Source organism: Sminthopsis crassicaudata, chromosome 3 (genome assembly GCF_048593235.1).
Source record: "Sminthopsis crassicaudata isolate SCR6 chromosome 3, ASM4859323v1, whole genome shotgun sequence".
Lineage (NCBI taxonomy): Eukaryota > Metazoa > Chordata > Mammalia > Dasyuromorphia > Dasyuridae > Sminthopsis > Sminthopsis crassicaudata.
The window spans coordinates 281,069,834-281,214,012 of record NC_133619.1 but is presented as its reverse complement, the minus strand read 5'-3'; the positions used below and the strand labels follow the sequence as shown (position 1 = coordinate 281,214,012).

The window sequence follows — 144,179 nt, the reverse complement described above, 5'->3', positions numbered from 1 at the left end:
TCTCTTTCTGTATCTGTATGTCTCTGAATCTTTCTGTCTTTCTATCTCTGTCTCTGTCTGTCTGTTTGTCTGTCTATTTTCCTTTCCTTTTTTTTGACGGTGTTATTTAGATTAAAAACCATGTCCCTAGTTATAGGATACTATTTGATTTTGTCAGAGGATACCTTAAAATATCAATAAACTTCTCTTGACTTTACATTTTTTTCATTCCATGCCTAACCATAATTTCCCATACTTTTAGTGGCATTAAGAGTTAGCGTTTCATATAATGTCAAGTATATGCTTCTAAAACCTTTGGGAGAGCTCTATGAAATCTATTGGGAAATGCACCTCAGGACATATTGCAAATAATTCCACTAAATACAATCCATACAGAAACATTGCTAAAATAGTTTCCTTCCATGCTTCATCCATGTTTTCTAGCAGGCTTTCAAGCATTCAGTCATTAACCAAAACCAGGCAAATTAAATTCAGTACAAATGCTGGGTATTTATTCTCACATTAACACAAAAAAAAATCTGTTGCAAACGAAACATCAGAGTTTCAGCAATAGAAAAGGTAGAAGGAACATTTCTATTAATGGCTCTATTGTCTGTTGTTTGTTTCTTTCTTTCTTTTCCCCTTCTTCATATGACTTTCTCAGAAGCTTATGAGTTTCAGGAATTCCAGAAAATAAAATCAACTTGAACTTATTAGTATAACATCCTATTAAAAGAAAAAGAAACTAACATCATTAGGTTAAAAAGTCCAAAATGGTTTAACATCAGATTTTCTAAGATCCACTGTAGCTTTTTTAGAAAAAGAAAATGGAAATCAATTAATAACAGAGCAAAGACTCATTTTCTTGAGATGTGAGGCATGCTTGCATTGTTACCAGCTGTTTTCATTTTCTTCCTCTGAACAATGACCCCAGATGCTACTGATGGAGAATGGTACTCTAGGGCATATTGAACTCTTTTTTTAAAATAAATTGTCGAAGGCAAAGATGATCATTTTGTGTATATTTCCTAGGGGAAAATGTTATGAAATGTCTAAATGATGTCGTTTTCTGTAGAGATTTTATGCCACCCTAAAAGTATTTGGATGATCTCTGTGAAAACATAATCAAATACTAACCTGTATTCTTCTTGAATTTTTTGTTCAATAATTAAGGATTTGTATATGATCAAAGATTATTGAGTGAAAATGTTGAGTTGGAATGAATACTCACAAAGAGTTACAGGCATATTTGTCAAATGGATTTAGTTGTCAATTGACAAAACAAAAACAAGCAAAATCAAAAACAAACCACATATCTTAATGTAATCAACTAACTTTGTAGCTTGTATGTCAGAAAAGTATGATACATTACTACACCTCATTTAGAAAAGTTTTGATAACTGTGAGACATCAATTTAGCCATCTGATGGTTTTTGTATTAAAGAAGAAAGAGAATACATTTACTATCTTCCAACCCCCCCCCCAAAAAAAGAGGAAAACATGTCTAGAAGAAAAGAATTACAAACAAATAGAAAATATACACACAAAACAACATGCTTGAAAGACTGAGAATTAAAATGCCATCTGGAAACAACAACCCTGCTCTTTACATTAGACAGACAGCATTCAACTCCTTTCATCAAAATGCAGCCTAATGTGTTTTACAGCAATGCAAACAAACAACAAACAAATGAAAAACCAAAGGAAATATATAGCTCAGATCTGCCTGCCTGATTCAATTATCATGCAATCAGATCAGTCAAAAGCAATTTTCACTCGGGGGAAAAAAAGGCATGTTGCTTTCATAGACCAAAAATCTTTCACTGAAAAGAAAAAGAGATTGTTAATAGAATTTTACAAAGCAGCAGCTAGGAAATCAAATATTCAGAAAACAAAACACAGCAAAAACAAAACCAAACTCAAAACCTAAAGAAGCTTAGGAGACTATACTATCTGAAAACAATCTCCTCACCCTAAGATATCTGTTAAATATATATATTTTATCTGGACATGAATATTGACAATTACCTCATCAACAACTTGGTTATTCATATGATTTATGTATATCTATACATATGTATGTATATATATATATATATATATATATATATAAAATGCTTTGATAGATTTAACCATGATTCTTTTCTATAAGTGGCTCCTTCTCTCTAGTATAACATGAGATGATATGGCATGGCATGATGTAACATATGTAAACTTGTCTATTAGTTAAAACTCTACAAAACCTGGACCTTTCTAGCTATTCTTATTGTATTATGTCATATTGTATCATTTTTGTTGTATTTTATTGTATTATATTTTATAGTATTATATTACTCTTATTTCCCACACAGCAATCCAGCCAAACTGCACTTCTCTTTGCTCCTCCAGGATAGTCCAACACCTACCTCCATATTTTTTTGTTTGTTTTTTTGCTTTATTTTTATTGGCTATTCCCCATACTTGGAATTCACTTCATCTTCATCTCTGGCTCAAAATTTCTTCAAGTCATACTCAAGTACCATCCTCTACTACATGCCCTCTAATTGTATTTAAATAGACAAAGCTCTTATTAAGTTCTTACTAAATGTCAAGAATTGTAGTAAATACTGAGCTTACAAATATAAATAAGGGTGACATTCCCAGGTTTCAAACATTCATTTTAATGTGAACACATAAAAGAGAGCCTGGAAAAACACACACACACACACACACACACACACACACACACACACACACACACACAAAAGCAAAACAAAGCAAACAAAAGATTATATCTCTGCATTAAGGGACATTCAGGAAGCATCCACATTTCCTATAGGAATAGGAGTAAGGATGTTGTAAGGAAAGAGATTGTATAGTTAGGAACTCCTAGAAGAGTTGAGACCTCAGCTCTAGCAAAATAAATCATGGTGCTATCAGATTGGAGTGGGGTTTTGTTTTCTGCTTATTTTTGCAAGCAATCATGGCTCTCAAGGAGCTTACATTCAGTTTGTTGAGACAACACACACAAAACATATACCTATGTGTAATATCACCCAAATGAATAAAAGCTCTTGAAAGCAATGTTTTTTTTTTCATTTTTGTCTTTATGACCTCAGTAATTAAGACATTGATTTGAACTTCATAGGTTCTTATAATTTCATTGATTGATTGATCTGAACATCCACTTTTCCAGATATATAACTCAGCTATGGTCCCTTACATTTCCTTTTCTGTTCAAGATTTTAAAGTTCTGTTATTTTGGCATTCCTTCAGTTATTCATGCTGCTATTGAGATACAGAAAATCATGCAATGCAGCCAAAAAACTATTTGAAACATGTTAAATTATTAACAACTCAGTTGGGTTATAAACTCCCTGAGGAGAGTACTTGATTTACTTTGTCTTTTTATCTCTGGAGCTTGATACAGTGCCTGGAACAAGTAGATGATTAGTAAATGTCTGTTGATTCACATAATGAGTTTTTCACCCAAGACTAGATTTCAATTATACTAGTCTAACTCCTTCCTTCCTCCTACTCAGACATAGTAAGGTACCAGAATTGCAAAATATTATTTTTGGAAAATCACTAGGAATAATCAAATCTGATGTCTTAATTTTCCAGATGAGAAAAATGATGTCTTGGGTAGTTGTATGCCCTAAGAGAGATAGAGAGTTAATTGTAGCCCCATAATTAGAAGTTAATTAAGATGTTTCAATAAAATGTTTCAAAAGAGACTGGGCAGTTTAATTCCACAGACATGTGTTAAGCATCTATTTTATATATAAGACAAAAATATAAAGGTAGACATATCATAGACATTGATTTTAAGGCACTTAAAGACTGGTAGAGTGAAAGATAACTACAAATACAATGAGAGAGAGAGAGAGAGAGAGAGAGAGAGAGAGAGAGAGAGAGAAACAGAGAGTGAGAGACTAATGAAAAGCAATCAAAGAATTAAAAAAAAACAGGGAGAAATTAGAGAAGAGAAAGGTTTAATATAAGAGGGAATATAACCTGATTTAGGCCATGAAGAAAGAAAGGACCTTTACTAGAAAGAAATGTAGTTTAAGTTGAGAGGGGAGGAGACTACTCCAAAAAGAACAAATAATGTGTCCAAAGGGAGAAGAAACGATAAAAATATGAAAAATACACAATAGTCGAGTTTTGATATAATACAGAATTAGCAAGGATAAAAGTATGAAATAAAGCTACAGAGGCAGGTTGGAGCCAGATTTGAAAGGGTCTTCAATTGCAGGTGGGAGCTTAAATTGTAAGTGTTAGGAAATTAGAACCTTTGAAAGCTCTCTAATAAGAAGAGTGACGTTAACATAGCAGTGTGTTTCTGATATTGTTCAGAGTAATTAGAAAAAGGACAGAACAGAGCCAAGATGATGTCACTAAGAAATAAGAGAACTGGGAAAATTAGAATTGTAGAGGATGGAAGCTGAAGAAATTGATGATGAATCAAGTCAATCTTCTCGAAAGTATGAACTATGTCCATTTGCTGAAATTAAGGAGGGATATTACAAAAGAGAAATTTTGAGTGAAAAGGAAAATATTTGGTAGAGTTTTTATGGGGAATATGAAAGAGTCAATAAAAGATGTGCAAAAAGATGAAACAGAATAGACTCAATAGTAAATAATCAAACATTTCTAGTGTATCCTGGCGGCATGATTTCCTGACTTCCTTTTGTAAGTTATTGTGTGGAAGCAGAGGATTGTCTTCTTTTTTCTTTTACTGTCATGAGTTGAAATGATCATAGTGCATTTTTAAAAATCCATTAAAGCTGTGATTATTTAGTACTTTCTGCCATGGAAATGTTTACTTAAATCAAGTAGCCTATGGTTATGGAATTGCTTGTTTAATTGAATATAGTGACCTAGAATTTTCCTGGTTTGAGTTTTCCATTTGCTTTACTTTGTCAGTCAAAAAAACTCTTGAAACGGATTTAGCCAATGATTAGCAAAATGATTTTAGAGGGCCTGTAGATATTTACATGAACTGATGCTAAGTTAAATGAGTAAAATCATGAGAACATTTTATACAACAGCAAAATTATATGATCAGTTCTAATGAACATGGATCTTTCCAATAATGAAGTGATTCAAGCCAGTTCCAATGGTCTTGTGATTAAGAGGCCCATCTGCCCCAGAGAGTGTACTGTGGGGACTGAGTGTGGATCTCAAATACTTTGATTTTCACTTTTTATTGTTGTTTGCTTGCATTTTGTTTTCTTTCTCATTTTTATCTGATTTTTATTGTGCAGCTTAATGATTGTGGAAATATATATAGAAGAATTACAGATGTTTAACATATTGGATAACTTACCATCCAGGGATAAGGATGGGGGAAAGGGAGGGAAATAATTAGAACACAGGGTTTTGCAAAGTTAAAAATTGAAAATTAATTGTGCATGTGTTTTAAAATAAGGAGCTTTTACAAACATTTTAAAATACAATATTATTAAATGCAAGATTGAAAATTCTGATTATATTAAACTAAAATCTTTTTGTACAAACAATGCCAATGCAACCAAGATTTGAAGGAAAACAGAAAACTGAGAAACAATTTTTACATCCAATGTTTCTGAAAAAAATGTCTCATTTCTCAAATATATAAAGAACTGAGTCAAATTTCTAAAAATATAAGTCATTGCACAATTGATAAATGGTCAAAAATGTGAACAAACTATTTTCAGATGAAGAAATTAAACCATCTATAATTATATAAAAATTCTCTAAAAAAACTATTGAATAGAGAAATACAAGTTAAAACAATCGTGTCTATCATAATGGCCAATAAGACACAAAAGTAAAATGATCAATTTTGGAGAGGATATGGGAAAATTCAAATACTGATGCATTGTTGGAGGTGTTAGGAACTGATCCAACCATTCTGGAAAGCAATTTAGAATTATTCCCAAAGGATGATAAACGTCTATATACCCTTTGATCCAGTGACACCATAACTTGTTCTATATCCTAAAGAGACTATGAAAAATGGAAATAGACCCACAAGAGCAAAAATATTTATAGCAGCTCTCTTTGTGGTGAAAAGGAATTAGACATGGCTGAACAAATTGTGAGATATGAAAATGATGGTACACTGTTGTACTCTAAGAAATGATGAGCAACTTTTCACCAATGAAGTGATTCAGGTCAATTCCGATAGACTTGGAAGGGAGAGAGCCATCTGCAACCAGAGAGAGGATTCTGGGGGCTGCATATGGATCACAGCATAGTATTTCCACCTTTCCTTGTTGTTCCTTGCATGCCTGTTTTTTTTTTTTTTTCTTTGTCATTTCTTCGCCTTTTGATCTAACTTTTCTTGTGCAGCATAAATGTCAAAATAATGCTTAGAAGAATTTTATGTGTTTAACTTATATGAATTCCTTACTATCTATAAAAAAAAAACAAAACACTGGGAAGTCTTACATGAACTGATACTAAGTGAAGAGAATAGAATCAGGAAAACATTATACACAGTAATAGCAATACTGTGAGGATAATGAACTTTGATAGACTTATCTCTCCTCAGCAATGTACTGATAAAATTAATTCCAAAACACATATGAGGAAAAATGCTGTCTATATCCAGAGAAAGAACTATGGAGTCAAAATGGATGATATTTTAAATAGTTTTTTTTTTCCTTTCTTGTGATTTATCTTTTTTGTTGTGATTCTTCTTTTGCAATATGACCAATGTGCAAATATATTTAGTATCATTGTACATGTATAAATTATGTCAGATTACTTGATATTTTTGAAAGGGAAAAAAAGGGAAGAAAAAATGGAAATCAAAATATTATAAAATTGTTGAAAATTAATAAATGTTAAATGACAGAGTAAAAACAGAATCTACTAAATTCACTTGTCAATTTCTTTTCTTTTTTGTACAAAAACATTTATTTATTTATTATTATTATTAATTTTATAATTATAACATTTTTGATAGTACATATGTATAGGTACTTTTTTACAACATTATCCCTTGTACTCCCTTCTGTTCCGAATTTTTCCCCTCCTTCCCCCCATCCCCTCCCCTAGATGGCAGGCATTCCCATACATATTAAATATCTTATAGTAAATCCTCGGTACAATATATATGTGCAGAACTGAATTTTATTGTTGTTGTTGCAAAGGAAGAATTGGATTTGGAAGGTAAAAATAATCTGGGGAAAAAAACAAAAAATGCTAGCAGTTTACACTTATTTCCCAGTGTTCCTTTTCTGGGTGTAGCTGATTCTGTCCATCATTGATCAATTGGAACTGGATTAGCTCTTCTCTATGTTGAAGATATCCACTTCCATCAGAATAATCCTCATACAGTATCATTGTTGAAGTGTATAATGATCTCCTAGTTCTGCTCGTTTCACTCAGCATCAGTTGATGTAAGTCTTTCCAAGCTTCTCTGTATTCATCCTGTTGGTCATTTCTTACAGAACAATAATATTCCATAACATTCATATAACATAATTTACCCAACCATTCTCCAATTGATAGGCACCTGTTCATTTTCCAGTTTCTAGACACTATAAAAAGGGCTGCCACAAACATTTTGGCACATACAGGCCCCTTTCTCATCTTTATTATCTCTTTGGGATATAAGCCCAGTAGTGGCACTGTTGGATCAAAGGGTATGCACAGTTTGATAAATTTTGGGGCATAATTCCAGATTGCTCTCCCGAATGGTTGGATTCTTTCACAACTCCACCAACAAAGCATCAGTGTCCCAGCTTTTCCACATCCCCTCCAACATTCATCATTAATTGTTCCTGTCATCTTAGCCAATCTGACAGATGTATAGAGGTAGGTTGTCTTAATTTGCATTTCTCTGATAAATAGTGATTTGGAACACTCTTTAATATAAGTAGAAAGAGTTTTAATTTTATCATCTGAAAATTGTCTGTTCATATCCTTTAACCATTTATCAATTGGAGAATGGCTTGATTTCTTATAAATTAGAGTATATTTTTGAGATGTGGCCTTTATCAGAACCTTTAACTGTAAAAATGTTTTCCCAATTTGTTACTTCCCTTCTAATCTTGTTTGCATTAGTTTTATTTGTACAAAATCTTTTTAATTTGATGAAATCAAAATCTTCTATTTTGTGATCAATAATGATCTCTAGTTCTCCTTTGGACACAAATTCCTTCTTCCTCCACAAGTCTGAGAGGTAAACTATCCTATGTTCCTCTAATTTATTTATGATCTCGTTCTTTATGCCTAAATCTTGGACCCATTTTGATCTTATCTTAGTATGTGGTGTTAAATGTGGGTCCATGCCTAGTTTCTGCCATACTAATTTCCAATTTTCCCAGCAGTTTTTGTCAAATAATGAATTCTTATCCCAAAAGTTGGGATCTTTGGGTTTGTCAAACACTAGATTGCTATTTTTATTCACTATCTTGTCCTGTGAACCTAACCTATGCCACTGATCAACTAGTATATTTCTTAGCCAATACCAAATGATTTTGGTGACTGCTGTTTTATAATATAGTTCTAGATAGGGTACAGCTAGGCCACCTTCATTTTTTTTTTTTCATTACTTTTCTTAAAATTCTTGACCTTTTGTTCTTCCATATGAATTTTGTTGTTATTTTTTCTAGGTCATTAAAATAGTTTATTGGGAGTCTGATTGGTATAACACTAAATAAATAGATTAGTTTAGGGAGTATTGTCATCTTGATTATATTCACTGGGCCTATCCAAGAGTGCTTAATGTCTTTCCAATTATTTAAATCTGACTTTATTTTTGTGGCAAGTGTTTTGTAATTTTCTTCATATAATTCCTGACTTTCCTTTGGTAAATATATTCCCTAATATTTTATACTATCATTATCAATTTCTCTGAAAGAAATTTCGTATCCTTTTACAGAAACCTCTCTTAGACTTACACATCAAAGAAATAAAAAAAAATAATATTTATAACAGCTCTTTTTATATGGTAAAGACCCAGAAATTAAGGAATGGTTATTAGTTGGAATAATTGTGGTTTATTAATACAACAGAATGCTATTGTCATAAGAAATTATTTTGAAAAATCAGAAAAAATAAGGAAATATATAGATATAATAAAATGTATGTGTGTGTGTTTGTTTTATATATATATATATATATTTGTTAGAAGGGATTGCTTTCCTATTTTTCTTTTAAAAAAGGGTGAAAGGAGGGACAGAAAACAATGATTGAAAGAAAATAAAATTTTATAATGTTGCCTGTAATAATATAGTGTCTCTTTATGTTATTGTTGAATTTGTGTGGAATAGATTAGTAGTAAAATGACTGAAAAACATTTTTGATAAGATTTTTGATTTTTTTGATAGATTAAATAGTAAATGATTTAAGATCTTGCTGCTATAACAGATGAACATTTTAATGCCCCAAATGACTAGGAAACAAATTTTGTTTTAATAAAACTTGTGAGATGTATGTACAAAAAGCCACAACTTTTACATGAATTTGAGATGTTTTGTATAAATGACAAACTATGGAATAAACACATACACACACACAACACACACACACAAATCATCTTGAGAATAATATAGAATGATGTCATACTCATATGCTGATACTTACATGTTGTAAATATATAGAGAGCTAATTTATTTACTAAAAGAAGAAAGATATTATTATAAAGAAACACAGCTTTAAGGATACAAAATGAGAATTTGGGACCATACTAAGAAAATACAGTTGCATAACATTATTATATCAGATCATTTGTATATGTCTTTTATGACTGAAGAAAAAGAGAGAAACTAGTATAAATATTTGCAGCTCATGCTATGTTCTTTTGAGAAATGACTATGATTTTCATCAGAAAAAATAATGAGTAGCAGCTTCATTTCATTTTAAATTAAAGTTGAGTAACTGAAATTAGGATAATGCTATTTAAACCACTAATTAATGAAAAAGCCTGAAAGAAGACACTAATTTAGGAATCCGGCATAAGAAACTAAAGAGAACAACTGGATATGCTGAACAGATGCTCTGTTCATACTGGGATACTAAAAACAATCAGGAAGTAGAGGGCTTTAGTTAAGTGAATCCTGATTGGTCAGAGAGTGAGTTGATTTGCTTGCCTAAAAAGGCAGATATTGCCCTTCAGCTTCATTTAGAGTTACTGAAAGGTTCATCTCCTATTAACTCTTTGTTTTCATCTCAGATAAAGGAAGGAAGGAAAGAAGCAAGCTTAAGACAGGTTTTGCAAGTCCTTTAATAGCAATGTACTAATGAAAGCTAAAGAGCTAAAGTGATCAAAAAGAGGGAGTTGGAATTTCCCTTCAGTAGGTTTACTTGAAGTACCTTGAGAGAGTTTGAGAGTAATCATGTAATTGGGGGGAGAAACAAGTTGCAGTGAGTAACACTACAGGTGAAATGTATTGAAGTTTTTACTGAAGGAGGGACTGGCTGTCACACTGGTGTTACGTGTTTATGCATTTAATTACTTTTAAGCTTAGTGGAAAGAGAAACAGCAATTAAGTAATCATCTGATTAACTTCTCAGAGTACATTCTGCTTCAGAGTACAAAGATTATTTTGGAAATTAGCAGGAAAAAAAAATCAAATTACACACCACCATAGTGCTTTAAAATTTATTGTCAGAAAAGATTAGGTTATTTACCAAATACTATAAAAGGTGGAATTAGAGAAAAGGAACAAGAAAAAAAAATTGTACTTGAAGAAATTGTCTGCCAGCACACCTCAATTGTTTGGCCCTTTAAGAAGAAATTTTCAGAGTCCAGAGAAGCAATTTTTCAATTGCTAATTTATTATATTCTATTATAGCTAAATATTCTATTTTTTTTTCCTTGAAAGAATTCCAATGAATCAGTTCTTATGTACTTTTCCACTAAGTTCACCATTGAATTCTACTCTGTTGTGCCTTTTTCACCAAATATTTTATGTCTAAGAAGAGTGGAAAATACAAATTGAATAAAGTTCCATAGTGTTTCTCACACCAAGAAAGTAATGAAAGTCTGATTTGGAAAAAAATTATGGAATTTTAGTCAGGTCTTCTGAGTCCAAAATGAAAACAAGCATTGGTGATGATCCAGCTTGCTTAGATCCACTTGGCAGTTTCAGACAAACTGCATAATTCAGAGTGACTAAGAGTGTGAGGGGGGTAGGAGTAGAGGGGAGATGGACACTACTATAATGAATTGTGAGCTAATGTTTAGAAAAGTTGACCTGGATTTAGAATTTCTGGGAACAAGATTCTTTAGAAACAAATCAGTATTCTCAAAAGTTCTGAGTAAAGAGGAATGGGGGAAGGTAGAGTGTTGGAGAATATGCTTTTGAGACCCCAGGACAATGTTTTAAGTACTTCAAGTCCTTGTTCTACAGACATAGGTCAAAGCAAGATGAATAACAAAACAATGTCTATACAATTGTAGTTACCTGGATTTCTTTTCATGATCTCTACATACTTTGTATTTTGAATTGGTTACATCATCTGGAAAGTCATGGATCTATTAAAAAATATTTAATTCCTTTTCACTAAAATTTGCATTTGCTAAATGTTATAACTCCACTTAACTATTTTGCTGGCACTGTTAAATCTGATTAATTAAATTTGTTTTCTAGCCTCTTCAAAATATTTATTCAAATAGCTAATTCAATAGTAATAAAACAAAAATAAAGTTGTGTGTGTGTGTGTGTGTGTGTGTGTGTGTGTGTGTGTGTGTGTGTGTGTGTGTTTAATCTGCCTGGGGATAGTAACTGAATTGCTTATATTCTCTTGAAACTTGAAATCAATATGTGCTGTTTTCTAAGTGCCATGATTTATTTTAAAATCCTGAAAAAGTTGGAATATGGATACCGAAAGTCTCTGTTATTAAACTTATGTTAATAATATTATATGTATTTGAGACTGGTTGAATGATAAGACTCAACAATTATCAATTGTTTAATATTAGCTTGGTAAGGAGTTTCTAACAGAAACTTTATCCTTTTATGCTTGTCTCTATGCTATTTAACAATTTTCATTGATTTGGATTATAGTATAGATGAAAAGCTCATCAAACTTGCAAGTGGCACCATGCTAGGAGAGATGAATAACACACTGAATGAAAGGCAGGATCAGAAAAGACCTTGAGAAGCTTTAGCTGTAGACTTAGTGTGATAAATTAAAATCTATTCATTAGGGCTAAATGCAACTTTTTGTATTTGAATTCAAAATATTGACTCCCTAAGTAGAGGATAGGGAAAAGCTTGATGAGACAGTATCTTCTCTAAAAGTTATTTGAAGTTTAATCGTACTGTTTGCTCAATATAAATCAATCAATTTAACAACCCATAAGCATTTAGTTATATATTTATCTTGACTACATGTGCTAAGTAAAGAGAATATGAAAACAAATCAAAAAAGTCTTTTGCCTGAATGTAGGAAACAATGTACAAATAAGTGGATCCCAAGAAGACAGATATGAAGAAGTAGGGATATGAAGGAAGAATTACTCAGAACTAGAAGACAATCAGTAAAAAGACACAGAAAAAGGACAAAGAGACCATGTTAGAGAAGATTGAATGAAACTGTTTTGCTGGACCACAGAGAAGAGGAAAGTAAAGTAGGAAAAGGCCCAAGATATAAGAAAGGGTCAGGTTGTAGAAAGCCTTAAATTTCAGGCCAAAAGATAAAAACAAAAAACAAAAAGCAAAAAACAAAGCAACTTTATATTTTATCTTAGAAGTAATAAGAAGTCACTAAAGTTTATTAAACAAAAAATAATATAGGAAATCACTTTGGCAGCTATTTGGTAGATGAATTGGAAGGGAGATCAATTAAAGGCTTATAGGTTATATTAAAGGTTATAATACTTAATGTGAAAAGTCTTGAGGACTTGAACCAGGTTAATGGCTATGTTACTAGAAAATAGAGAATATGTTTATCAAGACTTCATGAAGGTAGAAAAGATAAGATTGGCAATTGATTGGATATATGGGTGAAATGAAAATTAAAGAAGAGGTAAAGGTTGTTAATTTGAATACTGGCAATGCTATCAATAATACAGAAAAGTTTAGAAGAAGGGAATTTTTATTTGAAAATAAAATAATAACGATGATTTCTCTTTAAAATGGCAACAGCATATAAAGTTTGCAGTGTCAAAAGACCTTTGGAGATATGGATTGAATTTTAGAAAAGAGACAGGGTGATCTATAAAAAAGATAATTAACCTCATGGAAACTAATATCATTAACATAAAAAGAGGTACTAGGGCAAAGATGCCTGTGATACTCAAAGTGCAGGGCTTACCAAAGATGAAAATACATCAGAGAAGAATGTGAAAACATGATCAAATATGTAGGAGGAGAATCAAAAGAGCTTTGTCACAAAAACAAAATATAGAAAATAAGATTAAAAGTGCTAAATACAATAGAGAGGTCAAGAAAAATGAGGATTGAGAAAAGGCCATTGCATTTAGAAATTAAAAAATAATTGGTGATATTGGAGAATGCTGTTTCATAATGAGGTTAGAAAATAAATTTTAATGGGTTTGAAAGAAAATATGAACATATGAGGAAACTGAGGTAGAGATTGTTACCTGCCCATAGTGTCTAAGGCCCAATTATATATATATATATATATATATATATATATATATATATATATATATATATATATATATATATACATATTTTTTATTAATTTCAAACATATACAAAATGAGAAAAGAAAAACAATTCCAGGTACAAAAAAGAAATAGAAGAGTTTTCAACATAAAACAATAATTTCCATTTCTAGAAAATCTATAGAATAAATGCTACACATAAAAGCCAAAGCTTTTTCTTGCTTCCTTCTAGGTTTTCTTTTATTCTCTGTTAATAACTTTTAAATTTTTCCCCCTTTTTCCCCCTAGGACCTATTTTGAACTCAGTACTTCTTGACTCTAGGCCAAATGCTCAATCCACTGTGATATCTAACACAATTAAATCAATTTGGAAAATATCATTTAATAAAAGAACATGGAAAAAAAGTTGAAAGGATTATATACTTGTGTGACTTCAGATATCCTTTTCATTCTCTTTATTATTTATAAGCTTATTCCAATTTCTTTAAGAAGGTGTTTCCCTATTGAACTCAAAGAATGCATATTTATAAATTGGGGGGTAAGTGGATTTTGAAATCTGTGTAGTCTTCAGCTTCTTGGGTGTTGGGAAAGAGAAAGAGATGGCAGAGAAGGGAAATCTATAAGAACATGATATATCTAAACTTACAATATAACTATTCCTCATCTCTTAAGGGATAGAATTAGGCTAAATAATTTCTAAATCCTGATCTCTGAAATTTAACAATTTGTAAATTTTTGAATACTTGAGATTTTGCCAGTATTCATGTGAAGTATTAATTCTAAGTAAATGTATCCTTATAATGTTGAGCATAAAGTAGAAAACAGTGTATTCTGACATTTTCAAAATCTTCAATCCAGAAAGCTTCAGTAGTAGGTGGGCAGATGTTGAATCACACTATTCTTAAGTAAATATATGTTTGCTGCTTGGATTAACAACAACAATATCAAAAATGGACTGAATGCAATTTTAAAGGCCATACATGAAAACAGTTCAGTGGCCTTAAAGACAGAAAATAGCTTCTCAATTGAGCATGTAGTGCCTTGTGAATTTAATGTCATAACTATCTTGATGAAGGGGGATGTATGGAAAATTGAGTGCTATTGTAAACAAAATGTCAATTTACAGTGTAGGAGACAATTTACTAACTATATATGTACAGCAAGAGTTTGGTTTTTGTAAGTTTATCCCAAAGTCTTTAGAAATGTGTTTCCCTACCAAAGCTCAGGAACTATTTTCATAAATCAGGTGTAATTGTATTTTGAGATAGGGAAGATAAGAGGGAAGTACAGGCAGAAAATGTTTCTACACCTATTACTTAATCCATCTATACAATTCATGTATAAAGCATTTTCAATTCATGGAATAAATTGAATGAATCAGCCATCATGCAAGGAAAAAAAAAATGCTACACCCTGCTACTTTAGGCCAAGTGAGAATATACTACAATCGATCATTCAAACATAGACTTTAGACCGTGCGAAAAAATTCCTTGCAATTGAAGTTCACAGGGGAAAAAAAAAAAAAAAAAAAAAAAACTAGGTTATGTGAAGAAAATGGGTAATTCTCTTCTGGGGCCTGTATAAAACAGAGGTGCTAGTTGAGAGCCTAAGAGAGATTCAACCAACTTAAGAAGAAAAAAAAAATCCAGCTTAACTTCTAAAAGAAAAAACAAACAAATATACCAAAAAAACAAAAAAAACAAACAAAAAAAATTAATGGGTGTGTGTGAGAGAGGGGATTATTCTTGGTCTCCTTCTAAGAGATCACTAAATGAGAATTGTGGACTTCAGTCTTCCCAAAAGAACCCTAGCAGTGACCTGTAAAGGGCAGAAACTGAGCAGATGCACTTGGATAACCAAGCACTTAAGGGTAATCACCAATTGGACAATATTCTATTAACATATACTTGGAGAATGGCCCTTCCCACTATTCTGTGCTGGTAGCTCTGTGGGTATGGACAGAGAATCAGGAGAGGAATCAAACAAGCAGGAGACACTTTTTGGCTGTGGAGAGAGAGAAAGAAGGCATGGAGATTTCTATGTTGATTCCTCTGACTGTTATTCCAAAAGACCAAGAATTACAAATCAAGGATTTTTGCTTATCCTGACTCTGGCTGATTCTAAGGTATCCAGAAAGCTAACATGGTCATCACAGTGACCCTTGAATAGTTAATGACAGAGTTTGAAATTTGGAGCCCAGGATATAATAAAGTAGGCATATTTAAGGCTCTGCAAAAACCCAGAAGAAAAGCTATATCATATCTAAGGGAATCCTTTTGAGGATTTTAGCAATAAAACTTCCAGGTACTATGAATTAAACATCTGCCATATTTTTTTTTCTCTAAAGTTGAAATTGCTTTCTCCTGGATTCTATATATACTGATATTCTGAGGTAGAGTATGCCTCAGTTTTTTGGGGAAAATATTTATACAACTATTTTTAGTATGCCTACTACCTTGGTAAATTACCCCCTTTTAAAAAGTGAATTCAGTATGTCTTATAGATTGATACAATCCATTAATCATGAAATAAATTATAATAGTAAGGGCTTGTGATCTATAAAGTCATGTGGAAATGTAGAGGCCATGGAGAAAACTGAGCTTTGCCGGTGGAACTTAGTAGTTCCAGGTCACACATGTTTCACACGAACTAGAAGACACTCAACTTCTCTGTGAAGAACTTTGGAATTAGTTATGAGACATGTAAGACACTGACACAGCTTCTTCAAGCATGGTTTGCTTTCAGCAAAGAGGGTACTATGGTTCTATAAGAAGAGCAGAATTGTAGTAGCTCAAACAAGTAAAAGGTGAAATGCACAAACTGAGGGATATCTTTACTCCAAATGTTCATAAGGACTATTTATGCCCAATTTGTAGTAGAGCTTGCCAAGTTCATATTGACCTGATCAGTCAAATTCAGGCATACTTTACCTTGACCCCAACAGTCATTTTGGTTCTCTTCAAGAATGAAGGACCTAACCAATTAACTGAGGCTATGAAAGGAACAGCACATTAAACATTATTGTGACCATGGGTATTCATATTTGAGTGCTAAAAATTCAGTTGGTATCCTGACAAGCATAAATACATAGAAAAGGAGAATGGGATTGTTAATATAGGGGAAATGTCAATAACTAGAAAAAGTCCTTTTTGCTAATGGGGGAATGTTTTAAGATTCTGAGATGAAAGTATTGAATAGGGATTAACAAACAAAATAAATTAGCAATATCCACCACTTCTATACAAAAGTGCAAAGCATTATCTTGGCAAATCATAGAACAATGATTTTTATAAACAAAAGGAGAGCTGTGGAGATAGTACATGCAGAAAGTATTACATTCATTTCCTCTGTTATTTTTATAAAAGTTTAGGAAACTTTGAGTTGGAAGAGTTATTAGAATCAGCTAAATTGAAATTTATGCTGTTATGAAAAAGAAAACTGAGAACTAGATATTTTAATTTCCTTGTCCATAGTCACATAGATAGTATAAAAGCTGTCAATTGAAACTAGAGTCTGATTCCAAATCCATACATAGATCAGTAATTATTTTCTGGACAAGTAGCATCATCAATAACTTCTATCCAACTAACTATGCAATAGTTGTAATTTCACAGTTGAAATGTTCATGGTGAACATAAAGAAATAAAATTCTTTACTTAGTGAGTCTTGGATCCTTTACTTAAATGCCCTGTCAAGTATTTTTTTAACTGCTATAGATTGATCATTTGAAATAGAAACAAGGGTGATATATGCAATCTTTGATTATTACCAAAACATTAACCCTTATGAAAAGAACCTATTATTTTACATTTCTGTACATAACGGAAAACCACTGGAAAAGAAAAAATAAATTGGTCAGATTCCAAGTATGATGTATATATTTTTGCTTTTCTAAAATAAAAATATTATTTACTTATTCTTAATTCATTTTAATGTTGCATTCCAAATTTTCTACTTCCCTAAAATTCCTCCTCTATCCATTGAGATGGCAAACAATATGATCTCTACCATATATATGAAATCATGCAGAATGTGTTTCCATATTTGTCATATAGTTTTAAAAAAGCAAGGTGTGTGTGTATATATATATATATATATATATATGTATATATATATATATATACATATATATATATATACATATATATGTATATATATATATGTAAATATATATATATACATATACATATATACTTCAATTTTCATTCAGAGTTGAATTGATCACTTCTCTCATTGGAGGTGGATAGTGGTTTTCATCATGAATTTTTTGGTATTGTCTGGTCATTGAATTGATCAGAGTAGCTTTCACAGTTGGTGACTGTGACAATGTTGATATTAATTTATACAGAAATTTTGTTTTTTCTCATGTCATTTTGCTGCATTTCATATAATTTTTCCAAAGGGTTTCTGAAACTATCTGCTCCCCTCTTTTCATTTCTTATACTACAGTAGTATTCCATCGTAATTATATACCACAACTTGTTCAGCCATTCCTCAACTTTACATCTCCTTATTTTCAAATTCTTTGCCTACATAAAATGAGCTGTTATAAATATTTTTGTATATGTAAATCTTTTTTTTTCCTATTTCTGTGATCCTTTTGGAATACATAATTAGTAGTGACAATGGGGATCAAAGCCTATATACAGCTTTACATTTGATTGAGCACAATTCCAAATTATTCTTTAAAATGGTTGGAACGTACTTCCGGCCAAGATGACAGCATGGAGGCAGACAGCTGCTTGAGCTCCGTGTTTTCTCTCAGGACTTACTTCATGACAAGCCTCGGTGTTAATGCTTGACCGGAAAAGAAATACACAAATAATCACCAAGAGACAACATCCTTGAAATTCGCCAGAGAAGGTCTGTGTTTGCTTCGGGGGGGGGGGGGGGGTCGAACAGACTGGGCACAGACTGAGGGCAGGCAGCCAGAGTGAGACAGACAGCTGACACAGCTCTGACCAGAGGGGGGAGGGGTACGATCTCTGCCGTTTCTGAGAAAAGGCTTTTACCCCAGTGTGGATATTACATCTTGACAGCAAGCCAGGAGCAGCAGAGAGGGTGTAAACACCAGAGGTGAAGAATAAAACCCACAGAAAGCTAGCGTCTCTCAAAACCCGGCCACCCCCAACCCCACCTGGATTGACTCATGGCATTCTCAGAGCTTCAGAGTGTGGACGCAGCTCAGCCATCGCTGTTCTGTTAGTGGCTCCTTGCTGTCCTACCCCCAGTCTGAAGAGGAAATCCATTAACACCTTCCAGACCCATCCCCCCCAAAACAGACCAATTGTTTCTCATGTCAATTTGTTTTCTTCCATTCCACTCTTGACAAAATGAACAAAAAATTCAAAAGGGCTCTAATCATAGACAGCTTCTGTATGGAGAGAGAGCAGACTTCAAATACTGAGTAGACTAAAAACAGACTGTCCCCAGAGGAATCCCCTAAGAGGGATATGAGCTGCTCCTCAATACAAAAGAATCTCATAGAGGAAATCAAAAAGGCTCTCACAAGAGAGCTAGAAGAGAAAAGGGAAGCTTGGAAAGAGAGCCTGGAGAAGTCATCCAGAGTGGATAAAGAGATCAAATCACTGAGAAATAAAATTAGTGAATTAGAAAAGGCAAACAACTCCAAGGAAAACAGGATTAGTGAGCTGGATAAATAAATCAGCTCTCTAAAAAATAAAATGGGCTTGGGGGCGGAGCCAAGATGGCAGAGAAGATACACGCGATTTTGTGAGCTCCCTTCTTCCCTCAATACCAATTAGTTAAATCAGCCTCAAAAATAACACTGGACTGATAGAAACCACAAGGACTGGAAGCACGACTTACCAGCTGAAGAGAATCTTGAATTTCAACAGAAAAGGTCAGTTCCCAGGGGAGGAAGAAAAAAGGCCAGCACAGACGTTTGAGTGCTAGCACACTGTGCTGATCCAGCTGGGGAGAACTCTGGGATCAGAGAAGCCACTGAGATAGAAGAATCTGGCACAGACTGATAGCTCTTCTTTGCTTATAAAACAGCAATTCAGAAGAGAAATCAAGCCACTTTAAAATATAAAGCCAGATACTAGAACCACCCAAACCCAGAAGTGACCTAACAGATCTCGGCACTGTGAGTGCGGCAGACTACTTCTGTTGTGGCTTCACCTGGGAGTAGTTAAGAGCTTGAAAATCAGGGATAAGGCCCAAGGCAACATCTAATTCGCATAATGCCTGGCTTGGCTGGAGGCTGTGGAACTGAGCCACAAAAGTCCAAGAGAAGCACAACGTTTGAAACAGAGACAGTAGTTTCTGGGCAGACACTTCCAGTTTGAGCACAGGGGCTTTTCACATCAGCTGCTGACATACATACCCCACGGGACACATTGGCTGGGTTTGTGTGACCTTTACTGTTCAGTCTTAAACCTCAGGGAAGTCTCTAGGACATACTGGGCAACCCTCATAGCGCTGCTGCACTAATCACCCTTGAGGCACTTCCAGGGAGGGGAAGGGGAACTGTCTCCCAGAGCTCTCTCTTAGCTCAGGCACAGGAGCCGCAGCATCCATCTGGTCTGGGAGGAAGCTGGTAAAGAAATAAATAAATAATTTCTTACCCCAAGGACAGACACCAAAAGATTTTTTAAATATGAGTACAAAGCAAAAAAGAACTATTGATTCTTTCTACACAGAGAAAAAGATGGTATCCAACCCTGAGGAAGTTAATAGCAGAAAGTCTACAGATAACAGCCTAAAGGGCAACGTTACCTGCTCCCCATCACATAACTCTCTCCTAGAAGAGACTATTAAAAATTTAAGAGCGTTTGAAGAAAAATGTGGCAAGGAAAAAGAAGCTATGATAGAGAATAAAAACGTTCTGTAATTTGAGTTGGAAAAAATAAAGAATTCACAGGAGATGCAGGGAAACAAAATTTGTGAATTAGAAAAGGTTAAAAAATCACAGGAAAGTAGGATTTCTGAAATGGAAAAGATAAAAAATTCTCAAAAAAGTTGGATTTCTGAATTGGAAAAAATAAAAAAGTCTCAAGAAAATAGAATTTCTGAATTGGGAAAAGAAAATAACTCTCTAAAAAAATAGGGAAATGAAAAAAATTCAATAGAGCAAAATAATTCATTTAAAAACTCAATTGGGCATATACAAAAAGAACTAAAAAAATGTGAAGGAAGAAATAACTCCTTAAAAATCAGAACGGAACAAATAGAAATGAATGATTCATTGAGAACCCAAAAATCAGTCAAACAACAACAACAAAAAAAATGAAAAGCTGGAGAATAACGTCAAATACTTACTGGGAAAATCTATGGACCTGGAACATAGATCTAGGAGAGATAATCTGAGGATCATTGGACTTACCGAAAACTATGACCAAAAAAAGAGCCTAGATTCTATTTTACAGGAAATCATCAAAGAGAACTGTCCAGAGATAATAGAAATAGAAGGGAAAATAGGTGTGGAAAGAATTCATCAAACTCCTTCTGAAAAAGAACCTAAAAAAAAAAAAAAAAAAACCCACGGAATATTGTAGCTAAGCTGCAGAATTACCACACAAACGAAAGAATATTCCAAGCAGCTAGAAAAAATCAATTCAAATATCAAGGTGACCCAATAAGGATCACTCAAGATCTGGCTGCCTCCAATTAAAAGATCCAAGGGCCTGGAACCTGATATTCTAAAAGACAAAAGATCAAGGATTGCAACCAAGAATAAACTACCCAGCTAACTTTAGCATTTTTTTTCCATGGAAGAAGATGGTCATTCAATGAAATAGAGGAATTCCATATGTTTCTAAGAAAAAAACAGACTTAAACAAAAAATTTGATCTACATCCATAAGACTGAAGAGAAACAGAAAAAGGTACACAGCACCCTTGAGAACTGTATCTCTGTTGTGGATATATAGAAAGTCCGCATGGATAATTTGATTTTACTGATATAAAAAAGGGGGGAGTAATAAAGGGAAGGGGGTAGTATCAGAAAAAGGGGAAGGAGTGATAAAAAAAGGGAAACTACATCACAGGAAGAGGCATAGGAAATAGACCATATCAGAGGGAATTTAGAGAGGGGGAGAAACATTGTGTGAATCTTACTGTCATCAGAAGAGGCTCAAAGAGTAAATAATTGACATATCTTTTTCAGAGAATTCTTTCTCACCTCATTAAAAGGGGGGAGAGGAAAATGGAAAAGGAAAAGGGGAATAAGGGAAGGGATTTGGAAGGAGGGGTGAGGGATACTAAAAAAGGGGAGGGCTGCGGATCACAAGTGGGGTCTATAAATTAAATATTGGGGAAGGGGTTCAGGGGGGTCATAATATGGGGATAATATGATGGCAGGGAATACAGAATTAGTAATTTTAACTGTAAATGTGAATGGGATGAATGCTCCCATCAAATGGAGACAGATAGCAGACTGGATCAAAAGTCAGAACCCTACAATATGTTGTTTACAGGAAACACAGTTAAAGCAGGGAGATACATACAAAGTAAAGGTAAAAGGTTGGAGCAGAATCCATTATGCTTCAGGTAAAGCCAAAAAAGCAGGGGTAGCCATCCTTATCTCAGATCAAGCAAAAGCAGAACTTGATCTAATTAAAAGAGATAAGGAAGGAAACTATATACTGCTAAAACGTAGCATAAACAATGAAGCCATATCAATACTAAACATATATGCACCAAGTGGTATAGCATCTACCTTTCTAAAGGAAAAGTTAAAAGAATTCCAAGAAGAAATAGACAATAAAACTGTAATAGTGGGAGATCTCAACCTTGCACTCTCAGATTTAGACAAATCAAACCACAAATCAAATAAGATAGAAATTTAAAAAGTAAATAGAACATTAGAAAAACTAGGTATGATTGACCTTTGGAGAAAACTGAATGGCGATAGAAAAGAATATACTTTCTTCTCAGCAGTTCATGGTTCCTATACAAAAATTGACCATATATTAGGACATAAAGATCTTAAAATTAAATGTAGGAGGGCAGAAATAACAAATGCCTTCTTCTCAGATCACAATGCAATAAAAGCTACATTCAGTAAGAAGTTAGGGGTAAATAGACCAAAAAGTAATTGGAAACTGAATAATCTCATCTTAAAGAATGGGTGAAACAGCAAATTATAGAAACAATTAATAATTTCACCCAAGATAATGACAATGATGAGACATCATACAAAATCTGTGGGATGCAGCTAAAGTGGTAATAAGGGGAAATTTTATATCTTTAGAGGCTTATTTGAACAAAATAGAGAAAGAGAAGATTGACAAATTGGACGTGCAAGTTAAAAAGCTAGAAAAAGATCAAATTAAAGACCCCCAACCAAAAGTCAAACTTCAAATACAAAAATTAAAAGGAGAAATCAACAATATTGAAAGAAAAAAAAACCTATTGAATTAATAAATAAAACCAAGAGTTGGTTTTATGTAAAAGCCAATAAAATAGATAAACCTTTGGTAAATCTGATCAGAAAAAGGAAAGAGGAAAATCAAATTGTTAGTCTTACAAATGAAAAGGGGGATTTTTCCTCCAATGAAGAGGAAATTACAGAACTAATAAGGAGTTACTTTGCCCAACTTTATGCCAATAAATTTGATAATTTAAGTGAAATGCATGACTTTCTCCATAAATATAGGCTTCCTAGATTAACAGAGGAGAAGATAAATTGCTTAAATAGTTCCATTTCAGAAAAAGAAATAGAACAAGCTATTAATCAACTCCCCAGGAAAATAATCCCAAGGATTAGATGGACTTACATGTGAGTTATACCAAAGATTTAAAGAACAATTAGCCCCAATGCTATATAAACTACTTCGCTCCTTTTATGAAACAGACATGGTACTGATATCTAAACCAGGTCAATTGGAAACTGAGAAAGAAAAAATATAGACCAATTTCCTTAATGAATATTGATGCTAAAATCTTAAATAAGATATTAGCAAATAGACTTCAGGGCTGATTTATTATTAGGAAAACTATTAGTATCATTGACCATATTAATAATCAAATTAATAAAAACTATATCATGATTTCAATAGATGTAGAAAAAGCATTTGATAAAATCCAACATCCATTCCTACTAAAAACGCTTGAGAGTATAGGAATAAATAGACTATTCCTTAGAATAATTAGGAGCATATATTTAAGACCGTCAGTAAGCATAATGTGCAATAGAAATAAACTGCAAATTTTCCCTGTAAGATCAGGAGTGAAACAAGGTGGCCCACTATCACCATTACTATTCAATATAGTACTAGAAACTCTAGCCTTGGCAATAAGAGCCGAGAAAGAGATTCAAGGAATTAGAGTAGGAAATGAGGAAATCAAACTATCACTCTTTGCAGATGACATGATGGTATACTTAGAGAACCCCAAAGACTCTACTAAAAAGCTATTAGAAATAATTCAGAATTTTAGCAAAGTTGCAGGATACAAAATAAATCCACATAAATCCTCAGCATTTTTATATATCACCAACAAAATGCAACAGCAAGAGATACAAGGAGAAATTCCATTCCAAACAAATGTTGAGAGTATAAAATATTTGGGAATCCATCTACCAAAGAATAGTCAGGAATTATATGAGCAAAATTACAAAAAACTTGCCACAAAAATAAAGTCAGATTTAAATAATTGGAAAGACATTCAGTGCTCTTGGATAGGCCGAGTGAATATAATTAAGATGACAATACTCCCTAAACTAATCTATTTATTTAGTGCTATACCAATCAGACTTCCAAGAAACTATTTTAATGACCTAGAAAAAATAACAACACAATTCATATGGAACAACAAAAGGTTGATAATTTCAAGGGAAGTAATGAAAAAAAAAATAAATGAAGGTAGTCTATCTGTACCTGATCTAGAACTGTATTATAAAGCAACAGTCACCAAAACGATTTAGTATTGGCTAAGAAATAGACTAGTTGATCAGTGGCATAGGTTAGGTTCACAAGGCAAGATAGTGAATAAAAATAGAAATCTAGTGTTTGACAAACCAAAAGATCCCAAATTTTGGGATAAGAATTCATTATTTGACAAAAACTGCTGCGAAAACTGAAAATTAGTATGGCAGAAGCTAGGCATGGACCCACATTTAACACCACATACTAAGATCAAAATGGGTCTAAGATTTAGGCATAAAGAACGAAATCATAAATAAATTGGAGGAACATGGGATGGTTTACCTCTCAGACTTGTGGAGGAGGAAGGAGTTCTTGTCCAAGGGAGAACTAGAGATCATTATTGATCACAAAATAGAAAATTTTGATTACGCCAAATTAAAAAGTTTCTGCACAAACAAAACTAATGCAAACAAGATTAGAAGGGAAGTAACAAATTGGGAAAACATTTTTACAGTTAAAGGTTCTGATAAAGGCCTCATGTCCAAAATATACAGAGAATTGACTTTTATTTATAAGAAATCAAGCCATTCTCCAATTGATAAATGGTCAAAGGATATGAACAGTTTTCAGATGATAAAATTAAAACTATTTCCACTCATATCAAAGAGTGTTCCAAATCACTATTGATCAGAGAAATGCAAATTAAGACAACTCTGAGATACCACTATACACCTGTCAGATTGGCTAAGATGAAAGGACAAATAACGAGGAATGTTGGAGGGGTTGTGGGAAAACTGGGACACTGATGTATTGTTGGTGGAGTTGTGAAAGAATCCAACCATTCTGGAGAGCAATCTGGAATTATGCCCAAAAAGTTATCAAACTGTGCTAGTCTTTGATCCAGCAGTGCTACTACTGGGCTTATATCCCAAGGAAATACTAAAAAAGGGAAAGGGGCCTGTATTTGCCAAAATGTTTGTGGCAGCCCTTTTTTTAGTGGCTAGAAACTGGAAAATGAATGGATGTCCATCAATTGGAGAATGCTTGGGTAAATTATGGTATCTGAATGTTATGGAATATTATTGTTCTGTAAGAAATGACCAACTGGAGGAATACAGAGAGGCTTGGAAAGACTTACATGAACTGATGCTGAGTGAAACGAGCAGAACTAGGGTATTATTATGCACTTCAACAATGATACTGTATGAGGATGTATTCTGATAGAAGTGGATATCTTCAACATAGAGAAGAGCTAATCCAATTCCAATTTATCAGTGATGGACAGAATCAGCTATATCCAGAAAAGGAACACTGGGAAATGAGTGTAAACTGTGAGCATTGTTTTTTTTTTGTTTTTGTTTTTGTTTTTTGTTTTGTTTTGTTTACTTTTGTTTCTCTTCCCAGATTATTTTTACCTTGCGAATACAATCCTTCCTTTGCAACAACAACAACAAAATTCGGTTCTGCATATATATATTGTACCTAGGATATACTATAAGATATTTAATATGCATGGGAAGGGGGTGGAGGGAAGGAGGGGAAAAACTCGGAACAGAAGAGAGTACAAGGGATAATGTTGTAAAAAAAAATTTCCTATACATAGGTATTGTCAAAGAAAATGTTATAATTATAAAAATTAATAAAAAACAAAAACAAAGAGAGAGGGGGGGGGAGGGAGGGAGAGAGAGAGAGAGAGAGAGAGAGAGAGAGAGAGAGAGAGAGAGAGAGAGAGAGAGAGCAGGTATTAAACATTTACCAGCCAAAAAAAAAAGTGCTTGGAACAGTAAGGTGTAGTGTCTTTTGATGATTCTTTGCTTGATACAAAGCATGAATAATTCTGTTGGAGAATGTGACTTCTCTGCTTTCAAGAATGAAGAAAATATCTTCTCAAAGGGTTTAGAGAAATATGGAGAATATAGTAGCAACTTATTTTCTTTACATTGCTTCTTGCCAGCTTCCCTGCTATAGTTTCTTGGGGGCATAAACACTTCAGTTGTATGCAGAACAAATCTCTCAGAGAGTGGGTGAGACCATATGAGTTACCCAAAGCTTATAATATACTTACCAGATGTGTTTCAAAATGGAGAAGAGGACACCTGCATCTAGGGAAACTAAATGCCACTACATTCTTTCTGTATATCATTTCCTCCTTAATTAAATATTCAGTGACTTGCAGTATTTCATTTTTTTCCTTTTTTTATTGAACCTGAACTAAGATGCCACTACTTTTACAACTGCACCTACAACAACAGTGACCGAAAATTATCTGGGAAAGGTACATCTAAGAGATCATTCCCTATCTATCTTTGAAATCATAGTGAAAAAGTAGCTCTTCAAGGCTGATTGAATATTTCAGTAATATATCTTCTCTAAAAACACAGATTCCAAAAGAGTAGCAGTAAAAGCTAGAGTCTACTTTGACTCTTCTGCTTGCCATTTAAAGCCTTTCTTAATTTCATTCCAGTACTCTTTCTAGGCCTAATTTTGTATTACTCTCTCTATCTATTCTATGCTATCACAGCCAAATTATAAATACATGTTGTCTCCTGTATGTAATATTCTAGGTTTCACTCATGTCTCTCTTTTTTTGCAGTTTGTCCTGGATATGTCTCCTTCCTCATTTTTGCTTATGGAAATTTTTAGTTTTCTTGAAAATTTAGTTAAGTGATAACATTACGACCTTTTCTTTACACCTCTATTCAAGTTATTAAAGCTTTCATCCCATCCCTCCACCCTACTTTTATCCCCCCCTCATGAAAATGTTAATATATAATTTTATATATATTATATTTTTCATATATATATATATATATATATATATATATATATATATATATATATACACATTTTCTCCTAAAATGTAGATATTTTGTAGGCAGGAACTGTTTTTATATAGTTATTTTATTTTTATTTTTGTGTTGTTCTTGCTGATGTTCATTTCTCTAGCACCTGGCATAGTGTTTGGCATGAAGCAGATAATCAGTATGTACTTAATTTATTTAAATACATAATAAGACATAGAGCAGACAGTAATATTGAGATCTCACTTGATATCTTCATACTGAATTAGTAAAAGGCCAGTCCTATTTGCTAAGTAACAAATACGAAAACAGTGGGGGGAAAAGATAAAATCTTGTTGTTGACTGTTATTAAAAAGAGATTAAATATAGAATAAATATAATCTGACATATAACACAGAAAAGAAAAATGAAGGAATAAAATAAAGGCATTAATAAGATATTTACTATTTATGAAAACATCATGCCATTGAATTAAGGCACTTATTGGAGTGATAATAACAGCAAGATAGTTATTCTTCTCCACAGCATGTCATCTAAATACAAATGATACAAAATTAGGGATTGATTCTCTGTGTGTGTATGTATGTATCTTTATTCATACACAGACATATATAATCAAGATGAATTTTGAGAGGCTAATAGACATTTAATATATGAGCCATGATTGTATAATAAATAAATTATGTGGAAATGAAATTTCATAATTCCATTAAATCTTTTATTTTTAAAGTTTTTATGTCAGAAAACTTTGTTCTTGTTGTTGTTGTTGTCATCATTAGTTCCAAGTTCACAAATAATTATTAAGTATCCATTACATGCCAGGTACTACCCTAACTATGGGTTGTCATATCCCAAACATCTACCAAAGAAAGGAATTACTTATGGGTAGAATAATAGAGTGGAAAATTAAGTCCTCCATGTTCTAATTACTTTTAGAAATTTAAACTAATTTGAAAGTAACTTGCAGCTGGATTAAAACTCCTTTCTCTTTAAGAAATTTGTCCCATTTATCTATGCATTAATCTATTAATTATGCATTGCTAGTTTGGGTTTATATAAAATCAAATGAAAGGAAAGGATTAGGGAAGTCCAGGGGGAAGAAAGACTATACTTCTCTTATTAGCTGAATATTCCCCATTTATTATATTGTATTCACTATCCTTCACCATCGTAGTCATATTCAAATGTTTCATTGTCATCTGAAAATATGCCTTAAAAAACTCTATATTCCAGATGTTATCTGACTAGCAAAGATTACAGTGGAAATATTATATCTTGTGATGCAATCATTGTTCTTTAGCAGCCATATCAGGAAAATCAAGAGGAAGCATAGTTTGATGTTTAAAAAATTGGCATCTAAACATAAATACCTAGGCTCCAGTCTCAGCTCTGAAACATCCTGGTTAGACAGCTCTGAGAAAGTCATTAAACTCTTAGCACCTTTCAGGTAACTCTAAAATTGAGTTGCAAAGCAGTATAATATTGGAAGGGGAGTATTCAGCAATAGTTTCCCAGACCAGGGAAATTTCCAGTAGAATCAAAACCAAAATCTTCTAGATCAGAGACAAGCATGATGCCTAATGAAGTTTTATAAATGCTTACTAGTTGTGTAATACTAAACAAAATCACTTAAACTCTTATAGCTTTTACTTTCTCAACTGTAAAATGGGGATAATAATAGTACTTCCTTCCCAGAGTTATTTTGAGGTTAAAATAAGGTAATATTTGTATAATTCTTATAAAAGGATCTGGACCATATTGTACACTATATTAAAATTAATGTTTCCTTCCTTTCTACCTCATGTTGAGATTGCAATCATGAAAATTACCTGGTGAATTATCATTATAAAGAGAATCTGGCTTTATGTTCCCTTTAAGATAAACAAAAGATAAATATTCCCCTTACATGGTATAAGAGAAATATGATTTTATTTGTAGTCAGGGGGATCTAGGTTTAAATCTTGTTTCTATTGGTGGTATATCATTGAATCTCATTGACTCTTAGTTATTAATCCTGGCAAATATATGTATATATATATATATATATATATATATATATATATATATATGTGTGTGTGTGTGTGTGTGTGTGTGTGTGTGTGTGTGTGTGTGTATACACATGTTTGTATATGTCTATCTTGGGAAGTCATTTAATCTTTGAAAGTCACTTTTTTCTATGTAATGTAAATAATTATGCCTGTCCTCCTTTTCTGTAAATTTCAAGTAAAATAAATATTTTAAAATCATAATAATTCAAGCTTCTCATCAGAGTTAGCATGCCTCCACTGATATGGGTAGTAATCCTTCTATAATATCAGAAATGGTTTTTGAAAATCATCATGATTAAAAATGTGTATCACAAAAAATGTCAACTTGATAATGAGCTCACCCAAACTCAGTCAAACAGTCCATCACCAAACCTGAACTCTTAGCTTTTCCAGCATGGCGTAGGATCAGGAAATGTTTTTCCCTTATATAGTCATTGAGGAGTAACTATCACGTAGACATTATAGAAGGAGTACTTCAATGAAGATACTTATATCTTAACTTCACATCTAACATAGCATTTCAGTGGTTTTTTATTATATTCAGGTAAATAATTTATTATTATTAATATTATACCACCATTATTATTCTGATAATTATATTATAACTTGCCATTGCTATTATACATAAACTAATCTCCTTCAAAGTTTTCTAAGGCTACTAGTTAAGAAGCTATTAGTGTAGATTATCTTGTGAAAATCCCCTTCAGGGAGTCTTCTACACATCATCAGTTTCCTATACATCATCATATAGACCAAGTCTTCCATGCAAATGGTCTAAAATCAGAATTTATATGTATCCCAACTTTAATAAGTTATCTGGTACACAAACTTTATAAACAAATTAAATTATTTCCTCATTAATAAAGCATAACTATCATATAGTTCTTTGATTCTTTCAAATAAATTTTTATTCCATGACTAAAAATATGCATTAAACTGTTTAGTATATGCTATATGCTGACAAAAACAAAACAAAAACAAACAAACAAAACATGTTTAAGGGATAATCTTCATTCAATGAGTATATGATCAAACAGGAGAAAAATTTATCTAAAATTGAACATGTTAAGTAATGAAATCCCTTTTAAGTGCTTATTATAGGAAGAAACTCTGGAGTAAGTACCACAGTGGATGGAAAGATTTATGTGGCATGCACTCTCTCCTGAAATCACTGGGATTTACAACATATATAAAATTAATTATACTATATAATGGATCACCTGAATAAGAAAAGCCAAAAGTGCTATATGAGATCTGAGAAGAGAAAGAAGATTCCCAAGCAGGAAGAGGGAGTGAGAAATCAGAAAAAGCAAAACAAAACAAAACAAAACAAAAAACAAAAAAAAAAAAAAAAAAAAAAAAAAAAAACTTCATGGACATGAGGCATTAAATGCAGATTGGATCTGAACAGCAGGTAGGACTGAGGGGAAAAGGGTATTCAAAGGAATAAAAGTGAAAGATGACAAAATATGCAGACATTGGGAGGAAAGATAGATATTCCACTTTGAACAAAGGCATCATTCAGAAAAATAGTGTGATAAAAATACTGCAAAGACCAAACCATGATTAATTTAGGTTTAGGGATAGGAGATGATTTTGATTTATATGCCAAGGAATTTGAATTATATTAAGTAAACAATGAAGAGTTAGGAAAATATTTAAGCAAAGAAGTTCCATTATCCAAAAAGGTGTCAAAGAATACCAAAAGATAATCTGAAAATAGAATGAATGATTGATTTCAACAAGTAGAGATAATTTGCAAAATCATATAAACATTCACAGATTATTTCTTACTGAGATAGGGATGAGTAGATAGGAAAAGTTTCATATGGGTAAGATTCTTTTTCATAGATATGGGAAATAGAGTTAAAATATGGGCAGGGGGCAGAAAGACACAGAAAAAAAAATACTGGCTCAGGTCAGAGAAAATGGTTTCAAAAAATATTTCTGATAATTACTAATTATGCAACCTTGGAAAAGAGGTATAAATCTATGCTGTATGTTTTTTTTTTGTTTGTTTGTTTGTTTGTTTGTTTTGTTTTTGGTTTTTTAAAGAAATTATGGACACTGAGAAGGGTGTGAGAACCTAAAGTAAGGAAAATGAATCATCGTGAGATCCAAACTAGTCTTAAAAATTTACTAACTGGCAGAATTTACTAAGATGGCAGAAAAGGCACACACTCTTTAAGCTCCTCTCATGCCTTCACTACCAATCTTTAAATTTAGTCTCAAAAATAGAACTTGACTGGTGAAATTCATTAAAATTAAAGGTGCAACAATTTACCAGCTGAAGATAATCTGGAAGACCGCCAGAGCAGGTTTGTCCTGAGGGGCGGGAACAGACCAGCAGCAGGCAGGGAGAGAGGAAAGTCTGGCATCTTGATTGGACCATGGACAGGGGTAGTCTCTGTGGCTAGAAGAGCAGTGGAAATGACCCTACTACAGGCTGACTGCTTTGCCTTGTAAAGCAAGAGACCATCACAGATATATTAGAATCTGAGGTACAGGTACTCTACTGTAAAAACTCCAGAACCTAACAGGATCTGGCTGTATCCCCCTCCCCCCAAACCATGAGTGACTCAACATAGACCATTGTAACTGTGCAGCTGCACACCAAAGCAGGCCAGAACAGCTGCAAATCTAAATGGTAGGTGGGTGCAGCCCAGGGCAGCCTCTAATATGCACAGTGGGGGGCTCAGCCTGGGTCAACAGAACTTCCACAATGCAACTGTGCTTCCGAGTAGTGACACTATCAGTCAGAGCAAGGCTATTCAGCTGGTCAGCTGCTAATACTCACAGCCCCACAGCCTGCTTTGAACTGGGGTAGTGACACATTCACTGCTCAGACTCTTGCCTCAGGGCAGTCATTAATTCACATATTGCTTAGCAGAGCATATCCAGCAGGTGGGCCATGCAGACCTGAGTCACTTCAATTGGGGAACTATTTCCCAGAGCACTCCCATACCTGGTCAATCTTTGTAGCTAGTTGACAGACTGTCCATACACCTGTTCTGCAGAGGAAGCTAGTAACCTCTTGGCCCTGAAGACAAATTCTAAAGGCTTTTTAAAAAATGAGTAAAGAATTTAAAAGGATTGATAGCTTCTATACAGAAAGAGAGCAGGTTTTCAACCCTGAGGAGACTAATAGCAGACAGTCTCTAGACAACTGTTAGTTCCCAACTCAAAAGGCTCTCCTAGAAGAGACAATTAAAAATCTGAAAAGAGAGCTAGAAGAAAAATGGGGGAAGGAAAGAGAAGCTATGTAAGAGAGTAATAACTTTCTCAAAGATGAATTGGAATAGGTAAAAAACTCCCAGGAAAGTAGGATTTGTGAATTAGAAGAGAAAATAGCTCACTTTAAAAAAAAAAAAAAAGAAAGAAAGAAAAAAAGAAAATTAGTGAAATGGAAAAAAACAATTCCATAGAACAAAAGAACTCACTTAAAAACTCAATTGGGGGGCGGAGCCAAGATGGAGGAGAAGAAACACACGACTCTGTGAACGTCCTCACTCCCTCACAAACAATTAGATAAATTAAGCCTCAAAATAAGCCCAGGACTGATAGATACCACAAGGACTGGAAGCGCGACTTACCAGCTGAAGAGAATCTGGAGTTTCAACAGAAAAGGTCAGTTCCCAGGGGAGGAAGAAGAGAGGCCAGCACAGACGGCTGGGTGCTAACATACTGCACCAATTGCGCTGGGAAGGGCTCTGGGATCAGAGAAGCCGCTGAGATACAAAATCTGGCACAGGCTGTTAGCTCTTCTCTGCTTATTATATAGCAGTTCAGAAGAGAAAGCTGAAATACCTTAAAAATTCAGATAGATTAGATTTTCCCCGGATCCTGGAGGTGACTCAGCAGATCTCGGCACCAGGGGGCGTGGCCTCAGCTACCTCCTGAGACTAGTTAAGAGATTGACAAGTGGGCGGATACGGCCCAGAGCAACACACACTGCCTAGTTTAGCTAGAGGGAGTGGAACTCAGCTCCAGGAAATCCCAGAGAAGCGGAACCTTTGAACTAGGGACCGCGGTTTCTGGCAGACACTTCCAGTGTGAGTGCAGGGGCTTTTCACATCACCTGCTGCAGACATCCACTCCCCACCCGGACACATAGGCTGGGCTTTGTGCTGTCTTTACTATTCTACGCCCTCGGGGCACAGCAGTGCTAATCACCTGTGAGGCACTTCCAGGGAGGGGGTGGGGAACTCTCTCCCAGAGCTCTATCTTAGCTCAGGCGCTAGAACGGCTGCATCCATCCAGTCTGGGAGGAAGCTGATAAAGAAGTAAATAAATAATTTCCTACCCCAGGGACAAACCCCAAAAGATTTTTAAAATATGAACAAAAAAGCCAGAAAAAACATAGATTCCTTCTATACAGAGAAAGAGCGGGTATCCAACCCCAAGGAAGTTAACAGCAGAGAGACAGCAGATAACAGCCTAAAGGGGAATGATTCCTGCCCCCCATCACATAACTCTCTCCTAGAAGAGACTCTTAAAAAATTAAGGGAGTTTGAAGAAAAATGGGGAAAGGAAAGGGAAGCTATGATAGAGAATAACAACGTCCTGAAATTGGAGTTGGAAAAAATAAAGAATTCACAGGAGATGCAGGGAAACAAAATTTGTGAATTAGAAAAGGTTAAAAAACACAGGAAAGTAGGATTTCTGAATTGGAAAAGATAAAAAACTCTCAAGAAAATAGAATTTCTGAATTGGAAAAAGAAAATAATTCTCAAAAAAAAATTAGGGAAATGGAAAAAAATTCAATAGAGCAAAATAATTCATTTAAAAATGAAATTGGGCATTTACAAAAAGAACTAAAACTGTGAAAGAAGAAAATAACTCCTTAAAAGTCAGGATGGAACAAATAGAAATGAATGATTCACAGAGAACCCAAGAATCAGTCAAACGAAACAAAAAAAATGAGAAGCTGGAAAACAACGTCAAATACTTACTGGGAAAATCTATAGACTTGGAAAATAGATCTAGGAGAGATAATCTGCGGATTATTGGACTTCCAGAAAACTATGACCAAAAAAAGAGCCTAGATTCTATTTTACAGGAAATTATCAAAGAGAACTGTCCAGAGATAATAGAAACAGAAGGGAAAGTAGATGTGGAAAGAATTCATCGAACTCCTTCTGAAATAGACCCTAAAAAAAGAACACCACGGAATATAGTGGCTAAGATGCAGAATTACCACACAAAGGAGAAAATCCTGCAAGCAGCTAGAAAAAAACAATTTAAATACCAAGGTGCCACAATAAGGGTCATTCAAGATCTGGCTGCCTCCACATTAAAAGATAGAAGGGCCTGGAACCTGATATTCCCTAAAGAAAAAGATCAAGGACTGCAACCAAGAATGAACTACCCAGCTAAGTTTAGCATCTTTTTTTCCATGGAAGAAGATGGTCATTCAATGAAATAGAGGAATTCTATATGTTTCTAAGAAAAAAACCAAACTTAAACAAAAAACTTGATCTACATCCACAAGACTGAAGAGACACAGAAAAAGGTACACAGAACCCTTGAGAACTGTAACTCTGTTGTGGGTATATAAAAAGCACTCAAGGATAATTTGATTTTACTGATATAAAAGAAAAAAAGGGGGGTGTAGTAAAGGGAAGGAGGTCGTTTCAGAAAAAGGGGAAGGAATGATAAAAAGAGGGAAACTACATCCCATGAAGAGGCATACAAAATACACCATATCTGAGGGAACTTAGTGAGGGGGAGAACCATTGTGTGAATCTTACTCTCATCAGGAGAGGTCCAAAGAGTAAATAATTAACATATTTGTTTTTCAGAGAATTTTCTCTCACCTCATTAAAAGGGGGGAGAGGAAAAGGGAAAAGGAAAAGGAGAATAAGTGAAGGGACTTGGAGGGAGGGAGGAGGGATACAAAAAAAAGGGGGGGAGGGTTGCACGTCACAAGGGGGGGTCTGTAAATTAAATATCGGGGAGGGGGATCAGGGGGGTCACGGGAAAAAGCATAATCTGGGGATAATATGATGGCAGGAAATACAGAATTAGTAATTTTAACTGTAAATGTAAATGGGATGAACGCTCCCATCAAACGGAGACGGATAGCAGATTGGATCAAAAGTCAGAACCCTACAATATGTTGTCTACAGGAAACACACTTAAAGCAGGGAGATACATACAGAGTAAAGGTAAAAGGTTGGAACAGAGCCTATTATGCTTCAGGTAAAGCCAAAAAAGCAGATCAAGCAAAAGCAGAAGTAGATCTCGTTAAAAAAGATAAGGAAGGAAACTATATCCTGCTAAAAGGTAGAATAAATAATGAAGCCATATCAATACTAAACATATATGCACCAAGTGGTATAGCATCTAACTTTCTAAAGGAAAAGTTAAGAGAATTACAAGAAGAAATAGACAGTAAAACTATAATAGTGGGAGATCTCAACCTTGCACTCTCAGATTTATACAAATCATACCACAAAACAAACAAGAAAGAAATTTAAAAAGTAAATAGAACATTAGAAAAACTAGGTATGATAGACCTTTGGAGAAAACTGAATGGCAATAGAAAGGAATATACTTTCTTCTCAGCAGTTCATGGATCCTATACAAAAATATACCATATATTAGGACATAAAGATCTCAAAATTAAATGTAGGAAGGCAGAAATAATAAATGCCTTCTTCTCAGATCACAATGCAATAAAAGCTACATTCAGTAAAAAGTTAGGGGTAAATAGACCAAAAAGTAATTGGAAACTGAATAATCTCATCTTAAAGAATGACTGGGTGAAAGAGCAAATTATAGAAACAATTAATAATTTCACCCAAGATAATGACAATGATGAGACATCATACCAAAATCTGTGGGATGCAGCTAAAGCAGTAATAAGGGCAAATTTTATATCTTTAGAGGCTTATTTGAAGAAAATAGAGAAAGAGAAGATTAACGAATTGGGCTTACAACTTAAAAGGCTAGAAAAAGACCAAATTATAAACCCCCAACCAAAAATTAAACTTGAAATACAAAAATTAAAAGGAGAAATCAATAATATTGAAAGTAAAAAAAAACTATTGAATTAATAAATAAAACCAAGAGTTGGTTTTATGAAAAAGCCAATAAAATAGATAAACCTTTGGTAAATTTGATCAGAAAAAAGAAAGAGGAAAATCAAATTGATAGTCTTACAAATGAAAAGGGGGATCTTTCCACCAATGAAGAGGAAAATAGAGAAATAATAAGGAGTTACTTTGCCCAACTTTATGCCATTAAATTTGATAACTTAAGTGAAATGGATGACTTCCTCCAAAAATATAGGCTTCCTAGATTAACAGAGGAGGAGTTAAATTGCTTAAATAGTCCCATTTCAGAAAAAGAAATAGAACAAGCTATTATTCAAATCCCCAGGAAAAAATCCCCAGGGCCAGATGAATTCACATGTGAATTCTACCAAACATTTAAAGAACAATTAGCCCCAATGCTATATAAATTATTTGAAAAAATAGGGGATGAAGGAGTCCTACCAAACTCCTTTTATGACAAAGACATGGTACTGATACCTAAACCAGGTCGATCGAAAACTGAGAAAGAAAATTATAGACCAATTTCCTTAATGAATATTGATGCTAAAATCTTAAATAAGATGTTATCAAAAAGACTTCAGAAAATCATCGCCAGGATAATACACTATGATCAAGTAGGATTTATTCCAGGAATGCAGGGCTGGTTTAATATTAGGAAAACTATTAATATAATTGACCATATTAATAATCAAATTAATAAGAACCATATGATCATCTCAATAGATGCAGCAAAAGCATTTGACAAAATCCAACATCCATTCCTACTTAAAACTCTTGAGAGTATAGGAATAAATGGACTATTCCTTAGAATAATCAGGAGGATATATTTAAGACCGTCAGTAAGCATAATATGCAATAGAAATAAACTACAACCTTTCCCAGTAAGATTAGGAGTGAAACAAGGCTGCCCACTATCACCATTACTATTCAATATAGTACTAGAAATGCTAGCCTCGGCAATAAGAGCCGAGAAAGAGATTCAAGGAATTAGAGTAGGAAATGAGGAAATCAAACTATCACTTTTTGCAGATGACATGATGGTATACTTAGAGAACCCCAAAGACTCTGCTAAAAAGCTACTAGAAATAATTCAAAATTTCAAAAAAGTGGCAGGATACAAAATAAATCCACATAAATCCTCGGCATTTTTATATATCACTAACAAAATGCAACAGCAAGAGATACAAAGAGAAATTCCATTCCAAACAAATATTGAGAGTATAAAGTATTTGGGAATCCATCTACCAAAGAAAAGTCAGGAATTATATGAGAAAAATTACTGAACACTTACCACAAAAATAATATCAGAGTTAAATAATTGGAAAGACATTCAGTGCTCTTGGATAGGCCGAGCGAATATAATAAAGATGACAATACTCCCCAAACTAATCTATTTATTTAGTGCTATACCAATCAGACTCTCAAGAAACTATTTCAATTACCTAGAAAAAATAACAACAAAATTCATATGGAAGAATAAAAGGTCGAGAATTGTAAGGGAACTAATGAAAAAAAACTCAGAGGAAGGTGGTCTAAGTGTACCTGATCTAAAGCTATATTATATAGCAGCAGTCACCAAAACCATTTGGTATTGGCTAAGAAATAGACCGGTAGATCAGTGGAACAGATTAGATACAAAGGACAAAAAAGTGTACATCTATAGCAATCTAATCTTTGACAAACCCAAAGATACTAACATTACGGATAAAAATTCATTATTTGGAAAAAAACTGTTGGGAAAACTGGAAATTAATATGGCAGAAATTAGATATGGATCCACACTTAACACCATATACCAAGATAAGATCAAAATGGGTCCATGATTTAGGTATAAAGAATGAGATCATAAATAGATTAGAGGAACAGGGATTAGTCTACCTCTCAGACCTGTGGAGGAGGAAGGAATTTATGACCACAGGAGAATTAGAGATCATTATTGATCACAAAATAGAAGATTTTGATTACATCAAAGTAAAAAGTTTCTGTACAAACAATACTAATGCAAACAAGATTAGAAGGGAAGTAACAAATTGGGAAAATATTTTTAAAAACAAAGGTTCTGACAAAGGTCTCATTTCCAAAATATATAGAAAACTGGCCCTAATTTATAAGAAACCGAACCATTCTCCAATTGATAAATGGTCAAAGGATATGAACAGACAATTCTCAGAGGAAGAAATTGAAACTATATCCACTCACATGAAAGAGTGTTCCAAATCACTACTGATCAGAGAAATGCAAATTAAGACAACTCTGAGATACCACTACACACCTGTCAGATTGGCTAAGATGACAGGAACAAATAATGAATGTTGGAGGGGATGTGGGGAAACTGGAACACTAATACATTGCTGGTGGAGTTGCGAAAGAATCCAGCCATTCTGGAGAGCAATCTGGAATTATGCTCAAAAAGTTATCATACTGTGCATACCCTTTGACCCAGCAGCGCTACTACTGGGCTTATATCCCAAAGAAATACTAAAGAGCAGAAAGAGACATATATGTGCCAAAATGTTTGTGGCAGCTCTTTTTGTTGTAGCTAGAAACTGGAAGATGAATGGATGTCCATCAGTTGGAGAATGGTTGGGTAAATTGTGGTATATGAAGGTTATGGAATATTATTGCTCTGTAAGAAATGACCAGCAGGAGGAATACAGAGAGGCCTGGAGAGACTTAAATCAACTGATGCTGAGTTAAATGAGCAGAACCAGAAGATCACTGTACACTTCAACAACAATACTGTATGAGGATGTATTCTGATGGAAGTGGAAATCTTCAACCTAAAGAAAAGCCAACTCACTTCCAGTTGATCAATGATGGACAGAGGTAGCTACACCGAGAGAAGAAACACTGGGAAGTGAATGTAAATTGTTAGCACTAATATCTGTCTGCCCAGGTTGCATGTACCTTCGGAATCTAATGTTTATTGTGCAACAAGAAAATGATATTCACACACATGTATTGTATCTAGACTATATTGTAACACATGTAAAATGTATGGGATTGCCTGTCATCGGGGGGAGGGAATAGAGGGAGGGGGGGATAATTTGGAAAAATGAATACAAGGGATAATATTATAAAAAAAAATATATATATATATATAAACTCAATTGGACATATACAAAAAGAAGTTAAAAAAAAAGCTAATGAAGAAAATAACTCATTAAAAATCAAAACTGAATAAATAGAAACGAATGATTGCTGAGGACATCACAAATCAGTCAAGCAAAACCAAAAAAATGAAAAAAAAAGAAAGAAATATTACATATCTACTTGGAAAAACAACAGACCTGGAAAATAGATCTAGGAGAGATTATCGAAGGATTATTGGACATTCAGAAAATTATGATGAAAAAAGGAGCCTAGATACTATTTTACAGGAAATCATCAAAGAGAACTGCCTAGAGGTAATAGAACCAGAAGGAAAAATAGGCATTGAAAGAATTCATCGAACACCTTCTGAACAAGACCCTTAAAAAAAAAAAAAAAAAAAAAAAAAAAAAAAAAAAAAAAAAAAAAAAAACTCCACAGAATATTGTGGCCAAATTTCAGAACTATCAGAATAAGGAAAAAATATTGCAAGCAGCCAAGAAAAAAAAAAAAAAAACAATTCAAATATCAAGGTGCCACAATAAGGGTCACGCCAGATCTGGATGCATCCACATTAAAGGATCAAAGTGCCTGGAATCTGATATTCTGAAAGACAAAAGAACTTGAAATGCAACCAAGAATAAGCTATCCAGCTAAGATGAGCATTTTCTTCCATGGAAGAAGATGGACATTTATTGAAACAAATGAACTTCATTTGTTTCTAAGGAAAAAAAAAAAAAAAAGATCTAAACCAAAAGTTTGATCTCCAACCAAGAGAAGCAGAAAAAAGCAAAAGGAACTCTTGAGAACTGTATTTCTGTTGTGGATATACATAAAGTCCACATGTATAATTTGATTTTACTGATATAACATAAAAAAGGGTAGTAGAAATGGAAAGGGCATGGTGTCAGTAAAAGGGGAAAGGAGGGATAAAAAGAAGGAAACTACATCCCACAAAGAGGCAAAGAAACCTATCATATCTGAAGGAAGTTATAGAGGGGAAGGAACATTGTGTGAATCTTACTCTCCTTAGGGTTGGCTCAAAAAGAAAATAATTGACATATTTGTTTCATAGAGAATTCTCTCTCACCTCATTAAAAAGTGGGAGAGAAAAAGGGAAAAGGAAAAGAGTAATAAGGGAAGGGAACAAAAAAGGGGAAAGGATTTAAAGGGTGGAGGGAAGAATACTAAAGAGGGAGGACTGCGTGACATCCCCATGCATTTACTACTGGGGAAGGGGCTCAAGGAGGGTAAGGGGGAAAAAAAGCATAATATGGGGATATTATGATGGCAGGAAATACAGAATTAGTCATTTTAACTGTAAATGTGAATGGGATGAACTCTCCCATTAAGCAGAGGCAGATAGCAGACTGGATCAAAAGTCAGAACCCTACAATATGTTGCTTACAGGAAACACATTTATAGCAGGTTTAAATGTTGAGACCCTGGATATATTAGAATCAGGCAGAGTCAGGATAAGCAAAAGTCTTTATTCTTGGTCTTTTGCAGTTGTGGTCAGGGCATTAGATCTAGCAATTTCCACACCTCCTTCTCTCTCCACTGCCAAGAGAATGATCAATCTCCTCCTCCTATTCCATTCACTAATCTCACTTCCCCTTCTTTGTCCACACTCACCTATCAGGCTAGCACAGAATAGTTGAGTAGGGTCATCCTCCAAACATGTGGTAATAGAGAATTATCCAATTGGTAATTAGCCTCAAGTGCCAGCTTACCTTGCATTTGCTCAGTTCAAGCCCTCTACATCTTCTGCTTTCTTTTGTTTTAGAACACATGTGATCAAGCCATCCCTGACTTGTCAGGGAGGTGAGAACCCCAAAAAAGAGATTATCACACCCTCCTTGACTTCTCAGGAATAGAGGTGAAAATACCAAAAAGGAGGTGATCACGCCTCCCCCAACTTCTCAAGAAGGTAGATGAAAAGCACCAAAGGGAAGGAGGGATTGCTAGCAGGTTTCTGGGCTGAAGGATCTTATTAGAGACAGGTATACACATCAGCATGGGAGGTATTACACAAGCATATAATAATAATGCACAGGCTATTAGTGATCAATCTCCCCACAGTCAGTGAAGGTTCAATGTGGTGTAACAAACATGAATTGTACATGCAAGTAGTGATATAATAAACAATATAAATCAACATGGTCTTGTAAAAAGATTTCCAAAAGTCCTAGAAGGAGGGTATGCAAACATTAGTCACACATATGTCTTCTTCAGCAACCAAGAGATAGTCCAAAACCAATCTATTGTCCATTGCTTCATGTGTCAGGGAATCCAATGATCCCCACAAGTTTTTGAAGTCCTGCAACAGTCTTTTTATATGTTAGGGAATCCAATGATTCCTACAGGTTTTGAAGTCCTACAACAGTCTTATGATGTCTCAGAGAATCCAATGATTCCTGAGGACTTTTAGTCCTACAATAGTCTTATCATTTCTCAGCTAATTCAGTGATTCCTGAGGGTTTTCTAGTCCAACAATTTTTGATGTCCATGAATCAAAGACCTGATGTTTCTTGGCTCTTCTCCTTTGTTTCAAGGGTCTGCATCGTCTCTCTCTAATTGGACAAGCCTAATACGGCTCATTGGTACCCATCTGATATCTTCTCCATCTGTGGAGATACAAGCAAACCCTCTCTCCCAAGCAGTTAACCTATCTGGTCCCTTCCATTCACCACTTTCTCTACAGACCTGGCAATTATCTAAAGACAATGGAGCTGCTCGCACTGGACACTGTCCTTCAGGTGGGTTATAAAACCTGTCTGCTGGAACCAGTGAATCGTTATCAAAAATTAAAAAATTAATGTTATAGAGAACTAAATTTAGAAGTTCTCTAGGGTTCCCAGTGGCTCCCCCTTTCTTTTGTTTTTGGAGGAGTGTCTTAATATCTCTGTTTCTTCTCTCTACTATTGCCTGCCCTTGAGGATTAAATGGTATGCCAGTGGTATGTAAAATCTTATACTGTGCACAAAAGTGTGCAAAATATTTAGAAGTATATGCAGGTCCATTGTCTGTTTTTATTGCTTGTGGCACACCCATAATTGCAAATGCTTGTATGAGGAATTCAGTGATCACTTGGGCTGTCTCTTTTGCTGCTGGCATTGCAAAAGTGAATCCTGAAAAGGTGTCTACCACGTGGATAAAAGATAAATGACCAAAAGATTTATAATGGGTCACATCCATTTGCCAAATTTAATTAGGTCTTAAACTAAGATCCTAGAGGGAGTGTAGGAGCATGGAAAGGAAGGTAAGCTGTACAGGCTTTTACTATGCTCCTAGCTTCTTCTCTTGTTATTCCAAATTGTAAACATAAAGCTCGGGCAGCCTGATGATATTTAGAATGAGATCCTTGTGCTTTTTGAAATAAAGGAGCACTGGCCAACATGGATAGAAGGCTATCTGCCTTTGAATTACCATCAAAAATAGGACCTGGAAGTCCACTAGTGGAGTGGACATGCAAAATATAAATCTTACCTGGATGCTTTCTCACTCACTCTTGAAGTTCCTTAAAGAATTGATATATATTGGGAGCTACAAATTTTATTTGTGCTGTGGCAATTGTTTGCACCATACCTACTGAATAGCCCAAATCAGATATTATATTATATCTCCTGTTTAATAAGCAAGAGCTAGAATGATTGCATACAATTCATTCTGCTGAGTGGACTGAAAAGGAGTTCTGATTACTCCCTTTATAGTTCAGTCACGATTAGTATACAGTGCAAATATTATGTTTGGATGCATCTGTAAAGATAGTTGGTCCTTTAAGAGGAACTTTAGAAACCTTTTCTTCAAGAACCCATTGCCAATTATGTAACAGTCTGGTTATCTTTAATGGAGACCCCTGTGTAAAATTTGGAGCCATGGCTAATAAAATTTGCCACTCTGGGATGGTTTCACAGTACACATTAACTTGTGTATTAGTATAAAAGATGTATATCTTGTCAGGTCTTATCCCAGATAATTGTACTGATCACTTAATGGCCTTTAATAAAAAAATCTAGCCACAAGCACTGAATAAAGAGTAAACCTTTGTTCTGGCTATGCTGGGAGGTTCACCCACTCTATCACACTGTCTCCTTGATGAAGGACTGCTGTAGGTGCCTCCTGTGTAGCAAAAACTGATATTTCCAAGGATTTTTGAATGACTCTTTCAAACACATTGGATAAAGCCAGTTCAACTTGTCTCTTGAGCTTCCTTTGTAAGCTGGCGTGAAGAATTTAAAGCACTGTCTCCCCTTAAAATGGCATATAATGGTAGTCAAGCCTAACATGGGATGCATCCATTGGATATCTCCTATCAATTTCTGGAAGTCATTTAAGGTATTTAGCTTCTCTGTTCTTAAGGAAAGTTTTTGTACTCTAAGCATCTTAGGATGTACTTAATATCCTAAATATTGAAAAGGAGCATGTCTTAGAATTTTTTTTTCTGGAGCTATGTGCAATTTATAATTCTTTAGTGTTTCTATGGTTTTTTGTAGACATGCTTCTAACATTTGTTCCTCAGGTGTACATCCCAATATATCATCCATGTAATGTAATAACATTATTTTTGGAAATGCTTTTCTTACTGGAGTAAGAGCAGCAGCAACATACATTTGACACATAGTAGGGCTGTTTTTCATTGCTTTCGGCAAAACTGTTTATTCATATATTTTATAAGGCTCAGCTAAGTTAACGCTGGGTACTGAGAAGGCAAATCTTTACATATCCTCCTTATCTAGAGGGATAGAATAGAAACAATCCTTCATGTCTATAACCCAAAGAGGCCATTCTCTAGGCAACTGAGAAGATGGAAGTCCAGGTTGAAAAATTCCCATAATTTCCATCTGTTCATTTACCTTTCTTAAATCAGTCAACATTCTTCATTTTCCAGATTTCTTTTTTACAACAAATACTGGGGAATTCCAAGAACTTAGAGAAAGCTATACGTATCCTTGGTCAAGTTGCTCCTGTACTATGTCTAATAAGGCCTGAATTTTATCACTACCTAAGGGCCACTGTTCTATCCACACTGGTGGATCAGTTTTCCATTGGATAGGAACAGGTGAAAGTGTTGGCAGGCCTTCAACACCAGCCCTGCCTAAAAAAACCAATGTACTCATTTTTAGCCCTAATGGTTGTAAAATGTCTCTTCCTTACATATTGATGGGGCTTTTTTCAACTATAAAAAGAGTAAAAACTCCTGTTTCACCTTCAAATATCCATCTCAAAGGGGTAGCACTAACTTCAGCTATTGATCCTCCTACCCCAGACATGTAGGTGTCTGCCTTAGTCTTTGGCCAGTGACTGGGCCAGTTGGCACCTCTAATGACTGTGCAATCCTCACCTGTGTCCACCAGTCCTTCTAATGGTATGCCATTTATATAGATGGTGAGCATAGATCGGTCAGCTGTCACAGCTGCTGTCCAGTATATTCCTGGGTTTTTGCTGCTTGGAGTCAGAATGTGGGTGACTATCAGCAGGTTGCTTATTAGGGGTCTGTATCAATAACCCCGATGCTACTACTTTCCCTGGTTGATAAGTCACACATTGTCTACCTCTGTTAGTGACTGGCATGTTATCTACACACTCCCCAGTTTCCCACATCAGTGTATGAATGAACACTGTTTTGTAAGTACTCTCAGGAAGGAAAATCAAGCCTACTGTGGCTGGAGACAAGGGATCCATAGGCTGGAGAGGAACAATTTTCACCTCTCCTGGGGTATCTCAGTTGTCCCAGATGCATACAATTCTATCCTCCCTAATTGTAATCCCTTCTATCAAGTTGCTTCCTGGCTGATTGATTGTGTAATCCCTTTCTCCCATCAGATGGCTTCCTGACTGATTGGCCATGTCTGGGTATTGGACTTCTAGGCACTCTCTGGGTGTGGCATCGGCTGCCATCATGCCCCAAGGGTTTTTTGCCTGGAGCCCTGGAGCTGGGCCCCTCATCCCGATTCCCTGAATCAGTCTACATTCTGATGCCCAATGGAACCCTCTGTTGCATTTTGGGCATGGGGTATTGGGTCTTGTTCTCTTACCCTGTTTTCTCACTATGTCTCTATGCCAACATTGAACTTTCAGATGTCCTACTTTACCACAGTGAAAGCATTGATGAGTCTCTCTGGAAATCCCTTGCCAAAAGGGACCCTGTCATTTCATGTTGGGATCTTGGGAAGTCTGCATCATATCCTGTCTATAAAAGGTATTTGTGCCCACTGTGGCACAGCATCTTATGATCTCCCCTAAAGGAGCATGCTTGTATAGTCCTAGTATAATCCTTCTGCAAACCTCGTTAGCATTTTCTTTAGCAAGTTGCCTTACCAAAGTGTCTGTTCTTATATTTTCACCATTAGTTTATATGATAGCTGTCTGCAAATGTGCCACAAAATCATCAAAGGGTTCATTTGATCCTTGTACAATTTTTTGTTAAGGTCTCGCCCTTGTTTTTATTGGGGAGAGAAGCCCATGCTTTGATAGCAGCAGCAGCAATTTGCTCATCTGCTGCTATGGAATATTAATCTGTACTGAAACTTCTGCATAAGAACCTACACCTGTTAGTTGGTTACAGGTGATTGAAGTTTTAACTCCACATTGATTATTTTGTTGGGCTTGTATCCTACAGGGCTCACTATATTCAGAAAGCCACAATAAGTTTTGTCCAGGTTCTAAGCACATCCTTGCTATGGATTTCCAGTCACTAGGGGTTAAGACTTCATAAGCCAAATTCTGTAATAAAATCTTAACATAAGCTGACGTACCCCCATAGAGAGTGCAATATTTTTTCAAGTCTTTGAGGATGTCTATATCAAAAGTGTATCTTCTATTTTCTTGACCTGAAGAGTTAAACTGTTGAATCATGGGGAAAAGTTGAACTCTCAGGCCCCCTACATTCCTCCCTTCTTCAGTGGCTTTGATTAATGCCTTTTGCAATCTAGTCATAGGAGGGGGAGGTGCTGGTGATATCACCACCCTTCCCACTTCTCCTTCCTCAATCCCTGAAGGTGGAGTTGATGTGAGCCTGTCAATAGGCAAGGTTGAAGTTGCCTCAAGTGAGCCAGAATCACCATGCCCTTGAACCTCATTTAAGTCCCCTTGAGCTCTGGAAAAGTCTTGAAATTGTTTATTGTGTTTTTTTTTTCCCTCACATTTCCTCATCTGGCTGTTTCTAAAACTTTTCATTTTTCTACAACTTGCAAGATTGTTTAAGGTCAATTGAATTATGTTGTATATATAAAATACCTCTGTGGAAATTCAATGAGAATCTGTTTTTGTATGGAATTCTTTAAGTTGTTCTCCAACCAGTTTCTAATTAGCTACACTTATTTTTTCTTCCTCTAAGAATCAAGGGGACATGCATTTTAATGTGCCCAAGAGTCTAACAATCTGTACCCAGGTTATAAGTAAACTTTGCTCCTCAATTATCTTAAGCATGCTTTCTATAGCACCACTTTGGAGTGGGGATGGGGGTGGAGGTGGGGATGGGGACTAGGGAGAATCTTTACCTAACATCTGCCACATTTCAGCTATAAGAGGTTGTTAGTTTAGCCCTTAACAACATAAGTTCCTTGTTTGTCTATTAAAATACTCACCTAATTTCCTGGTAACCAGAGGACTTCAGTAGAAGTATGGTGCTTGGCCGACATATTGGACACCAAATGTTGAATCCCTGGATATATTAGAATCAGCTGGAGTCAGAATAAGCAAAAGTCTTTATTCTTGGTCTTTTGTGGTCCAGCTCAGGAGAATACATCTAGCAATCTCCACACCTCCTTCCTCTCTTTCCACTGCCAAGAGAATGAATCAATCTCTTCCTCCTATACCACCCACTGATCTCACTTCCCCATTCTTTGTCCACACCCACATATCGAGCCAGCACAGAATATTTGAGTAGGGTGATCCTCCAAACATGTGGTAATAGAGAATTGTCCAATTGGTAATTATCCTCAAGTGCCAGGTTACCTTGCACCTGCTCAGTTCTAGCCTTCTACAGGTAAAAGGCTGGAGCAGAATCTATTATGCTTGAGGTGAAGTGAAAAAAAGCAGGGGTAGCCATCCTTATCTCAGATGAAGCAAAAGCAAAAACTGATCTAATTAAAAGAGATAAGGAAGGAAACTATATCCTGCTATAGGATACAATAGACAATGAAGCAATATCAATACTAAACAAATGTGCACCAAGTGATGTAGCATCTAACTTCCTAAAGGAGAAGTTAAGAGAGTTGCAAGAAGAAATAGCAAAACTATAATAGTGGGAGATCTCAAGCTTGCACTCTCAGAATTAGATAAATCAAACAACAAAACAAATAAGAAAGAAATTAAAGAGGTAAATAGAACACTAGCAAAGTTAGGTATGATAGATCTTTGGAGAAAACTGAATGGTGATAGAAAGAAGTATACTTTTTTTCTCAGCAGTTCATGAAACCTATACAAAAATTGAACACATATTAGGACATAAAGGTCTCAAAGCTAAATGTAGGAAGACAGAAATAGTAAATGCTTTCTTTTCAGATCACAATGCAATAAAAATTACATTCAACAAAAAGTTAGGGGTAAATAGACCAAAAAGTATTGGAAACTAAATAATGTTATCTTAAAAAAATTATTGAGGGAAACAGCAAGTTATAGACACAATTAATAATTTCACTCAAGATAATGACAATGATGAGACATCATACCAAAATTTGTGGTATGTAGCTAAAATGGTAATAAGGGGAAATTATATATGTATACAGACTTACTTGAATAAAATAGAGAAAAAGAAGGTCAATGAAATGGGCTTGCAATTTAAAAAGCTAGAAAAAGACCAAATTAAAAACCCCCAATCAAATACTAATCTTGAAATTCTAAAATTAAAAGGAGAACTTAATAATATTGAAAGTAAAAAGAGAAACTATTGAATTAATAAATGAAACTAAGAGTTGGTTCTATGAAAAAAACAATAAAATAGATAAACCTTTGGTAAATATGTATAGAAAAAGGAAAGATGAAAATCAAATTGTTTGTCTTAAAAATGAAAAGGGGGAACTTTTCACCAATGAAGAGGAAATGAGAGAAATAATAAGGAATTACTTTGACCAACTTTATGCCAATAAATTTGATAACGTAAGTGAAATGGATGATTACCACCAAAATTATAGGCTTCCCAGATTAACAGAAGAGGAAGTAAATTGTTTAAATAGTCCCATTTCGGAAAAAGAAATAGAATAAGCTATTAATCAACTCCTTAAGAAATAATCCCCAGGGCCAGATGGATTTACATGTGAATTCTACCAAACATTTAAAGAAAAATTAGCCCCAATGTTATATAAATTATTTGAAGAAATAGAGAATGAAGGAGTCCTACCAAATTCCTTTTATGACACAAACATGGTACTGATACCTCAACAAGGTAGGTTGAAAACTGAGAAAGAAAATTATAAACCAATCTTCTTAATGAATATTGATGCTAAAATGTTAAATAAGATATTAGCAAAAAGACAATAGAAAATCATCCCCAGGATAATACACCATGATCAAGTAGGTTTTATTCCAGGAATGCAGGGCTGGTTTAATATTAGGAAAAGTATTAGTATAATTGACCATATTAATAATCAAAGTAACAAGAACCATATGATCATCTAAATAGATGTAGAAAAAGCATTTGATAAAATCCAACATCCATTTCTCCTAAAAACACTTGAGAGTATAGGAATAAATAGACTATTCCTTAAAATACTCAGGAGCATATATTTAAAACCATCAGTAAGTATCATATTTAATGGGGATAAACTGGAACCTTTTCCAGTAAGATCAGGAGTGAAACAAGGTTGTCCACTATCACCATCACTATTCAATATTATATTAGAAACTCTAGCCTCAGCAATAAGAGTCCAGAAAGAGATTAAAGGAATTAGAGTAGGTAATAAGGAAACCAAACTATCACTCTTTGCAGATGATATGATGGTATACTTAGAGAACCCCAGAGATTCTACTAAAAACCTATTAGAAATAATCCACAACTTTAGCAAAGTTGCAGGATATAGAATAAATCCTTAGCATTTTTATACATCATCAACAAAATCTAGCAGCAAGAGATACAAAGAGAAATTCCATTCAAAATAACTGTCAATAGTATAAAATATTTGGGAATCTATCTACCAAAGGAAATTCATGAATTATATGAGCAAAATTACAAAACACTTGCCACAAAAATAAAGTCAGATTTAAATAATTGGAAAGACATTAAGTGCTCTTGGATAGGCTGAGCAAATATAATAAAGATGACAATACTACCTAAACTAATCCATTTATTTAGTGATATAACAATCAGACTCCCAAGAAACTATTTTAATGACCTAGAAAAAATAACACCAAAATTTATATGAAGGAACAAAAAGTCAAGAATTTCAAAGGAATTAATGAAAAAAAATCAAATAAAGGTGGCCTAACTTTACTTGATCTAAAACTATATTATAAAGCAGGAGCCTCCAAAAACATTTGGTATTCACTAAGAAATAGATTAGTTGATCAGTGGAATAGTTAAGGTTCACAGAACAAAATAGTGAACAACTGTAGCAATCTAGTGTTTGACAACCCCAAAGATCCCAGCTTTTGGGATAAGACTTTATTATTTAACAAAAACTGCTGGGAAAACTGGAAATTAGTATGGCAGAAATTAGATATGAACCCACACTTAACACCACATACCAAGATAAGATCAAAATGAGTCTATAATTTAGGCATAAAGAATGAGATCATAAATAAATTAGAGGAACATAGGATGGTTTACCTCTCAGATTTGTGGAGGAGGAGGAATGTGTGACCAAAGGAGAAATAGAGATCATTATTGATCACAAAATAGCAAATGTTGATTACATCAAATTAAAAAGCTTTAGTACAAATAGAACTAATGCAAATAAGATTAGAAGGGAAGTAACAAACTGGGAAAATATTTTTACAATTAAAGGTTCTGATAAAGGTCTTATTTCCAAGATATATAGAGAACTGACTCTAATTGATGAGAAATCAAGCCATTCTCCAATTGATAAATGGTCAAAAGATATGAACAGACAATTTTCAGATGATGAAATTGAAACTATTTCCACCCATATGAAAGAGTGTTCCAAATCACTATTGATCAGAAAAATGAAAATTTAGACAACTCTGAGATACCACTACATACCTGTCAGATTGGCTAAAATGACAGGAAAAAATAATGATGAATGTTGAAGGGGATATTGGAAAACTGGGACACTGATGCATTGTTGGTGGAGTTATAAAAGAATCCAACCATTCTGGAGAGTAATTTGGAACTATGCCCCAAAAATTATCAAGCTATGCATACCCTATGATCCAGCAGTGTTACTTCTGGGCTTATATCCCAAAGAAATACTAAAGAATGGAAAGGGACCTGTTTGTTCCAAAATGTTTGTGACAGCCCTTTTTGTAGTAGTTAGAAACTGGAAAATGAATGGATGCTTATCAATTGGAGAATGGTTGGGTAAATTTAGGGTTATTGTTATAATACAACAATATTTTTGTTGTATTTTTTATATTTGTATACTTGTATACAAATTGTTGTATACATTGTTGTATAATATAACTGTATAATTATAGGGTTAGGGTAAATTTTGGTATATGAATGTTATGGAATATTATTTTCTATAAGAAATGACCAGCAGGATGAATACAGAGATGCTTGGAAAGACTTACATGAACTGATGCTGAGTGAAATGAGGAGAACCAAGAGATCACTATATACTTCAACAACAATACGTATGAGGATGTATTCTGATGGAACTGGCTATCTTCAACAAAATTCCAGTTGATCAATAATGGACAGAATCACCCTGTTAGGATTCTTACAAGATGCTAAGTCACTGGAATGGATAAAAGACAATAATTACCTAATTTAGCATGGTTGATCTGATCCTACAAGGAGATGTTATGGGCCAGAACTTGAGACAAGGTACTTATGTACTTAGTTCACACGTTGTAAGGAGTTCATACTTTTAAAGGTGTTCACTTATTGGTTCACACATTAGATTTCATACCTTTCAGACCATATAAAACGACAAGTTCACCCTCTGAGAGAAAATTCAGAGCCAGGATTCAGTGGGGAGATTCACAAGTCCCGTAGATTCACAAGTCTAAAGGAAAAGCCCTCTCAAGGACTTCCAGGAGATTCAGAACTAAGATTAACTTCTGGGAGATTCACAAGGCAGATACCCACAATCCCACTCTCTGGGAGAAGGAATCAAGAGTCATTCCAACTTCCACATTTGTGCTGGCTGGAGACATTCAGACAAGAGCTCTCAAGAAAAAAGGACAGAGGAAGGCCTCCAGAAAACTAGCCGAGCCCCAAGTGAAGGAGATAAGATTTTGGAAGAGACAATATTTGAAGGACACAATAAAGGATCTGGACTTTAACTCCTGGCTGCATTTGGGATTATGGAACTAAACTGATCCTAAGGCTGCCTCCAGAAGCTCCCCAAGAAATCTGCTCCAAGAGAACAACTGTAATTAAAACAAACAAACAAACAAACAAACAAACAAACAAACAAAAAAAAAAAACAAAAAAAAAAACATTATAACACCCAGAAAAGGAACACTGGGAAATGAATGCTAACCGTTTGCAGTTTTGTTTTTCTTCCCAGGTTATTTTTACCTTCTGAATCCAATTCTTCCTGTGCAACAAGAAATTTGGTTCTGTACATATATTATATCTAGGATATACTATAACATATTTAAGACTGCTTGCCATCTAGGGGAAGGAGTGGAGGGAAGGAAGGGAAAAATCGGAACAGAAGTGAGTGCAAGGGATAATGTTGTAAAAAATTATCTATGCATATGTACTGTCAAAAAATAAAGTCATAATTATAAAATAAATAAATTAAATTAAAATTTAAAAAAGAAACACTGAAGAATCTTTGAGGGACCATGATAAAGGAGAGAAAAGGGGAGGAAAAAGAGATTAAAAGTCTCAAATTTTAAAAGGGAGTAATGAATCCCAGAGATCATAAACCTTAATACCAATTCCTATCTATCATTCATAAAATATTAAGTAGTTGATACAATCACCTCTTACTCTGAAGATTTCAGCCTAAATGCTTACCAGTATGCTTCTGTTTTCTTGTGGACATCCTCATTGAAATATGTATTCTTAATATACAATGCTGTTATATTACACACTTTATCTAATTTAATCTATTCTTATTAAATGATGTATGATATTTAATAACTACTTCTCCTATGAGAAATATATCACCAAGTTTCACTGATATCCATAGAGATAAATCATACTGCAACACTAACAGCATAATAAATAATTGCCATATTTATACCAGTAATAAATTTTGTTTTATTTTTACTGTATCATTTTAATGGAAAGCAGGTGGAAACACATAATTCTTTAAATGTTCATCTTTATGAGTTTTCAGAGTTATGATAAAAAAATTGGATTGGACTAGATAGCCACTAAGATCTCATAAATTTATGATCCTATGATCCTAATTATGACATGACTCAATATAGATTAGTGAAGGGCAGTCATGGCAATGAATATTGGCGAAGCAAAATCATTGTTGATTGAACCTTAAAAGTTGCACACTGATTTTTTCAAAAGACATATTTTATTCCTAACAAGCGATATCCTTTCATTCCAGGTACCTTCTCTCCACAGTTCCATTGGTATGAGATTCTGTCCTCATTAGTAAAGATGAATGCCTTGTCCTGGATGAGAAGTATGATTAAATTAGAAAGAGGGAGAGAAAAGTTCTCACTTAGTCTTCTTCTTCGAGACTTTTCAAGTGTTCAGTCATTTTAGGTTTCTGACTTCCAGTCTTGAGAGAAGGGTGAAAAAGGCCAACCCGACTTCAGGTTACTAAAGGAAATGATTCTGGGAAAGCATGGTTGGAATGAGCAAGATATCTACAGTAGAGAACTTCCTGCATTAAATCTAGAATTCTTAATATTATTTGAGCTAAGATATCTCACTCACAGTCATTTTTTATCATTTGTCAAATATTTTCCTATGTATATATTTTCCACTTCTATTTGGCTTTGATTTGGCAAAACATATTTCTTTGCTCTTTTCTATTTGTATTTGTAATGTTGTCATAGTCACAGAGAGTTGAGCAAAGCAGAAAAGGTTATCCACCTTCTCCTAGACTCTAAAGTCAGAGGATCGAGTACAATCCTTACTCTCAGTCTTTTTACCTCAATGAGCTTGAATATTATTCAAGTCCCCACTGCTTTAGTTTCCTTATCTTTAACATAAAGGGATTAAGTATATATGTTCTCTTTTAATATGAACTTCATATTTTATCTATTTTTACTAATGTGAAGCAGGATAGAAGAGTAAAAAAAAATCAGCCTTAGAGTAAAAAATACCAGGTTTCAGGTCCTGCCTCTGACAAATTTAGCATTTGTGACATATAAAGGCAGAACATTTAACCTTTCAATACCCCTAGACAGCTTCCTTAGTTAATAGAAGAGCAGTAGCTGTATTATTTGTTAGATGAAATTCCCCCAGAAACAATTTTCTATAACTGTGAATTCAAAGCTCCAGTACCTCACAATGTGCCACGTCTCACCCCACCTCAGGGTAAGGAAAAAACAAACATTGGTAAGTAGGTGTCAAGTGGGTTTGTTTCTAGCCACTGAGGACCACAAGCATTATTAGAAATCTCCAAATTTGGTTCCCTGGGAGTAAGGTTCCAGTCATACCTTCTTATTTTTAACTCTTGTGAAATGTCTTTGCATGTACGTGTCTACATTTCTGAATGTTTCTCTATACACACTTGCACATGCAAAGGAAAGAAGAAAATTAGCAAAATTTAACAGCCTATGGGGAAGGAGGGAAATAAGTCTTCATGGCTGGTCTTCATTATGAAAATGTTACAGCCTTACCAAGATTAGATATTATACTAAAGGACTTAAGAGAGGTTTGGGAATGCTATCTCCAGTACCTGCTTCAACAAATTTAATTCATAGGCTAAGCAGGTAATAAAAGAAGCCCCTGGACTATGTAAAGGACTGACAAGGCATAGCTTTGTGTACTGGCCATTTTATGTATTAATGCCAATCATGAATAAATAATTTTTTAAGTCTGGTGCAGAAGAGAAAAGGATATTTTTGTCAGCAACTGAATGGAGGATTACTGACTTGCTGACCTTTCCTGACTATGATAAAAGATGACTTCTTTCCTTTCAGCAGTATTTCACAAATGAAAATTGCTCTTTTAAACATACTGTGTGAGAATGAAGTAGGGACCCAGCTATTATTCCATAAATAGGTGATGGCAGAGGTACCCTCTGGGAAAAGGAGAATTTCTCATTAGGGATATTTTTCTGATAGCTGTATGAGCATATGTACTTGTACTTCAAGATGGAGAAGGAGAAAGAGAACAAATTCTGCTGGGGTGTATTTTAAGGCCCTATTCTTATCCTCAAATTTTCTATGCATTTTATAAGCTACAAGATTCTTAATACATAATGTCAAGTCATATGTTCAGAAAGTGGCCTGGTATTTCAATCGCCTAGCATTGATGAAGGAGTTTGGAATACAAAGTTGCTCTGATCTGCCCTTCTGCTCTTCCAATAAAAAGGGGGAAGAAAAAAAAAAGTAATAACTAAATAGCAGCTATATTGAAAGCAATTCCAGAGTTAAGGGTCAAAATAAATATGGAGTTTGCAGATTGTTTTTCTTGACCATGAAAAGAGAAAAGCTTGCTTAAATGAGGAAGCAACTTTAAAATAAATAAAATTTAATGAAGTAATAGAAATGAGGAGTTAAGTAAACTAGAAGCAATTATCAAAGAAAACTAGAAAGAAACAACATATTTTTAAGATCCTAGGAACCCCAAAGAATAAATACTCTAAAGAATATGAGTATTATAATTCATTAGAGTGGTGCTAAATTTCAAAGGAGAAATTCTATAATTTAAAGACTGGTTATTTAAATAAGTTTGGATTTGATTAGGAAATGCAATATTCTACCCCTTAAAGAATACCTTCTCTAATTTTCAAAATCTCATGAGCTCCATCCAAATCAAGGAGATAGGAATACTAGTCTGGCATTTGAAATCTTTCCCTATATTTTCCTGGGGTTAAAACTGAAAAGTCTCATGGATGGTGATGCTAGGTTATGAACACGAAAAAAAGTTGTTTGACTCTTTGGATGATGTTAAAATAAAAAAAAGGTAAAAGCAGTATTTGAACATATGAAAATGGGTTAATTTTTAACTTTTGGCTCTAAATATTGAAACAAAGTTGACTAAGGGTATGCACAGTTCAATTACACTTTGGTTATAGTTTCAAATTGCCCTCCAGAATATTTGAAGAAGTTTACAACTTTAGCAACAATGCATTAGTGATCTAGTTTTCCTACATTCTCTCCAACATTTATCATTTCTTTTTCTGTCTCATTAGCCAATTTAGTAGGTATAAAGTAGTACTTTAGAGTTTTCTTAATTTGCATTTCTCTAATCAATAATGATCCAGAATAGTTTTTCATATTACTATAAATACCTTTAATTTCTTAATATGAAAAAAATGGCCAGCTTATATTCTTTGACCATTTATCATTTGGGGAAAAAGTTTTATTCTTATAAATTTGACATAATTATCTATATATTTGAGAATTGAGGACTTTATCAGAAACACTGACTATAAATATTTTTTCTTAGATACCTGCTTTCCTTCTAATCTTGATTGTATGGGCTCTGTGAAAAAGCTTGTTTAGTATAACCCAAATTATCCATTTTGCATCTCATAATGTTTTCTCTCTCTTGTTTGGTCAACATTCTTCTCTTGATAGATCTCAAAGGTAAAGCATTCCTTCCTTTCCTAATTTGCTGATGGTATTATGATTTATGTCTAAATCATGTACTCATTTTGACCTTATCAAAAAAATATATATATATATTTATATATCATATCATATCATATCATATATGATATGAAATTTTTGTCCAGATCTAATTTCTGCCAAGCTATTTTCTGGTTTTCTGAGCAGTTCTTGTCAATTAGTAAATTTATATCCCAGATGCTGAAATCTTTGGATTTATTACTATACATTACTATAGTCATTTACTATTGTGTCTTGTGTAAATAACTTATTCCACTGATGTACCATTTTATTTCTTACCAATACCAAATAGTTTTGATGACTGTCATTTTGCAACATAGATTTAGATCTGGTATATCTATGCCTCCTTTGAATGTTTTGTTTTGTTTTTTGTTTGTTTGTTTTTGTTTTGTTTTGTTTTGTTTTGTTTTTTAACCATTCCCCTTAATATCCTTGACCTTTGGTTATTTTAGATGAATTTTGTTGGTTGTTGTTGTTGTTTTTTTTTTTTTTTTCTAGCTCTATAAAATATTTTTTATAGTTTGTTTAGTATGACAGAGAATTAGTAAATTAATTTATGTAGAATTTTCATGTTTATTATATTGGTTTGGCCTACTTAAGGGCTATTGTTATTTTCCCAAATGTTTAGCTCTCACTTTGTTTGTGTGAAAAGAATTTTGTAACTTTGTCCATACAGTTCCATGGTTTGTCTTGGTATATTGACTCCCAAATGTTTTATATTGTCTAAAGTTATTTTAAGTAGAATTTTTCTTTCCATCTCTTGCTGCTGGGTTATGATAATAATATAGAGAAATGCCAGTGATTTATATGGGTTTATCTATCTATATATCTATCTATTTATCTATCTATCTATCTATCTATCTATCTATCTATATATATATATGAAAATTTTACTAAAACTGCTAATTACTTCAAGTAGTTTTTTAAACAAGTGGTTCTAAAGGATTCTCTTAGCATATCATTATGTCATTTAAAAAGAATAATAGTTTTATTTCCTCATTTACTATTCTAATTCTTTAAATTTCTTATTCTCTTATTGCTAAAGTTAAAATTTATAATACAATGTTTGATAATAGATATAATAATGGACAACCTTGCTTCACCCTTCATCTTATTGGGAACATTTCTATCTTAGCCTTATTACATAAAATGTTTGCTATAGCTTTATGGATATACTACTTATCATTTTAAGGAAAACCCCATTTATTGCTATACTCTCTAGTCCACCTTCCCATATGAATAGGTGATGTATTTCTCTACATCAAGTGAAAAATCATATAATTTCTGTTATTGAAATGATTGATTATGCCAATAGTTTTCTTAACCAGTCCTGAATCCCTGGTATAAATCCCATGTAGGCACAATATATTAGTCTCATGGCGAATTGATGTAATGTTTTTGCTAATATATTATTTAAAATTTCTACATTGATGTTCATTAAGGAAACTGAATTTTCCTTCTCTGTTTTGGCTTTTCCTAATTAAAATATCAGCACCATATTTGTGTTATAAAAAGAATCTGATAAGACCACTTCTTCACCTTTTTTCCTCAAATGGTTTATATGTATTGGAATTAGCTATTCTTGAAATGTTTGATAGAATTCATTTGTAAATCCATTTTGCCTTAGAGATTTTTTTCATGGTAAGTTCATTGATGACTTGTTCAATTTATTTTTCTAAAATGTGATAATTGAAATAATTTATTTTCTCTTCTGTTAATCTGGGCATTTGCATTTTTGTAAAAAATCATCTATTTCATATAGATTTGCAGAGATATTGGCATAGAATTGGGCAAAATAGTTGTTCATTATTGTGTTTATTTCCTTATTCTTGGTGGTTCATTTTTTATATTAGTAATTTGATTTTCTTCTTTCTTTTGTAAAATCAATGTAACCAAAAATCTATTTTATTTAAAAACAATATTTGCTAGTTCAACAGTTTTCTTACTTTCAATTTTACTAATTTCTTTTTTGATTTTCAGAATTTCTACTTTTGTATTTGAGCGGTTTTAATTTGTTTTTTTTCTTGCATAATCTCCCCTTTATTTTATTTATGTAAGCATTTCAAGTAATGAAATTTTACCTAAGAACTGTGGTGGCTGCATCCCATAAATTGTATTATATTGTCTAATTATCATCATTCTCTTTGATACAATCATATTTTTCTTTTTTTGATTTCTTGTTTGTTGTTGGACCCATTCATTCTTTAGGCTTAGATTTTATTTTTCAGTTTCCAATTATTTTTTGCTGTATTTTTAAAATTTCTTTTAATACACTTATTTTTTTATAGAATCATGATTTGAAAAGAATGCACTTAATATTTCTCCCTTTCTTCATTTGATTGATTTGATTTTATTCCCTAATGCACTGTAATTTTTGTGGGTGTCATGGACTCCTGGGGGGGGAATCTTTTTATTCCCATTCAATTTTCTCCAGAGGTGTAGTCTATCTAATTTTTAAAAATCCTATTAACTTTGTTAACTTCTTTCTTGTCAGTTTTTTTTTTTTTAAATTTATATTTAACCAGTTCTGTGGTGGGAATATACCAATAATATAGTTTTGCTTTGTATTTCTTCCCGTTAATCATCTAGCTTTTCCTCTAAGAAGAAGAGCATTCAGCTTTACCACTTGGAGCATTTATGTTTAGTATTAAGATACCTTTTGACAAGACTTAGTTTCCTTCTTTATCCTTTTTAATTAGGATTATTTTGATATATTAGGTATCAAATTAATTAGGGCTATTTTAATTAATTAATTTTTAATTAGGACTACTGAAATCACTATTGATACTGCTACTTTTTTTAACTTCAGCTTGTTGTGCCACAGTTCTCTTTTATTGTCCTGACCCAGTTTCTCTAATTGTCCTGACTGGGTTTCCCTGAAGTGTTCTGCTTCAGTTCCTAATTGTTCTGCACCACCCCTACCTCCTGGTCATGATAATTTAGATAAGGAGAAAGACCTTTTATCTTAGACATCATCAGAATGTTGGATGCCTCTTTCCATTCTGTAATCCCAATTTATCAAATGTCCCCCATGCCTCTCCCTACCCTGTCAGAACCAGATTGTTAGTCCTATATTCCTGCTTTCAGTGCTCTGACTCCACCCCTGCCTTGGTCTACCCCTATATCTGAACCACAAGTGTGTATATATAAATGTAATGCCTGAGAAACAGAGCAAGATAGAGATTAAAGAAGAATTTAATAATTTATTTGAAAGGGAGAGATTTATTGGGGCCAAATGGAGACATAATTTGGTCCCAGGGCTAAATGAGACTATTGTTTTCAAGAATCCAGCAATGAATGTCAGATACAAAATTATTTTATAGGATTGCAAGAACCATGTCATAATAGGGGAGGTACCTGGATGGGGATGATCTAATTGGGGGAGGAACCCATGATGAGGATGATATAATGGAGGTAGACACTTAGGATGACATAATGGAGGGAGTTACTAGAAAGGCTCCTGATATTCTAATGATATCTAAAATGTATAAAGACCTTTATCCCATCAAACACTGAGAGGGAATGATTATAGCCTAAGATCTAAGATATGAGATTTTTATCTAAACATTAAGAGGGAATGATTACAACCTGAGGCAGAGTAACTGAATAGGACAATTAGGGAAACTGTGTTAGGACATTAAAAGGGAACTGTGTCACTATATATATATATATATATATATATATATATATGTCATTGAGAAGTCACATTGTTTGCTGGATTCTTGGAGATGATAGTCTCCTTCAGCCCTGGGACCAAACCATGGATCCATTTGATCCTAGAAAATCTCTCCCTTTCAAATAAAATATTAAATACTCTCTAATTTCTATCTTGCCTCAGTTTCTCCAGCAATACAAGTTCAAGAATAAAAGATTATTTTCCATCCCCTTAGCTTTCCTATGTGTGTGATTCTCTGCTTCATTTATTTTTCTTGTACTTGATATATTGTAGCTTTCTAGTTATTATTCCACTCTATTAACCACTTCTATTTTGGGGGAGAATTCATTCTATTCACATTCACAATTATGATTGACCACTTTATATTTCTCTCCATTCTATTTTTTTCCCATTTATACTTTTTCTCTCTCTTCAGCAATCCTTTTTTGCCAGTATTTTACTTCTCACAACCACTTATGTTCCCTTCTATCAGCCCACTCCCTTTTCTTTCCTCTTTACTCCTCCTGCTTCTCTTCATTCGAACCCCTTTTTTCCCCTTTCTCTCCTTATTTCTCTATAGATTAAGATAAAGTATATATGTGTATATATATATATATGCCTCTGAGTTACTCTCTGTAAGCCAAATTTGATGAAATTAAGGTTCTAACAATATGCATTCCTTCCCCTTTTCCCCTTTACTATAATAGGTATTTTGTGCCTCTTTAAAGAATGTAGTAATGTGAACTGGTTAACAGGGGAATAACATGTTTTTTTGAGTTTGTTTGTTTGTTTGTTTGTTTTTCCTGTTTACTTTTTTAAGCTTCTCTTGAGTCTCGGATTTGAAGATTGAATTTTCTGGGTTTTTTTTCTTTTTTTTTTTTTTTCAACAGAAATGATTGAAAGCCCCCAATTTCAATGACTTCATTTTTTTGTCAGTTTTACTGGATAGTTGATTGTTGGTTGTAATTCAAGTTCCTTTGCCCTCTGGAATATCATATTCAATTCTTTAATATAGAAGTTAAATTCTGGGTAATTCTGATTGTGGCTTAATTGATTCTTTCTTGCTGTTTCTAGTATTTTCTCTCTGACCTGATAATTTTGGAATTTGGAATTTGGCTACAACATTTCTTAGAGCTTTGATTTTGGAATGTCTTTCAATAGGTGATCAATGGATTCTTTCAATTTTTTTTTTTTTTTTTTTTTTTGCTCTGTGGTTCTAGAATATCAGAGAAGTTTTCCTTGTTGATTTCTTGAAAGAGGTTGTCCTGGTTTTCTCTCTCTCTCTGTCTCCTTCCTTCCTTTCCTCCCCCTTTCTTCCCCCCAGCATGCGCTTCTCTCTCTCTCTCTCTCTCTCTCTCTCTCTCTCTCTCTCTCTCTCTCTCTCTCTCTTTCTTTTATTAGAGCTATATAACTATAGGTATTTTGTGCCTATTTGAGTAGTTAAAAATTTGTCATGAAGATATGTATTTGTAAGCAATTCTACATTTAATGGGGTATAGTTTGTTTTAAGACAAAATAATCATAATAACTATAAAAATAATTTACTCTTTAGGGAAAAAATGCAGCATAGCTGTTTTAAGATATCCTTATTTGTAAAGTACCACAAGACTTTGTATTGAAGCAGGGTCATAAGATGCTATCAACTCCATTATCATATATTATAATATTTTAAAGGACTTAAGATTGAGAATCTAGATCTGAGAAAAGAGAATCTCACCTACCATTCCTTGTCAAAGCAGAAGGGAAATATGGTAAGTTTAGTATAATAAAGAGTGAGTTTTCATTTCAAAATGATGGCTGGCACTTATAAAAATTATGAAATGGATAAGGTGGCTTAAATATGTAATTTTAACACAGTAAAATGAGACAACCATCATGTATTCCCTATAGATATAATTTGCAGATTTACAGAATGTGGTCAATTTCAATTAATAAGATAAATGACATGTAACTTTTAGAAAAACATGAAAAATTAATAATGCACAAAACTTATGCTGCAGTTTAAAAAAAATTTAAAGTAAAAACTCCTGGAACTATAATTTTATATTGTTTTGAGTTTTGATTATGGGAAGAGTTGTCTGAATGCCATGAAGCCATTGTAAGAAAATGGCATGTGCTTCAGTCTGAGAAATGCTTTAGGAGGATATTTGTTCCTGAGATAGTTTGGAGAGAAAACATTGGTGTGGCTTAAATAAGACCACTTGACTTGGTATTCCCTTGTGTGTGTGTGTGTGTGTGTGTGTGTGTGTGTGTGTGTGTGTGTGTATGTGTGTGTATTTGTTCTTTTTTGAACAGGAAATTTTCCCAGTTGGCTTTACCTAAGCCAGACTTTTTAACCTGTAATGTCAAGCTTTACTATGCAATTGGCTGTCAGATTTATACCTGAATCAAACAGAGCTAAGGGAGTTTTTCTTATTATAGTTTTTGTCAGGACAGTATATCATTGAGAGAACAGTCTTGATATTTTTATAACTGTGCCCCTCCTTTTCCTGTCATAGCAAAAATTTTATAACCAGGAGAAGTGAACATTAAACATTTTGTAAGTGCAATATTAAGTCTATTAGTTAATAGATTGATACTACAGGAACTCTGAGTTATTATATTAGGATGGAAGTCTGAAAAACATGTTTTCAATTGGTTCTTGTGGGCAAATTATAACTCCAAAGAGGTGATTAGAAAAAGTAATTTATTGAAGACATAATGCAAAATAATGTAAAAGTTTTCTAATTAAATGGAATAGTTACTTATGAAAGCAACAAGATTAGACTATTTATTTTTTCTAAAAACTATACATATATATACATATATATATGTATATATATATATATACATATAGATATAGATAGATAGATAGATAGATAGATATACACACACATACACACAAACAGATACACACACATATGTATATGATTGACATCCTAAGGTCTCTAATGTGGACATTCAGGCTTTGTGCATGTTTTAAATGATAAATTCTCAAAAACTGGATTAATGATTTTACATATAAAGTTGCCCTGATCATTGTAAACAAAGTAAAATGATTTTCCCATTTTGAAATTTCTGTCTGATAGTTTTAAAAGACAGAATGGTTGTACAAGTTATATCTCCACATAATTTTTTTTAGCTTCTTATATCACATACAATATTTTAGAACAAGATAAAACAGTAATCAAGTTGAAATTATCTACCTAATTTACCTGAGTAAATTATAGGTTCCTATATTTTTAATAGCTTTGTAATGGGATTATCTCAATAAGGCTTGAATAGGTATTTACTACATGAACTATAGTTATTTGAAAGCTAAATATAGTAGCTTATAATAAATTATATTGTCTTGTTTCTGGAAAATTTTATCATAATTGTCTGTGAAGCAAAGAAACAGAATCTTCATTAGAACTGTCCTGAGAATAAGGCATATTCCAGAATGTGTAAGAAAGAGTATCTCCAAGTTTATGAAAAAGGCCATCTGATACTAAAGATAATATGTGAACACTAAATGGATATTGGTATTGGGTTACTAGGATACAAGGATATTTGCTATTATTTAATATTATTATTGTATTACTTTAACCTTATTTTTATCAGTAGCATGACTTAGATTGACTATAAAATCTACTTAACAAGGTTTATCATCATGATTATTCTTAAACCCTATGGCCATTGTTTTAAGCTATTTCAGAAAGTGTTTCTCAATGGTCTTTTCTTGGTATATAATATTGATGATAAGCACATTAAAATTTTGATTTGTAGATAAGAGAGAGAGGGCTGGCCTTAAGAATCAGGTTTGGGATGGGGGGATATTGGAATTGTGAAAACTGAACCAAATTGATTCTATCTTGTCATTCAGTTCAGAATCTAGTTCACTTCTTTTTCTATTCACTTATACAGATATTTAGTGGGTATGGGTGTAGAGAAAGCAACTTTTTCTAGTTTCTGAACATTTCCCCTGTTTGCTCTTTTTATCCTAACTCAGAAAGTCTCCTCCAATTAGAAATCAGATTACCTAATCTGGTAACCTAAATTATATCCTGTTAATTGCTTTAATGTGTAAAACTCTGTCACCTCCTGCATTTGAGGGCCAAGTCCTGGTCCTGATTTGTTATACAATTGGTTTGTATTGTTTAATAAATAGATATGCTAAAAAGCTCAACCTTTATTTTTTTCAGTTATTTTAAATTGCACTTATTATATGAGCTGAATATATTTGAAACATCTTTTGTGGATGATGAAAGCAATCTTTCTTTGGTCAATTATTCTAACAGGTGTTTGTGAACATTTCTTACCAGTCAGAATTACCTTGAGGACCATCAGAACTCTGATAAAATGTGTTCTTGTACTATTATTCAGACACGTCAATGAAAGTCTTTGAGAGGAAATTGGAAAACAGACAATGATTTTAACATTTTATTTGTGAGAGGCAGAATAAGCAGTCCTGGATTTGGAACCAAAAGATTTGCTTAATTCCTGATTCTGCTATTGACTTTCTTTTGGTGTGGCAAGGTCAACAACAGTAAATTCTAAAATTCATCTTGTAGTGTCTGGTTTGTGACCATAATCAGCATTCCCTTACTGCTTATGTTTATGTGCTTGCTATTTAGTTGTTTTCCAACTGTGAATACCATACTTCCTTTGTAAACATATTTTTAATAGAAAATGTGAATATTTCTTAATAAAAAAGCCAAGATCTCCATTATTATGATAACAAACCCAAAGTCAGCCATTGGGTGATTACAATTCCAACTCCCTCCAACATTTTTTTTTTTTTTTTTGCTTTTACTTAGTATGTAGAGAATTTATCATGGTTAAAGATCTAAATGAATTGTTTGGGGAGCAGAAGTGCTTTCCCCCCAATCACTACTTTAGAACACCTGGAAACCAGTCAATAAATAAGAATTTTGTAAACACTAATTCAGTCGTAAGAGGCATAAAAATGAAAGAGCTAATAACTGCTTGAAGTTTGATTTGCTCTCCCTCTTTCTCACTTCAGACCCAGAAAATATAATGAGACAGAATAAACAGAGATTAAAGCTATTAACTCCTACTTAATGAAAAATATTAGAGGAGGTCAGTGAGGGGATCAGATATCTCTTCATTTGAGCTATAGTATTTTGTTATTTATCAGTTGTTTCAGTTGTTAAACTTTTTCTTAGCAAAGACACTGAAATAGTTTTCCATTTTTCTTCTCCAGCTCATTTTACAGTTGAGAAAACTGAGGTAGACAAAGGTAAATGACTTGTACAGGGTCACATAGATAGTAAATGCCTGAATTTGTATTAATTAGAATGTGATCTTCCTGACTTCAGGACCAAAGCCCACCTAGCTGCTTGGATAGCATTTATACTGTATCTTAAAAGAAACAGGTTTTCATGAAGCAGAGGTGAGGAGAGGGTGCTTTTCAGAAATGATAGATAATTCTTTGCAAAAGCATAAAGATAAAAGATGCTGTACATTATTTAATGGTAGAGAGTGAAGTCCAGTTTGATTTGTTCATAGACTATAGAAAAGGAATGAATAAAACAACATGTTGGATTCATGCAGTGAAAGGATTGCAAAGCTAAATAGATGAGCCAGGAAGATGGCATTATAGGCATTATAGAAACACAACTAAACTCATTTAAGAAGAATTTCCTATCTTTGGACTTTTAAGTTGTGTTTCCTATTCTTACTCTGATTCGAGTAATATATTTCAATGCATTTTTTTTTGTTGGCTCCATAATAAACTCAAAATATTATTGACCTTAAATTGGATGAAGTAATAGTAATTTGTGTTTTAACTGATATGTAAATCATTTCAATTGTTTTAATGTAAACAACTAATCCAACTTATTACAAGTGGTGAATCTAATGTTATACATTTTTCTTTTCTCCCAATTCTTTAAAGAAATAAAATAATTCTGTCAATTAAAGCCATAAGTCTCACCCACTTTCTCCTGTTTTGTACATTTGTAGAACATTTATGACTCAGAAAAGACACGATATATTTTGTAAAGTCTTGATTGTCATTTTTTGGACCACAATTAAATTTCTCCCAGCTCAAATATTAGGCTAAATGTGTCCTAATGTTTGTTGATTTTCAAAGACAGATGGGGGGAAAAAAAAGACTAATTTTATCCCGAGTTATAGCGCTAAAGAACAGTAACCCAAGATATTTCATGACTTAAAAGTTGGCTAAAAACATTGGTAAGGATTTCCTTTTTAGAATTTGCCTGTGGGGACAAAAAGTATTTGAGCTTTTATTTTAATATAATTTCATTCTGAAATTTTAAAAATGTGTTTAGTTAAATAGAATTTCAAAGAAGTCATTAAGATCTTCTTGTAATAAATCTAATGATTGCATGTGAAACCTAAAATCTCCCACTACAATGTCCCCAAATTCAGGTGACTATTGAATTATAAAACTTATAGCCAGGCATGGATCTCTTTTTCAAAGCACCTATAAAACTTTTCATATAGGTTATCTTTAAATATGCATTTTTCAGAACACAATAGGGCCAAAAAAAAAAAAAAGGCAGGAAATAAAAATCATTCTCTTAATGTTAGAAACTGCCAAAGATGAACTGTCACTCAGTGATAATGCGTTTAAAGGATTCTAGTTCTTTTCTTCTTAAAAAAATAAAAATAAAAAATTATGATGCCACAGAACTTGGATGGAATTGGTGATAGTATTATCTATTTATCTATGAAATATATCTATGAAATTTGTCTATGAAATATAAAATATCAATGACCACTGGAGTATTAACTCATTTCTAGCAAGTTGGTAAGTTACCTCATCTGACAGTCAGTTGGAATTTATGGCATTTGATTAGCCAATTATCTTTCATATAGTCACTTAATTAACATCTATTAAGCATCTACTAAGTGATAACTACTGGGGCTTCAAAGAAAGATAAAATCTCTATTCCTTTACTTCTCTTTTAGAAATTATATTTCTGAATTTTAAAAAATGAATGGAAAGTCAGAATGGAAAGAGTTCATAAACATAATATTGGACTTAGGGTCAAGAAGATTTAAGGTCATATCTTAGCTAAGACATTTATTTGCTGTATGACTACAGAAAAGTCATTTAATTCAGATATCAGTCTTAATTTCACATTTTAAAATGGGTATAATGATATCACTTAACTCACATGGTGAGGACTGTTAGATTTTACAAACATATGCACACATATGGATGTGTGTACATATATGTATAGTTATATGTGTATATAGGAATATATATGTATATATATGTATACATATATATCATATATGCATGTATATATATGTACATATCTATCCATTTGCAAATCTTAAAGTGCTATATAAATGCTAAATATTATGGTGATGATGATATGCACCAAAAGGTTGGCTTCTATACTTTATGCCCTAAGTCTATGGTTCTCATTACAAGTTGGAATCAATCAAGAATATAATTTACCTTGATGAAGGAAATGCGAGAACATTTTAATATTTCTGCTTATTATATTAATTTCTCAAGATATTTTAGTGCCAAGATAGTCATCCTGAAACAATAATAGTTCAATGACATTTTATTTCCAAATGTTTTTCCAAGAACCATTTGAAATCATAATTAAAAATAAAGTCAAATCATTTAACTTGGAAGAACTTGACTGCCAGAATTATAATCTGCTGGGTGGCCATGATATATCTCAGCTCTGGCATAATAAAAACAAAGTGTTCATAAAGTTCTGATAACCTTGGTCCAAAAAGACAACATATTAGCCTTCTCAGCTGAACTAGGTTATGCTATAAAAACTGTTAGGCTATGTTTGTATATATCTAAAAGTCTTTACTTTCCAAAGAAGTTGTCTTGGTAGCTCATAATTTTATATTTCCTCTTTCTTCTATAATTAGGGAAGTATAATTTTCCCAGGAAATACCTTGCTGCTTTCAATGGGCAGTATTGGGATGTAATATTCCTTTTTGTTCCCAATTCTATGCAACCCCCTTCTATTTATGCTAGGAAGCAGTTTTCATATGGATTCAGAGTTCAAAAAGACCTAAGCTTGATTATCAAAAAGTGCTCTTTTCTATTCGAGGGACAAAGAATGATTTAGCAAGCCAAAAGAATGTTTAGAACCCAAAAATATACTGAGATTACTTAATTATTGTGTACAGAGATATAAAGTTCTGAAATTAATGGACAGAGTATGCCCATCTAGTAAATTTCTGCTAGATGTTGTGGTGAGTGAGACTGAGGAGAAAAAACAAACAAACATTAAAAAAAAATTATACATATATATATATATATAATTCCCTTGTCCTTCCTTCAATTATTCATTTACCATTCATTATCACTGTATGTAACTTTTTTTTTTTTTTTTTTGGGCAGGGGTAAGGGGAGGCAGGAAACAATTATTTGAATGTTATCTCCTTTAAACTCTGAGCTCCTTGAAAGCAGAGACTCACTTTTTTTTTTCTTTATTAATAGCATCTGCTTTTAAGTACAGTGCCTGAAATTGTAAATACTGAATAAGTAAGTGTTTAGTGTCTGACTTGTGTCTTAAAGAAGTTTTTGTAAAGGGATCATTGTCTTGAATAAAAACATTGCAGTTAGTTTATATCTTGTAATGATATTAAAACTGATTATCTCTGACAAAATTTGGGGGCAGGATAATTAATTGTTATGATTTCTCAGGTTTTCTATTCTCACAAAAAAGGAATTAAATAACAGGATTTTAAAATCAGAAGAGTGGTGTTCAAATTCTACTCCTAGAACTAAATAGTTATGTGACCACAGATGAGTCCCTTAAATTATGAGTTTTAGTTCTTCATCCAAAAAACACAGAATTGTTTCAAGGCAAAATTAGATAATGAATAAAAATTGTTTAAAGGATAAAAATATTGTCCTAAAAGTCTTAATACATTTGTAGCACTAAAACTTTTAGAATAAGCTCTATAAACATGAATGAAAAGGGCTTTGTATTTAGAGTCAGGAGACCTGGTTTCAAATATCATCTCTCATATATATGTAGATGGATGATCTCTAAAGTCTCCACAATCTCTAAAATTAAAATACTGTGTTAGCTATTATTTTTACATTCATTCTGACACATCAGTCTTAGAATTAATGAAAGTATTATATGAGTGATGCTGACTTTTGTAATTTTATTCTCAACAAAACTTTGGATCTCTTTCTATATATATTTTTATTAGATTAAACCTCAATGCAAGGTTTGTATCTTCATACATAGAACATGTAAAAAGATGAGAAAGTTGAACTAAAACAATGCTTTCTAAAGAGATATTTCAAAACCCAACAAAATGAACTTCAGACATGATCTCATCTCTTTGCCCTTCCATCTCAGTTTACATTTTTCAGGTCTCATTTCAACAGAGCTAATAATAGGAAGTTATGAACTTTGGACAAAGGGTCAAAGTGAAAAATCTAATCATCCTTTTTATTTTTCTATATGATGACAACACATGAAACTAAATAATATATGGAATTGGGAAGAAATATGTTAAAATACCACTTCTGACATTTAACAACCCATTTATAATAGCCAAATTACTTAATAGCTCCTTATGACTTCTCCATGAAGTCAAAAAGATATTATATCTTTTGTGGAAAAAGTTTCTTAAGCTGATTTTTCCATATTATTATACAACTATTAGCTTAATTAATTTTCTGGGATTTGTTGATTACTTTGAAATGAATTTATCAAATGTTCACACAAAATATTATAATGTCTGGTTGTGAATAAACAATATAAACTGATAACTAGCCCACTATTCCTCTTATACAAAGCATACTTCAATATATTTTCTTAAAGTTATCATATTTTCCATTGACAACTTATAGAATTATAATTTATTTCTACTGACTTTTGGAGAACAGATATCAAAAACAATTGCCATTGGAAAGGGAGCATTTTTAACATTGAAAATATATTTTGTTTCCATGAAAGAGCATTTCACTCAGAAAATTTAAATTATCACCCTGCTCCTGTCCTCTTTTTTATACTTCTCTGAGTGCTTTTGGATGCTGTGTAGGGTGGATCATTGTAAAGAACTGTATATTTAGATACAGAAAATATTAGCTCCAATATCACCTCACCATTCACAAGTCATCAGTACTGGGCCAGATTATTTCAACCTAAAGCTCTTCTTCAATTTCCTTCAAAAAGGGACTAATAATGCCAGTACTATAATCCTTCAAAGATTGTGCTAAGAAAAATAGCCCATAAATCTAAATAAACTATAGGAATGTGATTTCTAAAGAACAAAGTTAAGTACTGAGAGTAAGAAAAATTTAGGTCAGATTTAACATTCATCCTTAGTTAGGTACCTTAATTTAGTTATTTCTCATTAGTGAAATGAAAAGTATAGATTGAATAAGCCACATCCACACAATTCAAATAATGTGAGTATTCATGAAATTCATTATTTAAACTAATCAGAATCTAGTTGTATCAGAATACTTCTAATTCTTTAAGTCCCATTTAGCTTAAAAGTAAAACAATAAATAGGTTTTCTTCCCACTTCATAAGGCCTCTGTGAATTTAAATGAAATAACCATATGCTAATTTTCTTTTGTTGAATCCATTTCAGTATAAAAATGTAATGTTTCATTTTTGGTAAATCACCAAATTATAGCCAGAAGGGACGTCAGGGATAAGTTAGTTGAACATTTTGCTTTTCCAGATGAGAAAAATGAGGTCCAAAGGTGAAAGATGGTCCATTCAAGGTCACACTAGGTATTGCAGCAAAAACTTGATCCTGATATACCAATACCTCAGAATCTTCTACTCAATCACATTTCATCAAAGGGTCAAAATTCCCATTATGATTTAAGCAATTGGAAAATGCAAGATGAAGAAAACATTGAAATAAAGACATAGGTCCTTCAAATTCAGAAATCCAAGGATATGAAATATGACAAAAATAATTTAATGTTTAAAAAGTCATATTTCTATATTTTAATTAACTTCATTAAGCTATAAAATGATGAGGTCAAATTAGATGATCTAAAAGTATTTTCATGGGATGATTTCAGGTATACCTAGAAAGACTTGTCTTTTTAATGATGCAGACTGAAGTAAACAGAAGCAGGGAAACAATTTGTAAAATATCAGTATTATAAATATTTAAAAATGAAAATACATAAGAACTCTTATCAAAATAAGTAAACATGTTTCCAGATGACTGAGTTCAAAATATCCTACCTATCTCCTGAGAGAGGTGTAATGGATTCAGGATGCAGAATGAGACTTAATTTTTTGAATAGGAAAATGAGATAAGTTGTTTTGTTGAGTATGCATTTTTGTTATGAGGTTATATTTGTTTTCTTCCTCCCTCCACCCCCCCAATGCTGTGTGGATGATGGTTGAAAAAGAAAACAGATTTTTGTTCATTAAAAGATCCAATTAAACTCAAAACATAAAAGTCCCTACTGGATTTAAATTTTAATTATTAAACAAATTAGTGAAATCAACTTTAAATCATGCATTCCTACTTCATAATAAATAAATACTTCTTTTTTATTTTATAGAAAGCTTGACTTTTGTTCAAGTGAATGTTTATTATATAAAAAATTTGATTTGATTCCAAGTATGCTCAAAATTTATGGATATTGTTTTTTTCCTATAGAAATTCTTATTTTAAGTCACTTAAAAAAATTCTAAGGCAAGAGTACTTAAATGTTTTTTCATTGCTATAATCCTCCCAAATAAGAATAAGATATAACAAATATCTGCTACTCCTCCTCTTGTTTTGTTATTCCTATATATTTATAATACATACACATATGTACACACATATGTGTACAAATGATATATGATTTCAAAGGGAAAAAGGGCAATTGACCTCTGCCTGCTCACCCAAGGCAATTCCTATCCATTTTGTGGAAGCATAGCAAGAACTATAAGGTAGAACAATGTATACATGTATATATGTAAATATGTATATATTTATATGTATAAACATCTTTATATATTCTGCACATATATAGGTTTTATGCACATTGAGTTACACATATACAAAAATAAAAAGGAAGAGACATGTATCTTCACATATTCATGAATATACATGTATACTTATATGTATATACAAACACCATAAATTGCTCTAATGTGAAAGTTCTTTCTTTGTCTTCCTGAGAAAGTTAAAACTATTTTTTAAGACTTTAAATTCTTTTTTTATTTTCATTCAGTCAAAGACAATACAGAAAAATGGAAAGGAATTGAAATCAAAGCCAAAAAAAGAATTATTTTGAAGAGAAAAATTAGGACACATTTTTAAAATGTATTTAAGCGAAAATATTAATATAAATAATATATTTTTGTAGTAGCAAATGCACTGTGGACCATTAAACACCAGAAATCTGGACAGTGCAGAATGCAATAGAATGTCTATGTGATCAATTTTATTTTTATTTTTTCCCATATGGATAAATTCATGTCAGCTAAAAAAGTTGTGAAAAGCTTAGTTAGATGTGTATTTTCAAATAAAACCATAGTATAGATAATTTTCTCACTGATGATTTTTAAAAAATGAATGACCATGAATTCACATTTAAGTAATAAACACACCATATTTTTAAACAAAATAAATAGAGAATAGAGAAACTAATACCATTAACAGCATGAAATAGATTTAATTTTTTTAAAGACAGATGAAATCTCTAGGCACAGTTTTAGGCTTTAAAGAGGACACAGAGGCAATAGGTTAGTGTGCACAGTTCTGTACAAAAATACGGTCTGAATAAATTACATCGCTAGTCATAAGATTAGACTTCACTTACCAGTCATTTCATTGCATGTTTAATAATATACAGTTACATGCTAATCCATATATATCATTTATATTTCAAATACATAAGTCTCTCTATATTTATGTCTTTAAAATTTACATGTTGAACTTACAAAAGCTAAAACATAGTTGTGCAAGAAATCCAGGAAAGGTGCTTTGTACAGGTCAGCACCGGACGGAATAGGTTAAGCTTCAGAAATACAAATAACTAGCCCTGCTTAATGTATGTGAATATGAGTGTGTGTATGTGTGTGTGTGTGTGTGTGTGTGTGTGTGTGTGTGTGTGTGTGTTTGTATACATATAACTAGAAGATACAACATTGGATTTGTGCAAGGAAAATAGCATTACTTGTAAGAGAAAACAAAGTAAGAGCAGACATGATAAGAATGATGTAGATAATTATTTTTGTTGTATTTATTCTGAAACTAAGCATATCATATTGAGTGCATTGAAACCCTTGGGTATTCTATTATGCACTGAACTTGAGGATCAGTATAAAATATTTCCAAATATTGGCATTGGTTGAAATAGAACATGGGGCTCTTCACTGGAAAGATAAAAGAAATCATGTTAGAAAAGTACCAATAATCTGAAACTATGCGTGCTTTAGCCCATAACACATGTTCTCTGTCATTGCTTGCTTGAAATAATGACAGAGAATGAAATCTTGGTAAAATGTGTAGATGTGATATTGGTCTAAGAGCACACTGCATCCTCTTTGAATAACTAATTGCCTTACTGATTGATGCCAGCACCACAGATCTGTTCTTTCATTATTTGAGAATAAAAAAGGCATCCTCTCACAATAGAGGGGGGTTATTGTTTTGAGTAGTTTAAATAGCCCTACAAAGTTTGTGTTCTTCATGCTGCTTAACGATCATATCTAATTAGCTGCAAAGTTGTCTATGCCAGAAATAGTAGTATTTCTGAGAAAACTGGTTGAAAAGATTTTTGAGTGCCTTTCATGGAAATCAAACTAAATTTTCTTCCATCTCCTAAAATTTTCCAAAGAATGTCATCCTGAGGCACTTTTAACCAGTTTGGTTGATTTTGCTGAAATAGACTAAGCCTTCCACTTCTCATTTCTTATTTCATCTGTGTTTCTACAAGATGCATACTGGAAAATTCAACAAAAAGTTCTGTATTTAAACAGGAAAGTAGAGGGTTGTGGTGGATTGGGCTTTTGTTATTTGGCAACAGTACTTAAACCATGACAAGCTGGAAGCAGGGGCCCTGTTTTGTGAGCTGTGACCAATGCATTTAATACGAGAGATGTAGTCATGCTGTTAATGGATTCTGCAGTCCCTCTGTGGGGGGAACACAACAGCACACTGGAGCATTTCAAAAGATTTTCCTTGTCTCTTCTGGCAACAGATCCAACTAGTTCATATCCATGTCTTTGTTAACAAAAATAAGTATTTTAACTTTTATATTAGAACTGTATATATGATATAAAAATATGTTTATAATTAATTTAAGTACCCAAATTAGAAAGCATTAAACAGAAATAAATATAGCAATTTGCAACATGAACTTTGTTGCAAATCTACTTCTTCTGTTGGCACTTCCCTTAACTTAAACAGTCTATGAAGGATTAAAATTGGGGCACTTTAAATATGTATTAGAATACTTGAAGGCATGAAATTGTCAGCCAATTGGTTACATTCAGAGGACAATATAATTATCAGATGAACTCTAGTCCTCCAATCTTAGCCTATATATAATTCTCTCTGCTTTTTAAGAAAAAAAAAAAGCACCTAGATATTTGAGGTTCCTGAAATTAAAAGAGCAGCGTCTATTTTAAAGGCATTAAAGAAAAAAATTGTAATCCTAATATCTACTCTACTTTGTACTACTTTAGGACTTTATTTTATAAACCCCATTTAGGTTTAACATTCTGTTCCTACATCTCAAAGAAAATTCTCCTGATAATGACATCTTGAAGGGAGCATATAGTAAATAACTTAAGCAGATGGATTTTGGCAAATCAGCTAAGAAGGGAGTACCAGTCCAATATGCTTAACAAGGTGCACTAGGTTAATGCTCAAACTTCTTTGCTAATATTGGATTTTATATGTCATAGAAGTCTGTGTGCAAGGGAGTTGGGATATATATCATTGTAATTTGTACTAAATGATCACCTTCTATAAAAATAATTAGACTTGTTAGATGTGCACATTTCCTTACTGCAATATTTGTAAAATGACTGAGAGCTTATTTAGAACAATTGCAATCCATGCAATTTTTTTCCTTTTCTGCTTGCCTGTGGGAAAAGAAGAGGCCCTCCATTTTCCCCTTATGCTAGTTATGGCAGAGGCACAACTCTTAACCACATAATTAAAAACAAATGTCTCCAAGTTTTGACTTCTCTGCTCTGCCACAACTAGCAGAGAAATGCTGATTGCCAATGCATAAATTCCCATTACTAAGAAGATTCTTCAGTGTGGAACTTGAGTTATTAACTGGTCACATTCATTACTCTCAGTAGATATTAAAAGGAAGCTCATTCTTCAAGAAATTATTAAGCTAGTGACTAAGGACTAATGAAGTGATTGGGTAGGATAAGCTTGCAAAAGAAGACTATTAACAGCTAAATCCTTGTCCTTGTTAGGAAATTCTGAAATGGAGCTTCTGCCAGCTGCTCCCCCACAAGCAAAAGGAGATGCTGGCATTTTTTCCCCACTAGTTTTCCTGCAATGGTCTTTTACATAGATCCTTCACTTGTTAAGTAAAATGATGTTAACATATAGGAAGCTTGCAGCATTTGCTTAAGTTTAATCAGCTCTCTTAATTTCTGCAGGTCCCCAAAACATATGTAAAAGCTGTTTATAATGTCAGTAGCCAAAGGGCAGAGGATTTTAAGTCAACAGATCAAACTGCTTTGATGCTCCGCAAGTGTTCTAGAAAATCATGTTAGAAAAGATGTAATAATCCTTTGTTTATATTTTCTTTGGAGACTTGTTTCTAGTAGTAGTCTTCATAGTTCTTTGGGTTCAGGCAATAAAGGATGGCACCCCCAAATGAAAATATAGTTGCGCCCCAAGCCAGACCATAACCCCAGTTGAACTCATGGTAAATTTTCAGGCTCACGGTTTCAATGAATTTGATTGGGTAGAGGACAAGGCTGCACACCTGTAGAACAACTGAAAGAAAATCAGTCTGAATTAGGACGAGGTATTGTTAAGTTTCTAAGAAACAAATTTAAAAAAAATAGAAAAAAAAGTTGAAATAATCTACTTTTTATCCAATAAAACATTTGACTTTGTAACATAAATTTATCTGATATTAATGAATAATAAAATATTTGAATAAATTAAACTAGTGAGTTATGTGATACTAATCATTTTGTTATGTCATACTTGACAAGAAATTAATTGAATTCAATAAAAAATTTATTGTTTCTGTTCAATTGAGTCAGATTTTTGTCACTCCATTTGGAATTTTCTTGGCAGAGCAACAGGAAAGGTTTGCCATTTCCTTATTCAACTCATTTTAGAGATGAGAAAATTGAGTGTTAAGTGACTCGCCCAAGACACCCAGCTAATAAGTGATAGGGGACAGATTTGAACTCCAATTTTCTGACTCTTCCAATACTCTATTCACTACATATCTAGCTACCTGAAGAAATATTTAATCTCATCATCATCATCATCATCATAATGGTAAGCATTAATATGCCATTTTGGAGATTGCAAAAATGCTTTTACAACATTTACTCATTTTATCTTTAACCCTAGAAATCAGTGTTATTTCATTCCCCATTTCATAGATGAAGAAACTGGGATGAAGGTTATTATTTGCCCAAGGGAATACAGCTAAAAACCTTCTAAATGAAACTTCCAGGTGGCAGCTAGATAGTGCATTAGATACAGCACCAGCCCTGAAGTCAGGAGGACTCGGAGTTCAAATGTGGTCCCTTTTAATTCTAGTACCTTCCCTCCATTAATTATTCCATCTTTACCCTTTACATAGATTGTGCTTATAAATATTTGTTTACTTACTATCTCTCCCATTAGATTGTAAATTCCTTAAGGGAAAGGACAATCTTTTGTCTCTTTTTTGTATCCTCAGTGCCTGGCACTTCTGATTAATAAATATTTATTAATTGATAGCATTGATACCACACTTCAAACAGGTTCTTCTGACTGCAGGAAGCCTGTTACTCTATTCACTGTGTTACCTAGCTGAGAGTTCCAATTTACATCTAGGGGAAATTGACAAGAATGATAAGTAATTTATCTTTAATTAATTCAGTTATATATTACTACATATAATTTATTCATATATAAATGTATATACACATAAATTATTCACACATATAGTTAGTTAATTATAGTCATCTATAATTTACAGAGTTAGTGACATCAAGTTTCAACCCTTATCCATACTATGGATCTAGCCCACAATTCACTAAGACACAATACATTCATCTCAAAGAATAAGATGTAATCAAATTCACAATTATCACTTTTGATTTTGTCCTTTCTCAATGTCTCCAATGTTTCATGGTGTATGAAATTTTAAAAACAAAATTAATTTTAAATAGCTTCATATTTTTAAATAAGTGTAAGTATGTCCAGTTTTTGTTTTTTGTTTTTTGTTTTCTTGTTTTGTTTTGTTTCGATTCAAGTTCTTCTCAACTACTACATTAGCTCAATTGGTCTTCAACCCTCCTTCCCGATTAGGGAAACAGCTTCCTGATTGGTTTCCTTACCTTAAATCTCTCACCAGGAGTACATTCTATATATTCTACTGTTAGGATTACTAAGTGAATTCTCACCTTGTCACCATCCAGACAACCTGAGTTCTCACTTAGTAATCCTAACATTCTACCAGGAGCCTCTTTGTTTATTTTCCTTGTAATACAGATTTAACCTATGTGACTCTTCTACTCAATAAATGTTTTCCATTTTGTTCCAGGATCAAAATAAAAGCTTTTCTGTTTATTTTTCAAAGTACTTCAAAATTTACTCTAACTACCTCTCCATTCTCATTGGGTATGATACCTTTTCATATATAGAACAATCTTGGCAAATGGCCTTCTCTCTGCTCCTTATCTTATCCAGACTTTGTCACCGGCCATTCTTCAAGCCTGGAATGCATTTCTTTCCTATGTCTACATTATATCTACATTATAAAATGCCTCCCCTTAGTTTATGGTATAGCTCATTCACTATCTTTTACACTGAGTAGTTCCTAATATTCTCAACTGCTAGTGCTCTATGTGTGTATATGTCTGTCAGTCTCTGTCTTTCAATCTCATTGTCTCTATATATAGATACACACACACACATATATGTATACATGCATACCCATACATATATTTGTTATCTTTTTCATTAGTATGTAAACTCCTTACAAATAGGGATTCCTTCGCTTACTGAATTAATATTCATAGAAGCTAACAGTGCCATAAATGAAGGAAAAACTTAAGAAATACTGACCTGATTGCTAAGGGATAAAGTCCAGCCACAATCCCTGTCCTTATTTTATGCTATTCAGAAATTAAGGAACTCAAATTTACTCTCAGGGAACAAAACCAAACTGCTTAGTCTGTCATATAACTTTCAATTATTGTTTATTTAAATCTCTTCTCATATCCTCTTTTGAAGCTATTTCAAACCAAGATAATCCATTTAACTGGTTTCCCAATATGCATGACTTGCAAAATTCCTGCCTTAATGCCTTTCTCCATGCTCCACCCCATCCTTAAAATATCTTTTATTTTTTGAATTACAATTTTTGCCATTTACTTACTTCAAAACCAGGCTCCAAACTCACCTTTTGAGGAAATCTCCTTGATGTCATCAGTCCATATTCTTTCTTATACTATGTATTACATTGTTTTTGTTGATTTATTAATTATACTTAAATTGAAAGAGCAGATTTCTGCATAGAAAATGAGACCCTCTCCCCAAAGAATTTACTTAAAATAAAAATCAAATCTAGTTTGTGCTAATGAAATTCTCTGACACACATTTTAGATTTCCTATATGCTTACCCAAGATTATTTTTAAAATTGTTCTAGGAATGTGTTAAAATAAAGGCCAATTATAACCCCAAAAATTAGTTTGTAAGCTTTGTGTTATCTATGAAAGCCCAAGCTTTTCATAGGCAGTATGTTTATATTTTATTTCTTCATTATTCAATTCAATTCAATGTGTACTTAAATATGTACATTTTACTGACCTAGTTTGTGCAAAACAAACAGATAAATAAATAAATAAATAAATAAATAAATAGATAAATAAATAAATAAATAAATAAAATAAGGAACAGAACTAATACAGTCTCTGCCCTCCAAAGAATTATGTTCTTCTCCTTAAAAAATAATAATAATAATAATTATAGATAATGGCAATGAGTACTCTGATAGGGGATATCAGGGATAATACTCTGATAGGTATTATCAGAGGCTGAAACACTGTATCACTAAAGGTTTCATTCTGACACAAGACCTGCTTCATAAGATAGTAAGAAGGTTGGAGCAAGAGAGAAGGAGAGAACTTTTTTGGTTTTTCTTGGTTTGCCTATGAATGATGTGAGTAAGGGCTCTTTTCTGAAGAGACCCTTCTGAAAAACCTTTAAAGATCTGCAATTATAAGAACTTACTGTGAAATTTACATCAAATGCTACTCTCCATCTAGTCTCATTTCTGACACCAAATAGGTCATCTCTCTCACAAGAATGATTTCTGTTCTTGAATGCCAACTACATTCTATTTGACTTCTATGGAATGTAGTCTCTCTAAATCTACAAACATCTGAAATCTGTCCCTTCTGCTAGGAAATCACTGTGCACTGATGTCAGAGCTTCCATCTGTATTTTAATATCTGGTATACTTTTGTTATAAAGGGATCCTTGCCCTACATAGGTGAAAGCCAACTTGTTTATGATTCTTAAAGAAACACAAACTTTCTGAAATAAATACACAATATAAATATTTGGGAAGCGTGTTAACTTTTCTATGAGAGCACATAAATCTCAGGTGAGTAAATAACAAGAATCTCTTTCAAAGAGAGGAGACCAGGAAAGCAAATTGCAATCTAACAATGGACACATTTTATTAACCTTTACAAAAGGGACAAAAGTATGAAAATAAGCTTGTTTAATCATATAAGAGTGCTGAATTTTCTATTCACTCAAATTGTCTGCAAAAGGTCATCATTCCATCATTCCAAATTTCTTGTGATTTGTGTTCTTAGAAAGTCTACTGTAAGATTTCAGAATGACTTGTCACCAAAGTGGCAAGATTTTGTGTAATCAGCTAGCTGAAAAAAATAAATCATTTTTTCCCTTGATCACATGGATGGAATGCTTAAAATGCATTACTTTCTGACAGGTATGAAAAAAAATTCTCACTAAAAAGGAATACAGAACTAAAAAACAAAAAACAAACAAACAAACAAAAACAAAACAAAACAAAACAAAACAAAAAACAAATAGCTCATGCTTCTTCTGAAAAGTTCAACCTAGCCACTCCCATGACATCAAGCTAAAGGAAAATGGGGAAATTTCTTCCTAGAACTCAAGATTCTCTCTCCATTCCAAGTAATTATTTAAAGTACAAATGAAGAAGACTTGAAGGGATGGAGTCAAAATGGCAGAGTGAAACCAGGAAGCTGCTCAAGGTCTCTTCCCTGGAAAACCACAGAAAGTCTCTGAATAGAAGATAATGGAAAGAAACCACTTTCTAGTTTAAGATAGATTGGAAAAACTTCAAGAAAAGTCAGTCTCACCGGGGTGGAAAGAGTGTCCAGTTCAGTTCAGATAGACTCTGGGAAAGCTCATGAAAGAGTCTTAGTCAAAGAAAAATATCAACAGAAACCCTCAGTCCTGGCTCAATAGAGGATAAGATCAGTGGGATAACCTCCAGTCGCAGCTCAGAAGACAAACTCTGGGAAACCAGGATGTCCCCTAAAAAAGGAGGAAAAACTAATCCCTGCAACATAAGAAGCCCCTGCATTCAAAGTCCAAGCTAAGATTTGCACAGGATGGCACATCCTTTATCCTAGGAGCACAAATCAACCATAAAATTAAAAAAAAATTTAAAAAAAATTAAAAAAAAAGGAAATTTCAAAAGAAAAGGAAAGAAAATGAGCGAGAAACAGAAAAGAGCCTTGGAACCTTGACCATAGAAAACTACTATGATGAGAAGGAAGACAAAAACACCAATTCAGTTGAGGACAGAATGTTCACAAAGAAAATCTTAAAGAGCTATATGAATTAGTCTCAAACCTAAAGAGGCTACTTGGAAGTGCTCATAAAAGGCAAAACAGAGAGACAGAAGAAAAAATGAGAAAAGAAATGATAGATTTGCTACACACAATAATTTGGGAAAGAAAACCAATTTCTTAAAAAATACAAGTGGCCAAATGTAAAGAGAAATCCACTGAGATTTTAACACTTTCAAAAGTATAAATAATGAAATGGTTAAAAATTAATTAATTAATTAATTAATTAATTAATAGAAATTGAGATACAAAAGCTCAGTGAAGAAAATCACAAATTAAAAATGAGAATGGAGCACATGGAAACTAATGACTCCATGAGACATGAAGAATTAGTCAAGCAAATCTAAAAGAATAAAAAACTGGAAAGAAATGTGAAATATCTCATTAGAAAAACAGCTAACCTAGAAAATAGATGATTTCCTTTTTTTTTTTTTTTTTTTTTTAAGAGACAATTTAAAAATTATTGGTCTACCTGAAAGCCATGACCAAAAATCGCCTGGATAGGATTCTTCAAGATCTTATCAAAGAAAAGTGCCCCAATATTCTAGAAAAAGAGGGGGAAATATTCATTGAAAGATTCAAAGAATCTTCATTCCCAGAATGAAAACCCTAAGCACATTGTAGCAAAACTCTAGAAAACAATCTCAAGTTAAAAATACTGAAAGCTGCCAGACAAAAACAATTCAAATATCAAAGTGCAACAGCCATGATTACCCTGGATCTGGCAGTTTCTACAGTAAAGGTTCATAGGGCCTGGAATACCATATTCTAGAAAACAAAGGACTTAGAGTTAAACAAAAAAATTAACAGACCAGAGAGACTGAGCATCATCATTCAGGGAACACTTTGAATCTTCAATGAAGTAAGAGATTTTCACTCATTTCTACTGAAAAAATCAGTACTAAAAAGACAATTTAATCTACAAAGACAGGACTCAAGAAGCATGAAAAGGTAAATAGGAAAATATATATTACTTAAAAATTAAACTATTTACATACCTAGAAGGGAATGATAACTGTAACTTTTGAGAACTATATCTGTTACTGGGGGCAGACATAATGGAGCATCACATGCATGGAGGGTGTGGTTGTGAATGAACTCTGATGTGATTATATCAAAGAGAAGACATTAAGGGGTAGGAAAAGGTCTGTACTAGAAGAGGAAAGGAGAGGAAAAATTAGGACAAATTAGATCACACAAAAGACCTACTAAAATTGAGAAAAAAAGGGTAGGGGGATAAACATTGTCTGAAGCTTTATCTCATCAGTTTTGTCTCTAAGAGAGAGAATTACTTAATCATTCAGTTGGCTATAGAAATGTATCTAATCGTATAAAGAAGTAGGAGAAAAAAAGGAAATAAAAAGGAGGAGCTGGGTAGAAGGGAGAACAAAAACAGTAGGAAAAAAACACTAAGAGTAGGGGAGGAGTGATAGGAGATAAGGTAATGGATGGGGGAGTAAAAAAAACACTATTAAGGATAGGGTGGAAAGGGAGAACAAAAGTATATACAAGTGAGAAAATAGGTTGAAGAGAAATACAGAGAAAATAAAAATAATAATAAGAGAAATAACTATGAATATGAATGGGATTAACTTTCCCATAAAATAGAAGTGAATAAGAGATTGGATTAAAAAAACAGAATCCTACAATATGTTGTTTACAAGAAATACATTTGACACGAAGAGACACATACAGAGTAAAGGAAAATAATTTATTAGCTTTAGATGAAGTTTAAAAAAAATAAGCAAAGGCAGCAATTGTGATCTCAGATAAAAAAAAAGTAAAAAGAGATCTAAATAAAGAGATAAGGAAGGAAAGTACATCTTGATAATGAGTACTGTAAACAATGAAGTGGTACTGATACTAAATGTATATGTTCCAAATGGCAGAGTAGCCAAATTTGTAGAGAAGATTTTAAGCCAGTTAAATGAAGAAATATACAATAAAACTATACTAATGGCAGACCCCAATCTTTGCCAGTCAGAATCAGACAAATCTGATCCAAAAAAAAAAAAAAAAAAAAGCTAGAGAAGTAAATAGGATCCTAGAAAACGTGTGTGTGTGTGTGTGTGTGTGTATATATATATATATGTGTGTGTGTGTGTGTGTGTGTGTATATACATATGTATATATATATATACACATATGTATATATATATATGCACATATGTATATATATACATATATGTATACATATATATACTATTGAAGTAATTATTAAAACTAACATTTGGTTTTATGAAAAAACAACAAAAATAGATAAACTTTGATTACTTTGATTAGAAGGTAATAATAATAATAATAATAATAATAACCAGCACCAAAAATGAAAAGGGTGAAATTAAAATTAATGAAAAAGAAATTAAAACAATAATGAGCAGATATTTTATTTAACTATATGACAGCAAATATGGCAATCTTGACAAAATGAATGAATATTTACAAAAATATAAATTGCCCAGATTAACAGAGGAGAAAACAAATTACTTAAATAGTAGAATTTTAGGAAAATAAATGGCACAAGCTAGGGTGCCATGATCAACTATGAACGGCTTGGTTTTTCTCAGTGGTTCAGTGATCCAAAGAAATTCCAATAGACTTTGGACAGAAAATGCCTTTGACATCCAGAAACAGAACTAAAGAAATTGAATGTAAATCAATCAATACATTCTTTTTTCAGTTTTTTTCCTCTTCCATTGTTTTTCCCTTTTGTTCTGATTTTTCTCTCCCAATATGATTCAGAAAGCTTGTGTATTAAAATAAATGTAAAAGTACAAATTGTCTTGTTTGTGTTTCTGAAATTCTGACAAATTTTAGATTTCATGTATGCTAATATGATGACTATTATTTAAAGAACCAAATACCACAGCATAAAAAGTATTTTTAAAAAACAATCTTTTTCTTTAAGTTTTCCAACCAGACTTGAACCTCAATATGAAAGAAGACACATTTATAGTCCATGGTCTTAAATTAAAATTGAGTAAAATATGACAAATTATAATTATAATTAGAAGCATAGTAGTTGGGTTGACTGGGGGGGGATGTTGTCACTTTACAAGAAGATTTAGACTCAGTGATTTTGACACATATAGATAATCCTAAACAGGTTACATAATCTAGTAGTACCACCATAGAAATCTCTTAGATTCATATTTAAGTTGTTCATCTGAATCATTGAAGAGAATTTCTTATACCTAGAAAATTCCTCTACAGCAATGAAATCACATAATGCTTACCATTACTATCTTCAAAATAGTTACAATAACAAAAAAAAAATCTTGCAACAAAGATGTATTTCTTTAGTTATTAAGTGCAATACATACTGAACTCAGATGAATAAGCACATTCCACATAGAATCTAGGAAAAACATTCATATGATGACTTAAAATCATTACTGATATTACCTGGCTATCAAAAGATATGGATATAGAATAGGGATTAGAATATGAAATTTTATGTCTCATTTTCTTTTCCATGAAATGACTAGCCCTTAGAGTAAGGTGTTTTTAAAATATATTTCAGTGTGCTTTAATTCACTTAAGCAAATATTTGAGAGGTACATTAATATGGCCATACAATTTCCTCTTAAGGGAAAAAGAGAAAACACACCTACAAAAGAGTCAATTCATACAAATAACTTTAAAGCTATTTATTATAATGTCAAATTAAAATTATATTTAAAAAGCTTTATGGCCTTGAATTATTCTATTCTTTCTGAAATCAGGCAAAAATATACACAATAAAATCAATGCTGAAGACAATAATTTTCTTATTTTGATTCTTTTTTATTTAATTATTTTTTTATTTAGATTTAGATCCATCCATTTTGCTTGTATAAATTGTCACTTTATTTTCTTAAAAGTTTTTAGAAATAGGATAGATAGCAGGGCAAGGAAAATAGGCTTCAAAATGAGTCAGTGTTGTTTCCCATAAAAAGGTCTAATACTATTAATATTTTGTATTTTATTATCCAATCATGAGAGCAGAATTGACATCAGTTGTAACTCTCAGGCCTGGAACCAGTTCAAATAGGTTCATAAGAGCTGTTTCTCAAATTTTAGTTCTAAAACTGATACCTGGGCAAACATTATAAATCAAAACTTGAATTATTGTTGATTCTCTATATTTAAGAAAATTATATGGAAAATAGCAATGGAGATTAAATCATTTATAAGTTTATTTTTAGAGACCTCATTGATAAACACAGCTCATTACTGACTGACTATAACACTTAATATAGTTAAATAATTATTTCTTATAAGAAGAGAACCAGTTCATAAGAAATCTTATTCATTAGTCTACTTTTAGAACTGAAGGACCTTTCAATATCATTCAACTCAAACTTAATTTTCTGATAGAGAAATATATTCAACTACCTGAAGCTTATATGAAATAGAATTCAGATTAGATCTTAATGCCTCCTGATTTACAGCTCAACTCATTTCATATGATATTTTTAGTCATTTCTTGACACCTGTTGTTAGTGATCATGAACCAGAGAAGAATTCAGGAAAGCAAAGGATCAGTCTGACAGGAGAAAAAAAAATCAAAAGAAATGTATATCCCAGAGAAGAGACTGATAGAGACTAAAGAGAAGTCAAGAAGAGTAATGATTGAGAAAAAGACCAAGGGAGTAATTGATAGTTAAGAGAACATCAGGTGTTTAGAACACAGCTATTATGGTTAAGTCAAAAACTAGAATGTATGGAGATTAAGAAGAGAATAAAAAAAACAAGAAAAGAAAAGAAAATAGAGGCACCAATTATTCATACTCCTCTCAAAGGTTTTAGCCAGAAGTTGTGAGATCTTCTCTACCTTCCTTCAGCAGCACATGTATGGGAACAAATGTAGTGGATATTGGAAATGATCCAAGCCTGAGACTTGGCAGAATGCAGATAGTTATAAAATAAGGAGACAAGTTACTTAAGAGAACAGGTAGAGTTGAAGTCATTTACCAAAGGGGCAAGATAGAGAAAAGAGAAGTGAGTGGATCATGAAGAGGAGATGGTTTAGGAGAAAATTAAGGGGTTGAGTGATTAAAAATTACATTCTGTTTACTTATTATGGTTTAATAAGGAAAGAAAGAAGGAGAGGTAGAAAGGCAAGAGATTATGGTCATAGAACCACTCTTTGGAATTCTTGAGTATGGTCATGGTACATTTTTGGAGGACAGAAATATCAAGGGTATGATCATCAATGTGTGTGGCTGAGGTGGTGTGAAGGTGAGTAGATTGAAGAATGGAAGAAACATTTTGTTGGAGAGAGAGTTGTCAATATGTTGAAGTCTCCTAGTATGAGGCACAGGGGAAGCAAATGAAAATGCAGGAAGTCAAGAGATGAAAGATATTTGGAGGACGGATAACTAGCTCAATCATTTCATTTTACCATTGAGAAATCAAAGATTGAGAAAACTAAGGGATATATATAGTCACACAGCTAGGAAGAGTCAGACAGGATATCAATGAAGTGCTGCAAACTTAATACTTTCCACATTTCAGTAACATCCAGGTAGGTTACTTTAGGTCCTTTAGGGTAGTGTTCTTTTTTTCAAACTTGTCCCATTTTTAGCAAGCAAATTTTCCATTTCTCTCTTTTATTTTGCACAGAGGAACATGATGGATCTATTTTAATGACTATATTTTCCAGAAATCAGCTACAAATATTTTTAATGATATTCTCCAAACAGAAAGGGAAAGACTGACCTGCTGTGTTACAAATAACCATGAAGATCTACCCTGTTTAAATGCATAATGAGCTTGAAGTTAATGATTCTTTCAAGAGCTCATATAGTCACAGCATGTCAAAAGAGATTAAGTTAAATGAAGTGACAGCATTATTAAGATACTATATCGAATGATATTATAATTTTGATTTGGGATTTTAGTAGTTTAAAAAATTCTAGTTGTAATTTTTTAATTACCAGAATTTTACAATTAAAATTTATTGCAGCTAGTTATAGTTCTTATTCCCACAAAAGTTTGATTAAACTATTTTTAAAGAGATTTATTTTCTTAGCAGTACATACATATCTAGATATTTAGACTTTGACAACACTTCTTCATGAGAACTTTGCTGGATGAGGAAAATGAAAGTACAAAAAAGGAAAATAATTTATCCATAATTACAATCTACTAAATATTATACGGTAGAATTTGAAACCAGGTGTTAAGACCACAGCTAGTACTTTCTATTAGCCATGTTATATAGATAGCCTTGTTGTAGTTGTTCATTTCAGTCATGTCTGAGATTTGAGATTTTCTTGGCAGAGATACCAGAGTGGTTTGCTATTTTTATTTTCTTTTATACTTCCTTTTATATATTAAAAAAAATGAGTTAAACAAGATCAGTGACTTTCCCAGTATCACATAATTAGTAAGTGTCTGAGGGCAGATTTGAACTCATGAAGATGAGGATGATTCTAGACCCTGTCACCATACATACAATTTAATTACTTGCTTAACATGGGAAATATATGTGTGTATATATTCCATATATATATATGTATGTATACATATATATATATATATATATATATATATCATTATGGCATTAATGGTGTCAATAACTGTTCCTCTAAATACTTAAGGAAGCAAAACACAATTCTAAAGATAATATCAATTAAAAGGGACTGTCAGGGATACTCAGATTATTTCATTTTACTCACCAGTGCTATACCCAGAATAAGTGTCAAAGCCAAAACTAAGCTGCAATTTTAGGGACTTTGAGGGCATATTAACATTCTATTAAATGAGTCACGAAAGAATTTTGTTTCCTGAAAATTAGAAATGTTTCTTTTTTTAACTAGGAATTCTATTGCACTACTATTTGTTTAGTGAAACAGAATCTGTTTTTGAAAAACAATAATTAAATTATCAAAGTTATTAACAATACAATAAAAATATATGATATATAAAAGTTAGTTAGCAGTCAACTCCCTTGTTTGAAAGTTGAACCCTGGATGACATGACTTTCTCTCCTTAGTCCACTATATATCATCTGTGTGACCTTAGTTAAATGACTTAAAATCTTTAAAATTCAGTTTCTTAATCTCTAATAAGGGTATTAGACTAGGTAATCTTGAGACTCTTCTAGATTGAAATATTATAAATCCATTGTTAGGGTTCTTCCATATTTATGATCTGAAAGTGGTGCCTTTACATTTCTGGGCCTCAACTTTCTTTTCTGTAAAATGTGGTGGTTTGATTGATTGTCCAAGAATTTTTCCTGAAACACAAAGGATTTCCTTTTTGTCCTGTTGTCTAAGTAAAAACATCAACATGAACAGCAGGGGGCAGCAGAACTTCATCATTTTTCTCTCTTTTAAAAAATTTTATATTCTTAATACCCTTCACATTTAATAATCACCTATCCCAATCACATTAATGACTTTTCAAAATCCATCTAGCAGTTTACATGGTTTTATCATTGTATTCATTATTCTCTGTTGGATAGGTGATTCTGTGAGCTTTGGCACAGATGAGATTGACAGAATGAAAGGAAGTTAGCTCAAGATGCAAATGTATATATTTCAGATCAAATCATAATGTTTAACAAAGTAATTGTTAATGGGAGTTGCTATTCTCATTAAAGAAATAGTTCACCGTCTTCTTAGTCCATGAGGCATTTTCTGAATATTTCCTTGTGATATTTTAGCATCTATTTCATTGGTGTTTTAATCTGGACAGTTTCATATTTTGATAGCTTTTAAAATAATGAGCACATATTAATTCACATTTCACAACTAACTTATTTGAGGCATATGGTATAAACAGCAAAACCTAAAACTAATTTGATTTATTTTCATACTGAATTGCACATGATGACATAGAATTTGGAATTAATTTCCTAGCTTCAAGTCATAGGGGAAAAAAAATAAATAAAAATGATCTTTGAGGGGGGGAAAGAAACTGTGAACAAATCTGCTACAGTTACTAAGGCAAACAGTACTTTCAAGTGCTATTTATTCATATTTTGCTTAAAAGTTTTGTACCTGTAACTTAAGATATTTAACAAACTAAAAAAAAAAATAATAATTTGCTGAATTCTAATCTAATTTATTTTAAGATATAAAAAGTGTCACCAAATTTGTATGGAATCCAACACAGACATAATAATTTACATCTCTGTATAGACAATGAAGGTTTATAATACACACAGGAAAATGTTAAGATATTTACCTGCTGCAAAAAGCATCACAGCAACTGGTCTATAGAAACGTCTCCGAGATCCCACACAGATCGATATCAAACCAACCAAGAAGGCAATGAGAATTATGGCAGCACCACCCAAGAGTAAGGCCAATGTAGCAATCTGCCAATCTAGAAGAGGAAAATAAAGTAAATGATGTCAACATGCAACTCTGAAGAGTATAAAACAGGATAATGCTCCACAAACAACATCAAGGTGTAGTTAAATGTTAGCAATTAACCAAACTGTGAACTGAGAAAAAAACATTACAGCTATTTAGTACGATAGAGTAGAATAAGCACTGACTTTCCTGTTAAAGGATCTGGTTTCAAATTACATCTGAGGATTACTATATATGTGATCTTCAGTTAAGTCACTCATCCATGAAACTCAATGTTCTCTTCTGTACCCTAGATCTATGATAATATATCCCTCATTTTGTTTGAATAATTTAACTTATCAGAGTTCCTATGACCCTTAGGACAACATTTTCCCCATTAAAAATGTTTTTTCCAAGGATTCCACTAATATGTTAAATCCATTAAAAGGGCTATGCAAAAGATATAAGGCAGATATAAACAAGTTGCACCAAATTATTAATAACTTATATATTAAAAGTATTATAAAATATAGATTCATGGAAGTTAATCACTGATAAAAAGAAGCGAATCAGTCATGTAGTGAGGTTAAGGGGTACCAGATGGACAGTATAAATATTGTAGTAAACTACACTTAATATTAAAAGATCAAGAGAAAGCCTTCCATTCCATGAGTTATTTGAGGAAATAAATAGCCTATATAAAAAATAAAAGTTAAAAGGACAAGATAAATGTAAGGGATCATTTATATTATCATTGACTTAATTTATTTTTAATCCTGACTTTTATATGCAACACATTTGTAAGTCATTTTTCTAACACATTTAGAATATTTGAGTTGCCAAAGAATTCAGACATCATTTTGCTCATAACCTTTATTATATGGAAGAGGGAACTGAAAGCCAAACAAGGTACATATCTTGTACAAATTTATATAGGTCTACACTATTTAAAAAGAGAGAAGCAAAACCCAGGTCACCTGATATCCTCTCTAAGGTTTTTGTTGTACCATAATCCATATAATAAATGAAACCTAATCTACATATTGCCTATAAAATGAATTTGAAATAGTTTTGGATAATTACTTGTTATGTATTCCTTTGCAAAAGGTTTAATTTTCTAATTGTCAATATTTTAATGATTCCTTTATTTAAAACTATTTTTGGAGGATAAAACCCACTGGAGTGACATACTACTGATTTCAATTAACCTTGGTGCTGAAAAATTTCTTCATTTAAGGGAGTTACTGGGAGTTTACTTTAGGAAAAAAATATCAGTCTTGCACTTCTTTGTCATATCATATTTGTCTTCTTCTATGTCAAAAATCTCTCTTTCTTGGCATATATGTTTATGCAGCATCTTTTTCTTTGAAGTATGTACCAATGAGATACTTCAAAATACAGGTAAATATAAAAATAAAGATAGCAAAGACAAATTTCTAGTGTTTTTTTAAGTTACCTTTTTCCTCATAGAGGAACAAGGTTGATAACCAGAAATCCAATTAAAAGTAGGAAAGCACTACTCATTTGTTTCAGGAAAACTACTTGTTTGACTCAGTGGTAATCACTAAAGATGTTTCACTCAGTGGTGATCACTAAAGATATTCAAAATTGGTCTAGGACTGATGTTAGTTCTTTGTATCCTTGTATGCTGAATGAAAAGCAAACAGCTTGTAAGGCACATCCTCAGTATAAAAACTAGGCATTTTACAATTTTAATTATTCAAGTAGTTCCATTTTTATCACCACTTTATCACCACCTCTAGGTTTTGAGGAAGTTGAAAACTTTTTTTTTTTTTGTTTTTTTTGTCCTTTCAATTTTGGGTTTAGGTATTTCCTGCTTATATATAGTTTTCCTGAGAAGAAAATAAAAATGCTCCCTTTTGACCAGTCTTGAGTTCTGACTGCAATATTTGTCAGAGTTGAAGTCATTTATTAGTTTCCTCTAAGTTCTTTCCTCCTTGTTTTCATCCACCATCTACAGAGAAAGGAAAGAAAATTAACATCTTGGCTTGTGATCCATAAGTAGGAGCAGAAGGTATTCAGATTACTTCTATTTTTTGAGATCTTACGATTTTTGAGATGATTTTGAGAGAGAGTGAATGAGAGAGAGAGAGAGAGAGAGAGAGAGAGAGAGAGAGAGAGAGAAATTACTAGTTCTTATACTTTCTTTTATATTAGGTGTTTTTTGCATATTTTTATTATGTATTTATTTTTATTGTTTAATTGAACTATTTGAGAATGGATCTCATTACTTAACTCAGGCTGGAAATGCAGAAGCTACTCAGCAAGAATTAATTTGTGGAATTTTGACCTTCTTCTTCCCCTCCCCCCCCTTGGCCAGTTCAACGTTATCTAAGAAACCTCTCCTCCTTGAGGTGCAACTTATAATAGTAACAGTCTAAGAACTGAGCTTAAAAGTAATCTACCATACTCAGCCTCCCATTATTAGGAAGGATTAAATTACATTGTACCAGGACTCTTCACTATTAAATAAATCAAATAAATAAAGTCTTTAAACAAAGAAAAATGTATATCTTACCAAATGACATGATTTTAAATATATATATATATATATATATATATATATATATATATATATATATATATATATATATACTTCACTTTTTCATTTAATAACATTTTATGTTTCTCCAATTACATGTAAAGTTACTTTTTAATATTTATTTCTGTAAGATTTCCAGTTACAAATTCTTATCCTTTATTGTGTATGTAGCTAGAGAAAGTATTAAGAAAGTCTTGTATTGACAAGATAGGGAAAGAGATGGTCTATGACAGCACGTTAGTTCTAAGTTTATAGTTCAAAATTCTACTGAGGAAATAGTGGAGATGATGGTCTCAGTATTATATGGAAGAGATTGGAAAATTATGATCTATTCTGAAGAAAAACAAGTTATTCTTTCTTCCTCATTTCTTTCTTAGTGTATTTCCTTTTATTTTGCTTTTCTTTAGTCATTAAATAAAAATGTTATTGAATAGCTACTATGTAACAGAGATTATACTAAACAGTAGGATAAAGTTAAAAAACACAGTAGCTATTCTCAATGAGTTCACAGTCTACTGGGGAAGAAAACTGCAATAAATAAATAAATAAACAAATTGTTAAATCAAAAAAAAATATTATCCTTCTCTCACTTTCCTCTCCCCAATACAAGAAACAATCTGATATAGATTATACATGTAAATCATGCAAAGCATGTTAAGCATATTTCCATATTAACTATGTTGTGAAAGAAGCAGAACAAAAGTGAAAATCACAAGAAAGGAAAAAAAGTGAAAATAATAAGTTACTATCTGCATTAACACTCCAGAATTCTTTTTCTGAATGTGGATGGCATTTTACATCATAAGTCTGTCGGAATTGTTTTGGATTGCTGTATTGCAGAGAAATGTTGAGTCTATCACAGTTGATAATCATACAATATTGCTGTTAACGTATATAATGTTCTCTTGACTCTATTCACTTCACTCAGCATCAGTTCAAGTAAGTCTTTTTAGATTATTTGAAATTCATCTCAATTAGGAACTGCCTCCAAAGGGCTATCAAATTGTGCATACCCTTTGATCCAGTAATGTTTCTAGTGGGCTTGTATATGAAAGAGATCATAAAGGAGGGAAAGGGACTCAAATATGCAAAAATGTTTTAGGTAGCTCTTTTTGTAGTGGCAAGAAACTGGAGCCTGAATGGATGTCCATCAATTGGAGAATGGCCAAATAAGTTATGGCATATGGATATTATGGAATATTATTGTTCTATAAAAAATGATCAGCAGGATGATTTCAGAGAGGCCTGGAGAGACTTACATGAACTAATGCTAAATGAAGTGAGCAGAACAAGGAGATCATTATACATGGCAACAGCAAGATTAAATGATGATCAATTCTGATGGACATAGCTCTTTTCAACAATGAAATGATTTAGTCCAGTTCTAGTGGTCTTGTGATGAAGAGAGACATCTGCCCCCAGAGAGAGGACTGTGGGAACTGAGTTTGGTTCACAACATAGCATTTTCACTTTTTTGTTGTTATTTGCTTGTATTTTGTTTTCTTTCTCATTTTTTTTTTTCTTTTTGGTCTGATTTTTCTTGAGCAGCATGATAACTGCGGAAATATGTATAGAAGAATTGCACAAATTTAACATATATTGGATTATTTGCATGGGGGTATGGGGGAAGGGAAGGAACAAATTGGAACATAAAATTTTGAAAGGGTGAATCTTGAAAATTACCCTTACTAATGTTTTGAAAATAAAATGCTTTAATTAAAAAAATTGAGAGAATTTTTCATAAGATTATAGCTTTCATTTCTTCATCTGAAAACGGCCTATTAGTATGCTTTCACTATTTATATATTCAGGGAAGACTTACATTCTTATAAATTTGATTCAGTTCCCTATGTTTGAGAAATGAGGCTTTTATCAGAAATACTGGATGTAAAAACTAAAGGCCAGCTTTCTGACTTTTTATTTGCATTGCTTTTATTTATTCAAAAAAAATTTAATTTAATGTAATCAAAATTTTTCATTATGTATGCATAATGAATGTTCTACATCTCTTGTTTGGTCACATCTTTTTTTCCTCATAAATATAACAAGTAAACTGTTCCTTGTTTTCCTAATTTGTTTATGGCATCACCCTTTTCAGAATGGGTGAAGTAGTGTGTTTTGATTTCTTCATTGCAGATGTTCCTTTAACAAAAGTAGCATTCATTATTTTCAAAAGAATGGGTAGAATGCTGTTTAAGTCATGTATCCATTTTGATCCTATCTTAGCATAGGGTGTGAGATATTAGTCTATGCCTAGTTTCTGCCACTATTTTCCAGTTTTCCCAGAAGTTTTTGTCAAATAGTGAGTTCTTATTCCAGAAGTCTTCGAGTTTATCAAAAGTAGATTACTACAGTAATTTACTTGTGTTCTTCCTTCTCCTCCACTGGTTCCTCCTCTTCCTTCTCCTCTTCCCCTTTCTCTCCTACCAGAAGAAATGATGATGTGTAATGGATATGTATTCAAAACAGTTGAAACATATGTAGACATTCTATTAGTAGTTCCACTCAGTAACTATATAGGGAAGAAGAACATTTTTAATTGGTTATAGAGTTACAACTTGGATGCATATGGATGCAGAAGAAAAAAAAACAAAGTTGTTTAGTAAGCCTCTCCCCCTAGTGGGGAGGCGCCTGAAGCCCCTTTCCTTTTTACTCCAGTATGATACCACAGAACACACTTCTCATGTTTTTATCTTTGTCATATTTTGGCTTTTTTTAAATTTTAGGTGAAGAAGGAGTTGATGAATGGGGGAAAAGGGGCAGAGAGGAGGCAGGGAGACAGAAAGACGGGCAGACAGACATAGAGTCAGAGAGATAGAGGTAGATACAAAGTCAGAGAGAGATTGGATAATACCCTTCAGGCAGATCATAATGGGAATTCAGATAGTGTATGACCATTCCCTGCTTTACTAAATTAAAAAAAAATGATAGGAATTGTTGGGACAGTAGCTGAAGGCTGTTGTTACTCCATGAGCTGATTGAAGAAGCAGTACAGATTTAACTATTGTTATTTGCCTGCAGATGTTAAGAATTCCTATGTGATTTCTCTACTCAACTGAGATTTTTCATTTCTAGTTGTGTTTTATTAAAAAAAAAAACTGTTCCTAATAATAAATGCTCACTGATTTTTGTGTTTTAATTAATTGTATACAAACAAATTGTATTTGTTTAAGCCCTTGTCTAAAATAGTTAGGATCTCATCCTAACTTTCACTTAATTGGTCTATAATCACAAGAGATGTGTGGTCATTTTCTATAATACAAATCTACATATAGATACATATAAACATATTGTAATATATGTGTGTGTGTATAAAACACATACTGTATATTTAAGTATATCCAGATATAGACAAACAGATGAAAAAGATAGAGAGAGAGGAAATGACCAATGTTTATTTAAATCTTATCAGGAAGTGCCATGCTTAAAGTCAAAGTCTTGACTAGCTTTTTTCATGCAGTGCCATAGCAACATTCTCTATAGCTATGGCTTTAAATATAACCCCAGTTCTGATTGACTAAAGGCAACTGAGTATTCTAGATAGTTAGGAAAAGTGGCCAAGAGTCAAGCATTCCATGCAAGACATCAGATAAGAGATGAGAAAATGCATCTCTTTCCCTTTACCTCATGGTAGGGTACTTTGGATATGGAATATTGAATATATTATCATAAATAATCAATGTGTTAGTTATGAAGTTAAGCTATTTTTTTTCTTAAATCACTGTTATATGGAATGTTTTTCTGGGAAAGGAAGAAAAAAGGTATATTTAGAATCAATGTTATAAAATCAAGAAATTAACAAGATTAGATATATGCATACATATAAAACATATGTAAAAATGTATATATGCATATATAGAGAGAGGATTTATATACATATACTATGTACATATATATGCATTGATATACATCTATACACATGTATACACATGTATGCACATGCAGATGTGTGTGAGTATGGATATGTGTGTGTGTGTGTGTGTGTGTGTGTGTGTGTGTGTGTGTGTAGTCAAGGTATCCTAGCACACAGAGTTAGGTGGCTTTCTGGTGCTTATAATAATTCTTAGGTCCAAAATTTTCTTCAAAACTTTAGTTACTTTCCTGGTTGAATCTGAAGCATATGTAAAAATGAATTTTTGTGGCCAATAAGTGATGCAGTGCCCATTTTATTTTCCAATTATAATTTCTATCCCACTCACTTTTAAATGCCTTGAAAGAATAGTGTAAAACCTAGATATTATGGGCCAGAACTTGAAACAAGGTGCTAAGACAGTGAAATTGAGAAGACAGTGGTTAAATCTAGTTCAGCATTGATTTAATCCTACAACAAATAATGGTTTCCTAGTGATAAAATGGTTGGTGTATACTCAGTGTGGAACATATAAGGAGGAGCCCACTAGAAGCTCTCAGAGCCTCAGCCAGGATTCAGTCTGGGAGATTAAGAAGCCTGAGAAGATAAGCATCTCAGAACCAAAGAGAGAGATAGGCCTGCAGAGAAACCAGCCAATCCCCAAGTGAAGGAAACAAGACTTTGAAGGAGGCAATAAAGAATTTGTACTTTAATCCCTAGCTGCACTGGTGATTATTGAACTGAAAAGAAGGCTACTCCCATAAGCCCCCCAAGAAACCTGCTCCCAGAGAAGATTACATATTAGAGATGAATATTATACCTAGATAACATTAAAATGGAAACTAGAGAGTATATTTACCTCACAAACTGAAAAATAAATCTTAAAATGAGAAGTTTATATATTAAGCACAACTTCGCAATTCATTAAACTACTTTGTGATATAGCTTTGACATTTATGACAAATGGTCAAAACACTTTATTCAGATCTAAAGCAATTAAAAATTTCAATTAATCTATTGACTTTATGAATCTTATATCTCATACATATTTAATACTATATAAATATTGTTCACAGCAAGAAAATAAATATTACTTCTATTCACTTCTATTAATTCTGAAATCTTGGATATATTTTAAATGATTAAAATCAGTTTAATTCTGTATAAAATTCAAGTTTCCAATTGCTAGTATTATAGTATGTTGCAATATGTGTAATACGAGTTCTGGAAAACCTACTATTTATACTTAAATGTTTGTATTTATAATCATGCCATTTACAATCATTACACTATAATAAGTAGTATAGAAATGATCTAGCTATGGTAGTTACCAGACTCAATATGTTCAGTGCTCTTAAAACTAGTAGTTGCTCATTATCAACTTGCCTCATTTGAAATTTGAATTTTGTTGATTTAACTGCAATGAACAGTGGAAATTTGAGGAAAGTAATATGAGCTACTGAAGCAATTAAACTATGTGATTAATCTATTTAGGTTAAGAATGTTCCAGAACCTTTCCTAGCTGGGAATCAAATTTAAAACAAAGCTGTCATTCTTTGCATAAATCTCAAAGCAAAAACTTCTTCCAGATAGGTTCAGAGACAAAGTAGAGACATGAATATTATTAGAAAGAGGAGAAATGAAAACCAAATATTGCCCTTCTAGAGTAATGCTATAAAAACCTCTTGCTTTATCTCACAGAAAATTAAATAAAAGAAGAAATACATAAAAAACTTGAAAGAAGAAATAAATGAATAAATGCCCAATAAGTGAATGGATGAAAAAAATGAACAAATTAATGAAGATGTGAGAGAATGATTGAATAGTGAACAAATGAATGAAGAAATAGCTAAATAGATGTATAGATAAGTAGATAGACAGATAGGTAGAATAGCTAGATGGCATAATGAATAGACTGGAAATTATGAAATCCATTAAATTCTTATTGAGTTAAATTTCAGCCTCAAACAACTATTAACTGTTTGACTCTGGACAAGTCTCTTAACTATGTTTGTTTCATTTCCTCATCTATTAAATAGATGGAGAAGGAAATGGCAAGTCAATCCAGCACTTTAGTAAGAAATTACCAAAAGGGTCACAAAGACCTGGACTGAGATGAAAATCGAGTGAACAACAAAAGGTAAGATAAAATAGAATCAAAAACAAGCTAGCTATCCCCTTGATGTGGCTTCATAAGAATCCATTAAAATCTGCCATTGAAGTACAACTCAGTAACACAACAATAGACTTCTATCATGGCATATTTCTAGATGGAAAAGGAAACTGATATTGATTGATATTTCTGAATCACATAGAATTTTATCATTGACTTACTTAAACAAATATAATCAATGTAACCTTCTGTGAGGTCCAATCTAAAAACTACAATTTTCTTTGGGACAACTTCCTGATGGCTCAATGGAGAATGCACTTTTGATTATAGAATTCATGAAGGAAAAGGTTTGTTTTTTTTTGTTTTGTTTGTTTTTTTGGCATTTTTAATTAACAATAAGGTCCCAAAATTAATCTCTTCTGGACTTTGAGACCAGAGTCAATGAGTCAATGATGATTTCTTCAAGACCATAAATATTTATTCCAAAAATGTTGCTATGTCTATTCTTTTTCAATTCATTAAAATTGAAAAAAAAAATACCCTTTCATTCATTTCTAAGTTACACCTAAAGTTATCACTGTAGTTGAATGTCTAATAGTGAGCTCCTGACTGAGAACTAAAATAGATATCAATTAAGAATCAGAAGTTTTCTCCAATTATTTTATTAAATGTGTTTAGCTTAGTTATATAAAAAGTCTAAATATTTTTTCTTTTAAAAACTGTTTTAATGGCCAAATCCCAAAATTGTATAAGGTTTTTTTTTTTCCTTATGCATTTTGAATATAACATTGACCCTAAGTGATTTTCTTTAAAAAGGAACATTTCCTGAGTGTAAAATGTTTGCACTATTGTCTTTCTATCCGGGTTACTTATAACTTCAGAATCCAATTCTTACCGTGCAACAAGAAATTTGGTTTTAAACACATATATTGTATATAGGATATACTGTAACAAATTTAATATGTATATCATTGCCTGTCATCTAGGGGAGGAAGTAGAGGGACAGAGGGGAAAATTTGGAAAAGTGAATACAAGGTGTGCCAAAATGTTTGTGGCAGCCCTTTTGTAGTGGCTAGAAACTGGAAGATGAATGGATGTCCATCAATTGGAGAATGGTTGGTAAATTATGGTATATGAATGTTATGGAATATTACTGTTCTGTAAGAAATGACCAAAAGGAGGAATACAGAGAGGTTTGGAGAGACTTTCATCAACTGATATTGAGTGAAATGAGCAGAACCAGAAGATCATTATACACTTCAACAATGATACTGTATGAGGATGTATTCTGATGGAAGTGGATATCTTCAACATAGAGAAGAGCTAATCCAATTCCAATTGATCAATGATGGACAGAATCAGCTACATCCAGAAAAGGAACACTGGGAAATTAGTGTAAACTGTGAGCATTTTTTTTCTTCCCAGATTATTTTTACCTTCTGAATATAATTCTTCCTTTGCAACAACAACAACAACAAAATTCGGTTCTGCACGTATATATTGTACCTAGGATATACTATAAGATATTTAATATGTATGGGAATGCCTGTCATCTAGGGAAGGGGGTGGAGGGAAGAAGGGGGGAAATTCGGAACAGAAGAGAGTACAAGGGATAATGTTGTAAAAAAATTACCTATACATATGTACTGTCAAAAAATGTTATAATTATAAAAATTAATAAAAAATAAATTTTATTTTAAAAAAGTGAATACAAGGGATAATGTTGTAAAAAATTATCCATGCATATGTACTGTGAAAAAATAATTATAATTATAAAATTAATAAAAAAAGGAACATTTCCTGATCAACAGGATGATTTCAGAAAGGCCTGGAGAGACTTACATGAACTGATGCTGAGTGAAATGAGTAGGACCAGGAGATAGTTGTATACCTCAACAACAATACTATATGATGATCAATTCTGATGGATGTGGCCATTTTCAAAAATGAGATGAATCAAATCAGTTCCAACAGAACAGTAATGTACAGAACTAGCTGCACCCAGCTACACCCAGAGAAAGAACTGTAGGAGATGACTATGAAACACTACATAGGATACCGAATCCTTCTAATTTTGTCTGCCTGCATTTTGGATTTCCTTCACAGGGTAATTGTACACTATTTCAAAGTCCGATTCTTTTTGTTAGCAAAACAACTGTTTGGACATGTATACATATATTGTATTTAATTTATACTTTAACATATTTAACATGTATTGGTCAACCTGCCATCTGGGGGGGAGGAGGGGAAAAATTAAAACAAAAAGTTTGGTAATTGTCAATATTGTAAAATTGCCCATGCATATATCTGGTAAATAAAAACTATTAAAAATTTTTAAAAAATAATATTTGCTTTCTAAAAATTGTCAGGTAAAACATCATTTTAAATGGACTTTGCATGGAAAATGCTTTGTTACCCTTAAAGCATTATAGAAATATTAGCTCTCATTTTCATTGTCTAAAAACAATCAAGCATAACACATTAACAAAAATGATGTCCCTAAACTGATCATTCTGCTTCATTTAGCAAAATAAAATTATTTTTCCTATCTATTTGTAATGTCTCCCTTTAGTTATCTATAAATGTAGTCATTTGATTTTTTCTAAAGCTATTTAGATATTGAAGACTATAATAAGCACAGAAAATTCCTGTACCCAATAGTTTCCTATGTATCTTACTTATTCTTATTACAAATATTTTATATTTTTAAATTATAATAAAAATAGATTGATGTTGCTTGGATAATCCCATTTTGATCATCTAGAATCATAAGCTAAATATCTTATTAAGGCATAAAGTCAGTTTAACAAGTTTTGAGAATAATAAAATTCACTGAAGAACCATCTTTTTCTTCTAGTCCATAATTGGATTCTATGATTGCTATCCTCCTCACATGCAACTTAAGATGTGTAAGATACATACGTCTAAATTGGAATGAAAAGATCCCATTTTCAATTATAACTCTATCATAAAGAAATGAAAATCTTTACAAGCCAGAACTAGAACTATTCTATTTCCTTAACAAAAAATTTCAAATTCACTATATAATTTCTATGTATAACAATAATTGATATTTTGCTTCTCAGAATTTCAAACATGATATTTAACTAAGTGAAGAGGCAGGTCAATTCTCTGAGAATCTCCACAGTTGTGGATCATAACATCTGAAGGAGTTGCAAAACAGCCTTTACTGATACACGTGTTGCTTGTAGACTGGAAATGAAATAAATTGAAGAGAAAGGAAAGAGAAGAGAGGTCAGGTAATGCAACTGCCTCTCAGTCTCCTTGTATCACCATCACCATCATCATCCTCTCACATGAAGAGATTCATTCTGTAGGTCTGAGTTAGACCTCCAGCAGCGACTGGCAAGTGGCTCCCATATCACAAAACTAGTGAGGTAACAATCTCAGTTTTCCAAGTATTTCACCATAAAATATATTTCTGGACTATATTAGCTAACTTTTTTTCTGTTGGACTGGTAGTTATCAAAATATTTATTGGAACAACAATAATCAAAGGCATATTTTATTTTGTGCATAGATTCCCACAAGTATGAAATAGTAGCAAACTGGTAACAATTTGATTGACTGATTTTTTTCATCTCCTTTACAATCCCAATCATTGAAATATCATAAATTATAGAGATCACTGAGATACTAATGTAATAATATAAATTGGCAGCTAAATGATCATCCAAGTTTGAAAAAAAAAAAACATGCTTTAGGTTTTCAAGGAAAATCCAAATACAATATATTATTCCTCATTTGTCAATGTGGGAAGAACCAGAAATAATAATAAATACTGTTGTTTTTTTTTTAAAAATGATGATCAGGGTGATTTTCAGGAAAGACTGGAAAGTCTTATATGAACTGATACAAGGTGAAATGAGCAAAAGCAGGAGAACATTATATATAGTAACAGTAAGATTATGTGATGATCAGCTGTGATGAATTTAGCTCTGTTTTCAGCAATGCAGTGATCCAAAACAATTCCAATAGACTTGAGATAGAAAATGCCAACAACATCCATAGAAATATCTATGGAAACTGAATGTGTATCAAAGTATAGTATTTTTACTTTTTTGCTTGTTTCCTTGTTCTTTTTTATGTATTTTTACCCCTTTGGTGTCCTTTGTCTTGTACAACATGACAAGTAGGGAAATATGTTTAAAAGGATTCCTCATGATTAATCTATATCAGATTGCTTGCTATCTTGGGGAGGGGAAAATAAAGGAAGGAGGGAGAAAAAATTTGGAACAAAATCTTACAAAAATAAATGTTGAAAACTATCTTTGAAAAAATATTTGAAAAATTCTGAAAACATATTTGAAAAGTTTGAATTTTTTTTGAAAAGAATTTATATTTGAAAGATATTTGAATTTTTTTGAATTTGAAAAAAATAAAAAAATTGAGAAAAAAGATAATACAGAATTTAAAGATAATTATTTAAATATAAGAAAACACATATTTCATCATATAATTCTGCCTCATGAAGAAGAGGTGAAATAGTCATTGATAATGTGAGTATTCTCTGCTTTGCCGTATTCTAGCCCTATAAACTTAGACAAGACATTAACCTCAGTGGCCTTCAACTTCCTCAGTTATCAAAGGAAAGATTTGGATTTGATGGCTTCTAAAGTTCTTTCTAGTTTTATATTTAAACTTTATAAACATGTGATATTACTACATGATAATTATTTTGCATGACACTTAACAAAATGTTAACGAAGAATTACAACAATTTGAAGTATCATAATAATTTATTTAGAAGGGTGGGAGTGCTTCAAAAGTGTGCTTTTTCCAAGGTAACTTGAACAAATATATAAAAATCAATGGTCTACTTTCTTATAGAGGCTTTGAAAAATTTCTAAATTAAACTGCATTTGTTGCAGTAAAGCAAGGTTTTTACTGAAATAAACAGTAGATGAAAAAGTGAAAAATCAAAGTTAATGACTAATTTTAGCAACAATATTTAAGAAAGTTTGTTAGTCATACTAAAATATATATCTTCTTTATAAAAGTATAAAGTATATTTGTAATAATATTTGTTTGTTAGTGTAGGATTGAAGAAGGAAGATAAAAGATGTAGAGATAAAGAAGTATCTTACAAACCTTCAAATAGTTCATTTTCAGGTATGTTTTGAACAGATTTGTTCCAAATGTCAAAGTCCATTTGCCTAGTTCACACAAATATAGAAGAATAAGACGAATGATATTCAGGAAAGAAACGAAATCAGTCTCCTTTCTCTCATAAATTCAGGGAAAGAAACTTCAATCTTAAAATTCATCTTTTTTTTGGCCTTGAATCAAATAATTATCTTGTATGGTAATTACAGTATCAGTCAAATAATTAAACTAGGCAATCTCACTGATGGAAATATTCCCTCCATCAAGGCAAGCAATAATTCATAACTGCTTTCCAAAATTATGAAAATGTTATTAAATTCCTCCTATAGAAGAGAGAGACAGACAGACACACAGAGAGAGAAACAGAGAGAGGCAGAGAAAATCAGAGAGACAGACACACACACATACAGAGAGACATATAGATAAAGAGACAAGAGAGAGATAGAAGCAAGCAGAAAGCCAAGGACAGAGAAACAGAGATTTGTTTTTGTTTTGTTTTGTTTTGTTTTCAATTTTTAGATTGACACCAGACTGTAACTATTCTAGAGTCCATTATCATGATAGAAAGCAAAGAAAAACCAAGTTTCAAGACTAGACTACAGGGGAAGAGGAATTTTGTTGATACATTTTCTGTCAGTTTCTGAAAAGCATTTTTCATAAAGAGGCTGCTCATAATAATTATATTGATGGAGATCATATATGAGACAGACTCTCAACAAGCAGATAAAACATCCTAGTATGACCAAAGATATGAATACAATAACCAAGTCATTTCTGAATGTGTTGGGGAAGGAGAAGGAGAAGAGCAGGAGGAGGAGGAAGAGGAGATGGAGAAAGAAGGGGAGGAAGAAGAGGAAGAGGAGAAGGAGGAAGAAAAGCAGGAAAAGGAGAAGCAGGAAGAGGAGGAGGAAGAGAAAGAGGAAGAGGAAGAGCAAGACGAGGAGGAGAAGGAGAAGAAAAAAAAGGAGACGAGAAAGAAGAATGGAAATAGCAAGAATCAATTTCTTTCTTCAAGTTTTTCAACTGTTCATTAAGGAAAGATAACATTCATAATTAAAATCTAGTTGTAGGGCCTGCAAGGAACTCTTGACAAATATTTTGGGGAATAACCTATTTTGGGAGCACTTGGCAGTAACAATAATTACTTGAACAACAGATTATTCTTTCTTAGTTGATTCTTTCAGAGAGATAATGTTGCAGTGTAATGGAAAGAAAATTAAATTGGGAGTTGTGAAATTTCGGATCCAATCCAAACAGTTATAACTATTCCTGTGACCCTGGATCAAATGTTTGCTTTTAATGGGTTTCAGTTTCCTCATCTGTAAAATAAGAAAGTTGGACTATTTTAGTCTTCAAGACATCTCTTTTGTTCAAAATAGTTTGTGAAGACTGAGAGACTATTGTGAGAATTTTACAAGATTCATTGAAAATATTTATTCACTTGGCCATTTAAGCAATCAATCAACAAATATTACTGAAGTAGCTATTATGCAAGACTCATTGTCCTTGGTGATAGGAATATAATACCCAGAAATGAATCAAATCATTTCAGGTCTTGAATTCTCCTCACTTCCTTGAGAATCCCACAGCTTCTGACTTTCAATGTCTACTGAACTGAAAGAATAACTCTAGAAAGAATAAGACGGCTGGGGATGGAGGTGGAGCAAAAATGGAGGAGAGCCTGGAAGTTGTCTGAGATCTCTCCAGTATTCCTCAGGAACAATATTAAGCCAAGTCTCTAAAAGAATTCCCATTTATGAGAGAGAGAGAGAGAGAGAGAGAGAGAGAGAGAGAGAGAGAGAGAGAGAGAGAGAGAGAGAGATTTAAAAAGTCATCAATTAACTTCCTTAGAAAAAAACTCTATAGGGCTAGATAGATTTGCACATGAATTCTACCAAATATTTAAGGAACAATTATTTCAAGTTCTATATATGCTACTTGGAAAAATAGGAGGAGTCCTACCAAATTCCTTTTATAACACAAATATGGTGCTAATATCTAAGTCAGGAAGAGCCAAAAGAGAGAAAGAAAATTAAAGAGCAATTTTACAAAAAATATTGATATAGTAAATATTTTAAATCAATAAGAAAATAGAAACCATATAACTATCTCAATAGAGGCAGAAGTTTTTGACAAAATGTAACATATATTTCTATAAAACAAAACAAACAGTAGAGAGCATAGGAATAAGTGGAACATTTCTTAAAATGATAAGTACTATTTCAAACCATCAACAAGCATTATAAATGGGGATGAACTTGAAGAAACTTCTTGAAGCAATTAACAACTTTAGCAAAATCATAGGATGCAAAATTAAGCCCACATAAATCATCAGTATTTCAATATATTACCAACAAAAATCAGCAACAAGATGTAGATTCAATTTTAAAACTGTAGACAACATAAAATATTTGAGTCTACATGCCAAGAAAAAACCTGAATTTATAAGAATACAATTAAAAACACTTTTCATAGAAAAAAGTCATATCTAAATAATTGCAAAAAATCATGAGTAGGCTGAATAAATATAATAAAAAATAACAATTATACTTAAACTAATGTATTGACTATCATAACAAACTACTGAAATTTTATTTTATAGAGGTAGAAAAATAATAGTAATATAAATTGGGAAAGACAAAAGACCAAGAATATTAGGAGAGTTAATTTAAACAATATGAAAGTGGCCTAGCCATATAAGATATAAAATTATATTACAAAACAGCCATCATAAAAACTGTTTGCTACTGACCAAAAAATAGAGTGATGAATCAATAGAATACAGTTTATCCATAAGACAAAGTAGTACATGATCATAGCAATCTGCTGTTTGATAAACACAAGGACTACAGTTTCTGGGATAAAAGCTCACTATTTGACCAAAAACTACTTGGAAAATTGGAAAACAGGAATTGCACAAATTAGGAATAGACCAACACTACACACTGTATAAAAGTGAGTACATGATTTAGACTAAAGAGTGATACCATAAGCAAATTAAGAGAATAAGGAATAACTGACCTGTCAGATCTATGGAGAAAAGAAGAATGTATGACCAAACAAGAGACAAGGAATGTTATGAAATACAAGATGGATAATTTTTATTACATTAATATAAAAAGGTTTTACACAAACAAAACCAATGAAAGCAAGATTAGAAATAAAGCAGAAAGATGGGAAACGATTCTTAGAGCCAGTATTTCTGATAAAGGCTTCACTTCTCACATACAGAGAAAACTGAATCAAATTTATAAGACTACAAATTCTCCAATTAATAAATGATCAAGAATATAAGCAGACCACTTTTAAAATGAAGAAATGTAAGGTTATCTATAGTCAAAAAAATAAACTGCTATAAATCACTGTTGATTGAAAAAATATAAATTAAAACAATACCACCTCACACATATCATATAGGCTAATATGAAGAAAAATAAAATGATAAAGATTGAACAACAAATAAGAATTTGGGACATTTATGCATTGCTGGTGGAATTGTAAATTGATCCAGCCATTCTCAAAAGCAATTTGGAACTATGCCCTAAAGGACTATAAAGCTGTGTATACCATTTGCACCAGCAATACCACTATTAGGTTTATGTCCCAAAGAGATCATAAAAATGGAAAAAGAATGTATGTGTACAGTAATATTTTAGTATTTGTATTTTTGTGGTGTTAAAGAATTGGGAATTGCAGGAATGCCCTTCAGTTGGGGAATAGTTGAACAAATTGGGATAAACAAATATAATGGAATAATATTGTTCTATAAGAAATGATGAGAAGATTGATTTCAGAAAATCCTGTAAAGATTTACATGAGTTGATGCTGAGTGAAGTGAGCAGAACCAGAAGAATGTGCATAATAACAGACAATGATCAACTATGATAAATTTAGCTATTCTCAGCAAAACAAAATATCCAAGACAATTCCAAAAGTCTCATGAGGGAAAATGTTATCCACATCCAAAGAAAGAATTGTGGAGTCTGAATGCAAATTGAAGCATGTTATTTTCATTTTTGTTTTGTGTGGCTTTTTCAATTTGTTCTTTTTCTTTTTTCACAATGTGCCTAATGTGGGAATATGTTTCCATGATTGCAAATGTGTAACCTATGTTAGATTGCTTGTGATCTTGGGGATGGGAGAAGAATGAAGAGAGAGAGAAAAAAACTTGGAACTCAAAATCTTATCAAAAGGAATGTTGAAAACTATCATTAAATGTAATTGGGAAAAATAAAATGCTATTTTCAACAAAGATGATATTAAATTTACATTTAAAATGCTTTGTTTTCATTAAGTTGTATTGTATTTTCAAATTAATCTTTCTCCCTTCTTCCTCCACTGAAAAAAGCAAGGGAAAAACCTTATGGATATCATATTCCTTCCCTCTTCTCTTTGCCTGAGAATTTACATTCTATAAGTTCTAATATGAAAGAATTCCTCAGAAATATGCATAACCCTGAGGAACACTGGCGAAAGCACTTTTAAATAATGGATTCATACTTTTTTTGGCCTATAAAACTTTTCACTTAGGTCATTATATTTTTCTTAGTCTAAGTAAGTTGGGTCTGTCACAAAAGAAAAATTGGTCTTCTTTATAAATATCAGTCCAGAGACTGATTCTCCCTGCTTTTATCTTCTGGCCAACAAGAAGAGAGCAGCTGTTTCCTTAGAACAGTAGTCTACCATTAATCAATTAGTTAGCAAGCATGTAACCTATTCTGAAGTGGGAGTTAAACTGGGGTGAGATATTTAAAAATCACATTGGTTAAATTAATATTGCTGAATATTGAGTTTCTGTGAAAAATGTTTTAATGACTACTAAAACACCACTTCAACTGTTTTTGATAGTATTTTTTTCAAACTATTTTTTTAGTTGTTATTTGGAAATCTATCCATATTATCACTATTTTTTTAAGTAATGGAACTTCCCATAAATTGCTTTATTTACAACAGCAACAAGAATAATGCTTGAAAAGAAAAATTTTCTAAGTATATATACTTTTTTAGTTCTGAGTATATGCAAAGAAATCTATTTACATGACTATTATTTTAAAAAATTGCTTTCTAAAAACTTTAACAGAATTATTATTATAAATAGTTTAAAACTTTTTGAATGATACACTTATTATATTGTAATAATATATTTCTTTCTAAAATAGAAATAGATGTATTCTTTCATAAAGTTGCTGTTACCTGGTCTTCCCCAATTTTTGTCAATAACATTACACCATGAACTCAGTCACACAGGCACAAACACTTTTTGTTGTCTTACAGCTTTCCATTTCCCTAAAACAACCTCCATAGAGGCAGCTTGAGGTTAGTGAATAGAATGCTGGCTTTAGAGCTAGGAATAGTTGAGTTCAAATCTATCCTCAGACTCTTGGTAGAGAATTCAACCTTTGGTTGCCTTACTCTTTTCCACTGTAAAATGGGGATAATTATTAAACCAACCTTGTAGGGTTTTGTGAGAATTAAGGGAAATATCTGTAAAATCACTTAGTACAATGTCTGATACATAATAGTCACTATATAAATAATTATTTCCTTCTTTTCCCTTCCCCTACCAAATTCAGTTTGGTTGGCAAATCTTATTAATTGTGCTTTAATAATGTTTCCAATATATATGTCCTCCTTTCCATTTGATTGCCTCACTTCACACTTTTGTTCTTTCTTTCCAAGATCTCATTAACATTGTGTTGAATTTACGTGAGCGCAATCATTACATTTTCTAAACTACATAGTCCTGCAGAATTGATTTTTTTTTTTAGTGAAAAATTGCAGTCATGGGTGTTGAAACACCTTTAGTGTCTCCTCAATGTCTACTAAATTGTAACCATACTTCTTAGCATAGTATTCAACACTCTCCAAAATCTAATATTAATTTACCTTTGTGTGAAAAAAAGCCTAATATAAAGCTGCATTCTATCGTTTTGCACCATTCATGAACCCCATTAATTTGCCAAATTGGACTATTCATTGTTTTCCTATATTTGCTCCTTATTTTCCTATATTTGAGCCATACCATTTCTTCCAAATAGAATTTCTTGATAAATGAAATATTATGGCAAATTCTTGGGAAAGCCCCCCCAAAGAGTTAAATAAATAAATAAAAACATCAACATATTCCATATATCTACTAAAATGACAACTCAAATGTCAACTCTTCCTTGAACTTTTCCTCATTTTCCCAGTTTCAAGTAATCTCTCTTTCTCATGTTATATTTATCACTTTATAGTCTTCTATTTATATAAGGATGGGGTTGACTGGGTAAATCAATCAAATCACTTTACCACAGACAATAGATCATAGAATGGAATATTCTGGTACCTTAATCAGATGGGGAGACATCTCTTATCAATACCTTCACAATTCTACAAATATGCTATATGTTGACCTTCTTGAACATCCTTCATAGGAAAGAAAAGAACAGTGGGGAAAAATGCACGAACTGTAAGACTTTTAAATGAGACCATTCTAACCATCCAAGGCTAATCTAGAGCCTTAAGGGGTCTTGAGACCCTGATGTCATTTCAGAGATTTGTCTGAGAACATGTGTTACAGTTATAATTATTCATATTGCATATATCTTGAGATTCTAATTTACTTGAGGTTGGGATCTCATCTCTTTATGACCCGCTGCACCCATTTCAATTATTTGAACATAAATGTATTCAAGAAATGTTTGTTAGATTGTTATATTAAAAGTTTTTTATATTGGTGATGAAAAAGGACTATCTGATTTAAGTATATTTATAAATTTACTAAGAGAGAATGCAATAAGTCTAACATGAATTCCCTGTATTCTCTGTCTCTGAACCTATGTTTACCTGTATCCCTCTTGTGACTGACTTTCCTTTATCTGAAGATGTTTCTAACTTTAGAACAACAACAACAAAAAATTTGTCAAACCGTCCTATGATAGAAAGAAGTAAAAGAATTAAGGAATTCATTTTTATACATAAGTACACACATTCTGTTTATATAGTATTACCATATTACACTTTGGCAGCTTTCAATAAAGACAGTCAAAATGAATAATTAACCTGAATAACTAAAGATTATCTCTTATAAAACAGATTTTGTTTAATTTATTGAGCAAGCAGTTTAAAATTCACATGGGATTTTACTTGAATGATGAGAGGATATTTTTCTTGCAAAAGGAATACTTGTTATATAATGTTGAACTTTCCTATTAAAGAGAATATGTCAGGGAGCAGTGGATAGAGCACCAACCTTGAATTCAGGGGGACCCGAGTCCAAATTTGGTTTCAGATACTTAACACTTACTAGCTGGGTGACCCTGGGCAAGTCACTTAACCCCAGCCTCAAAAAGAGAATATGTCACACTATCCATATGCCATATTATCCAAACAAGATTTTTTTTTTGATTACTAAGAGATATCAGTAGTAGTATCAGTATCCACAAATATAGACAAAAAAGAAAACAAATGAAGCCTTCTGGAGCACTACATTGAGTAATTAGCCTTGTTTTGGCATTCATATAAAATATAAAAAAAGGCAAGTAACCTATCCTCTGTTCAAAGTTGAGGTGATCAGATCTCATTTGATTATAAGAAATACCATCTATTTCAAGTTTTGTCATATGATGCTTAGAAAATGCCTAGGAACCATTTTTAAATCATTTATCAGATATATCCCACTTAATGTAACTACAATTTCAATTATTTTTAAACATTGCTATCTGTGTTATTTGCTTATTTTTTCATATGAATAAACTATGGCCTACCAATGCTTTTCACAGAGTAGGAATAATACTTATTTGTAGAATGAATGAATTAAAACTACTCAACAAAGACAGCATTTTCATTCCTATTCTCATATTTTTGCAGTTATAAATTGCCATCACTCTTCAGTTTGTAATCACAGAATGCCTTAATTTCTGCCAAAAATGACCCTTTTTGAAATATTTCTTGATACCCCATGTAATTAGTGCTCTCTTTTGAAATTCCTCTGTTCTTTTATACTTATTTAAATTGGTACATTTTATATCTTTTTCACTCCAGGAAAATATAAAGTACTGGGGAGCATAAGTTTTTATAGTTGTAGATCAGATAATGCCTAACATTTAATAAGTGTCCAATAAATGTTTTGTAAATTGTCTTTTCATTTTAAAAGTTTTTGATGCCCTAAAAACATGTTTCCATAAATAGAATATTATTTTCTGTTATTTTGGAAAATGAAGACAAGAACAAACTATGTATCCAATATCACAATTTTCATTTTATTTAAATTGTCTTGAGCATTTGAGGTGACAGATTGGTAGATGACCTAAAATTGTAGTTTTATTGTTTTTTTGCAGAAAATTTGACATTAAAAAAGTAATGATAAATTTTAGCAGAATAAGATAAATTGTAAACATTTTAGCCTAATACTTAAATTCATTCACAACATGATGTTCATCCTACTTTTTCCATTATTTCCCTAAATGTTATATATTACAAAAAATTAATTTCAATCGGCAATTTTCACCCCTAGCAAATGTAGTCAATCCCCATGGCTAAACTAATAGAATTATAGGACCATAACTCTGGAGCTGGAAGGAACTGAGGAGTAGTAGAGAAGATAAATCAACTTGCCTAAATTCATTTAAGCAGTAGATGCAGATTTCGAACCCAGGTCTTCCAACTCCACATTCAACTCTTTCCATTGAACTGTGCTACCTTATGCACTCCTTTCTCATCTTCTCCAGGTCATGTTTTTTTTTCTTTTCTTTCTTTTTTTTTTTTTTTGGGGGGGGGGTGTTCGTTTGTTTTCCTTGCCTTCTTTCCTTAAGTTTAAGATGTATTTACTCTAGAGAGTATGCCCTAATCCCTATAATCGGAAGTGTTATCTTCCCCCCCAAAATTTTTCCAAGGCAACTTTTTTATATTTCTCCTGTACATCATATATATTACAATTGTTATAAATGTTGTATGTTCCCTGGATGACAGTAATTCCTCCTCATGAAAAGAACATTTCTCATTCATCTTTGTTACCTTACTGCCTTAATGGCATTTAACATTCCCTTAATATGTGCTTGTTAGATTGTAGATATTAAATTGCCAAGGAATGTAATACTCAGATGTAATTGTGTAGCTTAAAAAGCACCACAAAGTTTAAGGTAAAGAAATTCTTTTTATTGCACTCTCAAAAATCTGCTGTTTATGAAAGAAGACTTAAATTACTTGTCCCAAAGATTTACCTTTCATTTGATTTATATTACAGAAAACACAATGAAACTCTTTCATAAGCTACCATTAGAAAACAAAATTAGAGCCCACTTTATAAGTGCAATATGTTATACAAGACTTCTATGGTTTTTACTACAGATGTGATAGGAAAACAATATCATAATCCCAATTTGTGTGAGTATGTGCATACACATCTATGAAATGTTGTGAAATGTATTGTGTATGGAATCATACTAAACAAAACATGATTGTAATCTGATACACACTTTCTAAAATAAGCATCAACCATAAATTGTTGAAAAAAAATGACAATAACAGACTTTTTTTTTCTTTAACAGCATGCCTTTGAATATGCATGCTTCTGTGGACTCCCCATTACTCATGTTCATTCAACTTTTAACTTGTAGCAAACTGCTGAAGTATACTTGTATAGGTAGATGAAATTCATATATTCATATTTTAAAGTAAGGATTTTTTACAGGAATAATAATAACTAGCATTTGTATCTCACTTTGAAATCTGCAAAGTTCTTTACAAATATCTACTCATGTTATCCTCATAATTCTGGGAGATAGTGCTCTTATTACCCCCATTTTACAAATAAAAAAAAAAAAACTAATGAAAAAAGTAATTAAATTATTTTCTCAAGACCTCACAGCTAATAGGTATCTGATATGAAGTCAGGTCTTCCTAACTTTAGGTCCAGAATGCTATAAATTATACTATCTAGCTGTCTCCAGTTGATTATGGAGCTGGAAATGAAGGTTTCTAAAGAAAATACTCCCCCCAAAAAAGTATCCATCTCTTTTCTCAATAAATTACAGGAGGTGACTCAGTATGCTAGAGGGAAGAAAACACTGGATTCAAAGGACATGAATTCAACTTATTATTCTCCATTTAGTACTTGTATGATATTGTGAAAGTTAATTTCTCTGAATCTCAGATTTTCTGCTGATATGAAGTTTGAACTGGGATACTAATGCTCTTTAGAAACTCTAAATTCTATGCTGGAATAAATTAAGATATATAGATATTTGGAAGTCTGAGAGACTATGGCAAGACAAAGTTCTGATGAAGTTGAAATGAACTATTTGATTTTCTTTATCCACACTGTATTTTTTGAAGAATTGCTTTTAAGATATATAATTAATTTCAAAGTAGTTGATACTAACTGAAATTGTTGTTTATCAATTTTTTTCATTTGTTTTTGGACTTAACAAAATTGCATTTCTTCTGCTTATGCTATTTTCCAGTAGGAGAGAATATTGTCCTACCAATCTTGCTGAGCTATTTGTAAACATTAGTCAATATCAACTCATTTAAAGCAATGAGCCACAGCTTCCCTGGAGGAAGACACCTTCTGAGCTGGCAATTTTGTTTCACAAGGATGCTTTAGTTTCAACGCCTATATGGATGTTGCATTTATGGACATGAGGCCATCAAATCTCAGAAATTTAGAAATGTTCAGATACTCTGTCAAGGTGGTTGACTAATATTTAGCAGTATGCCACTGAAAGTAGATTTTTGTTTCTACATGTTTAAAAGAAAAAAGATTATTGGGCAAAATGATACCTCAAACTACAGTTTAAAATATTTTTTATTCTTATTTTATGGTTGGAAAAATTTTTTTTGCCTAATTAACATATACTTTAGGAAACTTCCAAAACTATGTTAATGATTCACATTTTTTTTAAAAAGTGGCTATATTTAGAATTTCTCATAAATAGTTATAAATATATTCCTTAGGTGAAGGGGAAGGGATTACCAAATCAATCCACAGTCTGAATATAGATAAATGTACTCCTTGTCTCAAAAGAGGCACAACAGAGGTTAACTATGGTGATCTGATCTTTTGTTGATTTTTGCTTACTCAATAGGTCACTCTGACCTCAGAAGAATAGTCTGGGTTTATTTTTTAAAAGCTATTTAAAATACCACATACTCACAATATACACATTTCTCAAAAAGTCACAATGTAATATTTTTATGACTTAATAAGCTACTAGGCTACAATTTTAGGAATACTCTCTGTGTGTGTATACACATAGAATATATAGTTAGTTGGCATATCTGATCTCTTCTCAGTTCAAGATTATTAACAAAAAGATCAAAACAAAATGATCAAGTAAAAGAGTTATTGTCTTTATTCTCAATAAGTTCATATGAAAATGTTTTGCAAAAGACTACCTACAAACAAGAGGTCTGCCTCATTACACTTCTGAAGAAATCCAGTGAGTCATACCCTTCTGAATATAATATCTTGTACTCTCATGAGCATAAACGTGAATACCAAGTTTGTAGACTTGAAATGTTTTTCTTCCTCTCCACATTGAACCTCATGCTAAATTTCATGCTAATCTTTAGGACACTTATAGAAATATTGCTTTAGAACTGATCACTCAACAATCTGAATTCCTACATCAGAAGAGGAGAGCTTATGGTTGAGAAACATTATGGCTGATTAACCCACTCTCAGGATGAGTATAATTCATACTACAAGTGCTGAAGCTGGCTTCAGCAGGCCCATGTAAACAGAGACATTGCTTTATCTGTTAAAACTGCAAAATGGGTTGCAAACAACAAAGGATGCACAATTTTTATCAAAATTAAAATACTGCATTGAAATAGAAGGGATATACAGATAGGGCATGAACAGAAACAGGGCATGTTGCTGCCAGCATAAATATTCTTGAAAATTTCCTGTTGCAAAAACAAAACAAAACAAAACAAAAAATGAACTTGTCATTTCATGGCAGTTCTAATTAAGACAAAGTTTTTAATTAAGCTTTGAAGATGCTGTTGAGGGCCTTTAAGAAAACTGTCCTTGATAGTGCCTCCTGAAGTAATCCACTTCAAGGAACAATGAAGTCCATCTCTTCAAAGCACCAGAAAAGATGTTTTATCACTGCTTTCTGCAGTTTCTCACAACCAACCAGCTAAAACGCAGCTTGTTATAGAACACAAACAGCAGAGCAAAGGACTGCCAGCTTCTGTGCTGGCTCTCTCTACCTTTTTCATATAGTTAGAAATATTATTTTTTTTTCATTCTCAGAAGTTCACTTGAAATAAAACACACATTCTTACCCACATATTGTAATAATTTGAGGAACAGAAGGGACAGAGTGGTTTTCTTAAATGTCTCCTTCTCCTAAACTAGTAAAGAATGAACAGTAGATGACCAGCATAAAGAGCTTGTTCAGGTCTCCTTAAAATAAAGTAATTACCACTTTTTTTTTTCCAGAACCTTGTTAAATGTAGCTCTTCTGGGATTTTTTTTAATTAAAATAAAGCCAAATTGATACTTATGAACTTTAACAGAAATGAATTTAATCTTAGGAATTTTGGGGGGGAGCCAGTAGAATTGAAAAGGACAATAGTTTCCTTGGATTTTTACCTTGAAGTGTGCCACTTACCTACATTTACATTATGCTCCTGTCTCCTTATTCCCTATCCTCTTTTTAAATTTGTTATTATTATTTAATTAAGTTATACATGTCTGTTGAGGCAATTAAGGAAAGATTAACCAACACTGCATACAGTTCAACAAGCCCAATCTGGCTGCTCTCCATTCCCCACATTCTTTGGAAGTATAAAGAGGGAAGAATGTGAAAATAAAAAGGGGATTTAAGCTGTTATTTTTTTAACCTCTCTGGAAAAAGTCTTTATGCAATCAGGGGGTATTATTTCAGGAGAGAGTGAGAAAGGGGCAAACGCTTCACGTTGCTAAGGAAACATGATGAAGCTGACATTCCTACATAAATTTCCATTTATATTGAAGAGAAGAAATAAAAGGTATTTTCTTCAAAAGTTTGTTGTTACTTAAAGAAGATACTTTAAAGAACTAGTCTGGGTCTTCAGTTGCAAACTATCTTCACTGAAAAAGAGGCTACATAATGTTCTCTTGCCAGTTCCCTAGATGGTCAATTAAAATAACCACCACCAAAAAATTGTTAGTTTATTTTGAGTTGATATTTTCTGGGACCCAAGTGAAAAAGAAAGAGTAAGTCAAGAAAGTCGACCAATTAAAATTACTTTCTTCAATGTCAAGGAAACGAGGACAAAGACAAATCCCAGGGAATCAGTTTTTGTGCTGGTGTGAGTTTGGGGCATAACTTGCCAACATGTGTAGTGAAGCTTCACAAGTTGTCTAAAGAAAGCCTAATCTAAACCATATATAATGAAAACTAACGAGTTCCATCCCATCTCAGTATTTAATGCCCAACGTTGTATTTCCTTAATAGTAAAATCATTTTTGACTGTAATCATCTTTCTTACGGCTTAAAACCAACAGTGAAAGAAACCAGAATAACAATAGTATAGCAACAAGAAAGTAAGAGGCGGCTAAAGAGGACTGTAGCCCATGACAGAGAGAAATACACTTTAGGCCAAAGCTAGGGGGTCCAGTAGGGTCGCGTGGTGGAGGTGGTGAGAAGCAAGGGAGTGAGTGGGTGGAGGAAGAGTGCATATGCAGGCGTGGAAGCTAAACATCCCTAGGCAGAGGGGTTTACCAGAGAAGAGGGTGAGTCACTGACTCTTGCTCTCCTCTCTCTCACCTCCTACCCCATAAAAGGAGGCTAATCATTGCAGCCTACATAAACAACCGGCACTGGAAGTCACAACTTTCTAGTTCACCCCAAAGAAAGAAAAGAGGATTTTTCGGAGATGATGGACGAAGAGGAGAAAAGAAGGGGGGAATCCAGAAAAATCACTTACTGTGCTACCAAAAAAGGAAACAAACCATTCACTCTTCCAGCTAATGTTATTCTTCCAAATCTACAGAGGCATAAAATCCCAAACAAAAACTGAGCTGGGAAAATCCAAGATAATGTAAAGGTGGATACTGAGAGAGGAAAAGAAAATGAACTCAGAAAAATGACTTTCAGAGTAAGAAAGGATATAGAGTGGAACACAGAATTTAGGGAGACCACAGGTCTTTTTTGGGGGGGTGTTTTGTTTTGCTTTTCCACGTTCTAAAAAATGGGAGTGGAGAAGGCGTATAGTTTTTAAACCTCCACATGGTCCTTACCACAAATTATACCAATTAGCAGAAAATAACGTGTTACTTTTGAGTTAGAGAAATGGCTAAATGAACATAGCAATAGTGATGGGGGTGGGGGGGTGGAGGGAGGCACTTGAAGGAGAGTTTAGTATGAGGAAATTTGGCCCAAGGCCTGGGGTGGAATTTTGAGATTTGGGATATGTGATGGGAGAAAGCCAGAGACCCAGGATTAGAGTTGGGAAAGGGCTTGCAGATTATTTGGGAGAATCACCCACACGAGTGCCTGCAGGAGTTAGCCTGTGAGAAACCAGATACCATTTGGGGAAAAGCGGGGTTAGGCGGGGGAAGCACTTCGTGGGTAACAGAAGTAGGGGAGGGAACCCATTCTCTTTAGTAGGGGGACAGATAGGAGCAAAGGGAGGAGCGCGGGGCGGGCGGGGAGGAGGAGGTACATTACAGAAGAGCTCTCACCGCTGCTCAGAGTGGACTCGCAGTGCCAGATGTCTACGTTGGCGGGTTTCCGGCAGCACTCCCACAGGGACAGGTAATATTGATGATCCGCTGTGACCCAGGCCGGGCTCAGTACCGCTCCCAGATCCAGACACAGCGCCAGGAAGATGCATACCAGCCCCACTAGCTTCAGCGGGGTCAGCACCGACACACGTACCTCCTCCATCCCGCTGCCAGCTGAAGCCATGCCCAGGGGAGCCGCCACCAAATCTGTCCCCCAGCAACTCTGGCCCCCTCTTGGGATTAGGAGACAATGCAACAACGCTTCCGGGAGATGGAGGGCGAAAATACGCACAAAATTAAATTAAATTAAACTCCACTAAATAATCATAAAAATAGCAAGCCAATCCTGTTAAGAGTTACACTTTCCTTCCTGCTTCCCTTACTCCACCCCCCAAATCTAGCAGCTTGGATAGGAAGAATGGTCTGGAATGCTGCAGCTGTAAAAGGTAATAGAGGGTGTAGAAGTGTCCTTTTGCTTCTATTCCAGGTGATGCAGCCACTGAAGGCAACCGCGGCATCAGCAGCTCCGAGGTTTGGCTGCCAGTTCCCCAGCGCTTAGCTCTCTAGCTCTCTCACTGTGTACAGTGCCCAGTTTCCAGCTCTGCCCAGCTCGCTTACTCCTCCCATCTCCCCTCCTCCTGTCTGCAGGGAGGCGGGGAGGAGAAAAGGAGGGAGAGAGGGAGGAAAGGGCGGCCGCGTCACTGTCCGGGCTTTGCCAAGGATAGATTAGAGAAAGGCTTATAACTCTGTAGTCCCCCAAGCCTGACAAGGCAAGCAACAGCCGGTGGGGTGGGGTCTCGGCCACAAACTCTTTCTCTCTCATTTACTAGGCTCCTTACTGAGCTGTTACTGGACAATTCCTAGAAGATTCATTGCCCATCCCCCACCAACCCTTTACTTTCTCTGTCACCTCGCCCTCCCCCAAACCATGTCATGTGGTTTTTCTTTTTATAGCAGGGAAGGAGGGGTCCTTTTCTAGAAGGCGTCAGATTTTTAACTCCTCCTAGGTTTCCTATCCGCAGCTGTTGCTGGCAAGAGATTTATCAGCTGCACTGTCAGGATTCAGTCATCCCACTTATCCTCTGGTGTGATGGAGAGGTGTTTAGTATATAAAAGAAAAGTTGGTAGCATTTTTTTCCCCTATTTTTCCAACCCAGGACTCGATCTTGTTTTCCCAAACCCCATCTCTCTGTTCCCCACAGCATATGTCTTTTCTCTTTTGATCTGATGCTCTTTCTTTTGATTTGCTTTTTCTTAGGCACCTAACTATAACAGATGTCCCAGTTGCTTTTGAAAAGAAACAAAGGAGGGTATCCTTATTCAGCATAAAGTTCCATATGTGAGCTAGTCTGCGAAGTTCATTTACTCCACAGAATTTACTAAATTCAAAGAGTAAAGGAAATTGGGGGTGGGGTGAAGATGGAAGCTAGATATAAAGAGCGCTTTGCCTTCAGGGAACTGAAAAAATGACAGAATATTTGCAAATTAACTATAATACAAATTAGTTTATAACTTGTCCACACCTACAGACGAAGATTATTCTTTAAAGTGCATGGGTGAAGGCTTTAGAGAAAATAACATTTAAGATAGGTTTGGGATGATTGCTTAGAATACTAATAGGTTAAGTAGGAAGAGAGCATTTAGGGTATTGGAAATGAGTGAAATAAACCTAACTTCAAGTACTTGGGATTTGGGAGGAGCCCCGATGACTAGATTTAAACTATTTGAAGAATGAGATAAAGTTTTGAGCTTGTGGAGAAACATGAAGGCTAAATGAGTTTGAACTTTATGTAATAGGTAATGGGGAGCCCCTGCAAACATTTAAGCAATGGGATGTATCCTTTTCTATTATGCACTTTCTGCTTTAAAGAACTTAGTGACAAATGAAAAAAAGGAAAAAAAAAAAAAGAAAGAAAAGAAAATGTATCTGTTATCCTCTTCAGTTCTGATTGACCCTATTCCACCAAATACTCCTGTGTCTTAAACTCTAACCTCACTCCTTTTCTGACTGATGTCCATAAGTCACCTGTCTGGTTTCCAGGCTTAGGTAGTTGTGGGTGGGAGTAGTGGTAAGTATCATACCATTGTAACCCTCATATCTCAGAAGATAAGTAAAAATACTAGACACTCCCTCAAACACTCTAATTTTTCAATTGCTCAGCTTGCTCCTTTTTCATGAGTTAATTTTCTACCCCTCTTTAGCCACACAGAAAGATGTCCTTTTAACTTGCTATCATCTCTAAATGCACTACCTCCATGTTCATAATTTTAAAAATACCTTTATCTGAAACAATCTAAAGGCTTTAAGTCACTTTCAATGTCTTCCAAATTCACACCTTTCTTTTCATCTATAAAGTGATTTCCTTGACCTTTTTGACCTTCGAAATTTTCTCTTGCTCTAAAAACACTCTTCTTTTCCCAACTTGACCCCTTGGTGAACCACTTCAATAATCTCCTCTTGAGTCCACTGCCTCCTTAGCAAATTGTGCATTTTGTCTTGTCAAACCTCTGCTTAGATCACTACCATCATTCATTGCCTTTACCTACACACTTGCTTGCTGAATGAAGGTGGAAAAAAAATCATACAACTTTTGAATTCCATACAAATTTAGGTTATGAAACTTCAGCTGGGACCTCTCTGCTACTAGACAATTTAAAAAATTGTCCCTAATTAACTCATACACTGAACACATAAATTCCCTCAAACCATTTTATCCCTTCTCAAACCTTTATCTCTTCCCCTAGATCTCAATTAAGAACTTTATCTCATATTTTACTGGAGGGAAAAAAAAAGTCATGAGCAAGATTAGGGGCAGAACCAAGATAGCAGATTAAGGGCAACCACCCTCTGTCTCCTGATGTTCCTCAGGAAACATTTTTAAAATAATGTCTCAAATAAATTTTATAGTGACCCAACTACAAAAAGGTTAGAGTGAGGCATTTTTCCAGGCTAGGAAAATTTAAGAAATAACCAGGAGAAGTCTCTGATATGGGAGTGGAGGCCTGTCCAGAGTTCACACAACTGGATGTAGCAGCAGCAGTTGATATTGCTGCTTTAGGAACTCTCAGCACAGAAATAGTAAGAGGATAAAATAACTAGTCAAAAAGTGATGACAGGTGATACTTTGCTGGAATTGGGTAAAATTGGTGATGATTAGAAACTCAGTTTTCCATACATAGTCCTGGGTCACAGCTCCACAGTGGAGAGGAGCACTGGTGATTGTTCTACAGGGAGAAGATCCCTGGTCATAGTTCCAAAGCAAAGAGGAGTACTAACAATTGTAATTTCAGGAGAATAGTGGAGCTTTCCAGGTAAAGATTAGAGTGAAGACCAGGAGAGCAGTGACCATACTTGTCCCAGGATCATAATGATGAGAGAAGATTCAGGGAATCAAAATGAGGAGATTAGAGTTTCTTGTGGTCAGGGAGTTAAATGATGAGGTTAGTGGCAGGTTTGGGGTTCAGGGAACCAAATAAATAAGTTTGGCTCCCCTAAATTCCCTTGGGATTCAGTGAATGAGTAGGGAGTTTTGAGAACCCCCCCACTTCTGACTTCACAGAGATCCTTTGTAAAGGAATTTATGAACCAGAAAAGCTAGACTGATAAAAAGAAGTTTATTATAGGCCTTGGTAAGTCACTTTTGCTATGCATGAATAGAAAGGCTGAATTCCTTTGTGGCAAGGTTGAAACTGGAGAGTAAAGTAGTGGAGGAGTCCTGGCAGAGAAGTAAAGTTTCTAGTAGAGAAATCCTGACAGACAAATATAAAGTCTCTTAGGTAAATAGATGAGGGAGATAGAGGGTAATACTGGAAAGAGAATATGGAAGAGAGAGTTTCCTTGGCATGGCATATTAGGTCCTTTGCAAAGATTGAGGCCCAAGGTGCTATTTTGATAAGGAAATCTGAGACAGAAGTTTCAATTGAATGGGATTTCCTCAATGCTGTCACTGCCCCCAGGTCTAGATGAGACCACTTTCTGGGAGTGGTTTTGAGCCAACATAGGGGTAGAAAATCTTGGAATTTAATACTTCAACTAGTTCCACCAAGATAAACCACTATTATCTTGTTTCCTTGGGATGAATCTCACAGAGGAGGATTCAAGGAGAATTTCTCCTTGAAACAGTTTTCAGAGAGTTTTGGGATCCCTTCATCAATACCACCCTGAAAGCATCAAAAATTTACTGACCCCCAAAACAAACTTTGAAAATGGTTAGGACAATACTTTCCCATCCTTAAGTAAATAGAGTGAAGCTTTGAACAAAAAGTTCAAAGTTAAGAAGTAGACTTGAACAAATGAGCAAAAAAAAAAAAAAAAATGATCATTATAAACTATTTAGTGACAGGAGAGACTAGGATATAAACTCAGAAGAAGAAAAATGCCTCAAAATTGCTGCTTGAACAAAAACCCACCAAGAATTCCTGGAATAGTTAAAGAAAAAGATGAGAGTTTTAGAGAGGAAAATGGGAAAAGAAATTAAAGTGATAAAGGAAAATTATGATAAGAGAATTAACAACTTGGCAAGAGAAGCACACACATAAAGGCTGAAGAAAATAACCCCCCAACATCCCCTCTCCCCCACAAAACCCTCAGAATTGTACAAATGGAAATAGAGGTACAAAAATTCACTGAAGAGTTTTTTTTTTTTTTTTTTTTTTTAAGACAGAATTGACTAAATGAAAAAAAAAAGGCACAAAAGCTCAGTGAATAAAATGATTCCTCAGAAATTAAAATTGGATAAGTGGAAGTAAATAATTTTGTGAGATACAGAGAAATAATAAAATGAAGTCAAAAGAATGGAAAAAAAAATAGGAGAAACTGTGAAATATCTCACTGGAAAATAGAATAAGGAGAGATAATTTAGAATTATTAGATTATCTGAAAGTCATGTTTAAAGAAATAACCTAGACATAATATTTCAACAAAGTTTCAAGGAAAACTGTTTTAATATCTTGGAACCAGAGGATTAAGTAGAATTGAAAGAATTGAAAGAATTCCTCTATCACCTCCCGAAAGTGATACTAAAAGAAAAGGAATATCATTTCCAGATCTTCCAAGTCAAAGAGAAAACACTTCAAGTAATCAGAAAGAAACAAACTAAATATCAGAGCCACAATCAAGATCACTCAAGATATAATGACTCGCATATTAAAAAAATAAAGGATTCGAGATATGATATTCCAGAAGACAGGGGAGCTAGGATTAGAACCAAAAATATCCTAGCCAGCAAAACTGAATGCAATCCTTTGGAGGAAAATAGCTATTTAATGAGATACTGAATTTTAAAACATTCCTAAAACACACACACACACACACACACACACATACACACACACACACATAAACATATACATATACAAATAGTTATATATAGAAATATAACTTAATAGGGAAACAGGAGGGGAATGATAAGAGAAAAAAGGAATAATGGAGGGGGCAGTGGTTAGAAGCAAAATGTACTTCTGATGGGAGACAGGTGAGAACAAAAGAAGAGACAGAGAGAGAGAAAAAAAGGAGCAAGAAGACAAGGAGGACAGACTGAAGGAAGGAAGAAAAGAAAGAAGAAGAAGGAAAGAGGAAAGAAAACGAATGAAAAGGACCGAGTGAAACTGACAATTAGAAATCAGAAATGTTACTAGGATGGTCTTATCCAAAATATGGAAGGATGCAGCAGCAGATATTAGAAATCAGAATCCAATAATATGCCATTTACAAGAGACACACATGAAACAGAAAGAGGAAAAATAAAAGGCTGAAACAGAATCCAGTATTCATCAGCTAAAATTTAAGAAAAAAACCATGATTGGAAACAAAACAAAAGTAAAAATAAGCCTAGTTAAAAGAGATAATCAAGTAATCTATATTGTTCTAAAACGTACCACAAAAATGATAAAAAATTAATTTAGTAATTTTTTCTTATAAAGGCCTAATTTTTCAAATTAGCCATTCCCCAATTAGTAAATTATTAACCTTTTCTTTTTTTTTTTCTCCTGAGGCTGGGGTTAAGTGACATGCCCAGGGTCACACAGCTAGGAAGTGTTAAGTGTCTGAGACCAGATTTGAACTCCAGTCCTCCTGAATTCAAGGCTGGTGCTCTATCCACTGTGCCACCTAGCTGCCCCAATTTTTAAAAGATATTCACAAAAAGTTATCAAAAAAGAAATCAGATCTATCTATAATGATATATAATGCTACAATCAAGATAGTCTATGGATTAAAAATGGATATACATACTTTCATATAGAATTCATTTTCATTTTCTTGTTTGCATTGAAATATTATGTCTAATTGTTTAATTCAGACTAAAAGAATAGTATTTAAAATTAAATTAATTTTAAAAGTTCCATTGAACTATTAAAGCCATAAATAATTCTGACATGATAATAACATTCTTCTGTTTTTGATGATATCTCTCTATCTAAGGAATACCTGAGCTACAGACATTAAATGTTGATAGTCTGCCAGTCTCAGGTTAAAATAATTATATCATTTTCCAGATACAGATATTCTTAAATGGAAAATTTAAAACAAAAAGTAAAGAAAATACTTCATGAGAACAAACAAACAAAGCCTGTTCTTTATGCTTTCTATATTTGCTTGAAGTAGCTAGCAATGTCAGTCAAAGAAACATTAGGCAACCACTATGAATTAATCATTTTGCCAATGGCTGCACATACAAGAAACAAACAAACAGAAATAAGTATCTACCTTTGAAGAGCTCACAATCTATTGGGGGAAGACAATCTTTCAAATAACTAGGGAGAAACAAGTTATGTATGCAAAATATTCATAAGATAAATCTTTAAAATTAAGAGGGATTATTAAGAACTTTGAATAGAAGGTGTTATTTTAGCTGACACTGAAAGGAAATTAAGAGGTAAAGAATAGAAGAGAGAGCATAAGAGGTGTGCAAGATAGCCACTGAAACTTCTTGGTAGGAGATGGAGGATCTTGTTTGAAAAACAACAATAACAACAACAAAAACAACAACATGGTAGACAATGAAATGAGGATGACTAAATTAAAGAGTACATATGGGGATATGAAGTATAAGAAGACTGGAAATATTAGGGATGAGGGAGATACAGGCTAGATTATGAATGTTTTTGAATGCCAAGTCAAAGGTCTTATAGGCTATACAGAATAATGTGACTTTATTGAGCAGGAGAGTAATAATAAAGTATGTATGTTAGCAAAAAACAAACAAAAAAAAAAAACAAACAAAACAAATTTTTACAATTGATTGAAGGACCAACAGGATTGTGGAAAGATTTGTGGCACAAGGTCAAATCATGAGATTATTGCAATAATCTAGAAATGAGATGATTAGGTCCTACATCAAGATGGTGACTGTATCAGAGGAGAGACAGGGAGATATATCATAAAGGTGAAATTGGCAAACCCTGGTAATAGTTTGAATATGAGAGATAGGAGACAATGAGAGGATGTCCACAAGATTGTGAGTCTGGGGAAATGGGGGGATGGAAATGTCCTTCATAGTGAATTTTGAAAGTGGGATGGTTTGGGGAGAGGTAACAGGGAAAGCTAATGAGTTTAATTTTGGACAAATAGTTTAAGATAGCTATAGAACATCGAATTGTTATATGTAATAGAAATACCAGACAGGAAACCTGCAGAGAGATCAGGGATGGATAATTAGATTTAGAATCATCAGCATACAGATGATAATTGAATCCATAGAAGCTAATAAGATCATCAATGAAAATAGTATAAATAGAGAAGAGAACAAAATCTAAGATTGAGACTGTGGGGAATTGCATGGTTTGCTAGTATGATCTGCAAAATGATACAACAAAGGAGAATGAGAATAAGCTGTTGAATGTGTTGAAGAGTAATCAGGAGAGAGTAGATTAGTAAAAACCTAGAGAGAAGAAAGTACCAAGGAGAAGAGGGTAATAATAAACATTGTCAAAAATTACTAAAAAATCAAAAAAAGAATGTGAAATCGGAAAAGCTGTTTGGATTTGGCAAGTAAGAATTCATTAGTAATTTTGGAGAAAATGATCTTGTTTGAATGATAAATTAGATTATACATTTCTGTGTTAAGAATAATTAGAAAAAAAGTGAAGATGTTTTGGATATTGGCTTCTTCAGTCTAGACACAAGCAAGAGACATGTGATATGTGGGATAATAGCAGTAATGAATATAATAAGGGAGAAATGTATGTGTATGTGTTTGTGTGTGTGAGAGAGTGACAGAAAGACAAAGGGAGTGAGAGAGAGACAGAGAGAAGGACAGGGATAGGGAGGAAAAAGAGGAGAGGGAGGGAGTGGGAAGGGAGGAAAGAGAGAAAGAGTGGAGGGGATATGGGCATATCAATAGACAGTAGAGAAGCAGCCAATGTACATCAAGAAATTAAAGGTAAGGGGGAATGGGGTCATAGAGATGAAAATCAGCTATAGAAGACTGGATGGAATAGGGTCACTTGTTCATATAATGATGTTTGCCTTGTCAATAAGAAGTACCACCTCATAACATGAGACAAAAGTCAAGGAGGAGATGGTAGCAGAAGTTATCTAGGTAATGTGAGATGAGAAGAGAGGAAGAGAGAGTTCTCAGCAAATGATCTCATTAAAAAACATTTTAATGTATTCTTTATTTTTAGCATTGTTTTATTTTTAAATTTTAAGTTTCAAATTCTCTACTTTTTTTTTTTCATCCTATATCCACTAAGGCAAGCATTATATTTGTTTTCTTCTGATATTACTTTGCATATTTTCTCTGCCTTCAAAAAAGTTTCAATAATCTAAGTTTTTGTTAATTACTATTGATAATTTCTTTGGCCTGCCATCATGAATCACCTACAACAATGAACAGAATGAAGGACAAAAAAAAATAATAAAAAATAAATTTAAAAAAAAAAAAGGAAAAAAATATTTATAACAAACATAGTTAATCAAAATGAATCCTCATGGTGGCAGTGTTCAAAAACATTTTTTAATCTTATGTCCATTACCTCTCTGTCAGATGGTAGGTGACATCCAACATTTGTCCTTTAGAGATATAATTGGTTATTCTTTATTAGAATCTTAAAATCTCAATTTTTAATTTATTAGAATATTAAAATCTCAAAAGTTTCTGGGAAAATTTGAAACTAGTATAGCAGAAACTAGGAACTGACCTAAAACTAACAATATATAATAAGATAAGGGTGAAATGGTTCCATGATCTAGACATAAAGAATGATATTATAAACAACTTAGAAGAACAGGACAGTTTAACTATCAGACCTATGGAAGAGGAAGGAATTTGTAACCAAAGAAGAAATGGAGATCATTATTGATCACAAAATAGATAATTTTGATGATATTAAGTTTAAAAAGTTTTTGTACAAGCAAAACTAATGCAGACAAGATTAAAAGGGAAGCAATAAATCAGGAAAACGTTTTTACATTCAAAGGTTCTGATAAAGGCCTCATTTCTAAAATATATAGAGAATTGACTCAAATTTATAAGAATTCAAGCCAATCTCCAATTGATAAATGGTCAAAGGACAAATAGACAATTTTCAGATGAAGAAATTGAAACTATTTCTAGTCATATGAAAATGTGTTCTAAATATCTATTGATTAGGGAAATGCAGATTAGGACAACTCTGAGATATCACTACAAACCTTTCAGATTGGCTAAGGTGACAGAAAAAGATAATGACTAATGTTGGAGGGGATGTGGTAAATCTAGGACACTAATACATTGTTGGTGGAACTATGCCTGAATCCAACCATTCTGGAGAACAATTTGGAATTATATCCAAAGAATTATCAAACTGTGCATATCCTTTAATCCAGTAATGCTACTCCTGGACTTATATCCCCAAGATATCTTAAAAAAGGGAAAGGGACCCATATGTGCAAAAATGTTTGTGCCAGCCCTTTTAGTAGTGGCAAGAAACTCATAAATTAGAGAATGGCTAAATAAGCTATAGTATATGAATGTTAAGGAATTTTATTGTTCAGTAAGAAACTATCAGCAGGATAATTTCGAAGAGGCCTGGAGAGACTTACATGAATTGAAATTGAGTGAAAAGAGAAGAACCAGGAGGTCATTCTATACAACAACAAGATTCTAAGATGACCAATTCTGATGGACATGGCTCTCTTCAACAATGAGATGATTCAGACCATTTCCAATTGTTTAGTGATAAAGAGAGTCATCTACATTCAGAAGGAGGACTCTGGGAATTGAATTTGGTTCATAATGTAGCATTTTCACTGTCTTTGTTGTCGCTTGCTTCCATTTTATTTTTCTTTTTTTTCTGGTTTGATTTAATTTTTCTTGTGCGGCAAGATAATTGCATAAATATGTATGTATATATTGAATTTAACATATATTCTGCCATGTTTAACATATATTGGACTACTTGCCATCTAGGGAGGGGATGGGGGAAGGAGAGGAAAAATTGGAACACAAGGTTTTGCAAAGGCTAATGCTGAATAATTGTCTACACACAAATTTTGAAAAATAAAAAGCTTTAATAAAAGGGAAAAAAGGATCTTAATTCCTAAAAGTTGTGTTTCTTTAAAACTTTGCCTATCTGCTGTAGCTAGGTGATGCAGTGGAGAGAGCACCATCCCTGAAGTCAGAAGGACCTAAGTTCAAATCATCTCAGATAAAATTAAAATCTGATATATAACAAGGTATTTCAGTTTTTAATGAATCTTTTAAATTTTGACTTTGTTTAAGATCAATGATTACTATATCTACTTTTTTTCAATAATTTCAAATAAATAGCAATGGTCAGGAGATTATTATTATTGTGTTTGTGCATATCTCTTATTTTCTATTCTGCTAGCTCTTTCACTTTATTTCTAGTAAATTTAGTTGTTTTTAATATACATTGCTTTAGGAATCATGTTGGGAGAGAAAAATCAGAACAAAAAGGAAAAAAAAAAACATGGGAGAAAAAAAAAACAGAAAAAAAGAAGTGAGCATATCATATGTTGATTTATATTCAGTCTCCTTAGTTCTTTTTCTGGAAGCAGATGGGATTTTCTGTCCAAAATCTATTGGGATTTCTTTGAATCATTGAGACACTAAGAAGAAACAAGTCTTTCAAAGTTGATCATCTCACATCCTTACTGTTATTGTGTACAATGTATTCCTGGTTCTGCTTGTTTCACTCAGCCTCAGTTCATGTAAATCTTTCCAGCCCTTTTTAAAATCTGCTTGTTCATTTTTTAAAATAGAACAATAATATTCCATTACCTTTATATAACACAACTTGCTCAGCCATTCCCCAATTGACTTTCAAATTCTTTCTTACCACATCTATTACAAACATTTTTTGCATGTGTGAGTCATTTTCACTCCTTTATGATATCCTTGGGATACAGACCCAGTGATGGCACTACTGGGTCAAAGGTTATTCACAGTATTATAACCATTTGGACATTGTTTCAAATTGCTCTTCAGAATGGTTGGATCATTTCACACAACTCCACCAACAATGCATTAATATCCCACTTTTCCTGCATCCCTTCCAAAATGTATTGCTATCTTATCCTATCATTTTAATCAATCTGAGAGGTTTGTGGTGGTACCTCAGAGTTGTGTTAATTTGCATTTCTCTAATTGATAGTAATTTATAGTATTTGTTCATATAACTATAGATGGCTTTAATTTTATCCTCTGAAAATTGTCAATTTATACCCTTTGAGCATTCATCAGTTGGGAATGAATTGTATTCTTATAAATTTGACACAGTTCTTTACATATTTTTAGAAATGAGGCCTTTATCAGAAACACTGACTGTAAAGATTTTCCCCCAGCTTTTTGCTTTCCTTTTAATCTTCCTTCTGTTTGTGTGTGTGTCTGAATGTGTGTGGGCAAAAACTATTTTTAATCTAATGTAATCAAAGTTGTCTGTTTTACTTTTCATAATGTTCTCTATATTTTCTTTGGTCATAAATTCCTCCTTTCTCCAAAGATCTGATAGGCAAATTATCCTTTGTTCTCCTAATTTATTTATGGTATTATTTTTTATGCCCAAATCATGGATCCATTTTGATCTTGGTATGAAGTGTTTATGTAAAGTTTCTGACATATTATTTTCCAGTTTTCCCAGCAATTTTTGTCAAATAGTGAGTTCTTATTACAGAAGATAGAGTTTTGGGATTTCGCAAATGCTAGATTACTATAGGCCTTGATTATTATGTTATGTGTATCTAATCTATTCCACTGATCTACCATTTATTTCTTAGCCATTACCAAATGCTTTTGATGACTGCTGCTTTATAAAAATTATTTTAAGTTTGGTACTACTAAACCACCACACTGTAATTTTTTTTTTTCATTAATTGCCTTGATATTCTTGAACTTTTGTTCTTCCAGATGAATTTTATAATTTTTTTTCTAATTCTTTAAAATATATTTTTGGCAGTTTGATTGGTATAGTACTGAAAAAGTAGACCAATTTAGTCACATTTGTTATTTTTTTATATTAGCTGGGTTACCTATGAGTAATTTATATTTTTTTCCACATGTTTAGATCTGACTTTATTTGTGTGAGAAGTATTTTGTAACTGTTCTTGGTTTGTTTTTGGCAGGTAAACCCAGATATTTTATTTTTGTTTACAATAATTTTAAATGGAATTTTTCTTTCAGTGTATTGTTGATGGTCTTTGTCAGTAATATACAGAAATGATGATGATTTGGGGGGGTTATATTCTTCAGCTTTGCTAAAGATGCTAATTGTTTCCAGTAGATCTTTTTTTTTTTCCCTTTGGGATGAGAATCCAGACAATAGCTCTGTTACATTGTAATGAAGAGATGGTTTATAGGACAGCACTACTAGCATTTAGTAAGCATCTACTGTGTTCCAGGTATTGTACTAATTGAAACCCTGCATGGAAAAATGAAGAAACATCATTTTGTTGTTGACAGGGAGAGTTTTTCAAAATTTTTCTGGGAACTCAAATTTTTATCTTGAGCAACCATTAGGTGCTCAAGATGATAAGCATTACTGCACCAACTTTTCAGAATATAGTAGAACACAGTTTGACAATCCTTTAGCAATGAAAATTCACACAAAGAAAAATAAAAAAATTCTCTTGATCTCTATTTCCTTATTGGAAATATAGGATTAATAATATTTTAATCATTCATTCACATGGACATGGTAGGTACTAAATAAAATGAAATAAAAAATCCCTTTGTATTTTAAATTTTCTTCTCCTCTGTTTTTTCACTAAATCAGTATTCTTAAAGGAGCCATTTACTATGATTGTAACCACATGTGCAAAATGAGGGGGATAGAATAGATGATATTTAATGGGAGATTCCTTTTAGCTCTAATGTTCTGATGGAAAAGTTGTAGAAAGTTGTGACTCAGAAAGTTTTAAAGTTAGTGGAAATTTTAATATTAAGCATGAAGCAATTAATTCCATTAACTTTAATTTTATATCCCTGTGATTTTTCAGTATTTGTTACTTTATACATTGAAACTATAGTGGATACATAAATATGAATATATTTTAATAATTCTATGCATTTTCAGTTTTTTGATTCTTATCCAATTTTCTCATAATTCCTCCACGAGAATTTATTCAGTGTCCTGGAGGACTTCTTTTAATTATTTCTATATATTTCAGATGTTGATGTAATCTTCAGGATGTCTACATATTATATCTCAATTTTGCTATATAACTGACCCATGTCCTTTTCTAGCCACACATGTCTTAAAACATGTTTCTGTGTTATCTTTTCCTGCATAAAAATATAACTTGTGACATTTAGAGTTGAAAGAGACTTTCAATAAAAAACCCCTTCTATTTCAGATTAAGCAAATGAACCTCACATTTTAAGGGAATTACAAAGCATGGAGAAAACCTAGGCTCAAGCTTTGGCTCTTCAATTCCAAAATCATGTTTATCGTAGAAAATGTCTTTTAGCTTGTTTTTGTTTACAAAGTATTGACATTGACCTTTGGTGTTATTTGTTAATAACTAGTAATGATTTTGTTGCCTTGAGCAACAGTCAATAGCAATGTCCACCCCCACCCCCACTGCCACCAGTATCACCACAACCACACCTACTAGTCTTTGTCCATTTCTAATCTGAACCTATGGTAATAGCCAGTTTGTGGATAGATTTCCAGGATTTTTGTCCATGACCTTGCATGCTAACAAGTTTAATTTCTTATTTTGTGAAAAGACCAGAAAATGAATATAGCAGCAGTCATCTTTTATTTATCTTTACTCATGACTCTCCCATCCCTTTGAAACAATGTCTTACAAATATCATAAACAATACTTATATTCCAAATATGTTGCTATTATTTTATATTAAATTATAAATCTATGTGCTTTCAGGAAAGAGGAAAGTTGGTAAAGAAGAAGCTAAATTGTCTAGAAAGATAGTGAGTTAGTCATTAAATAGTTGGGAACCCTTCCTTCCAATTTAACATCTAATTACTTTCACAAAAGCAAAAACAGAAACAGAAACATAATTAAAGTTCAGTGTTTTCAATATTATAATGATATCTTCTTGAGTCTTCTTGGCGGAAAACTGTGTTGGTCTGGAAAATAGATATTGTAATATAATGAGATCATCCTGATAATTAACATATCTAAGTGATACCCAAAGGTTAAGTTATAGCAAGGTTCTAGAATCTAGGAATTTCCCCTAAACAAATCTAAATTTAGGATATGTTTCTAATATATAAGAAGATTCTCATAATTTTATAGTTCTTCTTCACAGATTCTTTGTATTTCTGAATTTTCTAACTCAATTAAATAACATTTGAATTTAAGTAGCTAATGTTGCATTTGCTGTTAAGATAAATTATTGGTTTTGGACAAGCAGTTAATGATTACTTCAGAGTGATATCTGCTGTGTTAGTTCATTTACCCACAAAGAAAGGGAATCAGTCATAGAAGTGAAAACATTAAGGAACCTTAGTGCTAGAAGAGAAGGAGGATTAGTTTCAAACTAGATACCTTGATAGTAACAAAAGGAATTCAGATGTCTGGAAGGTAACCATATAGGGAAGTAAAAATCTTCCTAATGGTATTAATTCTATATGTCTTACTCAACTTTATTTAAAATTTAAATTTCTTCAAAAGCATTCCCCTAAAGGCAAAAAACTTCTCTAACATGTACACTTATGCAGTATTCAATTCTAGTAGTAGGTAGAAAAATCTTGTTATTAGTGATCAAAATGCCTTATAATTGAAATTCCTCGTTATTTTCATATCATTTTTGATTTGGAAATGTCATCCTTACTTTTAAGGAAGACTTAGTTAATTGAAAAATTGAATGGCTTTTTTTAGGAAATAAGGGTGTAGTCTTGCTATATGTTTTAGTTGTTAACATTTCTATGAAAAGTTCCATTCACAATGAAATGAATTGAAAATAAATTAGTTGTCAGGATGAATGACTGATAATGTGGCAGCTTATTTTAGGATGGAGAGCATTAGCATAAGAGTGGTCAGTTTTTTGGAACTGACAGTGCAAGTGCTTTGACTCAGCCACAATCTCAGAAGGAAATAAAGTATAAATTTCTATGGAAATGGAGAAAATATTTATGGGGATGTTTCCATGAATGTGTTCATTCAACTTCATTCACCATTTAAATTGGGTGAGTGTGGTATATTTAGTGTTAGTTTTCTTGGCTTGAATTTGGAGACCAAAATTTATTATTTAAGCTATCTCTTCCATATTTCACTAAACAGAGCCAGGAATAGGGTTATGCATAAGTCAGTGTACTATCATGGCTTTTAAAATATCCAATGGCTTTTTAGATATCCAATCATCAATAGAATTTTTATGTAAAACCATGTTCATACAACAAATAGAAATTGAAATAGTAGATCCATCATAGTCGATATTTATAAAACACTTTCTAATGATATTTTCACATTTGTTATCTCATGTATTTCTCAAAACATCCTCATGATTTACATATTGCAAGTATTATCCTGTTCATTTATTTTTTAAATTTTTGTTGATTTTTAATTTGTGAAATAAAACAATCACTCCCAAAACATGATAATAAAAGATGATTGCACATGAAACTGCAAAACTATTATGTCAAACTTACTATTCCTTTTAAATGTATAATAAAGTTATCATGTGACTTTCTTTTTCAGGCTTTTTTTCTTCCCCTCCAAGATGGCTACCATTAGACACAAAAGTGTGTGTATATGTGTGTGTGAATATGTGCTTGCACACACTCAGACATAAACATAAATCATTTTATAATTGCTTCTACTTATTAATTCTTTATCTGGATATGGATAATATCTTCCTTCATGAGTTCTTCATAATTAACTTAGTTGTTATAATAGACACAGTGACTTAGTAGGCAAAATTTATTCTTAAACAATATTGCTATTATTGTATATAATTTTCTTGGTTCTACTCATTTCAGTCTTCATTATTTCATGCAAGTCTTCCCATGTTTGTTTGTTTGTTTTTCCTAAATCAATGAGTTCATCACTTCTAATAGAACAGTGGTCATCCATCATAATCATATACCACCATTTATTCAGCCATTACACAATTAATTGTCATTCTCACAAATTCCAATTCTTTGGCCCCACAAAAAGAGCTGCTATATATAATTTAGAACATATAGGTTCTTTTCCTTTTTTTCTCTAATCATCTTTGGAGATATAGCAAACAATAATGCAGGTATTTTAATAATTCCTTGGACATAATTTCAGATTGCTCTTCAAAAGAGTTGGATCAGTTCACAATTACATCAACAGTGAATTAGTATCCCAACTTTTCTTTTCATGTCCCCTCCAATATATGTCACTTTCCCCTTCAATTATTTTAGCCAATCTGATGAGTTAAAATATTATTTCAAGATTGTTTTGATTTGCATTTGCATTTATCTAAATGTAAATGATTTAGAGCATTTTTATGAGTACCTTGTTTTGATTTCTTCATCAGAAAACTATCTGTTCATAATTTTTGCCCATTTATTAACTGATAAATGAAAAAGTTCTTTATATATTTGAGTCCAAAGACTTTATCTAAGAAATTGTCTACAAAAATTGATTTCCAAATTTTCTGTTTTCCATATAATTTTGGCTACATCTGTCTTTCATTTAATATGAACAAAATCATTCATTTTACACCTAATATTGCTCTTTATCTCTTATTTATTCATAAGTTATTTGCCTATTTATAAACCTGATAGGTATTATGTTCCATGTTCTTTTTTTTTTTTTTTTTTTTTTTTTTTGGTGTACTCTCTCTTTATACTCCGGTCATGTATCCATTTTCACTTTATTTTGGTAAACGGTATAAGTTATTGATCTATGCCTAATATCTGCCAGACTGCTTTCCAGTTTTCCCAGCAAATTTTTACCAAATAATAAACTCATCCCCAAAATTTGTCATTATACTTGTTAAATATAAAGTTGCTACATTTATTTGCTACTGCAAAAAATCTATTCTGTCACTCTGATCTACCTTATAATTTAAGATCTAGTAGTACTAAATTTCCTTATTTTACATTTGTTTTATTGGTTCCTTTCATATTCTTGGCTTTTTGCTGTTTCAAGAGACTTTTGATATTAGCTTTTTCTTATTCAGTCAAATAATTTTTGGTAAATTAATTGTAAAGGCATTACACATGTAAATTATTTTAGGTAAAATTGTCATTTATAAATATAGAGGATGAAAGTTTTTCTTACAGAAATTCCCAGTGACTCACTCAGTCTATCTCCAGAAAGGTAGATTTGAACCTGGTGCTTCTTATTCCAATCTCATTTCAATTAAATTTAACAAGTTTTGATTAATTTAATGCTCATAATTTCAGTTTTTACCATTTTAGTGTTATCTTCATTTTATCATGCTGATTCATGACAATTATCACAGATTTATTTTTATTGTTTTATTGTTGAATGATTCATTCTCAAAGACAAATATATCTGGTATCTTTTTCCTAGGTGTTGTTGAGAATTAAGTCTAAAAGTGTCAATCACAGATTTTTTTTTTTATCATATTAGAAAATAGGTAATGTTCCTTTTGAACTCTGAAGTACTTATAGTCAAGGCCTATGTGAATATAAAGGAGAAAATCAACCCTAACACTGTGATATATCTTAATTACAAATCAATTTAAAATATAACTGGGGAGGCAAAATCAAAAAAGAATTAAATAGAAATAGTAGCAGAGGCTATTTATACTAAGTACTATACTTAACCTAAAAATATAGAAAAATGATTTTCAGCTGGATTTCCCAAAAGATAGGCTTAAATGTCAGCATTTCTATAGGATATAAGTTAGGGCAAAAACTATAAAGAATTTTTCATTTTGCTGTATCTCTCATCTCTATATTTCACCTTTTAAATATGTCTATGAGGTGAATCAGTAGTATTGCATGATATGTTAGGAGGTTTTCAAATTCAAATGTCAGTTTATTCAAAACATAATGAACTATATAAAGGTAGACCCACAAAAAAGTCAGAACTAGCAATATTAATATATACGTTTTGATCTTAAGCCTTTGCCCTCTTTAATCAATTTTCTTTTTCTTTGTCACTCCTAACTGATTTTCTTTTGCCACTAGGGGTCAGGAAATTCAATACCCAATCAATAATTATTTATTATATGATCTTCAAGATGGAGGGACTGTGTTATTCATCTTCAGAGAGAGATAACTGAGCTGGTCATGATTTCAATAGCATAGAAAATTCCTAGTGAGGAAATCCTCTCTACCAATGAAGGTTGGCATTTTTGCTCAAAATTGTAAGCTTATAGTTTCCTAAAGTACTGAGAAGATCAGTTACTTGCTTAATGTCAATGGAACAGTCTGTCAGTTGGAAAACTTGAACTTGGAGCTTTGCAGTATTCAGACTGACTCTTTATCCACTATAAGTTTTTCATTTCTGTTTATGTCATTAGGGAATCCCATTTTGTCTTCTATTCTGAATCCCTTGTAGTTTCTAATGCATCCTCCACAGGAAACTCTGAACAAAATAAGATGTGCAGATTTCTGCTTTTTACTGCTGGGCCAAATCCTACCTCTTAGGTCTCTGTGCAGGTGGATGTGTTGGATAGTGTTATGTAAACATTTCTATTTACATATATCTTCTTATCATTGACAGTTTGCCAGGAAAAGTTGCCTGATATGAATTACCCTACTCTGCTCTGAGAATACTTTTTATTAAAAGAATTGGTAATTTTATGCTTTTTGAAATTAATTGCTTTATTTTCTAATTTATGTATTTAGTTATTTTTGGATGTTACTACAAAAAGATGATTCCAACACAGTATGTCATTGTTTTCTGTGTTCCTGATTTCATGTCTCTGACTTTATCATTTGTCTATCTATCGTTTTGTCTTTGTCTCTTCATCTTTCTGGTTGTCTTTGTCATTCTATGTATCTGAATATCTTTATCTCTGTTTTTCTGATGTCCTGTCTCAGTCTCTACCTTTGTTTCTCTTTCTCTTTATCTCTATCTCTTTCTCTCTGTCTCTGTCTCTCTTTGCCACACTGACTTTCTCTGCCTTTGACTCTCTCTGACACTCTGTCCTCTGACTATATCTCTGACTCTCAGTCTCTGTTTTCTTTGTGTTGCTTTGAGTGTCTATATCTGTCTTTCCTTCTCAATTGTGTGTCTTTCTATTTCTCATGTCTTTTTCCCCTTGAAGAAATACCCTAGTCTTTACCTGCTTTTATTCAACTGTACTTTTTATAACCACTTCCATACTACCAAAGATTTATAGTTGATGCTGTTTATAAAGACAATCTACATATATAAATAAAATAAAATTACATATGGTTTCTTTGTGCCTGGAAGGAAAGTTTTTAGGCCTTTGCAAGAAAATTTAGGGAGAGAAAAGATGCAGGATTAGCATATTAGTGTCAAAGTTAGCATTGAAAATGGAAAAATTCAGAAATAAATCATCTATTTCCAAATCTCTTGTGATCAATTGGCCCAAACTATTTTAATCCTATAGTGTTAGCCACTCTTAATGAGTGCCCATCTTTGCCTACCTGAAATTGTATATTCTTTAAAATATGTAAAAATATTCTCTTTCCATTTCCTTGTGAGAAGTATGAGTGGTTGGCATCCTAATTTCTGAGAGTCCCTTGCATGTTTGCTGAGCTAGATACAAGAAAAGACAATTTCTCAGTGGAAGCATTCATGGATATAATTACCTAAGTGATTAGATAAAACTTCAGTGAGAGGTAGTGAGTAATAGTTATTTCTACCTCAAAATAATAGTGTGTAGACTATTGATGTAACTAGCTATATTTGTACGAGGGTTCCTGGTACACTTTGCCTCTCTTTGTTTCTTTCCTTGTAATATTGATCTTAAGAGCATTGAAATGTTCAGAACTGGTAACTTCTAATTCCCTACTTCGCAAACAAAGTGAGGAAAGTACCTAGGCAGATGCAAGAGTAGTTTCACTCATTAGGAAGAGTTAGCATTAAAAAAGACCTCCAAAATATCAAACTTGACAAATTGGAAAATGCTGAAAGATATGTATCTTGATACAGCTTATTTGTAGTCTTGTAAAAACTTTCATGCTCTAATAAAACTAATTTTGCCATTTTAAATGACTTCCCTAGTAAAAATGAGGTAAGATACTAAATAATGTTTTAAATTTCTGTTAATGAGTGCTGTTTCCTTTATGTTCACTATTGCATTCCATAGGAAAAAAACCTGACTTATTATACTTTATTTGTAGTATGCTTTTAGATAATTATTTACTGAGATCTCTCCTTTGAGAAAAAATCTAGATTAAAATATGATGGTCTTCTACGTAATATATTTTATTTGTAGTATGCTTTAGATAATTATTTACTGAGACTTCAACCTTGGAGAAAAAAATCTAGATTAAAATATAATTGTCTTCTGTGTAATTAAGATAGATATTTTATGGGCTAATTAATGGAGATTGGAGAACCAACAGCCCAATTTGGGGAAAGGCTTCCTGAGAACTGAACCTGGAAAAAAACTATCATAGATATGTTTAAAACTTAGGAATGGGACAGATTTCAACCTTTTTTGACTTAATGTGATAGGTACCTTTGGCCTATATGTTAGACATATTTCCATCAACTAATCTTTACTCAATATCTTATATCATTCCCTTCTTCAGTTTTATATATCTTTTTTGCATCTTGTGAGAAGCAGGGTTCTTCTTTGATTATATTATGATGGGCCTACTTTACTAGCTTTTGAGAAAGAAAACAAAACGCAAGGAAACAACAACAAAAAGAGTGAAAATACTTATGTGGTGAATCCACAGTCCCCATAGTCCTTTCTCTGGGTGTAGATGACTCTTTTCATCACAAGACCATTGGAACTGGTATGAATTATCTCATTGTTAAAAAGTCACATCCATCAGAATAGATCATCATATAATATTGTATACAAGATCTCCTGGATATACTCACTTCACTTAGTATCAGTTCATGTAAGTCTATCCAGGCTTCTCTGAAATCATCCTAATGATCATTTCTTATAGAACAATAATACTCCATAATATTTGTATACTATAATTTATTCAGCTATTTTCCAACTGATGGGCATCCACTCAATTTCTCATTTCTTGCCACTACAAAAAAGGGTTGCCACAAACATTTTTGCACTCGTGGTTCCTTTTCTGTCCTTTATGATATCTTTGGGATATACACCCAGGAGAGACACTGCTAGATCAAAGGATATACACAATTTGATAGTCTTTTGAGAATAGTTCCAAATTGCTCTAGTATCCAAATTGCATAGTTCCAAATCAGTTCAGAACTCCACCAACAATGTATTGGTGTCCCAGTTTTCCCACATTCCCTCCAACATTTATCATTATATTTTCCTGTCATCTTAGCAAATCTTAGAAGTATGTGGTGTCCAATCCAACTTGGATTGCTGAGGCAATTGTAATTAAGTGACTTGCCCAGGATCATACAGCTAGGAAGTGTTAAGTGTCTGAGACCAGATTTGAACTCAGGTCCTCCTGATTTCAGGGCTGGTGCTCTATCCACTGCACCACCTAGCTGCCCTCCTCTAATTCAACTTTTAAATGAGTTGTTTTTAGTGGATTTTTCTCCATTTGGTCAATTTTTTTTTCTTCAGTTTATTTTTGTTCCTCTTTCCATTTGACCAATTCTGCTTTTTAAGGCATTCTTTTTCCTCATTGGCTTTTTTTGCTTTTATTAGGTCACATTTGCTTTTCTTGAATGTGTGTGTGTGTGTGTGTGTGTGTGTGTGTGTGCACAAACACATGTAAATATGCACATATACATTTGTGTCTCCTTGGTCTATCTATTGACTTGTTTTTCATGATTCTTTTTGGTATCACTTTGATATGTCTTCCCAGTTTTTTCTCTCCTTTACTTGATATTCAAAATCATTTTTGAGCTCTTCCATGACCTGAGACAAATTTAAATTTTCTTAGAGGCTTTAGTTTGAATTTTGTTATCTTCTGAGTATGCATTTTGATATTCCTTGTTACCATAATAACCATAGTCAGAGCTTTTTCCTCTTCTTTTCTCAATTTCCCAGCCCTCTTTTACCTCTTTGTTAAAGTAGGGCTTTAATTACAGCATGGTGGTCACATTGTCCCAAGCTTCAGAGTTTTGTGCAAGTATTTTGAGAAATAATTCAAGGGACCTACAACTTTTCATTTCTTCTAAGGTAATATGATCTAAAGAGAAGTGTGTTTCCTACTTTTCTGGCATGTACTCAGCTCTGTAAGCAATCAAAAGCACCATTTTTGCTCCTGAAACTGTGAGGAGGGGTCCTGAGACTTGTGACTGCAAGTTCTGGCAATACCACTCAGGTCTGTGAAGCAGATTTGAATTGGAAAAACAACAGAATCTGGCCACAGTGCTAGAAAAGAGACCTCTGTAATTTCCTTCTGGTCAGACTACTTTAATACCTGTGGGCTGATAGCATCCAAGGCCATTGCTGATTCAGGCAGGCTCCTCCTTTTCCGGGCCATAGTTGTGCTGGAGTAATCTGTTCTTGACTGTTTCTCTTTCATCAAAGTGCAATACGCTTTTCTTGCCAACCATTTTTGGGGGGCTAAAAAAGTGTTTCCTTCCATTTTTTGTGGGTTCTGCTGCTCTAGAATTTGTTTAGAGTCATTATCTAAAGGTATTTGGAAAGTTTTGGTGGAGAACTCAGGGACTCACTGACTTTATTCACCTATTTTAGCTCCACCTCCTCAAGAATTGATTCTAAATAGTAATCTCTTCCTCTTTTCTAAAATTCCTTTTTGTGTACTCTGGGATTATTCCAACAGGTGAGCAAACAATTGGGAATTCAAAAATAAAAGGCAGAAGTACAATTTTTGAGACATATTGGAAAGGCCTCAAATAAATTTAATTAAGATTCCCAAAGTAATAGATTGCCAATCCATAATTTTCCTTACTGGCTCAGAAACAAGTAATTAAGAACAACTAGAAAGAAACAGGGGACTAAAAAAAATCTGACTATAAGTAGTGCAAGGATTTGAAGGATATGAAGAGAAATAAATTATAAATATAGGGATTTTTTTTCTGCTCCACTTAGATGTTTATTTTCTAAACCTTGTTTTAATTCCTTTTCTTAGGTAAGTCAATATGATTGCTGAGGAAGCAAATAAAATCTTCATGACTGATAAAGAAAAAAACAATAGATTTTGTTAATTAAGGAAGATGGATTTCACAAGATATGGGAAGTCAGCTAAGCTTTAGAAAATGTCATACAAGAGAATGAATAGTCTGCTAAAATATTTGAGGTACATTTTATGTAAAAAATGTAAAATGCAAAAAAATAACAAAAATTATAGGTTATGATAGTTCAATTGAATGTAAGTACTAAATAAATAAGAGATAGATTCTTTATTCTTATTTTATAGACTAAAAGGAATTGATAACTATAGTGAATAACTTAGATATAAAAATAAATAATCTTTGCTGAGACTAATTTTTTCAGGACTCTATAGAAAAAGGAAGATTGACAGAACTATCGTATGTTTACCTAATCTTGTTCCATGGTGAACTAAGTGAAGCTGTGATTTTTGATGATTCTTTTGTATTTCTTGACATAATATTACCAATTGTGATCAAACAGAATACCTTCAATTCCTTAATGCATGGAGAGAAGCCCATTTTCCCCAATATATTCTTTTCAACATTACCTGCTGGAATTTTTCTCATAATGTTCTGAATCTTTCTTCCAATTCACTGTCACTTTCATTTCAGTCTCTGATAATAACTTTGGTTGTATATTTTAATACTTCTTGTGTGTTTGAGAGTAAAAATAGATTACTATCCTTTACTAATTGAATGAACACTACTAATTCCCTGGGATATATTTCTTTCTTAGGAGAAAAATCATGAGCCTCCTTTTAAAAGATAATCAAATGTTCACAAAGTACAAAGCTGTTATTTCATCCAAACAGCCATCATTTCTTGTTAGATGGAAGCTATTACAAAATAAAGCAAATTTTTGTTGTGGAGAAAACTTGAGGGGAAAAGGTAATATTTTAGAGAAATTTGTAAAAAAAAAAAAATATATATATATATATATATATATATATATATATATATATATATATATATATATATTGAACTCAATAAACATTTGCAGATTACCCTACTCCTTAAGAGAGCTCTTGTAACATGATCACAAGTGACTTCATCCAAAAGTATTGGCTACATCCCACATATGTAGTATCTACCATCCTTTATTTTTTTTTTAAGTAAGAAATCTAATTCTTTTTCTCCCACCTGTCACCTCAGAGAAAAGCAAATAATTTCTTGTAACAATATGCATAGAAAATTAAAACAGATTCTCTCATTTGCTGTATATAAAAATATATCATTCTGTTATAAATCATAATCTCACTGTGAAGAGGTAGAACAATTATTTTGGCCTAGGTCTTCTAGTCATAGGTGGTAATTTTATTTATCAAAAAAGCATTCAAAGTTTGGTTGTAATTACAATGTTATTATGATATTATATTGATCACCTGGTCTTGCACAAGTATTAAAATTGTTTGTTCTTATAAAATTGTTGTTATAGCATAACTTATTCTTTGGGTTCTATTTAAGTGTAATTTTGTTTCAGTTTATGCAAGTGTTTCCATGCCATTTTTATACTCTTAATTAATGTTTCTTTATTACTTTTTTTTATGAAGCAGAATTTTTAAAAATTTTCGTTTTAGTACACATTGCTTTATGAATAATTTTGGAAGAGAAAAATCAAAACAAATGGGAAAAATGATGAGACAGAAAAAACAAGTGAGTATAGCATTTGTTGATTTACTTTCAATCTTCACAGTTTTGTCCTCTGGATACAGATGGTGTTTTCTGTCCAAAGTTTATTGAAATTGTTTTAAATTACTGAAGCACTAAGAACCAAATCTTTCATAATTAATAATCACACATTCTTGCTGTTATTTTGTACAATGTATTCCCAGTTCTTGTTTCATTCAGCATCAGTTCATGAATATCTTCCAGATCTTTCTAAAATCAGTTTGTTCATCATTTGTTGTAAAACAATACTATTCCATTATCTTCATACACAGCAGCTTGTTCAGGCATTACTAAACTGATGAGCATCAACTCATTTCCTAATTCTTTGCTAACATAGAAAAAAAGCTGCTACAAACAGTTTTGCGCATGTGGATCTTTTCCCCCTTTTTTATGATTTCCTTGGAAGACAAATTCAATAGTGCCATTGCTGGGTCACAGGTTATGCACAGGTTTTTAGCTTTGGGGCATAGTTCCAAATTGCTCTCTAGAATGGTTGAATAAGTTCACAACACTACCAACAATGCATTCATGTCCTACTTTTCCCACATCCCTTCCAATATTTAGCATTATATTTTCCTATCATTTTACCTAATCTAAGAGGCATGAGGTGGTACCTCATTGTTATTTTAATTTTCATTTCTCTAAATAATAGCAATATGGAGCATTTTTTCATCTGACTATACATGACTTTAATTTCATCTTTTGAAAATTGTTCATATATTTTGACCATTTATCAACTGGGGAATGACTTGTATTTTCATAAATTTGACATTGTGTTTTTTTTATATATTTTAGAAATGAGGACTTCATCAGAAACACTAGCTATAAAGACTTTTCCTGGTTTTCTATTATCCCTTTAATCTTGTTTCTGTTGGTTTTGTGCATTTTTTAAATTTAATATCATCAAAGTTGTCCATTTTACCCTTTCATAATGTACTCTAGATTGTCTTTGGTCCTCAAATCCTCCCTTCTCCAAAGATCTGATATGTAAATTATCTCTTGTTCTCTTAATTTGTTTGTGATTTCATCCCTAATGCCCAAATCATGAACTCATTGTGATCTTTTGGTATGAGGTGTGAGATGTAGGTCTATTCTGAGTTTCTGACGTATCCTTTTCCAGTTTTTCCAGAAAATTTTGTCAAATACTGAAATCTTATTTCTGAAACTGGAGTTTGGGGGTTATCAAATGCTGGATTACTATAAACCTTGATTATTTTGTCATATGTATCTAATGTATTCCACTGATCCACCACTCTATTTCTTAGCCAGTACCAAATAGTTTTGATTACTACTATATTAATATAGTTTTAAGTTTCATGCTGCTAAGACACCATATGCTGAATTTTTTTCATTAATTACCTAGATAGTTTTGACCTTTTGTTCTTGCAGATGAGTTGTTATTATTTTTCCTAATTCTTTAAAATAATTTTATTGTCACAGACATGAT

General features: G+C 32.8%; 1 protein-coding gene and 1 long non-coding RNA gene across 2 annotated transcripts in view; both read right to left on the bottom strand.

Moving 5' to 3' along the window:
* LOC141561367 (uncharacterized) overlaps positions 1–47,334 on the bottom strand; it is a 69,345-nt gene extending 22,011 nt beyond the window's left edge. Inside the window, exons 1-2 of the long non-coding RNA XR_012488033.1 lie at positions 46,955–47,334; positions 18,243–18,334 (exon numbers count right to left, since the gene is read on the bottom strand). This is a non-coding gene — a long non-coding RNA (uncharacterized LOC141561367). The remainder of the gene's footprint in view (positions 1–18,242; positions 18,335–46,954) is intronic.
* Positions 47,335–72,446: 25,112 nt separating this feature from the next.
* On the bottom strand, positions 72,447–118,092 carry TMEM47 (transmembrane protein 47). The gene is made up of 3 exons (XM_074300854.1): positions 117,460–118,092; positions 89,035–89,175; positions 72,447–75,765 (listed from the first exon to the last, which is right to left on the bottom strand). Exons 1-3 carry the CDS (start codon positions 117,683–117,685, stop codon positions 75,587–75,589), a joined length of 546 nt encoding a protein of 181 aa, XP_074156955.1. The 5' UTR covers positions 117,686–118,092; the 3' UTR covers positions 72,447–75,586.
* Positions 118,093–144,179: the final 26,087 nt, after the last annotated feature.

Excerpts from the sequence above, each read along its gene's own strand:
- TMEM47 (XM_074300854.1), bottom strand. The coding sequence starts at position 117,685 with ATGGCTTCAGCTGGCAGCGGGATGGAGGAGGTACGTGTGTCGGTGCTG. Across the intron at positions 89,176-117,459 it reads CGAGTCCACTCTGAGCAGCG|ATTGGCAGATTGCTACATTG; the intron begins GTGAGAGCTCTT and ends TTCCTCTTCTAG. Across the intron at positions 75,766-89,034 it reads TGTGATGCTTTTTGCAGCAG|TTGTTCTACAGGTGTGCAGC; the intron begins GTAAATATCTTA and ends ATTTTCTTTCAG.